The 144,179-nt window shown below is 42.6% G+C and overlaps 3 protein-coding genes and 1 long non-coding RNA gene across 7 annotated transcripts; 1 reads left to right on the top strand and 3 right to left on the bottom strand.

Annotated features, from left to right (window-relative positions):
* Positions 1–17,333: 17,333 nt before the first annotated feature.
* Positions 17,334–20,188, bottom strand: LOC100340957 (exocyst complex component 7). Its single transcript, XM_002720600.5, is given in 2 exon segments — positions 17,334–19,258; positions 19,260–20,188. Coding segments are annotated over 2 exon segments (2,112 nt in total). The 5' UTR covers positions 20,124–20,188; the 3' UTR covers positions 17,334–18,010.
* Positions 20,189–38,491: 18,303 nt separating this feature from the next.
* LOC138843823 (uncharacterized) lies at positions 38,492–45,286 on the bottom strand. The gene is made up of 2 exons (XR_011378838.1): positions 45,155–45,286; positions 38,492–39,133 (listed from the first exon to the last, which is right to left on the bottom strand). It is a non-coding gene; the product is annotated as an uncharacterized lncRNA (long non-coding RNA).
* A 329-nt stretch (positions 45,287–45,615) lies between these two features.
* Positions 45,616–50,506, top strand: RFXAP (regulatory factor X associated protein). Its single transcript, XM_017350175.3, has 3 exons — positions 45,616–46,098; positions 48,372–48,479; positions 50,396–50,506. Exons 1-3 carry the CDS (start codon positions 45,616–45,618, stop codon positions 50,504–50,506), a joined length of 702 nt encoding a protein of 233 aa, XP_017205664.3.
* Positions 50,507–68,256: 17,750 nt separating this feature from the next.
* SMAD9 (SMAD family member 9) lies at positions 68,257–142,325 on the bottom strand. 4 transcript variants are annotated; one of them, XM_051831791.2, is made up of 7 exons: positions 142,094–142,325; positions 108,062–108,984; positions 102,125–102,726; positions 95,930–96,187; positions 89,120–89,341; positions 75,860–76,116; positions 68,257–71,816 (listed from the first exon to the last, which is right to left on the bottom strand). In XM_051831791.2, the coding sequence occupies exons 3-7, from the start codon at positions 102,534–102,536 to the stop codon at positions 71,673–71,675; spliced, it is 1,293 nt and encodes a 430-aa protein (XP_051687751.1). In that variant the 5' UTR covers positions 102,537–102,726; positions 108,062–108,984; positions 142,094–142,325; the 3' UTR covers positions 68,257–71,672. The 4 variants fall into 4 exon arrangements, with proteins under 4 accessions (XP_051687751.1, XP_051687752.1, XP_017205661.2 ...); XM_051831792.2 differs by lacking the exon at positions 142,094–142,325 and adding an exon at positions 141,992–142,068; XM_017350172.3 differs by lacking the exon at positions 108,062–108,984.
* Positions 142,326–144,179: the final 1,854 nt, after the last annotated feature.

Below are 144,179 nucleotides of genomic sequence, written 5' to 3'. Positions count from 1 at the left end.
AAAGGAATGCTAACTCCAGTCCAGAAAGGCACTTTATCTGAATTCTTAGAGCATTCCTTAACCATACTTGTGAGTTGTGGGTGCGAAAACACATACATAAAATTGTCAGAAAATGCAAATGCCTTCAAAAACACCTTCTATGTGAGAAATCATTAACATAAAATTGTAGGCATGAAGTAAAAATGAGTTGCATAGATAACAGCATAAGCAGACATTCATCTCAAAGCAATTTACCTAGGATTTGCATTTATTTGAATGGAACAACTGCTAATTTTGCTGAATATTTGCTTTTGTAAGTATAGTTATAGGATTATGTTCTTACTTACGTATTTGATCCTCACAACAACCCTATGAATTAAGATGACCTCCATTCTACAAAGGCATGGAAGATTATCTTCCACCAAGATTCCCAATTGGAAACTGAAGTCAGTTTTTATAGCTGAGGGCTCTGGCTTCAGAAACCTTGTTCTCAGCCACAAACCATTCTATGTTGAGCCTCACCTATGGGAAGAGAAGAATTTATTGAAACTGTGGCATACAAGGAACTCCAAGAAAGGAGGTAGAGATCATTATTGAATGGAGACTCTTAAGAATGATGTCTCAGCCGGCGCAGTGGCTCAAATAGGCTAATCCTCCACCTTGCGGCGCCGGTACACCAGGTTCTAGTCCCGGTCGGGGCGGCGGATTCTGTCCCGGTTGCCCCTCTTCCAGGCCAGCTCTCTGCTGTGGCCAGAGAGTACAGTGGAGGATGGCCCAGGTCCTTGGGCCCTGCACCCCATGGGAGACCAGGAGAAGTACCTGGCTCCTGCCATCGGATCAGCGCGGTGCGCCAGCCGCAGGGCACTGGCCGTGGCAGCCATTGGAGGGTGAACCAATGGCAAGGGAAGACCTTTCTCTCTGTCTCTCTCTCTCACTGTCCACTCTGCCTGTCAAAAAAAAAAAAAAAATGATGTCTCAGGTTAAACCATTTTTAAATAACCCTTTCTCTGTTCCTCATAAACTTAAATAGGACCGAAAAGAATTTCTGTGATTAATTAAAATCTCTGAGAAAGAAGAGAAAGTGATATATAACTCATTCCACAAGCAGTGAATTCTAGAAAGAATTCAAACACAGATATCAAGACTTCTTATTGTATAAATGTCAAAGGGGATAGAGAGGAAAGACTACAATTGTTTTAATTTCTGCAAAATATGTAGATATACCACTAAATTACTAGAGAACACTGGGGAAACTCTGCATGACATTAGCATAGGCAAAGACTTCTTGGAAAAGAACCCAGAAGCACAGGCAAAGCCAAAATTCACAAATGAGATTATATCAAGATGAGAAGCTTCTGGACCACAAAAGAAACACTCAGCAAAGTAAAGAGGCAACCAATAGAATGGGAGAAAATTTTGCAAACTACACAACTGATAAAGGGTTAACATCCAGAATCTACAAAAAGCTCAATAAATTCAACATCAACAAAACAAACAACCCAGTTAAGAAATGGGCAAAGGATTTGAACAGGCATTTTCAAGAGAGGAAATTCAAATGCCCAACAAACATTTAAGAAAATGCCCAGGATCACTAGCCATCAGGGAAATGCAAATCAAAACCAAAAGGTTTCACCTCACTCCGGTTGGAATGGCTCGCATACAAAAATCAACAAACAACAAATGCTGGTGAGGATGTGGGGGAAAAGGTACCCTGGTCCACTGCTAGTGGGAATGTAAACTGGTGCAGCTACTGTGGAAGACAGCATGGAGATGCCTCAGAAATCTGATTATATACCTACCATATGATCCAGCCATCCCATTACTGAGAATTTACCCAAACCAAAAGAAATCAGCATATGAAAAAGTTGTCTGTACTCCCATGTTCACTGCACATAACTCACAATAGCTAAGATATGCAATCAACCCAGATGTCCATCACCTGTTGATTGAATAAAGAAATCATGGTATGTGAACACTATGGAATACTACCCAGCTGTTAAAAAAAAATGAAATCCTGTCTTTTGTAACAAGATGGACACAACTGGAAACCATTATACTTAGTGAAATAAAGCCAGTGCCAAAAAGACAGACATCATATGTTTTCCCTGATCTAACAAATAAAGTACCTGAAATGTAATGTATTGGAGTGAAATAGACATTTTGAGATTCCATGATTTTTTAACTTTTATTTAATAAATATAAATTTCCAAAGTACAGCTTATGGATTACAGTGCCTTCCCCCCACCATAACTTCCCTCCCACCCGCAACCCTCCCCTCTCCTGCTCTCTCTCCTTTTCCATTCACATCAAGATTCATTTTCAATTCTCTTTATATACAGAAGATCAATTTAGTATATATTAAGTAGCGATTCCCTGATTGTTTACAGCTCTTATCTCCTCCACAGAGGAACAGTAGGGTTTTTTGTTGTTGTTTGTTTTTCTTCTTCATACTATTTGTAGAACTCTTTAAGTTAGTATAAGGTTAACTATATGATCATTAAGTAAATTGAAAACAGATATTTATAAAAATTAAGAGTGGGAATGTGAAAGGGAGGAGGAGGAAAGGTTAGCGCATGGGTGGGAGGGAGAATGGGAGGGGAATGTCACTATGTTCCTAAATTTGTGTATATGAAATACATAAAACTTGTGTAACTTGAATAAAATTTTTAAAAAGATTTTATTAAAAAATATATATCTATATACATGATTTATAATAAGTAATTTGGTTATGGCTTCAACAACATAAAGTGGTGCAGAATCCTGTAGTCATATTGGTGTGGTTAAAATCAGTAAATGAATAATTAAATAAAGAGTACATTGTTAAAGTAAGGATAGGTATACTTTAAAGGAACAAACTGACAAAAAAAAAAGAAAACACAGAAAGAGAGAAGGAAGTCACAGAGTTAGTAGAGGAAGGAAAAAAAATCGACTGCTAAACTTATCCTCAAAGCCTTTGGTGCTTTCAATCTAGATCATGGTTTCTTTACAGCAGTAGTTCTCAAAGTAGAGTCCCTAGACCTAGGAACTTGTTATAAATGCAAATTCTCAGGTCATACACTACACCTCCTGAATTAGAAACTCAATGGATAGGGTCCAACAATCTTTGACAAACCCTCCAAGGGTTCTGGTACACCCAAAAGTGTGAGAACTTTAGCTTATAATTTCATTTGACACTAAAAGGCTCTACTGGATGGTGAGTTGGTACTTTAAAAAAAAAAAAAAAAAGAAAGGTTCCTTGTTGAATTAAACCCTCCTATGAGAACCATTTGAGTAATTTAGTGTCAAAAGAAAATCAGTAAACTTCTACTGTGTCCACGATGGAACAGCAGGGACTGGATTTACCTTTCCAATGGAAACAAACAAAAAACAGAATTTTTTTTTAGAACCTGGACCAGAAACGGCAGTGATTACAGAGAGACAGGAAATAAATAGAGTCCTCTGATTGCCTCAGCTCCCTTTTGGACAGAGTGTCTAGGCTATGGTGTAGGCAGATGGAACCAAAGTAGAGCCCAGGATATATACTCAGAATAGTTGAACTCACAAAATGTATACAAAGAAAAAAGATCAATTAAAAAATGGCATAAGTTTTATATAGACACTTCAACAAAAAATATACATAAGTAGTGAAAAAGTACATGAAATTTCTCAATATTCTCAATATCCTTACTCATTAAAATCACAATGAAATGTTGTGACACATTACTCGAATGGCTGAAATGGAAAAGATTGAGCATATCACATGTTTGCAAGGAACCGGAACTCTCACATACTGCTTGTAAATATACAAATAAAATGGTATTCTCACTTTAGAAAAATGTGGCAGTTTCTTACAAAGGTAAATATATACCTACCATGTGAGTCAGCCATTTGTTCCTAGCTATTTACCTAAGAGAAATGAAAGTATATGCCTATAAAAAGATTTCTGTGCAACTAACTATTCACACATAGCTTTAATTGTAATAGCAAAAAGACTTCATCAACTAAATGGATAGACAAATATACTTTATAAGGATGAACTACAGATACACTCAACAATATAGATGAACCTCAAATAAATTATGCTGAAAGTAAGAAGCCAGATAAAAGAGAGTATATATTATATAATCACACTGACATAGAATTCTAGAGAATGAAAACTAAAGTACAGTGACTCAGAGTAGACCAATGGTTGCACTGAGAGGAAGGAGAAGGCATGGGAATGGAAGCTGACAAAGGGGCATTAGGAATATTGTGGGGGTTCTGAGTATACTCATTATCTTAACTGTGGCAACAGTACCACAAATTTATATGTACTTCAAAAGTTATTCAGTTACACACAAATATATGAAGTTTGTTACATGTCACTTTACCTCAATAAAGCTGTTTTAAAAAAAATAAAGTGTGGGCATTTGTCATGGAAGTTAAAACATCACTTGGAAAACCCACATCCCATACTGGAGTATCTGGGTTCATGTCCCAGCTTTGCTTCTGATTCCAGCTAACTGCTATTTCAGATCCTGGGTAAAAGAAGGTGATAACTCAAATCCTTGCCACCCCTACAAGAGACCTAGATGAAGTTCTGGGCTCCTGGTTTCTCCTGACCCATCCCTAACTATGGCAGAAGTGAACCAATGGATCAATGGATGGAAAATCAATCTCTCTCTCTCTCTCTCTCTCTCTCTCTCTCTCTCTCTCTTTCTCTCTCCCTTCCAAACAAAATTGAATAAAAAATAAAATTGTTAAAAATAAAAAAATCCAGACATAGAAGGACAATGACAATCCAGACAAAAGAGGGTCACCTGAAAGGAGGAGAATCTCAGGCAGAGGGTCCCCGGGTGTGCTGCTTTCATGTGAGGCAGCATTCCTTCTTGTCCATGGTAGGAGCTCGCCCCACCTTCCCAGTACTGTGTCCTATTGACTACAGTGGCCCATGGCTCCCTCTAGGCACTCTTCATCTTCATCTCCATCACCTCTCTTTTCTCACTTTCCCATTCAATAATACAGCCTCTGGCCAGGCAGTGCCCCCACTTTCAGTCATCTATTTCCATGCCTTGTTCCTCCCAAGGCTTGGTGCTCTGTCACCAGAGTTGGAAAGTCAACTGAAACAAAAGTCACATCAGTCCTGCTTTCGCATACAAAGGCTTGAAGCATATTTTCATTTTCTTAGGAGACTCTTAAAATGTGAGAAAACCTTCAGAAAGATAGAACACTCTTAATGACAGACTTGTGACTTGGTCGGTAAAGACCCTTTTTCAGTGAAGGAAGAGTATAGCCCGCAGGTGCTACCCCAGTCTTGTCACTAACAGGGGACCTGACCTTGATCATGGGATATCCAAACCTGTGCAATCATTTCCATTTAACTGCATTTTACCCAAGATGTTATAACTCACTGTGCCTGTATCTTTACCCTGCTATAATTAGAAAGTAAGTTGAAGTGTGAAATATTGAGACTGTGAATACCCTATTTTCCAAATCTCCCAGTGATTTCAGAGCCAGTGATGATTCTAGCCTAAATCCATTATTCCAGTGGGGGATAGAACATGGTGATGCTATAATTCTATCATTTCTAATATGTTTCATTTTTTTGTATACAGCAAAATACCCAGCTTTGAAAAATAAAAACCTTATTATGATGTAACCACATTCTGTGGAGAAGACATCGTGTTGTGTTCTTTTTTTAATTTTATTTTTTATTTTTATTTTTTGACAGGCAGAGTGGACAGTGAGAGAGAGAGAGACAGAGAAGAAGGTCTTCCTTTTGCCGTTGGTTCACCACCCAATGGCCACCGCGGCCAGCACGCTGCGGCCGGCGTACCGCGCTGATCCGATGGCAGGAGCCAGGTACTTATCCTGGTCTCCCATGGGGTGCAGGGCCCAAGAACTTGGGCCATCATCCACTGCACTGCACTCCCGGGCTATAGCAGAAAGCTGGCCTGGAAGAGGGGCAACCGGGACAGAATCCGGCGCCCCGTCTGGGACTAGAAACCGGTGTGTCGGCGCCGCAAGGCAGAGTGTCGCTCCCCGTCTTCGTGGAGGAACGACACAGGACCCTGCGCTGTTCTTTTGTCTGCTCGGCCCTCCCCGGGTTTGCTGCTGGTTTTTCCCGGGTTGGCTACCGTCCCTTCCACCCCCGTGGAAGGGCGGTTCCCCCTGCCACATTCCCCACTTCCACGGGGGGAGCGGCACACCACCGGCCGGCTCTCTCGGGGGCTGCACAAGTGTTCCTTCAGATAGATGTTCCCCTTAGATGTTCCTGGTGCATGCCTTCTCTCTCCTCCTTTATAGTCCTCCTCCGCCAATCCTAACTCGGCTGCCCACACGCCGAGTACGCTGCTCTCCTCCAATCAGGAGCAGGTCCCACAGTTTATTGGTTGAACTGGAGGCAGCTGTGTAGAAGCTGTTTCCCTTCTCAGCGCCATATTGTGGGAAAGCAGATGCATAGAATAAGTCTTAATTCCAGTAACTTAGTCTAGTCCGAGTTGCTCCCAGTTGCTCCCCACACAGAGGATTAGCCTAGTGAGCCAAGGTGCTGGCCTCTTGTTGTGTTCTAGAATAAACACATATACCAAAAAACTCTGGGTCTTAACCTTTTGATGCACAAATATAAAACCTTTATTTCAAAGCTCTAATTGTTGAGAAGTTACATCCTTAAGTTACTGTTGGCTGGTGCCGCCCTAGCTCAATAGGCTAATCCTCTGCCTGCGGCGCCGGCACACCGGGTTCTAGTCCCGGTCGGGGCGTTGGATTCTGTCCCAGTTGCTCCTCTTCCAGGCCAGCTCTCTGCTATGGCCCGGGAGTGCAGTGAAGGATGGCCCAGGTCCTTGGGCCCTGCACCCGCATGAGAGACCAGGGAGAAGCACCTGGCTCCTGGCTTCGGATCAGCGCGGTGCACCGGCCGTAGCAGCCATTGGAGGGTGAACCAATGGAAAAAAGGAAGACCTTTCTCTCTTTCTCTATCTCTCACTGTCCACTCTGCCTGTCAAAAAAATAAAAAAAGAAGGTACTGTTAAACAATGCACAAGCCTGATGAACTGACCATTCAGATGATTGGTTCTGCCCCTGGAGAAGGCAACCAGAAAATATAATAAAAAGATGAGTATCCATGCCACCTCAGTTATAAATCATACATTTTCCATTGAGTAGTGTTTTTATAGATATGTTAATTTAGTCTACTCTTGTTTGCTTTGTGTTGCTCATGTTCCAAATGAATATAAACCTGCTGAAAATGAGGATACATAGCAAAAGCCCTCTGACCCCTAACGGGATGAACTTCTGACATGATGAGGGAGCACAGGTTCCTCCACTGGCACCATTATTTTATCAAATGTCCAGAGAAGGGGCTGGTGCTGTGGCATAACAGGTTAAGCTGCTTTCTGCAGTGCCCGCATACGATATGGGTGCAAGTTCGAGTCCTGGTTGCTCCATTTCCGATCCAGCTCCCTCCTAACGTGCCTGGGAAAGTAACAAAGGGTGGACCAAGTACTTCGGTCCCTGAACCCACATGGGAAATCTGGAGGCAGCTCCTGACTCCTGGCTTCGGCTTGGCCCAGCCCTCGTAATTGCAGCCATTTGCAGAGTGAACCAGAGGATGGAAGATCTCGCTCCTCTTTCTCATGTTTCTCCCTTTCTCTCTATAGCTCTAACTTCCAAATAAATAAATAAATAAATCTTGTTTAAAAATATTCAGTGGTGATCAGGATTTTTTGTGTTGTACTCCTTGGAAGAATTAATTGCATAAGTAATAGGATGAATTTTCAAGCATGTTGTCTCTTCCTTGTTAGCAGGTCACTGGGAGTTTCATCACAGGGGATTGGTAGGAGCCGTGTGTGTGAAATTTTTCAGGCACTCTCCTGGCACCTGAATTTGCCTGCTCACTCTGGAAATTCCACTCTGGAATTTCCTACAACAGGCTTGTATGTGACTCAAAACCCACCTGACTCAGGTCACAGTGAGGCTGTCAGAACCTTGACCACCTGGCACCAGCATCCTGTACGTAGCCAAAAGAGGGTGGGCACAATTTTGGACATACATAATAGCTGCACATACTCGCACGCCCAGCAACCAGCCAAGAGGAGACGCCTGAGTCTGGCTGGGAGAACTGACAGGGGGCTGGGTGCTCATGACTGTGGGAGCCCTGTGTGCTGGGACTGTGAAACACTGTATCTTCGTGGGAGGGAACAGGGTGTGGGGCAGTCACTTGGTAGCTCCACATACTAGTGGATCTCTGATTCCCTGGTGAGGGTCATTGCTGAGGGAATCATGCTCAAACTGAGGACTACATGGATCCTTTGTGTGGTTCTTGTGGCAGTGCGAATGAATATTATACCCACTGGGACTAGCGACCAGGCATTGGTCTCCTTGGAGAAGAGGAGGTGAATGTGAGACTATGCCAACAAAACAGATTAATCTTCCCCTCTGATTTAAAAAAAAAAAAAAAAAAAAAAAAAAAGATTTACCACCCTCAATTTGGGTGTCACCTTGGCCACTCCCCTCACTCTGGAGCAGTTGAACAGAGTCCCCTGGCCACACCCAGCACACGCCTCAGAGTATTCACTGGAAGAGCAGACATTCCACAGAGGAATAGTCCAAAGATAAAGCCATCACAGGGGGCTGGTGCTGTGACACAGCGGGTTAACCCCCTGGCCTGAAGAGCTGGTATCCCATATGGGCGCAGGTTTGAGACGCGGCTGCTCCACTTCCAATCCAGCTCTCTGCTATGGCCTGGGAAAGCAATGGAAGATGGCCCAAGTCCTTGGACTCCTGCACCCACATGGAGATCTTGAAGAAACTCCTGGCTCCTGGCTTCAGATCAGTGCAGCTTCGGCCATTGCAGCCAACTGGGGAGTGAACCAGTGGATGGAAGACCTCTCTCTCTCTCTCTCTCTCTGCCTCTCCTCTCCCTGTGTAACTCTGATTTTCATATAAATAAATAAATCTTTAAAAAAAAAAAAGCTATCACAGGAGAAAATAAGAAAAACAACAACAAAGTACAATATATTCATAAATGCCTAAAAATAAATGCAGCAATTCTAGAAACAAGAATAAAGAAGAAAACATTATGCCTCCAAAGGAACACTGCTGAAAGTGGGGTATTAAAGTACTATTGATTGTATGGGAGTGTATGTCTCCCTTTAGACCCATTAACATTTCTGGAAACAAGAGTTAATTGACACTATAGACCAAATGGACCTAACAGATATCTACAGAATTTTCATCCTACAGTTGGAGAATATACATTCATCTCACCAGTATGTGGAACTTTTTCTGGATAAAGACAGACCACAGAAACTTTTCTCTGGATATAGACCACAGATAAAGGTAACTTTTTCTGGGTAAAGGATATACCACAGGTTAGGCCATAAAACAAGTCTCAGCAAATTAAAAAAAAAAAAGTGAAATCATATTATGCATCTTCTCTGACCACAATGGAATGAATCTGGAAATCAACAACTCAAGAATCTGTAGAACATATGCAAATACATGGGAGACTGAACACATGCTCCTGAATGAACAGCGGGTCATAGAAGAAATCAAAAGAGAAGTTAAAAAACTGGTGAGGAACAGGTTTTTTTATACTATTTATTGAACTCTTTACTTAGTATAGAGTTAATCTTCTGTGTATAAAGTTAATTTAAAATAGATTTTGGTAAAAAATAAGAATAGGAATAAGAGAGGGAGGAGAAGGAAGGGTGGGAGAGTGGGTGGGAAGACTGGTATGACTGAAAGAATCACTATGTTCTTAAAGTTATATTTATGGAATGCATGAAATTTGTTTACCTTAAATAAAAGTTTTCTGGGGAAAAATAAAATAAAATGAGATTAAAAAAAGGAAAAAAGAAAAAATACTCAGAGTTCCATTGGATATAAGTGACAGAAACATAATTCAGTCTGGCTGGTAGGAAAAATGGACTTTATTGGCTCACAAAAATGAAAAATGGAGAGAAACATTTTGTAGACCAAATTCAGGGGCTTCAATGATGTCATCTGGGTTCTATGTCTGTCTCTCCATCTCCCTGTTCTCTGGAGTGGCTTCACTCTCAGACAGCTTTCTCCTGTGCCACGAACAAGAACCACATGCTCTTTGATTGTAGAATCATTATAGACAGAGATTTCAGAAAAAGAATACCACCTTCTCTTCTTGCATCACCTCCACATCATTAACCTCTCTCACTCCCAGTGAGAGAAATTCTATCTTTCTTAAATTTGAGATATTTGTTTCCTTCGCATTCTGCTGAATCTTTCCTCCCTTAATTTTCTTGTTACTGCCTCCAGCTTCAATATCCAGCCCCCAAAGCTTCTGCCTTTCTTCTTTTTCTATTTTTTAAAAATATTTTTTATCTATTTATTTAACAGGTAGAGTTACAGACAGTGAGAGGGAGAGACAGAGAGAAAGGTCTTCCGTGCATTGGTTCACCCCCTAAACGGCCGCCAGGGCCAGAGCTACGCTGATCCGAAGCCAGGAGCCAGGTGCTTCTCCTGGTTTCCCATGCAGGTACAGGGCCCAAGCACTTGGCCATCCTCCACTGCACTCCCAGGCCATGGCAGAGAGCTGGACTGGAAGAGGGGCAACTGGCGCCCATATGGGATGCCGGTGCCACAGGCGGAGGATTAGCCAAGTTAGCCACGGCACCGGCCCCAGCTTCTGCCTTTCTGCCTACTTTTGGCCCATGGAAGGCATAAGGGACTGACTAATTGGAGATTGCATCAGGGTGCCATGGTTTACTTGCCTCAAGAAACACACTTTGGTGGTTCTCACAGCAGTGGTTCTCAAACTCGAGCATACATAACACTTCCCTGGAAAGATTTCCAGGCCACACCTCCAGAGCCAATTCACTAATATTCACTAATTCTCCAGAAAATTCACAATTCTAACAAGTTCCTAAGTGACTTGGGTGCAGCCAGTCCAGGGATCACACTTTGGGAACCTTTGTGGTATGCAACTGTTTGTCAAATAAGACCTTTAGAATGTCCTACACTGGAAATTCTAGCATGACTGTGGTGTACAAGAGAAGATTCTCAGAAAAAGGATCAACTTAGGTAAATATACCTGGCAGAAACCAGGACTTGTGCACATTAACATGAACATCAGATTCTGATAGGAGAAAGGAACTCTGTCAATACCTAATGTGCACAAAAAGGAGCAGATGTTAGGCCCATATCCTACATTGAAGTGCCTGGTTACAATTCTGGCTCCTCGGCTTCCAATTCAACTTCCTGGTATTGTGCACATTGGATGGCAGCAGATGGAGACTTAAGTGCCTAGCACTTGGCCATCCATTCGGGAGACCTGGATGGAGTTCTGGGCTCCTGATTTCTGCCTTTACCAGCTCTGGCTGTTGTGGGCCATGATCTTGGATCGCATACCTAGGATTCTGCAGGATTTGGACTAAAAGTCTTAATACATAGCCTGGTAATATTAAAAACATTTCAATCTATCAACACATAATGCTCTCATGTGGTCAAGTCAGAGCCACTAAGCAAATGGATTCTGAAGCCCTTGGAGAACTTGTGGACTGAGTACACCTATTAGTAGCAATTTGTAATTGTACATGCAATGAGTGGAAGGCTGCATCACCTAATAATGATGTTAATTAAATAATAATACTTGGTCCTTTCAGGATAAAAAAAAAAGTCGAGTGAATACAATAGCTGGAACTATGATTTCTAGATCCCCTTTGCTGCCTAATTCCATGTTATCGTGGCAACAGGAGTCATTTTACTAGAGATTTCCAAGGCAGAAGTGAATTAGTAGCAATCTTCCATGTTCAAATGGGTAGGCATAAAATTCTGAAGCAGCCCAGAACATTGTATCGCCTGGTTGGTGGAGGCAGCAGCTGAGCACACAACTATCCAGTTCCTATCAGATCCTACTTGATCTTCTTCAACTTCTGAGGCAGGTGCATGCTTAGCTACCCAAGAAAAGGAACTGACACCTCCAACAGGACACACCACCCATTACCGATGTTGAAGGGTTGGAAGAAGTGAGAGACCAGTTTTTGAACCGGTCCTTCCTCTTGGGTTTCAGTTCAGCCTTTTGGGTTCCAACTCACACTAACACTGCCTTCTCAACTACCTGCCCCATGAATTCCAAGCTCCAGCACCAGATACAGAAACAACACAGACTGTCTAACCTGCTCCCCAGATTCTATTAGACCAATACATTCATTATCTGTTAGGTACAACAAGCTACTACAAAACAACATAAGCATTTATTGTTTCACAGTTTCTGTAGGTCAGAAATCTGCCAGTAGCTGGGCTGGATGGTTCTGGCTCAAGACCTTTCATGAGGTCTCAGATAAGATGATAGCAAAGGTCTACAGACTTTTCTGTAAAGGCCAGATAGCAAATATTTGAGAATGTGTCGAACACCATATATGCTCTGTTGAAATTACTCAAATCTACCATCATAGTGTGAAAGCAGTCACAGACAATATTTAAGAAGTGATTTTGCATGTGGTTCAATGAGCTTTTTTACAAACATAAACAGCGGGCCAGCTGGCCAGGAAAGATCATATCTTGCTGATCCTTGATCTAAAAATTGAGCTGTAGATGGAGTAACTGTTTCTAAAATGTGGTGCTGGCTCCTCGTAGGAGATTGCAGTCCCTAATCTCTTCTACTTGTGTGTCTCACAGAAGCGTGGTGGCTGGCTTTCCCTATAGTTAGCAGTCAAAGACAGCAAGACAGAGTGGCAATATCCTTTATCACCCAGCCCTAAAAGACATTCTTATTATCATTTCAACTATATTCTCTTGGTCAAGAGAATACATTGTGAGAAGAGTCTATATAAGGGCATAAATACCAGGAGGAAGGGATCACTGGCTATGGTATCTTGAAGGCTGACCACCATAGTCAATTCCTTAAAATAAATAATGTGCCCACTGGGTTTGCATCTCCAACATACTCTTACTGGTACAAAAAATATAATAGTATAAACTTTGATATGCTAAAATAAAAAGAAGCTGTTACCCTAGTCCATTTTATGTTGTTCTAACTAAATGCCACAGATGGGGTAACGTATAAAGAGTAAAGGTTTATTCAATTCGCAGTTCTGGAGGCTCTCGCTGCAATGTGAAGAGGAAATGGAAGGGGAACTAATGGGAGGTAACTGCTGTAACCCAGGTATAACACAATGTGACCCAAATCAAAGTCAGGTCAGCCCACTTTACCAGTGGGTGTCACATCCAGATTCAACAAAGTACAGATCAAATATATTCAAAATTACATCTGTTTTGAAAATGTACAGATGTTTTCCAATAAGTATAATGACTATTTTCATAGCAATTACATTACATTATGTGTTACAAGTCATCTGGAGGTGATCTAAAGTGTATGAAAGTTGTTGGGATACTAGTGATGTTTTGTTCTTAATTTGGGTGTTGGTTATAAGTGTGATCAGAGACCCAAAATTTCATTATCTGTTCTTATTTGCATTTTTGGTATGTATGCCATATTTCAAAGAGCTTTTTAAAAAGTATACAGAAGTATATGCATAGGTTGCATGTACATGTAACACTCTGTGACATTTTTAAAAATATTTATCTACTTATTTGAAAGGTAGAGTCACAGAAAGCTGGGTAGTAAAACACAGAGAAAGAGTGAGAGAGAGGAGAGAGAGAGAGAGAGAGAGAGAGAGATTGATTCTATCTGCTGATCTGCTGGTTCATTCCCCAAATGACCACAGTAGTCAAACAGTCAGGTCAGGTTAAGCTGAAACCAGGAGTCAAGGACTCCATCCAGGTCTCCTACAAGGGTAGCAGTGGCCCAAGTACTTCAGCCATCTTCTGCTCCCTTCCTAGCTCATCCCCAGGAGCTCATTGGGGAGCGGTGTTGCCAGTGACCGAACCCGCACTCTGATATGGGAAGGCAACATCTCAAGCAGTGGCCTAATCCACTGCATCACAAGGTGGACCCCCATGCTTTGCAGTTTTTATAAGAAACAAGCATTCTCAGATTTTGGTATCCAGAGGAGGTCCAGAAACCAATCCCCCAGGAAACCAAGGGACAAATGTAAAACTAATGGATTGTAGAGAAACATGTGAACTCTCCAGAAAGTAAAGCTATGTAGAACCAACAGATTTAGGGGAACTGACTTTGGGGAAAGGAGTTAGAGAGCAGAGTTATAACAATAAAAAAAAAATAAGTTGATGCTGAAAAAGCCTGTTCCCTACCCCTCCAAATAATTAGTATGCTATCTGTAATCCATTAATGCAGAGTACACAACTGATCATTTGGCTTAGAGCCAAATTTAAATCTCATTCACATCAACAATGGGGCCTCTCATAATCTGTGACTTTCTTTTCTTTGACTCTGACTTTGAAATGTATATCTGTTTCACTGTTATACTGTATATGTATTCTTTTTAGGCAAGGTGACATATACTGTACATGTATTCTTTTTAGGCAAGGTGACCCCGAGTATCTTAAAAGCACAAAATAACCAACTCATCATCTCCATTTCCTGAATCAAAACCATTTCCCCGGAGATGGGCACTTAGCACAGCAGCTTGGGACTCCCTAATTCCATATCCGAGTGCCTGAGTTTGAGTCCCTACTACCTGGTTTAGAATCCAGCTTCCTACTAAGATGCATTCTGGGAGGCCCAAGTACTTGGGCCTCTGACAGCCACAGGGGAGACCTGGTGGAGTTCTTGGCTCCTGGCTTTGCCCACTGATGTTGTGGTCATTTAGGGACTAAAGCAGCACTCTCTCTGTTTATCTCTCCTTTGTCTTTCAAATAAAATGAAAATTAAAAAATTCCTTTTTCCCAACTTACTAATAGTTCCATCATTTTCCCTTCAACCAGAGCTTTAAACCTCATCAATTAGCACTGCCTCTCCCTCTTGCCATTCCTTTTTTGGGCACATCCAGATCATCTGTATATGAAGACATTTTCAAATCACTGCCTTTTATTTTTAGTTGCTAATTTAAACTCCTCTTTTTTGGTTAAATATTCCCTGAACCCCCAACCAGTTTCTTCCCACATCTGACTATGTACTAGTGCCATATTAAATTCTAATTATTTTACTTTCCTGCTTTAAATAAAATTCAGATGATTCACCAGTGCTAACAAATCAGGAATGCCCCATTCCTGCACTAAACTTCCCTCTCAATGTAAAACGTAAACACTAGAACTTCAGAATGCCCTAAATTGAGAGTACACATTGGGACAGTGGATCTCCTACTTGTTTCCAGGTCCCAGAAACATCCCTGACCTCTGCTCATGAGAGTGAAATATGGTCTGACTCAATCAGCTGGGCCTCAAGAACCAAGAAAAGTTGCCTAGTATTTCAGTGACTTCCTCCTTAAAGAGCTCCATGGCACCCAAGACAGGCAGGAGACCAGTGTCAGATACTGCCCCAGTGAGAGACTGAGAATGGGGTGTTGATTTGAGTAAGTTGCCAGACATTCTGAAACACCCAGGAAAGGAGAAAGGGTTCTGAGCGATGAAAAGTAGGAGGCTTATTTGTCAAGCACAATCATAAACCACAACCCTGACACAAATGAATTATGCCTGCTGTGGTTCTATCCACTGCTACATAAAGTTTCTCACTTTGCATGTGAAATTAAGGGTGAACAATCTTTCTCACCTAACCTGCAGAAGGATGAGAAATGCTGCCTGAGGCTGCACAGCTGTAAGAAGGATTTGGAACTCCACAGGTTGACAGGAGGGTGTCAGTGTGGATGTCTGGGCCGTGGAAAAGGAGTGAACGATGCAAGTGGCAGTTTTGGGTGCTCTGGATCATCTTATTCCTTTCTCTTTATTTGCCAAAGTATGTGACTGTCCTCTTAGACCGTTATGTCGTGTCCTTCTCTGAGCCTTGGTCTAAGTTGAGAGCAGATACAGAAGCCCTGGAAGGGGACAAGGATGGGCAGTCTCAGATTATTCAGGATCAACAACCTTTGTGCTTCTGAGGTTCAGCAATAGGAATTCCATCGTTGCCACACACTTGAGTGAATTTGGAGACCCAAACTAGAACACAGGCTTCTGAAGGCTGGAGGAATAGATTGGAATAAATGAACCTTAGTGGGGCTAGACCAAGCCCAGGTCATGCAGGAACTTGAAACTTTGACAGTTTTCTGCAGCCACCGTTGCACCTTAGGACTGATTTTCATGAAGTTGACCTTTAGTTGTGTCAGCCTGGATGAGTTTCAGTTTCAGGTTGCCTGAAGATTTTGACCTGGTGACTTTATACACAGGCAAAGGGATCTTTCTGCATCACCAGGGCTGCAGGTACTGACCATTGCAGGTGATCTCAGTGGCCTTCACCAAACTTTAGCCACACAGACCTTATAAAGAAAACTTGGATTGAGACAGATAGAAAAATAACTTAAGTCTGTGGACAGAGTAAATGACTTCCCACGGTATATGCACAAATTGGTCTGTAATTGTGCATAGAGCTGACATAGGGAACAAATTATCCAAAGAGAGCCTTTAATCCCACAGCAGTCTCACCTTGGAAGAGGCCCAGTTTCAGCATATTGTTGTTTCTGCTGTGGTTTTCACCAAGGTCTGTACAAATGGTAATTTCCACATGGGTTACAGAGCAATAGCATGTGACATTCCAGCTAAAAATTATTATTATCAAGCTCAACTAAGTAGTCCCAAGGCCTTACTGACCCAAATTCTGTTCCACATTCAGAGCCACTGGGGAACTTTGGAGGAACCAATCTTAAATTCATGTGGCCAGTCAACAGTTTTCAATTATGCCCAATCATGCAATCTCAAATTGGCCCAGAATTCATTAATTCCTTGAGTTCAAACCAAGGCTTTGGGTTTCAGGCAAAACTTAAAGATTCACCATAAAAGAGTGGTAGATTTATTAATAGAACAATAATAAATGGATGCCCTTATTGAAAGATAAGTCATGCTCCTGAATTGCAGGAAATAACTAAAAGCAATTATTGCTATCCCAAAGGCAAATAAAATTGCTGGATCATTTTTACATATTGTCTCTAGTGAACATGATTACTCACAATATCACAGAATAACTGGAGTGATTTGAAAAATATGTCAGTCTTCATATCAGAATATAAGCAGAGGAAAAATTATAAGAAACAAAGAAACATATTAAGCCAGGGAAAGGAAATTTCCTTAGGACTGAGGTTGAAATCTTAGGGAATATATTTAAGACAAATTAAGAAAATGAAAACTCAAAGACACACACACACACATAAAAGAAAGGAAAGAAAATGTGCTAAAGTCTAGTTGGTATTAGGAAGGATATTGGATATATGGAAGTTGTTTAGTTATTATTATATCAGAAAGAGTGATTCAAACAATTCAACATTATAAAAAAAATCAAATACAGAAAAAAAGAACACACTGAAATGACATACCACAAAGGGTAAAGATGCGTGAAACTATTAAATGGTTGCTTTTTTTTTTTTTGTTCCACTCAGCAGTTTACTCCCAGCCCGAGCAGGCGGGGCCCTTGTGCCCTCGACCCCCCGTGACTGCTGAACTTCTCACCACTGCCCACCACTCAGCCCACACGCTGGGCCCTGGGCGGCAGCTCTGGATGCTTCCGGCAGTGCGCTGGCCCCGAGGGGAGGGACAGTGAGCAGCCCTGGGAGGCAGAACGTCTCCAGGCCTCAGGACGGGAGGCCTGCGCCAAATCCAAGACAGCTGGGCGGCCCGACTGCTCTCTCTCCAGGGTGCCCGGTCCTCTGAGCCCTGCCCCTACTTCTGGGCTGCAGGGGGAGTTTGTCACCAGCTCTGACCAGGCCAGGAGGGCTCTGAGCTCCTGCCCTGGGAACACACAGGCAGCTGGGGCCCCTCTTCTCGCCCCTTTCCTGTGTCAGAAGCCATCACGTGGTCCTTGCGCGCTCCGGTGGGGATCACAGAACTCGAGCGTGAAGGGACCCAGCGTTCTGGGCGAGGACTGGTTTGGGCCGCACAGAAGCGGAAATCAGGGCTTAGAGGGCGCAGCGACGAGCTCCCGCCTGGGGCAGGGAGGAAGGTGTCTGTCCCAAAGGACTTCAGACTCACCCTGCCCCGAGTCAAGTAAACACTGGTTTATCTGTCCAATGACACCAGGCAGGGCGTGGCAGGCTCAGGCGGAGGTGTCGAAGAGGCGATCCACCTGATCCACGCGGTACTTGATGTACTTCTCAATGTTCTTGGTGAAGGGCACGCTGCCATACCTGTGCAGAAAGACCCCATAGGTCTCCTTGACCATGTCTTTCTGCGCCTGGCAGATCTTGTCCCTCTGCTCTGTGTCTGGGGTAGCCCAGGCCTTCTGGATCTTGCACAGCTCTTCAAGGCCGTCGTTGAAGCCCTTAAAACGCTCCTTGATCATCTGCCGCTCCTTGTCGCGGAGCTTGATTGCTGGCTGGAGCACAGGTAGATTCTTGTCTGCGATGTAATCGATCACCTTTATCCAACTGCGCTGGTAGATCTGGATCTGCTGCTGGATGTGCTCGCGGTAGGAGCGCTCGGCGGTTTTCTGGGTCACGGCCACCAGCTGCATCAGCTCGGACTTCTCCAGGGACTTTAGGATGTAGTTGTAGTTGTTGTGCAGGAAGATGGCACTCAGAGCCGGGTCCTCGTGCACCTTGGACTTGCTCAGCAGGTTCAGCTGCAGGTTGCCCAGGACTTTACAGACGTAGGTGCTGAGCAGCCGCTTGCTGAACTCGGAGCTGTAGCTGGTGGCAGACGAGCTGGTCTCTTGGGAGGCCAGCATGGCGCCCGCCGTCTCCTGGAAGTCCAGCAGCTGCTGCAGGAAGAGGATGGCATTGCTCGTGAGCTCGTGCACAGTGCCGTCCTTGGGCATGTTGTACTCCTTGTCGGGGTCATTCTTGATGTTGTCCGCGAAGTCCTCCAGCGCTTTGGCTCCGACGGTCTCCATGGAGGTGATGAGGCCGGGCAGTTTGCTCTTGGTGCTGGCGGCCGTGCCCTGGAGCACCTCATCAAACTCGGGCTTGATCTGCTTTAGGTGCCGCAGGATGGGGAAGACGGTGAGCACCGTGGAGAAGTCGTGCCGGATGATGGCCTTGCGGGCGGCGGACACGATGTTCTCCCCCTCGAGCATCAGCCAGTCCAGGACGTCCTGTATCAGGGAGTCGAAGGTTTTCTTCTGGTGGTGCTCGGGGATGATGCCGGTCAGCAGCTGGTACTCGCTCTGGGCCAGCTTGACAAAGGCGCTGACACAGTGAATGTAGGCGTTGGTCTCCACATCCAGCGCGTCGTCTCTCCCGGCCAGCAGCCCGTGCTTGTCGTTCAGGGCCTCGGACAGGTGCTTAACTCGGAAATCATGCTCATGACCTTCCAGAGGAATGAGGTTAGAGCCCCCCTTTTTTCCCATCTAGACCATGCTGGGAATACTGTTTCAGAAGGTTCTGAGCCTTACGGATCGTCCCTGGCCGCTTGACCGGCTTCTTGGTGGGCGTGTCCTTCCTCTTGGTGGGGACCGCAGGGGAGTAGGGGACCCCGGAGGAGCAGCTGCTTTTCCGGAAGTGCTCCTTGAGGCCCTTGACGGAGTGGTCCAGCTGGCTGGAGCGGATCTGGTAGTAGACGTTCATGAAGTCTTGGTTGCGGCCGTACTCCGCCAGCCAGCGGGAGATGTGGGTCACGTCCTGCAGCGCGCTCTCCGGCAGGTGCTCCAGGCCCACATCCTCCTGCAGCTCCAGCTCGTCATCGCCCCCGATCAGGTCCAGGATGAGCACCGGGGACACGACCTTGCTGTGCCGGGTCATCAGGCTGCGGAACTCGGACTCCAGAGACTCCTTCCCCCGCTCAAAGAGCAGCTTCACTTTGTTGAGCTCCGGGCTGTCTGGGCTGTTGTCCTGGAAGTATTCCACAGCCTTCTGGATCTTGCCCATGCTCCCCAGGTACTCCTCCAGCCTCCCTGTGGGGCCCTCCCTGATGATCCTCTCGGTGTCGCTGGCCACGTGGTAGTAGCTGATGACGTGGTCCAGGCAGGACAGCGTCTTCTCCACGTTCTCCTGCAGCCGCTGCAGGTTCTCCGTCTGCTTGTGCACGGGGATGATGGAGTTCTCCAGCCTCATGAGACGGCTCTCGAAGGACGACAGGATGGACACCATGTTCTTGGTGAGCTGGTCGCTCTTCTCCAGGCTGTCTCGGATGAAAGACAGCGTCTCCTCCTCCTGCTTCAGCTTGTCTTCGATCTCCCGCCGCCGGGCGGACGCCTCTTGCGGGGGAATCATCGCTCCAAACCGTGCGGCCTCCACTCCCCAGCGTCTTCCCGCAACGGGCCTGCTCGGCTCCCGTCCCTGTCACACCCACTTCCCTAAATGGTAGCTTTTTAAAATTTTTGCCTATTTATTTATTTATTTGAAAGAGAGATAGAGAAAGGGAGAGAGATCTTCCATTTGCTAGTTCTTTCCCTGACATGCCTACAAAAACCAGATCTGCACCAAGCAAAAATCAGGAACTAGGAACTTAATCCAGGTCTTGAACATGAGTGGCAGGTGCCCAAGCACTTGAGCCACCACTTGTTGCTTCCCAGGGTATACATTTGCTGGAATTAGCAGTGGAACCAGGACTCAAACCTAGGCAAGCTGATATGAGATGTCAGAGTTCCACACGGTGTCCTCTTTTTATAATATCTTTAAATTAACCCAATGCTATGTTAAACACTGCATCAAAAACCTGCCCCAAATTCTTAACAATGCTATGAGGAAGTCTATGGTTAAAGCTACCGATTTCCTCACCTACCATCATGTACCCCTCTGACCCATTCATTTCTATGAAACAAACATAATCATCACAATCCTTTACTCAAAACTACACACATACAAACACACACACACACACACACACACACACACACATCCTTAGCATGGAAGAAAAAATTTTCTGAGACATTTCCTCCCTGAATTGTTTCTTGATGAACTTCATCCTTGCATCCTGTGTTCCAGTTCTATTAAACTATGCAGGCCTCAAGAATTATAAACTGTATCACATGTTCATTCTGCTTTACATGTCCTTTTATCCCGGCCCATGCAGACCAGCGTCTTCTATGAAGCCTTCCTATGCCATCCAGGTAGAATTACCATAACATTCATAGAACATGTAACATTTTATTTTTCTAATGTGTCTTGCCTGTAATAAAACTCTAATCCGGGGTTCTCAAAAAGAGGCAACAGAGTTCTCAAGAGGCATTTTGAAAAGGCAAGAGGCACTTAGTTGTCACAGATTTGGAGTTAGGGTAGCACAACAAATATTTGGAGGGCAGACTCAGGAATGCTAGATATTTTGCAATTTTCAGACAGTCCTGGCCAAAAAAAAAAAAAAAAAAAAAAAGCTGGTCATCATGTCCAATTTTGGAGTGTTCCACTGGATTTTTTAAATATTTATTTATTTATTGAAAGTCAGAGTTACACAAAGAAGGAGAGGCAGAGAGAGAGAGAGAGAGAGAGAGAGGTTTTCTATCAGTTGGTTCACTCCCCAATTGGCTGCAATGGCTGGAGCTGTGCCAATCTGAAGATGGGGCCAGGATCTTCTTCTGGGTCTTCCATGTGGGTGCAGGGGCTCAAGGACGTGGGCCATCTTCTATTGCTTTTCCAGGCCACAGCAGAGAATTGGATCGGAAGTGGAGCAGCCAGACTTGAATGGGTGTCCATGTGGAATGCTGGCACTGCAAGTGGGAGCTTTACCCACTACACCACAGTGCCAGACCCCACTGGATTTTCATGTAGGTGAAAAATGTGTTTATAATTATCTGAGTTAAGATTCAAACCTCGGGGACTAGTGCTGTGGCTTGTCTCTGGCACTCTCTCTCCCTCTACCTCTCTGTAACTCTGCCTTTCAAATAAGTAAATAAATATTTTTTTTAAAAAAGATTCAAACTTTTTTTAAAAGATTTTATTTATTTGAGAGGTAGAGTTACAGACAGTGAGAGGGAGAGACAGAGAGAAAGGGTCTTTGTTTTGTTGGTTCACTCCCCAAATGGCTGCAACGGCTGGAGCTGAGCTGATCTGAAGCCAGGAGCCAGGAGCTTCTTCCAGGTCTCTGAGGTGGGTGCGGGCTGCAGGAGGATTAACCTACTGTGCCACAGCACTGGCCCCAAATCTAGTTTTACACAAAATATAAAATCAAAAGTATTTTTGTACAATGTTAACAGATGACATATTTCAAAAAGCTCATGGAAATGAATTAAAGGTTTTTGTTGCCAAGACCTTTTGAAATTCATCTAGTTTTTTCCCGTAATATGCATTTCCATAAGTTTTTTGAATACTCCTGGTATGCATGGAATTAAAAATTTTTGCACCAAAAATAAGTTTAATTTTTAAATTCTATTTTCCATGAACTTTTTGAAGTTTCTTCATATACTGAATTTCACATATAAGTTGAAGAGAGAAGGTATTCGGTTTTTGTTCAGAACTTTTTTTTTTTTTTTTTTTTTTGACAGGCAGAGTGGACAGTGAGAGAGAGAGACAGAGAGAAAAGTCTTCCTTTTGCCATTGGTTCACCCTCCAATGGCCGGCGCACGGCACTGATCCGAAACCAGGAGCCAGGTGCTTCTCCTGGTCTCCCATGCGGTGCAGGGCCCAAGCACTTGGGCCATCCTCCACTGCACTCCCTGCCACAGCAGAGAGCTGGCCTGGAAGAGGCACAACCGGGACAGAATCTGGAGCCCCGACCGGGACTAGAACCTGGTGTGCCGGCGCTGCAAGGCGGAGGATTAGCCTATTGAGCCACAGCGCCGGCCTGTTCAGAACTTTGTAAGTGATGGTCCCCAAATTAAAAAATTACATCACCAAGGGCGGCCCTGTGAGTCACCAATACAACACACATGTATCAGTGTGCATTTCACATTGTAGCATTCATGGGGATTCTCAATTAATGTATGGATTTCCTCTTTTAGCTATTACTTCAAAACACCAAATATGAATTTTAAATTATTTTTGAAAATGCAGCTTTTGGCCGGCATCGCAGCTCAATAGGCTAATCCTCCGCCTTGCAGGCCGGCACACTCGGTTCTAGTCCCGGTCGGGGCGCTGGATTCTTTCCCGGTTGCCCCTCTTCCAGGCCAGCTCTCTGCTGTGGCCCGGGAGTGCAGTGGAGGATGGCCCAAGTGCTTGGGCCCTGCACCCCATGGGAGATCAGGAGAAGCACCTGGCTCCTGGCTTCGGATCAGTGCGGTGCGCCGGCCATTGGAGGGTGAACCAATGGCAAAAGGAAGACCTTTCTCTCTGTCTCTCTCTCTCACTGTACACTCTGCCTGTCAAAAAAAAAATACAGTTTTTATGCCACTTTGATGTGGGCTATGCAGTGAATTAGTGAGAGTCAAAGGAGCTGAGACGTTTCCAGCAAGAATTTCAAACAAGAATGTTTGAAAGAGTTCTCTGCAGACAGTGTCAGTTCTCATTGGTTCTTTTTAAAAAAAAAGATTTATTTATTTATTTGAAAGACAGAGTTACAGAGAGGCAGAGAGAGAGAGAGAGAGAAAGAGAGAGGTCTTCCATCTTCTGGTTCACTCCCCAGATGGCCTCAACAGCTGGAGCTGCGCCAATCTGAAGCCAGGAGCATCTTCCAGGTCTCCCACACAGGTGCAGGGGCCCAAGGACTTGGGCAATCTTCTACTAGCTTCCCAGGCTACAGCAGGGAGCTGGATCAGAAGTGTAGCAGCTGGGACTCAAACCAGCACCCATATGGGATGCTGGCACCACAGGTGGTGGCTTTACTGGCCCCTCTCATTGATTCTTAAAGAATAACAAACAATATGATAAACAGATCACACAATATGGCAAACCACACAATAACTAAAAAATGTCTTATCAGCTACATAAGAGATTACTACAAAGATGATGAAATGAAAACCAAATTATGTTTTCTACTGCATGGTGATACTGTTTTATGAAGATGGTGGAAGATTTTTTAAATCGATTGTATAATGTCAGTTCTCTTTATTAAAAGTGGATGAAAACCTCCATTATGATCATTTAGCTTTAAAGTTCACATATGTAAAATTTGCAAGGACAGAGAAATTGTACAGAAAATGTCATTTTCAAAATCAATGGTAATAAACACAGAATTGCCTATAGTTGAAACTCTTAAAATTAATTAGAGGGGAAAATGTCTTTTCTCATATCATTGCTTATTTAACAGATGGAGCATTAGTAATATCTGTCGAGAGCCAACTTTAAAAAGAGGTAGCAGGTGGTTTAAAAAGTATTTTATTATTCATCAGCAACTTAATTATCAAAAATCTTGGAAAGACAACCATCAATGAATGCTTAAAAGTAATTTCTTCAATGATGGATTACTCATAACTTTCAAATATCAATGAAGTATTTGAATGCTTGTCCAAATAAGATGGTTCACCAAAACCAAAAGAGCTTTTCAAAAAGACTGGTGGGCAGGGGTGGACACTGTGACACAATATATTAAGCCACCACTTGCGACTTAATTCCATATTAAAGTGCCTGCAGGTGAGCGCTGCCTCTCCTTCTTCTGATCCAGCTTCCAGCTAATGCACCTAGGAAGCAGTTGATGATGACCCAAGTACTTGAGTTTCTACCATCCATGTGGGAGACCCAGATGGAGCTTAGCCTGGCCCAGCTCTTACTGTTGTGGGCTTCTGGGGAATGAACCAGTGGGTGCAAGATTGAGATTCATTCTCATTCTCTCTCTCTCTCTTCCTCCCTCTCCCTCTCTCCCTCTCCCATCTCTCTCCCTTATCTCTCTCTGTCACTCTGCCTTTCATATAAACAAATAAATTATTTTAAAAAATGCAGCTTTTATGCCACTTTGATGTGGGCTATGCAGTGAATTAGTGAGAGTCAAAGGAGCTGAGAGGTTTCTAGCAGTCTTTGGGCCTTAGCCCTGCATTGTTAAATAAATAAATCTCATCCCCATACATGCCAGCTCAGCACCCTTACTTTCTCTTGATGCACCTAAGCCACCTCTACCATGAAGAATATGCCATGATGCACATGTGCATTATTAAATCCATGGAAACAACATATAGCTTTCCCATAGATCATCATGCACATTAACAACCACCCAAACTCCACCCCATTTGTATATTCAATTAGGGCACCACCCTGTGCCCAAAAAAGGGAGTAGCCAAACTGGGATAGGGGTTATTGTTCGCAAGGGGCTGCCTGCATTCACCTCTGAATGTCCCTTTTATCTCAAATAAATCCTGCTCCCATCCTTGCAATTTATCTATGCCTCTACTTTGAATTCTTCTCTCACACAGAGACAAGAATCTGGAATAGATACAGCTGGGGACCTTTCTCCACAATAACTAAGTTCCTAATCATGACATTCCTAAACAAAAGGACATTCTCTTATATAACCACAGTATCATTATCACTCTTTTAAAAATTCACAATAACTATTGAGTGCCTTCTAACAGTCTATTTTCAAATATCTCCAACTGTCCCATAATATCTGTTATAATTGTGATTTTTGTTATCACTGTAACAAGGATCTAATCAAGGTTCATCTATTGCCTCTTTTAACCTAAAAGATTTCTTGGCCTTATTTTATTTTTTTAAAGTTTTATAGCATTGACTGTTTTCTACTAGGACAGTTATCTCTTAGAATTTTCACATTATGGCATTTTCTGATTGCCTCCACATGATGCGATATAACTCATTGTTCTCTCTTTTCCCTATAAACAGGAAATTTATTCTACAGATTTAGATTCATGTTAAACTTTTTTGAAAAGAATAGGTCATATGTGATGCTCATGCTTTGTATTTCCTCACATCAGGAGATAGAAGCTGCTAGACCCTCCCCCCATTACCAGCACTATCTTGGGAATAATGTTGGGGCAGTCCTATCTCTCAGCTGTCAAGGCACATTTACAACATAAAGTGCAGTAAGAAGCCACCTAGGATACTGACATTGAGTCCCAGCTGTACTGTCTCCTATCCAGCTGCCTGCTAATGCATCCTGGGAAGCCAGTGAATAATGGCCCAAACATTTGGATTCCTGCCACCCACATGGGAGACCCAGATGGAGTTCCAGGATTCTGGTTTCAGGCTGACTCAGCCCTGGTTGTGGGCAACTGAGATGTGAGCCAGCAGATGGTGGGTCTCTCTCTCTGCCTCCACCATCTCCCTTTCAAATAGATGAAAAATAAATATATAAATAAACTTTTTTTTTTAAAAAAAAGGACTTCTTATATTTTAAGGAAAGGTGATTAATCTCATTTTTAAAAGGGAATTATGGCTTTAGCAAGAACCATAATATTTTTAAATGGCCTTGCTAGATTAGCCTGTTGAGGCTGCTGTAACAGAATGCCATATTCTGGGTGGTTTCTAAACAACAAATACTATTCTCAGAGTCCAGAGGCTTGGAAGTCCAAGATAAAAGTGCTGAAAGATTCCCTGTCTGGTGATGCAAGCAATTAGAAGGGTTTATACACAGTTAGGAAAGGCCTCTGTCGGCATAAGAAACCGGGTGCTTATATGAAACTTGACAACAGGGGATTAGACAAAAGACATTGTCCCAAGAAGATGAAAATTTAACCATATGAGAAACTAGGTTCTGGCATCATTGCAGAACACACTATAAAGCAGCATGTCTCAAGTGCTTAGCAACTGATCAGGTAGGTATAACCTACCTTAACTGGTAGGTCAACAATGTTTCCCAATTGTCACATCTCCCAAGTGACTGAAAGGGTAATGTGTATTAACTGGTCAGGAACAATGACTGCTACACAAGAGACACAGTAAAAACCAAAGCAGAGCCCTGACATATTGAAATTATGTGCAAGAATTGATCAATTGATATGTGCTTCCTATATAAGATCCCAATACCCAGACCTTGATGGATTCCTCCCTTGACCCCTCCTGGAAAGCAGGAGTCTCTGTTTCTCAATAAAATCTACTTTTACTTGCTTTGTTCACCACCACCCCCTTTACTGTCTACATCATAATTCTTCCTCATCATGAGACAAAGAACCAACTCAGAACCCCTGTAACAGTGACGGCAGGTTCTCTGGTTCATACATAGTGCCTTTTTGCTGAATCCTCACATGGCAGCAACACTAAAACTTTTCTCTGTAATATCTCCTTTTAAGGGCACTAATACCATCCATGAGGGCCTAGCTCTCATGACCTAATCAGCTTCCAAAGTCTCCAGCTCCTATTGAAAGTTAAGCTCCATTGAAAGTTAAGGTTTCAAAAATGTAAATTCTGGGACATATCAATTTTCCTTCCATCATGCTTGTTTCCTGGGAATTTTTCTGGTTTTCAGCTTTGCAGTATGATCTATGTAACATGAGGATAGATTAAAGGATACTGACTCAGAAACATAGTGCCCTAATTTGGTTGTGATAATGATTAGATTTAAAGATAAGTTAACATTTGACAACACCAGACTGAATGGTTTTAAACAGATGTGGAAAATGTTTGCCAGCATTTTCAAGAAAAGTTAATTGAGTTTTAAGAGGATTTTGAGGACAAAGCATGATTGAATCAGTCTAATTAAAAAGATTTGGGATGCAGTAAAGACTTATGAAAAACAAGTTATGTTTGGCAAATTACATTATGGTAGCATTTTCAATGACACATACAGTAGAGGATGAATTCAATGTACTTACTACAAAAGTCATGAAAACTAAAGGGAGACATATGACAAGGGATTTTAAAATATATTTAATAGATCTGGTACAAATAGAATACACATACAAAACATACATCCCACTGAACTTCAATGAAAGGTATAATTTTCAAATATTTCAAAATTTTAGCATATACCATCACGCATTGCTTGATGGGAGATCTATCTTCTGAGAAATGTTGTTGGGCAATTTTGATATTATATGAACACCCCTGAGTGTGTTGACACAAATTAAGATAGATATAACATCACCTGGTATTATCTTACAGGGACACCATCATATAGTGGTCCATTGTTGACAGAAATGTTATGCAGCACATGACCATATTTGTCTAAGTGTAAAATGGTAAGGAATATGTGTTATGAACTCTTTTTTAAAATTGTATTTATTTTGGTTGTTGTTGTTTTTGTTTTTTATGTTTAACTCTACAACCTAAATCCCCATTTCTTGTCTGTTTCTATTTCCAATCTATTCTTTATTCATTATCTTAGCAGAGAATGTGCTTTTCCATATGTTTAAGCTCTAGAGGTTGGATATATAACAATAAATTATAGGGTTTTAAGGTAGAAGAAGTGTTATTATCTAAGATACTCTTAACAGTAGACTTACCATAATAGAAAAATAATTTTATTCTTCATTTTAAAATAATGTTCAACTTGTTCTTGTTCAGCCCATAATTTGTCTTGGCATATTCTCTACTTCAATTAAAGGTTTCCCTGTTGTTCTCTTATTACAGTCTGGTTTGTTTGAGCATATCCTAAATTATTCCTCTTCTGGGGTCCACTTATGCCTTTGCTTTATCCTAGCCCAGTACTTTTTGGACAGAAAGACTTTTAACTTAATTTAATTATAATCAGGCTGTTGATTACATCATTATATTTTTTAGCCTGATTACTTCTGGATACTAACACATTGCCCACAACATTACTTCATTATAAATTTTCTTTTGTAAAAAAGTATTTATTTATTTATTTGAAAGGCAGAGTTAGAGAGGGAGACACACACACATACACACACAGACGCACACACACATACAGAGAGAGAGAAAGAGAGAGAGAGAGAGAACACTTCCACCTGCTGGTTTACTCCCCCAGATGGTTGTAATAGCCAGGGCTAGGCCAGACTGAAGCCAGGAGCCAGGAGCCAGGAGCTTCCTTCAGGTCTCCCATAATGGGTGGCAGGAGCACAAACACTTGTGTGCTGTCTTCTGCTGCTTTTCCCAGGGCATTAGCAGGGAGCTGAATTTGAAGTGGAGCAGCGGGACATGAACCAGTGCCCATGTGGGATGACGGTGTCACAGGAAATGGCTTTACCCACTACATCACAACACCAGCTGCTCATTACAAACTTTCTTTTTTTCATCTCTTTTATGTTACACTTATGATAGTATTGGTGTTTTTTAAATTGTGGTAAAATAAACATTAAAAAAATACATCATCAGTCATTTTTAAATATATAACTTAATAGTGTTATTATCCTCAATCATACATATTTCAAAACATCACCTAGTACCCCACAAATATGTACAAATTTATGTATTAATAAAAAATAAAATTATTTTTAAAAGGTATTATACACCTTTCATGCAACCAATGTCTAGAACTTTTTGTCTTGTTAAACTGAAACTCTCTACCCATTAAACAACTCTTCATATCCCCTTTCCCCCAGCCCCTGAGGCAAATACTGATTTTTAAATTGTATGTGTAAGTATACCATATTAAATGTGAATTTCAGGCCGGCACCGCGGCTCACTAGGCTAATCCTCCGCCTTGCGGTGCCAGCACACGGGGTTCTTGTCCCAGTCAGAGCGCCGGATTCTGTCCCGCTTGCCCCTCTTCCAGGCCAGCTCTCTGCTGTGGCCAAGGAGTGCAGTGGAGGATGGCCCAAGTACTTGGGCCTTGCACCCCATGGGAGACCAGTATAAGTACCTGGCTCCTGCCATCAGATCAGCGTGGTGCGCCGGCCGCGGTGGCCATTGGAGGGTGAACCAACGGCAAAAGGAAGACCTTTCTCTCTGTCTCTCTCTCTGTCCACTCTGCCTGTCAAAAAGAAAGAAAGAAAGAAAGAAAGAAAGAGAGAGAGAGAGAGAGAGGGAGGGAGGGAGGGAGGGAGGGAGGGAGGGAGGGAGGGAAGGAAGGAAGGAAGGAAGGAAGGAAGGAAGGAAGGAAGGAAAGAAAGAAAGAAAGAAAGAAAGAAAGAAAGAAAGAAAGAAAGAAAGAAAGAAAGAAAGAAAGAAAGAAAGAAAGAAAAAAATGCGAATTTCATTTTGGGAGAGTGAAAGGAATTTTTCAAAATATTCGTTTCAAAAACTGAGAGACCTTTGGGCCTACCAGGGTCAAGAACCACTCTTCTAAGCTCCCTGAGGAAGAGTGCTTTATCTATCTTGATATTTGCAGGGCCTGTTACTGCATAATGAAAATTCAATAAGTTATTGAAAGAATGAGCAATTAATATGTAAACCAAAAGAAATTAGTCACAAATGATTTACATGATACTACCTAATTAAATGTTCAAAAGAGGCAATCTATATAGACTGCCTCGGTTGCAGCCTTGAGTATGCTCAGGTTCAAAAGAGACTTGTTGCCTCCAATGTCCTCCACTGTGGTGAAAAGAAGGTCTGGTTGGCCCCCTATGAGACCAGTGAAATTACCAATATGAACATCTGTCAGCAGATTGAAAGCTGATCAAAATGGGCTGATTATTGACAAGCCTGTAACTGTTCATCCCTGGGCTTAATGACTGGAAAAACACCTTGGCATGCCACAAGGGTAGGCATATGGGCATAGGTAAGTGAAATGGTACAACCAATGATCCAATATCAGAACAGGTGGCCTGGATGAGTAGGATGCGGATTTTGTGGCAGCTGACCAGAAGATACCTTGAATTTAAGAAGATTGGCCACAATATATATCACAGCCCATGCCTGAAGGTGAAGAGAAATATGTTCAAAAACAAGCAGATTTCCATGTTACACATCAACAAGCTGAAGGCTAACAGACCCACAAGAAGCTCTTGGGTGATCAATGCTGAGGCCCAAAGGACCAAGGAAGCACGGCGAGCACCATGAAGAGTGCATCCCAGGAGGAAGAGGCAGAGAAGTAAAGCTCACCTTCTTTTGTCTGTACATAGTGGCCTCTGTGATTACAGTCGATGCCATCAAACTAAAACAAGTTTTTTTTAACTGACAAAAAATAAATTAGTGGTTGCTTTAGGGATAGGGAAACAGAAAGGAGAGAAGAAATGGGGAGTGACTACTGATGGGCAGACAGTTTGAGTTCATGAAAACTTCTAACATTGGATTAAGGTGATGGTTGCACATCTCTTTAAATAAACTAAAATACTGAGCTGTACACTAAAAATGAGTGGACTTTATAGTAGCTATGGCATATCTTGTTAATATATTTTTAAGTGATTGATGGATTGGATAAATCCTAAAAACTGTAGTCCCCATCCTTGACAACTCATCTAGGATTTTAAATTAACCTAATTATAATGTTAGGCTTTCATTGAAAATGTTAGGTAAAAAAAGTGAGGTATTCTTAGAATATAAGATATACAAGTACATTTTATATACAAAGTAAAACCAAAATCATTATTTTCTTTTATTTAAGCATTAAAAACAACTTTAAAACAACTACTTCCAAAGCATAAACTCAAGAGAAGAAGGATAGGGAAATATGGATTCACTTTCTCCTGTATCCATAAAATTACATTAAATTCTAATTAAATAGGCAAATGACACATAATCAATAAAGGATAATGTGTCCAAGCTAGATCCCTTATAGGCCAAGCTCCGTGTAAATCAGTCACAGTCAACTTCATGAAGAGTAAAGCCATGTTAATCAAAAAGACCAAATGTGGTTGGCACTGTGGCATAGTAGATTAAGCCTCTGCCCGTGGCACTAGCATGCCATATGGGCACTGGTTTATGTCCCGGCTGCTCCACTTCCAATACAGCTCTCTGTTAACGGCCTAAGAAAGCAGTAGAAGATGGTCCTGGTGCTTAAGCCCCTGCACCCATATACGAGACCCACAAGAGCTCCTGATTCCTGGCTTTGTATTGGCTCAGCTCCAGCTATTGCAGCCATTTAAGGAGTGACCCAGTAGATGAAAGATCTCTCTCTCTCTCTTTCTCCCTCTTCTCTCTCTCTGTGTCTCTTCCTCTATGATTCTCACATAAATAAGTAAATATTTTTTAAAAAAAGACTGAAACTTGATTATACCTAGGGAAGAACTGCTGCTTCCCCCAGTCACAGTGTTGATCTGGCAGAGTAGAACTGGATTCAAGATGTCGTTGAAGTACTCTACGTCTGGATCTTAGTTCCTTACAAAGCCAAGGGAGGGGTTAATGCTGTCTTGTGCTTACAGTTGCAAGCCCCTCTGGATGAAAATAAAAGGAAAAAACATAATTAAAAAGCAGCATTTAGGACATTCTTCAAAATGGACTTGCGAGGTAATTAGGAGAACAGGATTAATGCACATCTCCAGCAGTTACCTGGGAATGTACCTTTTGGTCACATTCACATTCTGTAATGATCAGATAATCACATTGTATCCAGAGACTCCAGATATATGTCAAGAGGTTATCAGACCCTTGGTTTATAGGCAATTTTATTACATATATGCATTCTTTTCATATTGTTAGTTGGTCACAGAGCCCCTGTTGAAACCAGGTCTCTATACACATCTTGAATGCAGGTGCTAGATAACACTAGCTGTCAGCCTGCTAGCCTCCTTATATTAGTTTAAGATGTCTGTGCCCTGTGTTTTTTATTATTATTTCAAATCAACATCTTGCTAAAATCAACTCATGGAATTAAGGAGTATATAGTATTACTGATTAATCAGATCATTTGTTTCTCCAGCAATTAACGTCTGATGGCTGGTATTGCCTCTTCTGTAAGAAGCAATAAAAATGACCAGCAATTCCTTGAAAACCCCACTCTTAAAAGGAGATGTGGGCTCTATTACATCCCTGTTCTCTCAAGACAGGAGATATAAGGAATAAACAGACAGGTGGATAAGCCACTATTGGGTGGTCCTTCACCACCCCAAGTTCAACATGTCCCAGCACTGGAACCATTCCCAGGGGTTCTAGGTCCTGCCCTATGCTTTATAACTTGATTTTCCTTCACATTCTATTAGCCCCAACTTCCACCCTTCAACCAATCCTGTCCCTGTCTACCAGAGGACAGCCCAACTATATTCACTGACCATGGCAACCCATTGACTGAATATAAGCAAGACCTGTCCTCTGAAATAGGTGACAAATGGAGATGCTGGGAAAATTACAGTACATGCCCCTTTCTCCATGACTCAGTTAAGTCACTGTAAGCAACAGCTAGGGAGGCTCTCAGAAGATCCTTCCAAATTCAATGAGGAGTTTCAGATTCTAGCTCTGGTCTTTGCCTTGACCTAGGCTGATCTACACATTGTCTTATTCACTTATTTCACCCTGGAAGATAATCAGCATATCTGGGTTGAAGCTCAAGCCCATGCTGATTCTCTGGCAGCTCATGGACTTTGTCAGTCCCAACAACAACATCTGATTGGAATTATTAATGACATCATTAAGATTTAGAGTACAAGACCTTATGATTACCTGTCTACTGGTGAGGATGGGGCTATGTATTGTGAAGCCTGTAAATTATGATAAAGTCAGGGAGATAACACAGTTAGGGAAGAAAATCAAGCCTTACTCTAGAGACAGCTTGTAGAAACCTTAAAGAAATATACTAACATAGATCCCAGCACTCCTGAAGGAAAAGTCCTACTTAGTAACCATTTCATCAGTCAGTCAGCACCAGGTATTCATAATAATTCCCAGAAACTGGTCATGGGGCTGCAGAACCAGAGGTTAGATACGGCATTCCAGATGTTTAATAATAGAGATAGGGCTGAAGAAGAGAAGGTACTCCAATGTAGGAAGTAGCCCAGACCTCAGGCTCATGAGATAGCAGCCACTATAACAAGAATCAGATGACTCAGGATCAATCCGGGTGGCACTCTGTTGTGGCTAAAAGGCCCACGGGAGAAAGTCTTAGGTGTGGGAAGCTGGTCACTGGTATAAGGAATGTTCCCACCTGAAATACAACTTGGCCCTTGCCTTCAATGTAAAAGGTCACTAGAAGTGGGATTGTCCTCAGCTCTGAAGGGAGGGGAGGACTCCTAATCCTCATGCCCTTTTATGAGGATTGGTGAGACCTTGAAACTTGGGCAACCCCCACAACACATATGAACATCTCATGCTTGAAATCCTGGCTGATTTTCAATATTGCAGGTAAAAGGATTGATTTTCTAATTGATGTAGGAGACACTTAGTCTATACTGAAATTCCACATGGGACCCCTATTCTCAAAGATATATGTCATCACAGTTGATAGTACACATCACTCTCAAAAATTTACTTTGCCTTCAGTTTGCCAGATACAGGATGTTCTTATTTCTCATCAGTTTTCAGTTTTTGGCAGTGCCATGAAGTCCAATTCTGCTACTGGCAGGGATTTGAAATCATCCCTGGAGACTTCTCTCAGGTTAATTTATCCTAAGTCTATGTCTTTTGACATAATGCTAACAATCACTGAGACAAGTTCCAGCATTAATGATTTTCCTGCTGAAATTAAAAATAGATTACGTCTTCAAGTCTGGCATCATGGCATAGCTGAATGGGCCACACATGTTATCTCCATCACAGTTCTTTTAAAGGTCATGACAATGTCCCCTCATCAACACCTGTACCCCTAAAAGCCAGAAGCTGAGTGAAGACCCAACCCTTGACTAATAAATTTCTCAATCATGGAGTCCTGGCTCCATGTCACTCTCATTGTAAAAACTCCCAGTTATACTCATTTTAAAGCCAAAATGGGATTACAGACTAGTTCAAGATCTCAGGCTATTAATGAGTCAGTTACTTTTCTTTACCTCTATTGTGCCAACTCTCTACGTTAAACTAACACAGATACTTGAAGGTATCTCATGGTTCACAGTCCTAGACCAAAGGATACCTTCTTCTACATATCATTAAACCCAGAATTTCAATATTTATTTGCCTTTGAATGATCTGATCCATTCTCAAATATATCTCAGCAGTATACTTGGACAGTCCTTCTTCAAGCCTTTAGGGGTAGCCATAATCTATTTGGGAATGTCCTCACAAAGAGACTCCAATTAAAGACTGGAGACATCTACAATATGTAGATGATATTTTCATTTGCAGTCCCTTAAGGAAGACTCAATGGAAATATAAATATCTTCCAGATCTTGAACTTTTTAGGGAAATGAGGATATAAAGTCTCCTCAATCAAAGTTCAGATTTCTAAACAGGAAGCAACCTACTTAATGATACATTCTGGCCCCAGGAAAATGTGCTCTTTCACTTAAGCTAAAGGAAGCTATATGACATGTAGAACCACCACAAAGAAACAGCTAAGGACATTCCCAGGAATGGTAGGTTTCTACAGGATTTCAATTTCAGGATTTGAGTTAATAACCAAACCCTTATATAAGGCCTTAAATGGTCCCAACACTCATCCACTTGAACGAACAGAAGAGAAATATGAGGCTTTTCAGAAGATTGTGGAAATAAAAATAAAGGCTCCTGTATCAGGAATGCCTAATCTAGACAAGTCTTTCACTCTGTTTGTAGCAGAGAAACAAGGAATAGCTGGTATTCTTTCAGAAAAGGATCCACTTTCACGACCAGTGGCCCACTGTTCTAAGCAATTGGATTCAGAAGCCACAGGATGGCCTGCATGCTTTGTAGCTAGAGTGCTTTTGTTGGAGGAAACCACCAAATCGACTTTAGGCCAGCCCCTGGGAGTTCAAATTCTGCACAAGGCACATGGAATTCTAGATATACAAAGTTCTTCATTTAGACTCACCTGACGTAATTCAAGTTATCTCAATGTTAAGTCCTCCATCCAGTTACTCTGTTGGTGTCTGGAGGTATGGAAAGGCTGGACCATTCATGTGTAGAGGCTATAGGGCAGGTCTATTCCAATGGGCCTGATTCACAAGATGAGCCTCTGGAAAATCCAGATGTGTGTTTGATCATGATGGCAGTAGTTTCATAAAGGAAGGAGTCAGGAAGGTAGGATATGCCATGGTGGATCATACTCAAGTGACAGAAACTCAGACATTATCACCTAACACTTCTGCCCAGAAGGCTGAACTTACTGCTTTGACTGAAGAATTATAATCTGGAATAGGCCAAAGAGCTAATATTTAGACAGTCTCCAAATACATTTTCCTTGTGCTGCATATTTAGAGCAGCAATTTGAAGACGAAATGTATAATAACTGAAAGAAAATCTCTCCCATTAAACATGGAAAAGAGATAGAAGAGATTTTAGTTCTCTTACAGGCAGTTTTGGAGCCTCTGAAAGTGGTGGTTTTGAAATGTAGAGTATACTAAAAGGGGAATAGCCACATCATCAAAGGAAATATACCAGCAAATTGGGCAGCAAAGAAAGCGGCTATTCAGGAAGTTTGGGAAATGGCCCTAATACCACAGAGGCGTGCTCTCTCCCCCCACCGTGTGTGTGTGTGTGTGTGTGTGTGTGTGTATGTGTGTGTGTGTTTGGTCCCCTCAAGGTGAGCATCTCTCCTTATTGGATTTGCCACACTCAAAAGTGAATGTGTAATCACTCTCTAAATAAATCTTGCTCTCATTTTTGTACTTCACTTATGTCGCTGCTGTGAATTCTTATTTCATGTAGGAGCAAGAGCCTTAAATAAAACAAGTCAGAAACATATTCCTACAATACTTTATAATAAATCATTAATGTTTGCCTGTACAAGCTCCCACTTTCCCTGTTTCCTTCAAAACACTTAATCAGAGCTATCTATATTTTTTCACTTTTATAATTTTTATCTTGACTCGATTGATAGCTACCTAAGGGCCCAGACTAGTCCCTCTCCCATGTATACTGTTAAACATCACCGTGAAGTTATTACCCAACTGGAAACTATTTGATGATTACTTTTCTTTTTCTTCTTTTAGGAAAAATCAGTACTTCTTTTATTGAAATGTGGTTAATAATCCTGACAATTTTTCTGCCAAATTTCATTAATGCCTGAAGTTCTAGCCTCAGCTCAAAGGCATTTTTGTTATTCTTGAAGAGGGCATAACCCTAAATTTAGCACATTCCCTTTTCTCTTGCCCAACAATAAAAAGCTGTGATGAGAAGATATGAATAATGTAGATGGTATGAAAATATTTCTTTATCTTGTTTGAAAACTACTTCAATTATGATTCTCATTTTTTAAAATTTTATTTTTATGCTTTATTTTTTTTTTTTTGACAGGCAGAGTGGACAGTGAGAGAGAGAGAGACAGAGAGAAAGGTCTTCCTTTTTCCGTTGGTTCACCCCCCAATGGCCACTGTGGCCGGTGCATTGCGCTGATCCAAAGCCAGGAGTCAGGTGCTTCTCCTGGTCTCCCATGTGGGTGCAGGGCCCAAGGACTTGGGCCATCCTCCACTGCCTTCCTGGGCCAGAGCAGAGAGCTGGACTGGAAGAGGGGCAAGCGGGACAGAATCCGGGGCCCCGGCTGGGACTAGAACCTGGCGTGCCGGCACCGCAGGCAGAGGATTAACCTATTGAGCTGCGGTGCCAGCCATGCTTTCTTGATTGATTAAGATTTTCAAGAAAATCCTGTTCCCTGGGATTGCTATACAATTGGTCTAGATAACTCAAATCTTTCATGAGACAAAAGTCAACCCCACAATTGCAGAAGGGTTAAGATAGGAAATAAAGCAAGTGGACTTTCACTGTTATCAAAATAAAACCTTTGTTAAAAGTCAACCAGGTACAGACTAGCAAACCCAAGATAACCTCATGTGAAAGCTGGTAGAAATCTTCCATGTTGAAGAAAAAAAACGAAGAAAAAGTTCTAAGTCCTAAATGTGAAGAAAGTGTACTGATATGTAAGGTGTCCATGAAGTTCTGGATAGTTTCGTTCCCGAAGAAATGGCCTACTCTCATCTGTTCATAGCATCCTGAGCACTTTAAAGGAGAAAGCAAACCAGGAAGATGGGCTGAAGCCCCATTAAAGTAGTCACTGGATTTCCAAGAACCTCTTGAGCTTATCAGGACTCTTGGCATGACCGAGAGTATGGCCACGTGATTGATCACATCGGAAGCATACAGAGACTTTCCCATACAAAATAAGTACCTCATTTTCTCACTGTACTTACCAAAGCAGTGAGGCACAGTAGCACAAAAACTCTATAATAGGACAAACACCAAAGCCATGGAGCTGGCCACCAAGCATCGATTTGGTCCATAAAGCACAGAACTACTAACTCAAAATAATTTTTACAAAGAGTAAGATAAAAGGAAGAAAATAATAATTGTCCAAAACAAGATCTCAGTTGAGCACAGAAATAGTGAATAATAATTAAATGTTGGGGCCAGCGCTGTGGCACAGCAGGTTAAAGCCACAGCCTGCAGTGCCAGCATTCCATATGGGCACTGGTTTGTGTCCTGGCTGCTCCACTTCCAATCCAGCTCTCTGCTATGGCCTGAGAAAGCAGTGGAAGATGGTCCAAGTCCTTGGGCCCCTGCACCCAAGTGGGAAACCCAGGAAAAGCTCCTGGCTCCTGGCATTGGATCAGCCCAGCTCTGGCCATTGCAGCCATTTAGGGAGTGAACCAGCAGATGGAAGACCTTTCTCTCTGGCTCTATCTCTCTCTGTAACTGTTTTCAAATAAATAAAAATAAATCTTTAAAAAATAATTAAGTGTAATTTTCTAAATTTTAGACAGTTACCAGCTCTCATCATCCAAAAACATACCAGCTCTAGTTAGCACTTTGTCTGTGTCATCTCTTTCTCAAAGGCAGTGAAAATTTCTTAGACTTGGGGCTAAGCCTACACAAATTCCTTAAAAGATGAAGTCTGGTTTCCAGTTCCCTACTTTTCACAAAAGTCTCCTGTAATTTTGAAATCAGACTATTTGGTCCATAGGATGAAGGGCTCCCCACAACTCACAGGAACATGTGAAACTGTATTTAGAACAGAACAGGGTCTGAGGATGGCTCAGAGTCATAGTCCATCCTCTTGGGTTGGATATTGCAGGATAAGTTCCTCTCATTTGGGGCAGGGAATCCAAGAGAATCCCATATTTTTAAAGGTGACTCTTCAGGAAGGCATTTCTTTCAATGGTTTGATTCAGTGCTGCTGTCCTCCAAAGTAGACATTTGTGCTCTTTTCAGGGCATAATTTGTTTGTTACCATTCTCTGACATATTTCACCACTGATGTTTAATCACCTTAGTCTATATAAGACCATCCTCTGATACTCAAGTGTTCTGGAGCCTTTAGTATATTGCATTCTAAACTTTTCCTTGGTCAAGTCTGCCACTTTATAGAGTCCAGTATTTTCAGTCAAGGAGTTCATTTTTCAATTTAATTTACTCTAGCTGTGTCTTCAAGCCAGCTTCTCTGCAGGAAACCTCATCTTCACCATCCTCTGTTTATATGTGACAACAGAGCTCTCTACGAGGCAGTATCTGCTTCCAAGATGCAGTTCCTGTTCTTAAAAGTCCTCCAATATGTAACCAGGAAGGAAATCAGTCTTCTTGTGGGACAGTTTCCAGGCTCAGCAAGTGAAAACTCTGATGGAAATGAAGAACCTAAAATATTTTTATTATATTATTATTACTTCAAAATTGAGTATTATAGCAACCTACTACTGCTCTCCTTTATTTTGTATCTTGAAGAGCTGACTGTACAGATACAATGACAATGGCGATAACACAGAATGAAGGGACTAAAAGTGTAGTGATAGTAAATGGTTCACAAACTGGACTGACAGCAATCAGAGTAACTTAGTATTTGTGCCCTCTAGCATGAAAAGGGACAAGCATAAATGAGAAATCAGCAATTGATTATGAAACAAATATATTGACCATCTGACTGGCACAAACCATGACTACTTAAATTACAGCAATAACTTGTCTTTCTGATGTCTCACTTTTCAGAAGGCCTCCCAAGTGTGAGAACAACAAATGTTCAGTGCCTACACTCAGGTGCCAGGTGCAAGGACATCAGTATGGTTTCAAACTGGTTATGCAACTGGAAACCCATTCCTTACCTTTAGCTCACACACCCATAAAAGAGAAGTTGAGCATGACAAAAAAGATAGGAGAGGATTTCTTCTAAGGGCTTTGGAGTTGAATTGTGTTTCCCTTGTTAATAAAACAAATTTTTAATCAATTGACTTTTATTAGTGACTCATGAGTTAGGCAGGATCTCATCTAAATATTTAGACATGTAATCCACTGGGCATGGCAGAAAAGTTGGCTTCTGTAAGGTAGCTTGAGCAGGAACAAAGAGCATAATACAAAAAAAAAAAAAAAAGCAGATAGTTTAGTGTCAAGTTACTTTCTTTTTAAAAAAGTAAATATTTTATTTATTTTAAAGGTAGAGTTAGAGAGAGAGAGAGAGAGCTCTTGCATATACTGGTTTACTCCCCCAAATGGCTGTAATGGCCAGGCCCAAGCCAGTATTCAGGAGCTTCTTCTAGGTCTCCCATATGAGTGGCAAGGGCCCAAGCAGTTGGGTCATCCTCTGCTGCTTCCTCAGGCATATTACCAGGGAGAGGGATTGAAAGTGGAGCAGACAGGACACAAACAAGGCCCATATAGGGCAGCTTAATTCATTATGCTATAATGCCAGCCCCTAGGTATTATAGGGGTTAAAGTGGAGGGGATTTCCTCACTATGCCCTCTAAAACTGGCCTGCCCAGGATGTGGCAGTTATTTCTCCCCTAATTTCCTGGAAAGTCAGATAAGTAACTTACTTTCAGTTCAGTGATCTGAAACTTTAACATGAGTGACTCTTGCAGCCCAGTGAAGGAGCTTCATTCAAATCAATGCCTTCTCATAAATTTGATTTAATAACATCCTTGATTCTTTCAAGATAAATTAATAGGGCTTAGAAATAACATTTCAGATAAATTGCATACATACACCCTAGAGCTTGGGGGATGACAAGCACTGTTGCCTGAATCTTCTTCAAATAATGTCTGAAAACAGAGTACTGGCTAAAGCTGTCTTGTTAGGTGCCAGCATTGTAGACCAGTAGGTTAAACTGCTGGCTGGGAAGACAGCATCCCATATATTAGCCAGGTCATATCCTGGCGGCCCCACTTCTAATCCAGCTCCCTACTAATACGTCATGGAAAGAAGCAGAAGATAGGCCAAGTCCTTAGGTTCACCTTAGGTTCACCCATGAGGGAGACCTGGATGGAGTTCCAGGCTCCTGGCTTCAGCCTGCCTCAGTCCTGGTCATTACAGCCTTTTGGGGAGTGAACCTGCAAATGGAAGATATATCTCTCTCTACATATATATATATACATAACTCTGCCTTTCAAGTAAATAAATATTAGTAAAAAAAAAAAAAAAAAGCTGTCTTGTTAGAGGTTTAAAATGGTGGGAAGAGCATGAGCAACAGAAGCCTACTACTCTTCCCATCCACGGTGGGGTAAGACAGCTGGGCTTGAGTTATTCTGAAAGGACTTTGTCCGAGAGGACCATATATATGAGGGCATTGTGACCCACCAGCAGAAACATGCTAAATAAAGGTTATCACTAAAATCAGGGGAACAGAACTCACAGAAGCACTCAGAAAGAAAACCAGAATCAGGGCAGCAACCACATCAAGGGCCCTAACTACAAACAACAATAGCATTCATCAGGCAAGGTTTTGCTTCTCAGCTTTAGCTCCTCCTATCCTTATGCCTTACTTGGAAGGGTTAATGAAATTGAAGCTGATCCCCAACTCCTAATGCCTTTGATGTAGACTTTATCAGGCCCAGTACATCTCCCTTAACTTGTATTTCCTCTTTCAAGAGAAGCTGACTAATTTAAAGGAGTGACACTTGGGTAAAACCAAAACCAAATCACAAACACTCAGATTGGCCCTGTAGCCTCTATTCTTTCCTTCCAAAAATATTTATTTATAGATTTTAAAGGCAGAGAGAGAGAGAAACAGAGAGCGATCTTCCAACCAATGCTTTACTCCCTAAAGGACCACAACAGGCAGGGCTGGGCCCAGCTGAAACTGTTCTCCCACATCAGTGGCAAGGCCCAAGCACTTGGGTCATCTTCCACCATCCTCCCAGGTACAGCAGCGGGAGACTAGACTGAAAGCAGAGCAGTCAGGGCTGGAACCAGCCCTCTGAAATGGGATGCCAGTTTCACCAGCTTGATCTACTGTTCCACGTCAGCCTGCTGGCCTCTATTCTGAGCAGTTTGGCCCAGATTTCCTCTCCACTCTCCGGTTCACCATGTGATTGCTCTTCCACACCTGCCTCACTATGTCCCTCCTTCACCAGAAGACCCTAAACTGTGAACTTCCAACTGTAAGCTGAAACAAACCTTTCCTTTCCAAGAAGCTCCTCTTGGGTATTTAAGTTAAAGCAGCAAAAAGCTGACTAATACAGTCTCTCTCCTGGGAATACAAAGAACATAAAAGAGGGAACTCCTGGCAGTCCTCATTTCTCAGAAATTTCTTCTTGTCGTCAGATAAGGGAAGCTCTGAAAAAGTTTCTTTATGTATGTCTCGAATCTCAAAAGTCTTCAGCTTAAAATCATCTTTATACCAACTTTGGTGTTCCATCTGGGTGCTTACATGACATAAAGAATGTTTAGTGCACAATTAACCAACAATGATAAAATATACAATTCTCTCTAAGTTCCATATACCATAATTCAATGTGGCTTGCTATTTATTGCAAGAGCCACTCTCAGATTTTATAATTTGTAGTTCTTCAAACTACAAATAAATGTTTGATTTCTATCCAGCTCAATAACAAGTCACCTACATCAACAACAAATGAGTGCATTTTTATGAGGGTATTTTTGACATGAATACTGATTGACATTTTTGTTTACATTGAGAAGAAAAAGAGAAGTGAAACAATGAAGATGTATTAAATCTTTAAGCAATTTCTTTGCTGAATCCAATGGTAGTCCTCAAATACTGAGAGAATATTTTCCCAATTTGGGGGCACTATTCACAATGTGACAGTCATGAACATGCACATTTTTAGGTTTACTATTCATTAACATGTTCAAGAGCACGTTATCCTATTTTTTCCTCATTACTATCACTTTCTTAAATCTAGACAGAGGGGTGGGCATTTGGTGTAGCAGTTAAGATTCCGCTTAGTACACTTGCATCCCATATCGGAGTGCCTGAGTTCAAGTCCCAGCTCCATTCTTGACCACAGCTTCCTGCTAACGTGCACACTGAGAGGCAGCAGGTAACAACTCAAGTAACTGGGCTTCTGCCACCCGTGTAAGAGACCCCAATTGAGTTCCTAGCTGCTGATGTTAGCCTGGCCCAGCCCTGAATGTTACAGGCATCTGCAGACTGAACCAGTGGATGAGAGTTCTGTCTGTCTGTTTCTCTGCCTTTCAAATAAAATAAATAAATAAAAATATCTAGAGACAAATAAACAATATGTCAAACTTTCCCTTGTAACACTTGGCAATTTCTATGATGTAAATATTCCCATCGTGGCTGATTTTAAGAGACCAACATGACATCACTAAAGCGAGTATGAAGAAGAGATGGATAGTGTAACAACATTATATGAATTTCCACATACTGATAGAACAGATATAACCTTAAGGGCACACATAATGGTAAAATGGAGTAAAATATTTAGAAAGTGGTAAATTTTGCATTTTTAATCCTTGTTTCTTACATAACTTAGTTGTAAGCTTATGTAACTTGATTCAACAAAGACAGTATTTATCATTCTGGCTCATAAAGTTCCGGGAATTTTAGTAATAGCTTTTTGTAATGGTTCTACACACCATACTATATTTTATCAATGAGGAAATTAAGCTAAAGAGGCTGTCACTAACATGTTACTAACATATTCTGGCCATACAGGGCAATGCCACCGCCTAGGTGTGTTGAATTCCAAATCTTCTCCCACTGTGCCTCTCCTCAAAACGCTTTTTTAAAAAATGTTTCACTTTATTTGAAAGGCAGAGTGATGGGGTGGGGTGGAGGGAGTGGCACATAGTGTAAAGGAGAGAGGGAAAGACAGTGAGGAAAAGAATTGTTCCATCTGCTGGTTTATACCCTAAATGGCCACAACAGCTGAGACTGGGCCAGCCCAAAGCCAGAAGCCTGGAAGTACATCCGGGTCTTCTTCACGGATGACAGGGGTCCATCACCCACTGCTTTCCCAAGCACATTATCAGAAAACTGAATTGGAAGCAGACCAGCTGGGACTTGAACTGGCACTCTATGGGATGCTGATGCCACATATGTCATCTTAACCCACTGCACCACAACACTAGCCCTCAAAATGTTAGTTGCAATTTACCCCCCTCATCAATCCCCAACTGTCTTTGTATAAATGGATTTATCACTTACTGAATAAATAGTCAATGCTTTCCTTTCATTTTGGTCAAATAGGAAACTTTAGCAGGTGATAGGAAGGAATAAATAAAAAGAGAATATCTACTACTTAGTTTTGTTTCAGATAAAGCAGGATCTGTTTCCTTCTGAGATTTGGCCAAGACAAGATTTCGTGACCAATCATTGCACAGTAACTGTTAGAAATTAGATTTTTTGGGGGGCAGCACTGTGGCGCAGCAGATTAAAGCCCTGGCCTGAAGTGCTGGCATCCCACATGGGCGCCAGTTCTAGTCCCAGCTGCTCCTCTTCCGATCCAGCTCTCTACTATGGCCTGGGAAAGCAGTGGAAGATGGTCCAAGTCCTTGGGCCCCTGCACCCACGTGGGAGACCCGGAGGAAACTCCTGGCTCCTGATCAGTGCAGCTCCGGCCGTTGTGGCCATCTGGGGAGTGAACCATCGGATGGAGGACCTCTCTCTCTCTCTGCCTCTCCTCTCTTTGTGTAACTCTGACTTTCAAATAAATCTTTAAAAAAATTAGTCATTCTATGTTTCTTCTCACACACCTTCATTGCATTTAATAAGAATGTTGTTTAAACTTACCTTCACAGCCATAGCAAAGAACAAGTAATATGGAGCAAGCACTGGCACTGGGTTAAGCGGCTGCTTGGGAGGCCACATCCCATACGGAATGCCTAGGATTAAGTCCCACCTTCCCTATCCATCCAGCTTCTGGCTAATGCAGCTGGAAGGCAACAGACGATGGCTCAAGTACCTGGGTTGAGGCTACTTGGCTTCAGCTTGGCCCAGCCCCACCGGTCGGCCACATTTAGGGGAGTGAACCAGCAGATGTTAAGATTGCCTCTCTCTGTCTCACTCGCTCTGTGTCATTCTGCCTCTCAAATAAATGAAGAACAAACTTTTAAAAAAATCAAATAAATACATTTCCAGGAAAGAAGAACAACTTTCAAGAGTAAAATCATTTAACTCTCAATCCATATACAGCTTGGTGGCAGGTTTGGCCCACTCCTTCTCCACTCGACTATTTTCAAATAAGCCACCTCTGCCCTTATGCACAGCAAACTCATGATACCAGGGATACCAAGTACCCATTTCAGGGGCAAAACATCGTCATGATTAGCATGCTAGCGCCACAAAGCACAATCTTAATTTACACAGCGGAATCCCAATAAGAAGGTGCTTTGAAACGTTTTAGACGTACGGCAGGTTCCGGTTAAAAAAACAACCACAAAACAATGTCTTGCCAAACTCACTTGCAGCAAAGCCACCTGGGTATTGGGGGCACCGGCCCAGCGCTGGCACCACCGGGTCAGGAGCCGCCCATGCGCAGTCGGTGCCGCCAGGTCACCGCTCAGCCCCGCCCTCTGAGAGTAGGGTTCCCTGAGGGCCCGCCGGCGTGGAGACGCTCCCGCGCGGGCCACGGCCGCGCAGGCGCACTCGGGGCGCCTGCGCCAAGCCGCGCCTTATTTTCTCGCGTGTCCGGAGTCCGCGGTTTGCGAAGTGCCGTTGGGCCTCTCAGGTGCTTAAAGTCTGGGGTCGCGGACCCCTACCAAGATTCAGCAGCACGGAGGTGCAGAGTATCGCGGAGGGGCCGGGGCCGGGGCCGGGCGCTGCTGGCGGCGTGCCCCGCCCCGGGGCTCCGGGCCCTGCCGCGGCGCGGGCCCGAACTCCAGCCACTGTCGGGGCCCCGGCCTCGCAGTTCACCCTGCTGGTGATGCACTCGTGTGGGGCGCAGGACGAGGCTGCAGCCGAGGGCGTCCTGAGGCCGGCCCAGGGCTCGGGGGGCTGCGTCGGATCGGGCAAGCCTGTTAGGTACCTGTGTGAAGTGGCAGGGGATGCGGACGAGGAGGCAGGGGAGGACGAGGCTGACTTGCTGGACACTTCGGACCCCCCCGGGGGTGGCGAGAGCACGGCTAGTTTGGAGGATCTGGAGGATGAGGAGACCCACTCAGGGGGCGAGGGCGGCGGCGGAGCAGCGCGGAGGCGAGGCAGCGGCGGGAGCGGCACGAGCAAGACTTGCACGTATGAGGGCTGCAGCGAGACCACGAGCCAGGTGGCCAAGCAGCGCAAGCCTTGGATGTGCAAGAAGCACCGCAACAAAATGTACAAGGACAAGTACAAAAAGAAGAAGAGCGACCAGGCCTTGAATTGCGGTGGGGCCGCCTCGGCCAGCAGCACCGGAAACGTTAAACTGGAGGTATCAGACCCTGTCGGGACCCCGGGGAGGAAGCAGTGGCAGAAGAAACCCTACTCTTGCCGCAAACGCCACCCCCAAGGCCTGCCACCTGCTCCCACAGGAGCCAGGTGGCTGGGGCTGGCCTAGTGGCCGAGAGGGAGTGCCTGCACTAGGGACATATGCAACATCTTAATTTGTTGCAGCCTTGTGATAAGCGAGTAAATTTTCAGCAGACCTGTCATAAGGATATGGATTGGGAAGAGATAGCAAATGATTTATCTGATTTATGGCTGTGGGAATAGGCAGAGAGGCTTAGGAATCTGGATGAAATTAGTGCTTTGGAGAAGGTACCTCTTTTGTTTTCAGCATCCTGTTCTCAGTGTCCTGTGCTTAGTACCCTTATTGCAGTACTCTTCTGCTTAGTACCCCGTTTGCAGGACTTCCCATGCTGCGTGTCCTGTGTCAGTACCCCTGTGCTGGATGCCTTGTTCTCACTGTCCCTTTTCTTCATACTCCTAGGGGAAAAGATTAAATGATAGATAATGGGCTGTAAACCTCAGAGGACTCAAGATGGTTTGATTAGCACTGTGTTTAAAATTAAAGCCAGTGCTCTGGAGTTGCACTTCTGACTGCAGATCATTCATTTGAATGGCCTTGAAGTAGTTATAAACTAAATTTCAGCTTATTCATTTGTAAAAACTGGCATAAAAATAGTACCGAGTTCATAGTGTTACTGGGACTATGTAAGAGATTCCACATAGGATTGTTCACACAGTGTCTAGCAGATAGTGAAAGTCAAAAAACCATAGCCATATTGTTGACATTATTAGCACTGTATTTTGATATTGTTAAAAATAAGCAGCTAGTTTATCCCGTATGTTTAATAAGACTTGTAAGTCCCCCGTGCATAAGATTGAATTTTGTTAAAAAGTGATCCAGAAACTAATAAAAACTTAAAAAGTTTTAAAGTGAAAGCTGCCCTATGATCTATTTCAAATATTTTTAAGTTTCTTAGTTTTAGGCTGAACTTGAACAACGGCACTTTGCTCAAATTTCACTCTTTGTAATTGTTTTCAAATGTCACAGGCACTTCGCCTAATTCACACTGGTTAGGGTACTGAATGCCCTTTCTTTCCCTTTTATCCTATTGAATTTTAATACTGGGATATAGGAATTCCTTTGAGAATTTGATGAAACCCAGTGAAGACTCCTCCTAGAGAAATGCACATGAGTAGATATTTAATTTTGCATACAAATTCATGGAGTTCTAGACCCTGTGGATTTGGGCTAAAAATATCCTTGAATGCATATTCTTATGAAATAATACATTTTACTAACTCTTGATTTACAAAGATTTAGAGACAATTCAGAGGCCAGTACAGAGAAGGCCAAGAGAGAAAGCAGCTTGAATAATAACAAATAAAAGGGAAAGATATTAAATTCATATATAGCATGGCTTAGTGGTAGAATTTTTTGTAGTTTTTTGTATTTGCTCAGTAAGGCTATTTGGCTGTGGTCACTGGTATGTCCTAGTTTAAGAGAGTCAGAATGTTTTAGTTAACTAGAACAGAATTTTGTTATAGCAGGAAAATTTTAAGTGTTTAAGATTCAGTCAAGTGACTAGGGGTACACATTTGGTAGCAAATGCATATTTGGTAGTAAATGGGTAATGGGGTCATTTTAGGACAATATTTTTTCAACATCAGTGGCAGGAGACTGCATCAGTGCATTCTAGCCTTTTCAAGCCAGTTTATAATTTTTCTCTGAATGACTTCCAAATTTTTAAAGCTTTTATCAATTGTGTCTTTCAGCAGTCTTTATTACCCTTTTCATCTTTTTCTTTAATTGGGCAAAGAACTATCTATTATAGAGTGTCTCATTTGCAATATGTAAATTGTGTTTGAGTTCATTTGTTCCAAATAAAGGCAGGCAAACTCTCAAGTTTTGGCCTGCATGCCTTTCATGAAGAGATTCCACTTGGCATTTTTGAAATATTGAAACAAGCTAATAAGAAACTCTTTGCCTTTCTCCTCCCCCCTCTACCCCCACTATTAATTTTGAGACCCTTCTGAAGAATCCAGATTGGAAATAGTGGTGGGAGAGATGAGAGATAAGGACTGTTAAATAAAAATCAACTGCCAACATCTTGCAGTGTTTTCCCAAAGTTTCACAGTGACTGGGCAAAAGGAAGAGAAGCAAGGATCTATTCATTACCTCATTGCAATGCCTATAATTGTGGACTATAATATTATGTTAACTGTTAATCTCATTTGCATTTTTGTCATTTATCCCAGGAAAGTGCAGATAACTTACTCTCCATTGTTAAACAAAGAACTGGATCTTTTGGGGATCGTCCTGCAAGACCTACTCTTTTAGAACAAGTGCTAAATCAGAAGAGACTGGTAAATATCTATGAAGTGGTTGCAGATCTACTGGGTGTAAATGTAACTGTTTAGATTTTTAAGGTTCTAAAACTTGCTAAACTGTTCAGCAGAATTGTGTACCTTTTTGCCACCAATGCACACTAGAGTCTGATGAATGCTCCCCAAAGACTAAAAGAGCAGAGACATTTTAAATTCTGCTTCTTCATTGACTAAACCTTGAATATCTGAGCAAGAGGTAATTTTAAAACACATTCTCCTTGTACTGACTTCTGAGGATTATGGAATAATGCTTTAATAGTGCTAAAGACCAGTATTTAATAAAGATCTGGATTATTAATTTGATGGAACACATCACACCTCAGTCAGGAAAGAAAAGATTTTGCAATAAATACTGGAATAATTGGATGATAATTTGAGGACAAAAATTTAATCACATCACATTGTTCATCAAAATTAATTTCTGATACAGTCTTAATATTTAAACAAAGTAGAATTGGGACTTTAATCTCAAAAATCTAGAATGAGATTTTTTTTAACTTAAATGGACAAAATTACAGAGAAAAAATTATAAATTTACTGCATAAAAACAAGTGCTATAATCAAAAATGGTGGCAAAAATAAAAAAGGTAAGATACAGGAAAAATATTCACAACAAATTTAAAGGATTATGATTACCAAAGCTTATATATTTATTATATAAAACATTCATAAAATTTGGTGAGGTAAAAACCTGGGCCATGATACATTGCACAAGATATAAACAGAAAAAAAGAAAACAAAATACTACCACTAACTCATATGGATAGATTAAATATCAGTAAACATGATACAACTAACAATAAGTGAAAATTATTTCAGTGATTTTGAGGACTGCTGCCAATGGCATTGTGTATTGGTACAGTACTTCTAGGGAGTAATTGGGCAGTATGTATCAAGTCTTTAAATGGTCATTCCTTGTGGCTCAGAAATCAACCCTAATGTGAAGACAGTCATAGAAAATGAATCCTAAATATGAATAAAGTCTTAACTGGCTAGGGTTATTGCCAAGAATGTAATTATCAGAAATGGTAAAATAGTAGTTGAGATAACTTAAATGTCCAACATTCTCATCATAGCTAAGTAGAGTTACTTATTGGGACATTATGTTGTCTTTATATGTAATTTTTTAACCAAACTAATAGTAATTGAATGTATATGAAATAATACATAATCCACAGTATTTGAAATTTTAAAATCAGTATTTATTGATAGTATTTCCACTTTGTTCCATTTATCTTTTTCAATTTATTGGGACCTTCTTTCTTTGTTAATTTGTATGAATATTTTGTTTAATAAAATCATATTAACTGTAATCTATTATATGATTACAGCTATGTTTAAAAATGGTAACTGCACAAAATGTATTTGTTGTTTGACAGTAGTTGTATTCTTTCTATTCTGAAATTTTCATAATATGCCAATATTACTTTTATTTATACATATACACAAACATACATGCATATACACAATTTTTGATTTCTTCATGAGACTTAGTGGGCTACTAGGAAAATCTTGAATTCTAGTACTGGCTTATGTGTGTGCAAACTGGCATTTAATTGTGATTTTCACGTGTGGCCCCTATTTGGCCTTACCGTTTGTTCCTATATCTTTCAAGATAATATTTTGCTGGCATATTAAAAAAGCATTTCCTTAGTATGCAAAATCTGGTAACCTCAGGCTTCACCCATTATTTTTAGGCTTTTGTGTTTTGATGTATGACATCAGCTTAATTATGGTGTATCAAATACAAACGTGAATTGGATTCAGGTACATTTTGTTTGGTAAGCATATTGTATTTTGTGTAATGATACATGAGAGTAATTCTGTAGCATTAATACAGTCTTAGCACATAAAAATCATGTTATTAATAATTTTTTTTCTTTTTTCTCTTTAAGTCATTACTGAGAAGTCCAGAAGTAGTGCAGTTTTTACAGAAACAGCAACAACTATTAAATCAGCAAGTTTTGGAGCAAAGACAGCAGCAGTTCCCAGGAGCACCAGTGTGAGGGAACTTATCAAGAATATCTACATGTTTTTTATCTTATTGTAATAGATGAACATATTTTTATACTAAAGATCAATGGTAAGATATGCCAGTAGAACATACACATTTCCTGTAAATGTATGTGAGCATTTGAGGATAAATAAGTATTGCACTTTGTGCATTTGATCCTTTCATATCATCATAAGTTTGAAGAAATTGGCTTATCTTTCCAAAGAAACATTTAATTACAGTGGTTTTTAAAATATGTTTCTCTTCAGTCATTGTTACTGAAGATAATGAAACAGTTACTTTCTGTGGAAGTCATGAAGTTAATATATAATAGTCTTGAATAATCTAAGTCAGTGGTTCTCATCAACTGGCATTTGGAAATGTTTGAGTATGGTTTTCAGTTGTCACAATGACTTTGAAGACTGTGGGATTTTAGTGTGTGGGCCAAGAAAGCTAGATGTTCTGCAGTTCCTTGCATAGTCCCACTTGACTAAGAATTATTTCACCCACAATGCCAATAATACTCCTCTTAAAACACTGATAGCTACTTGTGGTGCTAACATGTAGTTGGGGAACCTAGAATTGAGTTTTCATAATAACCTTTCTTTGCAGTTAATACTGGAGCTGTCAAAAGAGGTAAGCATGTTTTGTATCTCTAAGGAAAGTGGCCACTGTTTGCATGTTAAATCAAAGATGTGTTGGTAAAACCTAAAAGAGGGACTAAATATAGTGGAACAAATGCATCTCTAAAGTCAGCTTGTCAATTTCCTGTTACCTTTCAGTGTTGCTCTCTCTTAAAGCAGACACTCTTATATGTTGAATTGTAAACAGGATAGGTGGATCTCAGCCCACCAATGACAGGGCAAAATTATTTTTCTTATATTCATTTTTTATTAAAAAAATTAAAAGGAGGTCCTGCAACTAAGAATAACACTCCAGCATTTTGTCAGTGTTTTTCAAAATTGAGCTATTTTACAACCATGTTGTTCCTAAATACTGTTTAAAGAATGATAGCTTATCTGGATAGATACTTTTTTATTGTATTTTCTCCTAGGAAAACCCTAAAAAGGCAAACCTACTAATAAGAGTAACAAGTCAAATGTTAAAAGAGTATATTCAAGTATTAGGATAATAAATATATGTGTCTCAATATGAATTGTGCAGAAGTTGTGAATTTTGTGGATTTTAAGCTCTGAAATATGTATCATGTTAAAGTCAATCATGGCTGTTCTAAGAAGTACTTGTAGAGAGAATGTTAATTTTTTAATGTGTGTTTTATACTTATATATCTGTGCATAAACAGTGTTATCAAGATTATTCATTAAAGTCCAATTTTATTGACTTCTGAATTGTTTAGTTTACTTACTCAGTTTCTTTAATTGCTTCACACTTAGTTAAGAGGAATTCATTTACTTTTTATTTGTAACTTCTTGTTTTTTGTCATGCTTATGGTGTTGGAAGCTTTATTGAATCCCTAGAGCTTAAGGTACCTTTCATGGTGAAGAAAACTTAGCTTATTCCTCTTCAAATGGATTAAGAATAGGAAAGAAGAGAAAAAATAGGGTAATGAGAGCTGAGTAGAAAGAAAAATGACTGCATTTATATGTTTATAAGAACTTGTGAGGATTAATACAGGGATCTTTAAAAAGTTTATGGAAAATATTTTTTTAAGATTTTTTTTAATTTATTTATTTAAGAGGTAGAGTTACAGACAGAGAGAGAGATGGAAAGAAAGGTCTTCCACCCACTGGTTCACTCCCCGAATGGCCGCAATGGCTGGAGCTGGGCAAATCCAAAGCCAGGAACCAGGAGTATCTTCTGGGTGTCCCACGTGGGTACAGGGGCCCAAGCACTTGAGCCATCTTCTACTTTCAACTGTTATCCCAGGCCATAGCAGATAGCTTATCGGAAGAGGAGCAGCTGGGACACAAACTGGCGCCTGTATGGGATGCTGGTGCCTCAGTCAGAGGCTTGGCCTACTACACCAATGCTCTAGCTCTGGAAAATTTTATATTGTTAAAAACTATACATGGATTTCAAAAAATTTTGTTCTAAAATAAAGTTCCTTTATCTGTGAACTTTTGAAGTAGCCTTGCAGTTGTTAAACCTGAGGGTAAATAACTTAGAGGCTTAAAATCTTTTCTTCAAGGTATTTTCAAGAATATAGTTGCCCATCTGTGAATTTTGGTAGAAATAGGACAGCATTAAACACAATTTAGCTATTGTCTGCCACATTGGAAGTGTTTTACCCTTTATAACTATCAGTAAAGCAAAAAGATTTTTCCTTATTTAGGAAAGATTTATTGCAGTTTATCTCATTTCTCACCCTTAAGTTTTCTCACCACCTTTGCCGAGTGACTACAGTTCTGCCACAAAGAGATTATTGAGCTTATTTACCTGCCACTTAAATCTGGAAGACTGTCTTATGACTTGTTTTGACCCAAAAAAAAAAGAAAAGAAAAGAAAGAAAAGAAAGCAAGCAGAGAAAATAACAGAATGCAAACCTTTAGTTGATTTCTGAAGGTTTTATACATTTGCATTTTTTTTTTAAGAATTCCACTCAGCTACTATGGTAACCCAGCCTAGCCTACTGGGTCCTGAGAGACATGTGGTCCAGTCACCTCTGGTAGCCAACATGTGAGAGAGGCTATGCTAGACAAGCCGTTCCCTCCAACCCCACCCCCACCCCTGGCCCCCTGCCAGCTGACTGCACATACACCCGGTAGCAACCAAGATTAGCTAAGCCTGGCTTAGATTTGCAGAACACCCAGTTGATCTGTGGATTTATAAGCAATAATAAATCATTACAATTACAAGCCACAGTTTGGGGTTGGTTTGTTGTACAGCATTCTTGTCACAGTAGGTAACTGATACACACAGCTTTGCAGTGATTTATCACTGCATAACAAATCACCCCAAAATTTGATGGCTTAAAACAATGACTCATTTCTCACAGTTTTAAATATGGTTACTGTGGTTTTAAATAGCTGTTCAGATCCTGTGAAGCTAGGTGTGACACTTCTAAAGGTAGCTGCCCATATTTCCCACCCCACATAGTCTTAATGCCTAGTGGCCCATTAAGATCTGGGTCTTATTTTTATACCCCTTGAATTTGGGCTAACACCACTGTAACAGAAATATGGTAGAAGTGATGCTGTGCCAGTTCATTTAAGGCTAGAATGAAGGAAATATGTAGGTATAGATAAGGCATATTATAGCAAATTGGAAGAGAAAAATCATCGTACAGGGTAAAAGAAGTGGGAAGGGACTTTGGAAAAGAGAATTAGAAGGATACATTCAAGCCCGTGACACAGATTTGATAGCCTTTTTTCCTCTTTCATAGAATTTTGGGTTGAAAACAGCCATACAACAGTAGAACTAATTGTCACGTAATTCCATGCCAAGGAATCCAGATATAAATGATATGTGTGTAATTGTATTTATATGAAGAAGGAGAGCAGGTGAAACAATACTTTAAGAAAAGTAGCTGCCTCAGGCAAGAGGGCAGGGCCCAGAAATGGCACAAGGAGGGTTGTGGCATCCTGATAATTCTCTGTTATTGCACATGCTGGTTATGGATGCACATTCTGCTATTGAAAGTTCAACAAACTGTGCACTTATTTTTGTGTTTTCCAGTATATATTTTGTACTTGAATTTTTTAAATCATTGTTTTTTCAAAGGCTTTCTCAGCTGTCCTTGTAGCTGTTTGTGGCATAAGAATAAATTGTAGCTAATGGGATATAAGCATAAGTGATATGTACAACTTCCAGATAGTGCCATTAAGAAAAGAAGCAAGGAGTGGTGAAGATGCCACTTTGGATGCCACATCCCATATCAGAGTGCCCGGGTTTGAGTCCTGGTTCAACTTCTGACCCGAGCTTCCTGCTAATGTGTACCCCGAGAGGCAACAGGTGACGGTTGAAGTACTTGAGTCCCTGTCACCCGCATAGAAGACTCAGATCAAGTGCCTGGCTTCTTCCTAGTTTGAGTCTGCCACAGCCACAGCTATTGCACACATATGGAGAGTCAACCAGTGAATGGAAGATCTCTCTCTCTGTTTCTGCCTTTCAAGTAAAAATAAATTTTAAAACATTTTTTAAATGGAGCAAGGAACCCATTTGCTTCTTCCTCTATGCTGCTGCCTGGAATGTAGACAAAGAAGATCACTCCTGGGACAATGAGGGTCATTCACTGGGAAATGTGGGACAAGATGGAAAGAACCTGTCTCAGGCCATCAAGGAGAGAGGCGCCTTTCTCTGAAGGGAGGAAGGAACCTCCACTGTGATACGGCCTTGACTAAACAAGTTCAGAGTCGGTGAACTCAAGGGGCTTCCATAGCCTAGACAGCTCATAGCAAGAGTCTCGGGTGATTGCTGACGTCATAAATAAGAGTGCCAATTGTTTTTTTTTTTTTTTTTTTTTTTTTTTTTTTTTTTTTGACAGGCAGAGTGGACAGTGAGAGAGAGAGAGACAGAGAGAAAGGTCTTCCTTTGCCGTTGGTTCACCCTCCAATGGCCGCCGCTGCAGCCGGCGCACCGCGCTGATCCGATGGCAGGAGCCAGGATCCAGGTGCTTTTCCTGGTCTCCCATGGGGTGCAGGGCCCAAGCACCTGGGCCATCCTCCACTGCACTCCCTGGCCATAGCAGAGAGCTGGCCTGGAAGAGGGGCAACCGGGACAGAATCCGGCGCCCCGACCGGGACTAGAACCCGGTGTGCCGGCGCCGCAAGGTGGAGGATTAGCCTATTGAGCCACGGCGCCGGCTAAGAGTGCCAATTGTTAAATCAACAATGGGAGTCACTGGGTACATGCTCCCCACATAGGATCTCTATCCTTAATGTGTTTTACTATGAAACTTAAAAACAACACTACTAGTCGAACAATACCCTATACCTTGTGCAGTTGTGTGAGTGCAGCCTGTTGAAATCCTTGCTTAGTATATATTAAGTTGATCTTCAGTATATGAAGGTAATTGAAAATGAAACTCGATGAAGGGCGGGATGGGAGAGGGAGTGGGAGAGGGGAGGGCCACGGGAGGAAGGGAGGTTGTGGGGGGAGGAGCCACAACAATACAAAAAAGTTGCACTTTGTAAATTCACATTTATTAAATAAAAAAAAAACTATATAACAAAAAAAGAACTTAATACTTTACCCTTTTAGTATTTTTTATGTTCTACTTAAAACTATTGGTTGAACTCTGTAATAATACACAATTACTCTTAGGTGTTTAATTAATGCTATAGTACTCAAATAGTATTTTACACTTTGTGTTTCTGTGTGGGTGCAAACTGTTGAAATCTTAATATATGCTAAATTGATCTTCTGTATATAAAGGTAATTGAAAATTAATCTTGATGTGAATGGAAGGGGAGAGGGAGTGGGAGAGGGGAGTGTTGTGGGTGGGAGGGAAGTTATAGGGGGGGGGAAGCTATTGTAATCCATAAGCTGTACTTTGGAAATTTATGTTCATTAAATAAAATAAAATAAAATAAAAAGAAAGAACCTGTCTCCGTGGATGGCTTCAAAGATCACAGCTACCGCATATCCTAGCCTGGAATGCTCTATCTTTGGACTGTTAGGTGAAAGAGAAATGGAATATATTGTTTCTGCAATGGTCATGGTCCCTATTATGGTAATTAATATAACCAATGAATTCCAAATCCCAAATAACATTAAAGGTGAAAGTATTGACAAGGGGCCGGCCTTGGGGCCAGCACTATGGTGTAGTGGGTAAAGCCACTGCCTGCAATGCCAGCATCCCATTTGGGCACTGGTTCAAGTCCCAGCTGCTCCACTTCCAATCCAGTTCTCTGCTATGGCCTGGGAAAGCAGTGGAAGATGACCCAAGTCCTTGGGCCCCTCTACCCATGTGGGAGACCCTGAAGAAGCTCCTGGCTTCAGATTGGCACAGCTCCAGCCATTGCGACCAATTGGGGAGTAAACTAGCGGATGGAAGACCCCACCTTCTCTGCCTCTCTCTCTGTAAAACTCTGACTTTCAAATAAATCTTTAAAAAAAAAAAAAAAAAGACTTGGCCTACTGGGAACCAGGAATTTGTCATGGCAGTTATTTGACATCATTTCACTGGGCTCACTCAGCAATAGTAGTAGAAAAAGTAAATTGTAGACTTGAGCTAGTGTTCCTTTAGTGAAAGAAGTGCATGAAAAGATTAGATGATTTTGAAAAAGCACTTTCCATATTGGCAAATAGAGTTCAGGCTGACAAGGGAAGAAATGAGTCAAACAGAGACTAGAAGGGAGAGCAGAAAGCCACAAAAAGGGGCTCAAAAGGTAAACGGTACAATTCCTAACAATGAGTTAGTGACTACTCCAATTTTTACTGTATTTTATAACAATACACATCAAAAACTCAGTGAAGTTGGAACCACTTGAGCTCAGCTACTGGACCAACCCCGGCATTTTGTGTGAAGAGTTTGATTTGGAGCAATTGAAAGGCTCTGTAGGGTTTAAGGACAGGAAAGTCACACGGGGAGGGCTCACTTCAGAAGACCAAAGCAGTTTGCTTCTGTATTAAAATGAGCAGCTCTAGAGCATTGTAAAAACTTGATAAAAAGTAGCGAGAACAAAAGGTAAAATATAGAAAAATTGTTTTGCTTCAGGAATAATTGTTCCAAACTACCTTAGAGAAAAAGGAGACAGTCAACCATATGACCCTCAGAGAAAGGGCCCCTTAGATACTTTACCAAAGAGAAGTAGGCCATAGGTAAACAATCAAAGCAGACAAATGCAGGAGTTGGAACCAATGTAGTGGGACTAAAATTTGTATATAAAGATACAGTTATATAGAAAATTGAAAGTTGCTTCTATAAAGGAAAATTGGGGCACTGGGAGGGTGAAGTTGGAGGATGCAAGGGTCAAGAGACAATCTTCATACTGCTTAAATTTACCTCGTATGTATGACCTTTTCACAAATTTCTTTTTTTTAACCATGAACCACAAAATTCTTGCTGGAAATGGAAAAGAGTAGACAATCCAGAGACAACAATACAAAGTCATACCAATTTACTAGCACTTTATAGTTTTCCAAACAATTCTGTATACTTAACTTACTCTACAACAATGCCATAATTCATGCACAATAATGATTATGCTTTTAGAAGTTAGTTAAATTGCTTGCTCAAGCTGGCTTAGCTATTGGACTTAAATCGAGGCCCTCAGACTGTACACTGTTGCTAAGCTCTACTAACAATGAGACCAATGCAGTTTGAACATGCGCCTTGCATTCTGGCAGTGGATGCACAAATCTTTTGTACAACCCTTGAGTTTTGGAATGTGTTAAGAGAAAAATTTTACTTAATCCTAATTATATTACTTTGCAAAGTACTTTTGTAATGTGTGCTAATTTATCTGAAATACAACAGAGCAAATATTATAATGCCTGTTTGGGGATGAGGAAAGAAACCCAAAAATTCAAATACTTCGTGTTTGGGGATGAGGAAAGAAACGCAAAAATTCAAATACTTCAAGGCAGAGCCCAGACAAAAATCTAAATCTTTTGTCTCTAAAAACAATGTTCTTTCTATACCAGTATGGGACAGCTGAAGTCAGAGCTAATACTCTCAGGTGCCCAGTTTTTAACATAATAGACATTTCAGTAAATGCTGATGTGTTAGATTTCTTAAAAACGAAATTTTCTCTGTGCATACAGGTATGTGATCTTACATAATTATACCAATATAATCATATTGCATATACTGAGGTTTGAAGTTCAGGTTACCCCCTGCCTTTTGATGCTTTTCTTGACACCTTCATCATGTCCTCCATGCACTGCTCAGTTTCTTGATAACCTTTAACAAATTTACATTGCTTATTTTTCCATGCTCAAATAATTACATACAAACATTTAGAATATTCTTTGTTATGTAAAAACACAGGCATGTTTTCCTTTTCCATATGCACCAGTGCTGTATAGAAGTCCTTTGAGTGGTTCATAAAGATGGTGCTAAGCTGTTGCCTTTCTTTGCTGCAGAGTGTCTCACATGTACGTGCCTTCATTCATCGTGCTGTTCCATTGTTGGGCATTCACTTGGTGTCTGATTTCCTGCCACAAGGAACAGTGCTGCATCAAATGTCCCTGAACATGTCCTTATGCTCTGCTCTGTATTGGTGGTTTCGGGGTAGGTTACTTCCTTTGAATCAGTGTGTTTGTAGTCCTTTGTGTGTGTGTATGTGTGTGTGTGAGTGTATATATATAAAACACTTCACATCTTTACCAGCCATGAGGGAGAATTTGTTTTCCTTACATCTTTACCAGCAGGGGTTATTGGCCTCAACTCTTGCTTTTCTGATGAATATGTACTTCTGATTGTCAAACTTATTAGCATTTCCTGGAATGCTAGTAGATTAGAGCATTGTGTATGCTGATTGGTTGTTGAGATTTGCTCTTCTGTGAGTTTCCTTGTCATATCATTTGTCCATTTTTCCACTAGGCTCCCTTTTGTACCCAGTGTGCAAAACTCTGATTAATATTATGAAAATTAACCCTTTGTCATTTTAATCATTTTTCCTAAATATAGTATTTGTCTCTTTACTTTTTAGAATATTTATCTATTTATTTGAAAAGGAGAGTTACAGAGAGATCTTCCATCTGCTGGTTCACTCCCCAAATGGCCACAACAGCCAGAAATGGGCCAGGCTGAAGCCAGGAGCCAGAAGCTCCATCTAGGTCCCTCATGTGAGTGCAGGGGCCCTAGCAGGTGGGCCTTCTTCTGCTGGTCCCCCAGGCGCATTAGCAGGGAAGTGGGTCAGAACAGGAGTAGTGGGGACATGAACTGGTGCCGTATAGGATATAAGCGTCCCAGGTGGCAGCTTAACCTGATGCGCCAAAATGCTGGCTTCTATTTACTTCTTTTTTCATATAAACCTAGTTTTTGTATTTTTCAGTATTTCTGACATTTATTTTATAAGGGATTCTGAGTTTCCAGTCTTGGCTTGCAAAGTCTCAATTTGACATCTTTGAACTAACTGCTGACTTCTAATTTCCTGTGTCTTTTCCTGGAATGAGGAAATACAATGAATATGGATGTTGTCAGATAGTCCTAATTTCTTTTGTGTAACTAAGTCTTAGGGAAATTTTAGTATCTTTTAATCATTATTACTCTCGGCTTCTAACTTTCTCTGGCTAAGAAAATGAATAGGATTCCCATGTAAGAGATGCAGTTGACATATTAGGACCTGTGTTCAGACAGCAGTTTTTTGAAAATGGACTGAACTGTCATTTACCCAGCAGATTTGCCTCAATGTAATAAAATATTTTAAATACTGGTTTTCTTGAGTTTAACATTAGCAAATGTTTTTGAAACCTTTTAATGAAAATATTTGACACATGTTTAATAATTAGGTACATTGATATCAGTTTCCAGTCAAAAAAAAAGAAAAAGAAAAAGGGTATTCCCTCCCCCACAGTACCCTTTCTGGAGAGTACATTCCTCCAAGCAATCATTTGTATTTTTCTAGAAGATTGGAGATGAACTTTTTGTTATCATCTACCACAGCAAAATCAATGCTGCTTCTTCATAGCTTTACCCTGGTTACATAGAAAAATGTACAACCCTTCCTAAGATGAATTCAGTAAGCACAGATGCTGATTTTCACGAGCTGTTTGTAGCCCAGGCTTCAGAGGACTTAGGAGTATGTGCCACATGAAAACAGAGAAAGCTGAGGAAAATAAGCCAAAGATAAGTCCTCCTAACTGGTGGGAGCTTCTGCCTGTTCTCCTCCCATGCTTGTCCCTGGTATGAGTCACTGTTCTCAAATTGGAAGCAGCACTAATAAGGTTTTATACCAGTTGCCTTTGAAAATCTAATAAGAAGCAGGATATATTAATAGTAATGTATTAATTAATATTGAATATTTGCACAAAAATCTATTGTCATTTATTATGGTAATATAATTACAGCATGTTAAACTACACATGCATACTTGCACTTGACTGTCATGCTGATGAAAATCATCTCCGGAAGCCCACAGGGGCTGGTGAGGGGAGTTGTGACAGCATTTTATCCTATCAGAAAATGAGGGAACCTGATGAGTATTAGGTCAGTGTTTTTCTGAGATCATCCTGAATTGTCTGTTGGTATGGAAACTCAGGTTTGCTTTAAAAAGCAGGAGCGTACTGAGACTACTGTATCCCAACTCCTATTACACTTGCAAAGCTGGCCTTTCCTTCCTAAATACCCACCAGGTCATGTATGTCTTGCCTCTCTCGCGCGCTAATAAATGCACCCCTGAAACAATGGAAGTGCCAGTCTAAGAAAAGCCAAGTTTATCTCTCTGATTGCCTGAGTCCCCTTCTGTTTCTCTCCCTTACTCCCACACGATAGATTGATAGATTACCATGTTTCCTGTTTCTCTTTTTCACCTCTTTAGCGCCAGCAACAAGAATCAAGGTTGCCCTTTGTTCATGAGTTGCAGTCACTGGCTATCTTTAAATGGGGCATAAAGTCCATGCACTGTCTCACTTTCCTGGGTACTTCTTGCTTTGTTAGCAATTGCAAAGTAACTACCGTGTGTGCTCAGGCCAGTCATTATCTATTCTGAAGGGCAAGGAGAATTTAGAACTAAGACACACAGAGCAACTCCCAGGCTTCACTTTGGATAAGAAGGCTAGGCATTTTCTGACTGTCTCTGGCTGCATGCTGATGGTCAGATTCTGGGACACAGTGGTGACTGTGCCAAATGGAGCAGTGGCAGAACAGCCATGTCCTCAGAGACCAGTGCTACCTTATTGGCTATGCAGTGCCCTTGCTGGGGAGTGGAGTAGCTCACTCGGGCATTAATAACAGGGGGAGGGAACCAATGAGTTTATTCCTAGCAACCAAAATGACAAGCCTGCCCACGTGATCTGGGAGAGGGAAGTGAGGGTTTCAAACAGAGCTCTCTTAAACAGTTCATGTGTAGGCATATCAGATTGAGCCAAGATTCTGATCAGAACCAGAGTGGCAACCATATTATAAATTTCAGGTGCTTTCAAATATGCGTGCCTGTGTTTGTGATAAGCAGCTTTTCCCCGAGGACTTTTGCTAAGCAAAAAGTAAACTTTAAGCAGCATTCCAAACATCTGAATATGAGCCATGACTACTGTTTGAATTATATAACACATCACTCCAAAGCAAAGCGGCTTAAAACCCACAGATTCACACACACACACACACACGTACACACACAATGTTGTGGATTGGCTGAGCATAGCTGAGGTACTCTGGCAGTCATGCTTGTCTCATGAGGCTGTGTTCAGATGGGTCACAACTGTGACCAGAACCTTCCAGACAGCTTCCCGTAGTCCAGAGCAAGATGTGACAAACAAGGGTCCCTGGGCAAATCCAAGCCACAGTTGGTTTTTGTACTGCCATGAGGACTAGGTTTTACATGGTTAGTCATTGAAAAATGGTTCTTTTTCTATTTTTTTAAGTAGTTGAAAGTAGTTTCAAAGAAAAAATTTTTCTGACATGAAAATTATATGAAATTAAACTTTATTCTTCATCAAGTTTTATTGGAATGCAGCCACACTTATTTACTTACATATTATCTATGGCTGCTTTTGCACTACAGTGGCAGAGTTGAGTGGTCATGACAATCACAGAGAACACATGGCTCACAACACTGGAAACATTGGCTCTCCGGTCCATTATGGTGGTTGCTAGTCCCTGCCCCAGAACTTCTGTCTACAGACACCACTTTATGTAGCAGGTTAGTCCAAGCTCTCATACAAAGGCTTTCTCCCAGGAGTGATGCTCCAAGAAGACAAGCCCCATTGTCAAGTGCTGATCACATGTGGCGGCCAAGCCAGGTCACATGGTTAACCCAGAGTCACTGTGGGCAACCACAAATCCTGGGATGTGTCATTTAGTTGGAGGCCACTGAAGTGAAATCTACCAATCACTCTGTAAACAGGTCAGAAATCTGGGTTCATTGGACAGCTGACATCCTTGAGAAGTGCTGTAGGGTAAAGGAATTGGATACAATCTATTAATATTTTATGCTTAACTTCAATAGATTATGGCTGTTACCAGGGAGGAAGATAAACTAATAGAATCTTAGGGTAAATTAGATAATGATCCCCAAAGATATCCATGTACTAATTGCTCTAGTTTGTGGATATTACCTTATAGGGCAAAAGGGAATCTGCAAACATGATTAAATTAAGGGTCTGGGGATGGTGAGATTATCCTGAATTATCTCGATAATCACAATTACAAAGGAGGGAGGTAGAGGAAGACTTGACTAAAGAGTAGGAAGTAGATTTCATGACGGAAGTAAGAGGTTTGGAAGGGGTTCAAGAAGAGTCACTAGTCAGGAAAATACAAGCATCCTCCAAAATCCAGGTACTAAAAAAAGAGAGAGAGAGAGAGAGAGAGAGAGAGACTGATTTAAGACTTCTATGCTCCAGAACTCTAAAAGAAAAAAAAATGTCTTAAAGAACTAAATTTGTGGCGCCTTTTTACAGCAGTAGTGGGAAATTAATCCAGGTCTTAGGGGATGAGGGAGAGGGGTGGATCTCATCAGCTTCTAAGCAGGCAGGCAGTACTTAAAATCTCTTGCTTTTCTTATTTAAAAGAGAAGTTTAGCTAGGATAAACAAGTGACCAACTAGGTTGTAGGCTATCTTAACTGTAATTGGATGTAAGAGATAATTGCATACTCTTTCAATCAAGTATTCATTTTTCCCAACTTAGAACATGCAATGTTTATTGTAAATGATCTTCCTTTGCTCTTTATCCAAAGCTTTCCAAACTCTTAGCTATAAAGCTTTTAAGTAACAGGACAATTTGGAACCTTAAATTTCCAAATTCAGAGATGTTTTCCAATAAGATTTTCCAAAGCAATCTGTAGCATGCTGAGTACATGTTTTGGGGGTGGAGGTATACGCAGGAGGGGGGGTTCCAAGGGAATTCTATCAGTTGTTTACTATTTCTTTTTAACTACCAATTAGCAGCAGTGCTTGGATTTGTCACTGTAGATTTCAGAGCCTGTTATACAGATGTGTTACTTTGTTGTGCAGAATCTTTACCTTCAGGTCCCTGTGTCTTCCTTTCCCTGTACTTTAACCTGCCCATGAATTATTTACATGATGTAACACCAGTCCATCACTCTGTTTCACCAATGCTCTTTCCACTTCTAGTTCTCCCCCCCCCCAAGTTGAAGAAGCCTCTCTAATCCTTGAAACGAAGCTTCATATTTTCTTTTTTAGCCAGACCAGATGAAACAACTACCAGTTTAGCCAATTTTTGTTTGCACACTCCTTTCATAGTAATCTATCATTTCACAGACTCCCTTAGGAAAAAATGTAATCAATTTAACATGTTATGGTATATGGAAAATAAGTTATTTTAAGTGAAATACTTTGTACCCCAACAGGTTTGAATATTGTATTATAATAATTTTAATACACAGATGATCCTCAGCTTACCATGGGGTTATATCCCAATAAACCCACTGGAAGCGGAAAAGACCATAATCCCTAAACTACCAAACATCCCAGATTAGCAGCACAGCACACTGTAGAGCACTGATTGTGTCCCCTCAAGACCACGGAGTTGACTGAGACCCCTGCCCAGCATTCCAGAAAGGATCTGACTGCATGGCACTTTTGTGTTGTATGTCATTATCATTAGATCATATTAGAGGTACAGTTTCTATGGAATGTTATGGCTTTCACACCATTGCTATGTCATAAAATCTTAAGCCAAACCATGAGTCAGGGATCCTCTGCATCTTTAAATATGTGTATTGAGACAAATTTTCCTTTCCACATTCATACAGGGACATGCTATCTTTAACTTGCCTTAAAATAATTCTATCAGGGGCTGGCATTGTGGTGTAGTGGGTTAGGCTGCCTCCTGCAACGCCAGCATCCCATATGGACACTGGTTCAAGTCCTGGCTGCTCTACTCCAATCCATCTCTCTGTTAATGTGCCTGGGACAGCAGTGGACGATAGTCTGAGTCCTTTGGCCCCTGCATCCATGTGGGAGACCCAGATGAAGCTCCTGGCTCCTGGCTTCATCCTTGCCCAGCCCCTGCTATTGTGGTCATTTGGGTAGTGAACCAGTGGATGGAAGATCTGTCTCTAGTTCTCCCTCTGTAACTCTGTCTTTCAAATCAATAAAAATATCTTTTAAAAATTCTATCAAGAAAACCAATATGTTAACAAATGAATTATATGTTGGGGCTATTACATTTAGCTTGAGGACTAAATGTATAAGAAGCACAATAGATTAAACTGTATCCTGGCATAAAAATAGGCAAAAAAAAAAAAAAAACAACCTTTACATGTTTGCAATTCTTGAAATTGTGCTTAAACATCGGTGGGTTATTTTGATAGCTATTAGAGGTTTTTTTTTTCCCCCTTTCAAAAAAAAAAAAAGTGATTTGCAAGCATTATACACATTGCAGGTATGAATAGTTTTGGCAGAAAAGCCAACATGAATATAATTTTTGTTATAATTACTCCATCTAACTTCTTGTGAGGTCATACCTAACATTTTTATCAGATGCAGGCAAATTACAGAACGATCAGTGATCAGACAGAAATAAACTTTCAAAATTGGTGTCTTCTTGTTAACTTGGTGATACACCATCACAGTTCGTTATGCTTGTTATCTTTGCTGTTACTCAAATCTGAAAATAAATTCAGTACTTAGAATAAAACCAGTGCAGTTTAACGTCAAAGCTACCTTTCCCTGGTAGTGTTGTGCAGCTGAACGGCTGTTTCTAAACTGAATCATAAGCATGCTTCTCAGATGCCCACCAGCTGTCCATGGACACTTCACATGCAATTGGAGGCTCGCAGTTATTCTTACTGTGAAGGAGAGAAACTAAATATGGATTCTTTAAAACACACACACACACACACACACACACACACACACACACACTGGAAACAAAGTACCATTGCTGCTAATGTGACCCCCAAATGTCTTTCTAGACAAATGATAGGTAGAAAATGCTGGAATGAAGATACAATCCCAGCCCTTAAAGTCCTCCCTATCTGGTAGACAGATAGGCAAATAAATAGCACAAAGCAGGAACTGGTAACGGACCACTGATGGGTGCAGATTACTGAAGGAACATAGAGGTCAGACAGCTAACCAGCACCCTGTCACAGGTGATAGCACCCTGGATTTTATTGGCTTACTTGTTCGTCTTCCTCCAGAAATTGCTAAGCTCCTCAAAGGCAGAAATTTTTAACTGCGCCTTCAGTAAATGTTGATGCTTAAGAATCATGTAAAAAGTGAGCTTGTGAAGATTGTAGGATGATGAAAATATTCCTTCTCTGAGATGGACTAATGTTAAAGACAATATTTTATGTCTATACCATGATATATTTTAAAATGTGTACAAATTAGCTTTTGAAGTACCAGTACCAAATATTAGATGCCAAAACAGGGTCAAGAACCATGGGAGAGGCAAAGACAAACAGGATACTGTCACTACTCTCCAGAAACTTACAGTTTAACTGGAAGTTCCATGATCCCCTATTGTGACTGAACCAGAATAGCTTTTCCCCCATCAATTTATGTATTTTTCGTATTTTATTTTTAACTGACATATAGAAATTATACATACTTATAGGGTGCCACATGAGGCTTCTATACATGTGTATGCTACATAATGTCCAATCAGAGTAAACTTATCTATATCCTTAAACATGTAACATTTCTTTATATTGAAAACAATCAAAATCTTTTTTTCTCGTATTTTAAAAGATATGTAGCCTATAGTCACCCAACTGTGCAAGAAAGCACCAAAATTTCTTACTCCTATTCCTAGTACACATTTATTTCTTTCCCCATTCCTCCCTTTTCGCTTCTTTCCCCAGCCTCTGATAACACCATTATACTCTTAATTTCTGATATCAACTTTTTGTATTTCATATAAATGAAATTGTGTGAATTTGTTTTTTCTGTGCATGGTTTACTTCACTTAACATAATGACCTCCAGTTACATCGGTGTTGTAAATGACAAGATTTTATCCATTTTTATGGCTGAGTAGTCTTCCATTGTGTATATGCAACACATTGTCTTTATCCATTCATCAGTGGCTGGGCACTTAGCTTGTTTCCATTTCTTGGCTGTTGTGAACAGTGCTGCAATAAATGTGGAAATGCAGTGTCTCTTCAACAGACTGATTTCATTTTCCTCGAATATATTCCAAATTTAGCATTACTAGAGCACATGACAGTTCTATTTTTAGAGGATCTCTAAACCATTTTTCCATACTGACTGAACTAACATATTCCTACCAACAGTGTACAAGGGTTCACTTTTCTCCATATTCTTGTTACCTTTTGTCTTTTGGATAATAGTCAAACTAACTGGAGTGAGGTAATATTTCACTATAGTTTTTTATTTGCTTTTCCCCAGTGATTAGTGATGCTGAACATTTTTTCAAATGGCCATTGGCCACTTCTGCGTTATCCTTTGAGAAATGTCTGTTTAACCTAATGTCCACTTTAATTGAATTGTTTGTGGGATTTTTTTTTCTATTGCTTGCGTTTCTTATACTTTCTGGTTATTAGCCCTTTGTCAGATGTATAACTTGGAAATATTTTTTTTCTTTAGGTAGGTTGCCTTTTCTGTTGATTGCTGTGCAGAATCTCTTTAGTTTGATGAAATCTCATGAGTCTATTTTTGCTTTTGTTTCCTATGCTTTTGTGATCCTTGCCTGTTCCAATGTCCTGAGGCATCTTCCCATTTTCTGCTAGTAGTTTCCAAGTTTCCAGTCTTACATTCATGTCTTTAATTAATTTTGGGTTGATTTTTATACACATAAGGGGGTGTAGTTATGCTCTTGTACACATGGTTATTCAGTTTTCCTAGCACCATTTATTTAAGGCTGCTCTCCAGACACTTAACAGTTTAATTGGGGGTGTCATGGTCCTCGCCTGTACCTGAACAAGAATAGCCTGGAAACATACTTTTATACCTTGAGTTCCTCAGAATATCTCCTTCAGATAAAGAACTCCATTGCTTAAAAAAAATTTCAAAATCCTGATGAAGATTATGAGAAGGCTAAGTAACCTAGAAATATTTACAGATCTTTTCCTCTCCATTGTACTATTGTAGGTTGACTGTAGAAGGAAATTTAAATGGAGGGAATTGAGAATTTTACATTTTTAGTTGTGTTCCCATTTCTCCTGGATACCATCTTAGTATTTTCTTCAGTAGCCTTCTTTTAGCTCCTTTTTAATCTGCAATTTATTGCAATGTATAGAAACTTACAACAATGAAAGTGTTCATTCTTTCCTGAACATTAAAATACTATTTAATAATTTGATGCTATCCAGAAAAGCTATTCTATATAGAAGACCCCTGATTTACAGTGGTTCAACTTAGTTTTATGATGGTGAGAAAGCAGTATGCATTCAGTAGAAATTGTATTTTGTGATGTGATCTTCTCTTGGGCTAGTGGGCTCCATCATTAAGCCATAATCAGTATTGTTCAATGTATTAAATACATTTTCAACTTATGATGGGTTTATGGGAATGTAACTGTTTCATTAGCCAAAGGACATGTATTTCCTCTCTCTAAAGTTACTGAAAAATATTTCAGGATTCTATACTTAACGCTAGTTATTTCAAAATGTTTAGTTAAAAACCACTACCACATTTTTCTAAAGCACAGTGGATTTTAAAAACATCCCATTTTCAAAAACTAGATGGACTAGATTGTTTCAAGGAGCTGCAGACCCATATGCAGGGAATCCTTCTATGAAGCTTGTCAAAAAATGAGCTAAAAGACATACAGGTACAGTATTCTTTATTATAAATAATCAGATAACAGTGTAAGTGCATTTGAAAGATAACCAAAGCCACATACTAGAATCAAAAGCATTAGTTCACTCAAACAGAAATAGTTCCCTTTTTTGTTTGTTTGATATTAATTTGGACTAATTTAACATATGCTAGGATTACCTAGCTTGTCCTACAGTTCAGCTGTTAAATCTAACAGGAAAAGAAAAAATTGGGGATGCATGTTACATTTTGCTTTATTTCTTGAATATACATTCCAAACACATTCAACATTAAGAAGATTCTTAAGTCTAACAAATGATATTTATAAATGCTTTTGTTATTGTGGTGTTGTTGTGGGGTTATCTATATATTTCCATGAAGCTTGTCAGAAAAATGAGCTATAAGACACAGGTACAGTATTCATGATTATAAACAATCAGTAACAGTATAAGTGCATTAGAAGGATAATTGAAGCAGGTTATTATAATCAGAATTAGATACTTAAACAGAAATCATTCCCATCCTTAGAAGAGAATTAAAGGGGATTCTAAATGCTAAGTATTTGGCCAACTTTTCCTCATAATGAGTGTAAAAAAATAACAAAATATAAAGTATACATATTACAGAGTGACATCGTTATGGCTCCAGAGCATTGGCAGTTATTACTAGCACAAACAAGTTTTTCACATCTCATTTTCTTAACAGGAAGGAAAGAAAAAAAACTGACTTGAACAACACAATACATATCCTGGGTCTTGTGAGCAGGTCAAAATGTTGCTTTTCTCTAATTCATTATGACTGTCCGTGGCACCTTCAGACATGGTTTGCAGTGCTGATGAATGTAAAAGCTTACCATGTCAACCTTGCTAGTAATCCTGTAAAAGAATACTATTCAGTTCTTTTGGATTGTCTGCTTCAAGAAATGAGTGCTCAATGACCGCACTGAAAAGTCTAAAATCAAATATTCCATTGCAAAGTTTGAGAACTCTTAAGAGTAAAAACAAAAGGAAAGCTGATTTAAATGTAGCTGCTACAATGACCTAAGGGTTTATGCTTCATCGATTCTAAATTCCCTGAACTTCAGCATTATCCTAATAAAGGCTTTTGGTGAGGCATGATATGTGCCAATTTCACAATTTGTTTCTCACAGAAATAATTCAGGTACATTGGGATATTTTGCCCAGATTTCCTAAAGCTGCACAAAAATCCAAGGAGGTTACTTGTTTTGTTTTGTTGCTTAATGACATGTATAGGCCACTGGATCCAGTTAAGTCTGTCAAGGTAAAGGATGAGCAGTGGATGAGTCTGATTGCTTGTGGAAATATCAAGAAGCCACACTTAATCTCTGAAGCTGAAGCCATGTATGCTTGAAGCTGTCCTGTGGAATGGCATTGATTTGAGGTTCACCATATAATGATTTTTCAAAGAAAAGGGGAGATGGGGGATAACTGGTAAAAGAGGAAGCAAGAAGAAAATAAAACAACTTTGCGATGTGGAAGAAAAGTAGCCAAGGAACCCATTTCCTGATTGCTCAGAGGGGAAACAAAAATTTCAAAATAGAAATAATATTTAAGAAGTCAATTACGTTTTTTTCAAGCAAAGGAGAAACAACTTTTTTTTTTACAGTTCTCAAATACGAATATGTCTATACAGTTTTACTGTTAACTCTCAGCTCCATGAGGACTAGGCTATCTCTTGTGTACATTTGATTCCATGGAACCTAACATCATATCTACCACGAAGAAGTGCACAATATATAGTTGATGAATGGATAAGCTATGGGTATTTCTAAACTCTAAAAGGGCCACTTAGTTTTATGGTAAAAGATAATTATTTTCTACTGTATATACGAAAGCTTCTATTAGATAACACTAGTCATTATGAGGTGAGGAGTAGTAGCTCACTCATATTTCTTTTTCACATGATCAGTTCTACCTTGAATACAATTTAATGAGAAAAAGCTACCATGTGCACTAACACTACAAAGAGTTGAGACAGAATGTGTAAGTGAAGAAACCTTTGATTACTGAAGTATTTTGTGTTACAAGCACAGCTGCATGTTTCCAAGCAATGCAGTGGCTATTAGGTGGTAATTATATACATACAATATGAGAGTACCTAGAAATGTGGGGCATTTTCCTGTATCACCCAAATAATAACAGGCTTTTAATATTATGAATATTTTAAATATTTTAAACAGTCATTCAGTGCCACTGTTCCATCCACATTATAGGGGTTATGAAGTGATTATCATTTTCCTTGAGAAGTTATTTCCAAGTTGCAGACTTTTGCTTTAAAAGAGAAAATCTGATTTGGCCACATGATATTTTAATCAATAGAGACTCTAACTGGCTCATAAATTTGATCTAACAATGTAGGTTTTCTCAACAGCCTTACCATTCACCACACAGGCAAGAAAATGTGGCCAAAAGAGTGTTCTGACCTAGAGACACTGGCATGGGAATGTGAGAAGGTAGAAGTAAGTGCATGCTGCTTTGCCCAGCCCTTTTTGATTTGCTTCTCCTGTACACTGGACTTAAACACCCTGTGTTGTGGCACACTGTGCTGTCTCAGAGGTCTGCAGGAGTGTCTGACATGAATAACCAGGAAAACAGGAACCTGATTTCCTAGGTGGAAAGCAGCAGTCTCCCTGGGCAGTTCTGGGACTAGTCCTGGACTTAGCATGTTATCTGGGAACACGGCACATTGCATGGAACATGGCACATGTCATATTTATTGCCCTCATTAGACTCCTTTTTTATTACAGTGGTAGACTGAGGCAACATGACCCTCTGCGTTACAGTTTCTTTTCCAATCACATTTGAAACCCATTTAACATGTAACATGAACATCAGCACACTAGTCCAGCTACAGGTATTTCAGTTTCAACAATATGAAGTCTATGTGGCTTATCTCCCACAATTCATTATAGGAGTTTGATTTTTTAGTGCCAGCAGCACTAAACATGAGATCATTTAGACCATATGGGTTTGATGGCTTTGTTTTGTCTCCTAGTGTTATTTGCTCTAGTGCTGCTGGAACTTGATTTTTGCTCTACAAACATTTTTGATATCTCCACTAGGCCACACAGCACGCTTTATAATGACATATGGACTACTGCCCTTTATTCTGGCAGCACCCTTCAAATACTGTCGACACTGTTGCCTTTCATTTGTTTCCTCCTACAAAAGAAGATGCTGCTGCTTATAGCACAAGCATGAAAAATCTGGTTTGCTAATCACACTGTACCAGCACTGGGTTAATGAGAGCAAAAAAACAACTGGTGATAAAAAATACGAATAGTATACATTATACATATTTACACATGTATGTAGAAACTTCCATGAGTCGCACATTTGAAGCCTTATAAGCCACTGCCAGCAACAGCATCTATCCTAGAGAAACGGAGCTTAAGAAGCGACTGTTAAGACACTGAGGAAATGGGATTATGTGGAGAGCCCATCTGAGTCAGAACCTTGTCCAACCACTGCAGCGGTCCGTGAAGATGAATCTCAATCCAGCAGGGGGTGCTCGTGACATCCTGGCGATGATACTCAGCTCCCCAGCCCTGAAAAGCAAGGACAGAGCCAAGAGTGACTGCGCCAGACTCGATGGTCAGCCTGCAGAACCACCAGGCAGAAGAGGGTGGACATGGAGCCCATGCACGGAGCGGCTCCTGAGACCTGAGAGGAAGAGAACAGGGTTCTACCTCCCAGTGAGTACAGGACTTTGCACCCATTAGACATGCAGGATGCACCCAAACCAGCACATTGCTTCTGCGTCTACAGCTTAAATACCAGCCTAGAGATGGCCCAGGGAGGCACTAGTCTCATGGGAAACACTGGAAGTCATTTTCCCTCCCCAGGGGAAGAACTTGACCTTAGGCCCACTCTGTTCATGCTGAAGATGGTGTTTTGCACAAAACAGTTAATCACTTACAGACTAGTGATCAGACCTGAAAGAGGTAGAGACAACTAGAGGGCACTCTTAATTTGGGGGGTTGATTATCAAAGCTTGCTTCTCATCCCCATTCCACTCGGGCTCTCTTGGCGATTTCCCAGTTACCACCATTCACAGAAGAAACAGGAAAAAACTGCATATTTTTCTCTATACGTTATCCATCAACAACAAGTTACTTAAGAAATGAAGGCAGAGGGCAGGTGTTTGATGCAGTGGGTAAGACTGCATCCCATATCCGAGTGACTGGAGCCCTGGCTCTGCCCCAGATTCCAGCTTCCTGCTAACTGCACCCTGAGAAACAGCACTGATGGCTCAAGTACTTGGGTTCCTACCACCACTGTGGGATACCTGGATTGATTCCTGGCTTCAGCCCTATGCTGTGGTGGGCATTTCAGGGAGTGAACCAGCAGATGGGAGGTTTCTCTACTTCTCAAAAATAAAATTTAAAAAAAAGAGTTAAGCAAGTTAGTATTGTTATTAGGAATAGTGATTCTCTGTGTGGTTTTTTTAAAAATTGGATTTCAACACAACCAGGCTTCTGGCCACACTTTACACTCATGACCACAAACCTCAGGTGGGCTTTAGGCACCACCTGGCTGTTGATCCTTCACTCTCACTTCCCTTTCTCCTAGCTGCCTCACTCCAGCGTCTCTCTTCTAGAGACTCTAACACCTCCACCAACCCACACCTGCAACCGATGGTCTTATTTTAATGAGAAAAATGAAGCAATCAGAACTGAGAATGTCCACAGCACCTGCAATCACATTCTGAACCTTTCTGCCTCTACCATAGATTAATTATCTGTGTCTCCAAATAAGCTAGCCCATCCAGTTACGTACCAGACTCTCTCACCTTCCCAGGGACAGCATTCTAGCAAATCTGATTCTTTCCTGCAATCTTTTCCTTCTACTAGATCATTTCTGTTGCAAAGGAACTTACTCAACCATCTGCCATCTTCAAAACATTTCACTTGGCTCTACCAACTCCATCAGAACTGCCCTGTTTTTGTTTTTTTTTTTTTTTTAATATCCTTTCTAGCAAAAACCCTCAAGAGTTGTCCACAATGGCTGTTTCAATTCCTCTCCTTCCATGCTCTCTTAAACCAATTCTGATCAGCTTTTGACCCCCAAGACTTCAACAAAACTGTTCTTGTAAAGAACAAAACAGCCCTTTGTACTGCTGAAGTGAACGATCCACTCTCACCTCGGGTTGGGGGGCAGTACTTGACTGAGTTCATCACTCTCTCAGTCTCTGTCTTCTCTTGCCTTCCCAAACACCATGCCTTCCTGGTCCTACTGCTACTTCACTGGTTGTTCTTTGTCAGTTTTCCTTGCTCTCTTCCCCTCACTTTTTAATGTTGAAGAGTCCCGGAGTTCAGTCCCAGAACCCAGTCCCAGTCTAGATGAGCTAGATGAGGCTAGATGAGCTAGATGAGTCATCATCTAGACTTGGTGATCTCATCTGGACTCGTGGAATCAAATACAATCCACATGCAGACAACTCCCACATTCACATCTCCAGTCGTCTCTCCAAATCCAGACTCGGAGGTCTAACTGCCTGCCCAGCATCACCACTTGAATGCATGCAGACACCTCAAAGTTACTAGCACTAACACTGAACGCATCATCTAGCTCCAAGCCCACTCCACCTGCACCTCTTCCCTCTTGTTGGGGGTTACGTGACTCACTTCACCTTTCTAACTCCTCTCTTCTTCCTGCACCCTACCCCGAATCTGCCTTTGCAATTCAGACTCCTTCCACTTCTCATAACTTCTGGAACTCTCCTGGAAGGAGCAGCCATCATCTCTCACCCGAGTATTTCAACAGGCTCCTCACTGCTCTCCCTGCTTCTGACTCTGGCTGTGTAACATCTGTTTCTCCACACAGCAACAAAGGGATCTTTGAAAAACAAGTCAGGCCATGGAAATCCTCTGCTCGAGTCCCCGCAGGAGCTCACCCTCCCCTTTAGAGCGAAGCCAGGCTCCTTACAGGGGCTCCCAGTTCCCTGAGGCTGCTCTGATCTCCACTCACACGGGCCACGAGTGTGTTCCTCTAAAGTTCCAAGCTTCTGTGTTTGCTCTTCCCTCTGCCTCTACCTCCCTTTCCCCGGATATCACTCTGACCAAATCCATCTTCTCCTTCTCTGACTTGCAGCCTCCCCTGCCCTGGCCATCCAAACTCCCTCTCTACAGGTTCTCTTCCCATTCTCCTCCTTCCTGGAGGCTGTGGTTATTTCCTGTCTCTCCCTACCAGCATATCGGTTCCTTGAGGGCAGAGATCAGTGAGTAATCATTGACTTATCTCAGTGCCTAACAACAGCACCTGGGCTGCCACATAGCAGGTTCTCAATTAATGGTTGCTGACTGATAGAACAAACGAGTCTCAGCAGTGAAAATCAGAGCTAAAAGAGGCCTTAAAGATCTAATCTATTGCCCCACACTCAGTAGCAGCCGCCAGCGTTTAGTTACATACAATTCCTTTCTTTAAAATGATCATCTGTAGTTACATATGCAAAGGACTCATTTTTTAAAGTCCTTGCAATAGTAGTAAGTTTGTTTTCTGTGAATTGTGTAGCTTTATGTATTTAAATGTGGCATATCTGCAAAATGCTTCTCATGGACACTGGGAAAATAAGGTTTCTATGCAAGTTTTTCTAGTGATGCCATTACCTTTGAGATACCGGCATTTCATTCTAGTATTAAAAATGCAGATTTAGAAATAAATAACCGTAGGATTCAAGTGATATTCATTAATAGCAATTTAATGCCCTCTGCTGGCTGTAAGACAGCAGAACATTTGAAAAGATTTCCAGGTGTTTGTTAATTGCTTTACAATATAAAAAATGGTTTCAAAACACTGCATTTGAATAAAATTGCTTTGTCATCAAGAAAGAGAAATTGTTTCAAGAAGTCATTTTTTAAATTTGAAACTGTCTTCTTGATTCTTCCTTTTAAAATAATTACTAAAATTATAAGTAGAATACAAACATCACTTGAATATGGAAAAATATGAAAATTACTTATCATGGTAATTTTAAAAACTTAATGAAATTTAGGGGCTGGCACTGTGGTGCAGTAGGTTAAGCATCTGCCTGCGGTGCTGGCATCCCATATGGATACTGATTCGAGTCCCAGCTGCTCAGCTTCTGATCCAGCTCCTTGCTGATGGCCTGGGAAAGCAGAAGATGGATCAAGTGCTTGGGTCCCTGCACTCATGTGGGAGACCCAGAATAAGCTCCTGGCTCCTGGATTCGGATCAGCCCAATTCTGGCTCTTGCAGCCATTTGGGAAGTGAACCAGTGAATGGAAAACTGTGTCTCTTCCCCTCACTGTTTGTATCAATACCTGTCAAATAAATAAATAAAATCTTTTTTAAAAAATTGCTAATGTCTTTATCTTTTGCATTAGAAACAAATACCTTGACTTGTTTTTTTGTCCAAAAGTAATAGTTTGGAAAGTAAGAATTTTTATATAATTGGTGGGCAAGACAGTTCCTACTCACATAGGTGTTCTTCCTAAAAACCATTCATAGAATTCAAAAGAAGATTGTTCTCTAAGTGAATTAGCTGTAGAACTGCCACGTCACCCAAACGATGCTCTTCAGTTTGAGTTTTCACCTTCCATCTTATAACCCCAAAGCAAGCACTCCTTACCTTCACAAAACTCATCCGGATAGTGCACATCTTAGTGAGCTCATAAACGACCTCAAAGCCATGGTGAACCGACTGGGCGAGCAGCTGAGCAAAGAGCTGGTTGTTGAAGACCTTGAGGCTGCACCCACTGGGGATCTTGCAGACAGTCGCGGGGTGGAAGCCGTGCTGATAGTTGCAGTTCCGGCTCTGCACAAAGATGCTGCTGTCACTCACGCACTCTGCATACACCTCTCCCCCAACGTAGTATAAGTGCACACCTGCAGACGCAAAAACAGCCACCCTGCAGACACCGCTTCGCACCGCGCCCTGCTCTGCGACGTGTGGAGCACTGAGGAAAGGTTAGTTTTCACATCACCACTCACAGGTGAGTGAGATGTGTGACCCAGGAGTCCAGCTGATTATACGATGTTTTTTTCTGAGTCCATTTAAACGTGGATTCCAACCTATGTCAACAATCACTCCCAAGAACTAATTAGTAGGCTCTCATATACTATTCTTCACATCACTATCTCAATCTTGCACTTATCTATTCCAAAAATAAGGTTTCAGGGGCAGGCTTTTGGCACAGCAATTAAGTCACCACTTGGGACCCCTGCAATCCATATCATAATGCCTGGTTCATATCCTGGCTCCTCTAGCTTCCTGCTATTGTGAACCCTGGGAGGTAGTAAATGATGACTTAAATACTTGCTTGGGTCCCTGACATCCACAAGATACACCTGGAATGAGGTCTGGGATTCCTGTTTCATCCTGACCCAACCCTGGCTCTTGACGCCATTTGGGGGAGTGAACGAATGGATGGAAGTTCGCGCTTTCTCTCTCTCTCACTCTCTGCCTTTCAAATAAAAGGAAAATAAATTAATTTAAAAATGAAAAACAAGCAAACCCAAAAAAGAGGTCTCATAAATATATCATGCAAGAGAAATAAAATAATCTTTCATGTATATATACAAAAAAAATTAAAATCGGACATAGTAAAGATCATGAAAATTTTCACGTGCATCTGTTACACCCACTTCAGAGAAAACAATACATTAAATTTAAATGTTTTTACCAAAAGTTATAAATCCATTTCTCTTAATAAATATCTCAGAGACCTATTTCACTTAAAAGCTTATCACCAACTATTATAAATCATATAAATAATGTCTATTTTTTTACTTGTGAACAGTGACATTTCAACTACATTCTCAGATACATAATACAAAAACTTGCATATAAAATCTAGCTTACGTATCCTTTTATATCATTTATATCCTTGGAATTAAAGTTCAAAAGAGCATCCTGAGAGTGTTGTTCATGCTAATTTTTAATTCAAATGAAATTTCAGTTGATTCTTTCCCTTTAAATGTCTGGGTTTGAGATTCAACATAAATGTACAGCAAGCAACTAGAGTTAGATAAGATGAAGACGTTCTAGTTTAATGAATGTTAAGTACCAGAACAATTGTTCTTCAACTTTTAATGGGGAAAAAATTCTCCAGGATTTGATACATAATTATAATTATTTATAATAAAATAATTATAAGTACAATTATCATGCAGTTAAAGGAGTCCTTATAAATGATCCAGAATATACTTATATTTTGGATCTCTTCCAATGGAAATAACAAAACTTTTAAAGAATAGAACATACAGCCTCCCAGGGCTTCTCAGAGCCTGTTCTGGATAGCTTTGAATTGAGAAAACATTGATAAAGCTGCCCAGAATCTGTCATGTTCTAAGCAGCCTCTGAAGCAATTCTGCACTGTACATGACTTCCTCCCCCATATTTATTTGCCCTCCAGCCACAAGTCTCTTTTCTCTTAGTACACTGTTAGAACAGAATGATTTTGAGTATTACGTTTTCCAGTCACATCACCCTGAAGAAACTGACAGAGCCACAGGGAGAAATCACAGCTTACGTCCTCAGGGCAAGGCTCCCCTGCCACTGCCCACATCTGTTAGCTTCCCCTCCCCCTTCTCTCAGCGCTGCTCTCTCCTTTCCCTCCCGTCTGGCATCATCGCTTACTTTCCTGACTGCCCTGGGGCCTGACACCCAGTGGTGAGGGGTAAGCTGAAGAACAGTCCCACCTGCAAGCCCCCAGGTACCCCGGGGGAAGGCAAGGCTACCTCTGGGATGGTGCAGGGTTTCTAAAGGAGGGAAAGGAGGTGGTAAAATAAGAGTTCAGTAGGTAGAAGGGTACTTTTTTTTTTAAACATTTATTTGAAAGGCAGAATTTCAGAAAGAGAAGACGGACAAAGTTGGGGAGGAAAGGGGGGTGGACAGAGAGAGAGAGAGAAATATGAATGAATCTGTCTTCTGCTGCTTCAGTCCCCAGGTCCACAATAGGCGGAGCTATGCCAGGCCAAAGCCAGAAACCTGGAACTCCGTCTGAGTCACCTGGCTTTTTCTGTTGCTTTCCCAGGCACAATAGCAGGGACCTAGATCAGAAGTGGAGCAGCCTGGACTGGAACAGGCACTCATATGTGATGCCCATGTCACAGGTTCATTCACTGTACCACAACACCGGCCCCAGGAGGATACTTCTGATATGTTAGATAGGTAGCTAGTGAGCAGGAGGAGCTGAGAACTGCCAACATCCAAGCCATGTGAACCACCTAAATCCCATAACCTGTACCAATTCAACAAGGCAGAAGACTTGGCACACCCACTCCTCATCATACAGCTAAGCCTCACTTTCCATCATGCATCCTCCCGAGACCACCATGCGCACTGTAACTGCAATCCCTCCTCCTTTGAATCTCCAACCAATCCCTGCACCAAGCGGCACCCCTTATCCTGCAAAGGATGACCTCAGCCTGGGTGGGCACAGTTCTCCCTCATGAGGTTGCCAACACTCATGTCTGCTGAATAAATCCTGCTTTCCTGCTCCCGTCTATCTGTGTCTCCAGCTGGTATTCCTACACACAGGAAGACAAGAACCTGGACTAAGTCTAGCCAGGGTCTCTCAAAGCCTAGCTGGGGGTTCCTATCCCCACAACAGTTTGAAAAGTTTATGGAAAAATGGAATTACAAAGAACAACCTTATTTTGGTACAAAAATTCTTTTTTGGTGCAAAATAATATTTTCATAAAATGTGGAAAATGCATCTTATGGAAGAACTATGCAGGGTTGCAAAGAGTTTTACTACCAAGATAAACTGACACTTCTAATTCCCTTTTCCCACAAACTTTCTGAAGTATTCTCGTATTTGATGGGAATGACCTTCAATGTAGAATCCTCCCAGAATCGGTGACGTAGAGTAGGTAAGGCTTTTGCCATCTGACTCTGGTCTTTATTTAGGGGGTGATTTTCAATCCTATAAGGTCTTTTTTTTTTGTATTTTTTTTAACTTTTATTTAATGAATATAAATTTCCAAAGTACGATTTATGGATTACAATGGCTTCCCCCACATACCGTCCCTCCCACCCACTACCCTCCCCTTTCCCACTCCCTCTCCCCTTCCATCCACATCAAGATTCATTTTCGATTATCTTAATATACAGAAGATCAGCTTAGTATACATTAAGTAAGGATTTCAACAGTTTGCTCTCACACAGAAACATAAAGAGAGAAATAATAGATGATTTTTTTTTAAATGATGATGAAATCAGATCAGACCTATTGTCATGTTTAATCCCAGTGAGAGTCAAGTTGGGAGTTGATAATTTCTTTCTTTTTTTTTTTTTTTTTTTTACAGAGGATCAGTTTAGTATGCATTAAGTAAAGATTTCAACAGTTTGCACCCCCATAAAAACACAAAGTGAAATATATTGTTTGAGTACTCGTTATAGCATTAAATCTCAATACACAGCACATTAAGGACAGAGACCCTACATGAGGAGTAAGTGCACAGTGACTCCTGTTGTTGACTTTACAAATTGACACTCCTGTCTATGGCATCAGTAGTCTCCCTATGCTCCGGTCATGAGTTTCCAAGGCTATGGAAGCCCTCTGAGTTCTCCGATTCTTATCTTGTTTAGACAAGGTCATAGTCAAAGTGGAGGTTCTCTCCTCCCTTCAGAGAAAGGTACCTCCTTCTTTGAAGACCTGTTCTTTCCACTGGGATCTCACTCACAGAGATCTTTTGCCAGAGTGTCTTGGCTTTCCATGCCTGAAATACTCTCATGGGCTTTTCAGCCAGATCCGAATGCCTTTAGGGCTGATTCTGAGGCCAGAGTGCTATTTAGGACATCTGCCATTCTATGAGTCTGCTGAGTATCTCACTTCCCATGTTGGATCACTCTCCCCTTTATTTATTCCATCGGTTAGTGTTAGCAGGTACTAGACTTGTTTATGTGCTCCCTTTGACTCTTAGTCCTTTCATTATGATCAATTGTGAACTGAAATTGATCACTTGGAATAGTGAGATGGCATTGGTACATGCCACCTTGATGGGATTGGATTGGAATCCCCTGGTATGTTTTTAACTCTACCATTTGGGGCAAGTCATCTGCAACCACAGCACAAGCTGGCTGAGCTACAAGAGCAGAGCAGGTAGGTGGCACTTCAGCGTCCTGCAAGAGGAGGGAGCAGAGCTGACGGGATGAGCAGCAGAGGAGGGAACCCAGTCCCTGGAGAGAACGGCCCTAAACCAGGAGTCCAAGGGCGCAAATGGTTTAATTCGCAGCCAGCTGGGAGGCCAGAACTGTGACCTAAACTGCTCTTACCAGATAAATTGCTGTAGAGTAGAACAGAGGTTCTCAGATTTTACCTTGCACCAGAATCGGGGCTTATGAAAGCAGATCGCTCATTCCTAAGTCTCGGGTGAGGCCTGACAACTTGCACTTCTAACAAGTCCCTGGGGTGAGGCCAGTGCTTCCTGAGTTGGCCACATTGTGGGAACCCATGGCTTTAGAAACTCACATCAGTCCCTGGAATTGGACGGGCTGGATTTTTAACTAGTGAATATTAACAACTATTTTCAGATGAGTTTCACAGAATTCGATATCCCACTGCGTTCAGGAACACCAGCCGTCTCTGTGTTCTTATCTCCATTTCAGAACTTTGCATCCCTGTGAAACGCTTTTATCGGACACTACTTTAAAATGGTACAGGGAAAATCAACACGTGCAGATTATACTGCAGCTCACACAATGACAATTCTTTATGAAATGCTTAAAAGTGGCATCAGACCTACTGTAATAATATAGGACACAAAAGTACTAATGATGGTAATCGAGAAGCTTTAGATAAAGAAGTGGAAAACACAGCTACTGTTGGAATGCTACAGTCTCTCCTAACTGCTAGCAATATGGTTAAATGTCACACAAGAAAATACTTCCTTTGATGACACGGAGAGCCAGGCAGTGTGGTCCTCAGGCCAAGTCTGTCCACATTCTGAACTACATTTCCACTAGACTGCATCTCTCTGTATCTGAGCTTTCCACCTCTGTGTGACCACCACCCATTTTCTTAAAGACTTATTTATTTATTGAAAGGCAGAGTAACAGAGAGGGGGAGACAGGAAGATGTGGGAGAGAGATACAGAAGGAGAGAGACAGATCTTCCATCTACTGGTTCACTCCCCAACGGGCCACAATGACCAGGGCTGTGCCAGTCTGAAGCCAGGAGTCTGGAACTCCAGCTGGGACTCCCATGTGGGTGGAAGAGGCCCAAGTACTTGAGCCATCAGCACTTTCCCAGGCACATTAGCAGGGAGCAGGACAGGAAGCAGAGCAGCCAGGAGTCCAACTGGGACTCTGATATGAGACATCAGTGTCACCGGCCCTGGCTTTACCTGCTGAGCCCCTCGCCCCCACCCATTTGTTTATGGGGCTGGGAAGCCGGGGGTCAGAGGCACCTTGGGTGAAATTGGGTCTGCCAAGACCTCTTCTGTTGACAAGGCTGCTGAGAGCGCTCCCATGCTCTGGAATCTGATACTCAGGGTCAGCGGAGGAAGTGGGTGTCCCAAAGTGGAAGGAATGTGCATGGATCCTGGGAAATACTACCAGAAAACGCAGAGGTCACTATGTCACCGCCTGCTTAGAGAACTCTGCTGCCCCTCCACTCTCCTTAGAATAAAATCTCCTCCTTATTAGCACAAGTCCAGTACCTTCTCTCAGGGTTGTACTTGATCTTGCCTCTGTTGCCTTCTCTTTTGCTATTTTAAAATCGGACTAAAACATCTGGAGCTTTTAAGAAGTACATATTTGGGACAGGCAGTTGGCACAGTGATGCAGCTGCCATTTGGGCTACCACACCCCATACCAGGGTGCCCGGGTTCAAGTCATGACTCTGCTCCTGATTCCAGTGTCGTGCTGATGTGCATCCTGGAAGGTTGCAAGTGATTGCTCAAGTGACTGAGTACTTGCCACCTGCAAGGGGGGAGATTCTGATTGAGTTTCAGGCTCCTGGCTTTGGCCTGGCCTAGCCTCAGCTGTTGTGGCCATTTGGGGAATGAACCAGCAGATGGAAGATTGATATCTGCCCCGGTCCCGCCCCTCTGTCTGCCTTCAAAATAAAATGAAAATAAAATTAAAAAAAATAAGTTCATATTGCTGGGCATAATAATGATATTTAAAATATTCCTCATATAGTTAGATATACATTGGGGCAAACAGGAAAATCTGAGATTTGCTTCAAGATTTCTGGCAAACACATTGCTGATGGAGAGATGAAAAGGCACAACATATGGGCCCAGTGCTGTGGTGTAGAAGGTTAAGCCTCTGCCTGCAGCACCGGCATCCCATATGAGCACCAAGCCAAGTCCCAGCTGCTCCATTTCTGACCCAGCTCCCTGCTGTGGCCTGGGAAAGCAACTAGAAGATGGCTGAAGTGCTTAGGACCTTGCATCCACATGGGAGACCTGGAAGAAGCTCCCGGCTTCTGGCTTTGGCCTGGCCCAGCCCTAGCTGTCGTGGCCATTTGGGGATTGAACCAACAGATGAAAGCTCTCTCTCCCCGCCCCCAACTCTTCCCTTCAAATAAATAATATGAAAAGAAAAGAAAAGGAAAGGAAAGGAAAGGAAAGGAAAGGAAAGGAAAGGAAAGGCAAGGCAAGGCAAGGCAAGGCAAGGCAAGGCAAGGCAAGGCAAGGCAAGGCAAGGCAAGGCAAGGCACCACACAGAATGTAAATCATTCTTGAAGCTGAGATGCTGATATGCAGACTTGTTACATTACTTTTGAATGTATTTGGAATTTTCTACAAAATATACTTTAATATATGGCCAATGAATAACAGTATTTAAGTGCCTACTTCCAGATCCACACCAGGGCCTGGGTCAGAAGACAGATGCAAGTCCTCCACAGGACTGTGCCTACAGTTGCACACTGCACAAGTCCCGGGTTTGCCTCACTATCGTCCAGGCTCTCTATGATTATTACAACACTTTCCAGCAGATGGCGATAATTTCACTCGTGGAATGGGCACCTGTTCCTAATTCACACAAAGTTACCTCTGGGCAGCCAGGAGGGCTGGCCCCCTAAATCTGTACTTGAAGGCTAATAAGTCTCTCTGCACAATATGTTGAACAAGTAGGTTTGGGCCCAAATGTACCCCATGAAACGTCCCATCACTGCCAGGCCCACACACGGCCCTTCTGCCTGGGTCATAGTGTGGTGCTTCTTTGTCACCAGCGTTTCCCTAAACACAGGTATCAGCAAAAAATCCTCAAGCTAACGAACGTCACTGCTGGAATACAGCAGTGAGTTACGACTGCTGACATGCTTTCCTTTTCCCACGTGATTTCTTAACCTGAACACAGCCCGTCCTCTGATTTTCCCAGCCTTAATCCAGATTTTTTACTAAGATGTCCCTGAATCCACAGAGCCAGTCCTTCACGGCCTTGTGTGTTAGGAATATGAGCTCCCATCTATAGTCTGACACAGCTGTAGAGGCAGTGACAGTGTCCCAAACTATCCTCACATAGACAAGAATGTCCACCCTAGGACACTGAGAAACATACATAGAGTACAAACCACAAACCCACAGCCCAGAGATAATCAAAACCAGCGTGTTACATATCTTGCAGTCTTCTGTGTATATTTCTACAAAATTTTACAGGATATTTTAAGCTTTTTTAAATTTATTTAGCAAGACATTGTGAGCATTTTCTCAGAACACTAAGTATTCTGAAAGATCAAGTTTAATGCCTGACATAGGAGACAGCCTATGTTATGTTTTCTAGGGTTTGCTTTTTTAAAGATGAGAAGCCTTATGCATGTTCAAAGGCAGAATGGAAGGGGTATTGTGAGGGAGGGACACAAAATCGCTTGGGAAAGGAAGCACTACAAAGAGCAGCTGCAAGTGTAGACCCTTCTTCCAGGGGACTGACAAGTCAAACCCTCACATCACAGCAACTCTTTCCATAAGGCAGCAAAAAGCACTAGAGGTCCACAGAATGTGAGACATACCAAAAAAAAAAAAAAATGAAGATTCATAAAAAGGTGAAAAAGTAATTGTAAAATAATTCAAGGACTTGGAATATAAGATCATTATGTCTAGGGCAATCTTGGTTTGCCTCTGTAAGTTCAATATTTGGGGTTCATGCCTCAGGAATTATAATTATCTGCCTCTTCTCCCACGAAGGGAAGAATAACTATCAGGCAGGACAGATGCAACCTGTCTACATCTGCAAAGAGAAATTAGCCTGTTTTGCTTAAAGTGTCATTTCCTACTCAACTCCCAGGACAGGCCCATTGTGAGGGTTCACAAACATGAACTAAATTACACAAGAAATCATAGGTGCTCAGAAAATGCTGTACTATTGCCTGTGATTATATTAAGCCACAAATTTCCAGGAAATGCAATCCAACCTCAAGACCTATGCTCCGGCAGTCAAATCAAAGCTGTGGTTTGTCTAATTATTTGGAAATCGAGGCCTTCTTAAAAGCCAGTCTGAAAAAGCAGGCAAGTATTATCCTCCAATTTTCTAGGCTAGGATATCACTCACTCCCCAGTCATCACAGAAGCAGCCCTCTGCTGTGTTTTGTGCACTCGCACATCAGTATTACATGTCAGTAGTTCTTCGTCTTTTTTCTGTAAAGACCCTCAGAAGCCTCCCCTGGAGGTACTCAGGGCTCTGTAATTCTCATGATGGTACTCCCCTGCCAGCACAACACTTTTATAAGGGAAACATAAAATCCTCTCTGCTTGACTCATAGAATGGCGGATGTCCTAAATAGCACTCTGGCCTCAGAATCAGCCCTAAAGGCACTCGGATCTGGCTGAAAAGCCCATGAGAGTATTTCAGGCATGGAAAGCCAAGACACTCTGGCAAAAAGATCTCTGTGAGTGAGATCCCAGTGGAAAGAACAGGTCTTCAAAGAGGGAGGTGCCTTTCTCTGAAGGGAGGAGAGAACCTCCACTTTGACTATGACCTTGTCTAAACAAGATAAGAGTCGGAGAACTCAAGGGGCTTCCAAAGCCTTGGAAACTCATGACTGGTGCATAGGGAGATTATTGATGCCATAAACAGGAGTGTCAATTTGTAAAGTCAACAACAGGAGTCACTGTGCACTTACTCCTCATGTAGGATCTCTGTCCTTAATGTGCTGTACACTGAGGCTTAATGCTATAACGAGTACTCAAACAGTATATTTCACTTTGTGTTTCTATGGGGGTGCAAACGATTGAAATCTTTACTTAACGTACACTAAACTGATCTTCTGTAAAAAAAAAAAAAAAAAAAGAAATTATCAATTCCCAACTTGACTCTCACTGGGATTAAACATGACAATAGGTCTGATCTGATTTCATCATGATTTAAAAAAAAATCATCTATTATTTTTCACTTTATGTTTCTGTGTGGGAACAAACTGTTGAAATCCTTACTTAAGGTATACTAAGCTGATCTTCTGTATATTAAGATAATCGAAAATGAATCTTGATGTGAATGGAAGGGGAGAGGGAGTGGGAAAGGGGAGGGTTGTGGGTGGGAGGGACGGTAGGGGGGGGAAAGCCATTGTAACCCATGAGTCGTACTTTGGAAATTTATATTCATTAAATAAAAGATTAAAAAAAAAAATCCTCTCTGCTTTACATCTTTAAAGTAAATCAGTGTCAAAATCACTGTATGTATTTGCCGTGCCTTCTTTCAACCCTTTCATCATTGCTGATGGTGCAGGATGTGTATTTTCATCCCATATTGGGAGCTGCGGCTCTGCGAACAATGCACCATGAAGAATGCCAAGGAAAAACAGGCAGGAGGTTCTGTCTCCTCCAGCAGAGAGGGGTGACTGGGCAGGACATGGAGCCACGGCTGTGAATCCCTGGCGTCACCTGGGTGACCACATGTAAGCTACTGAACTGTCTCAGCTTCAGTTGTCTCATCTGCAAAATGGGGTTAATAAAAGGGTTACTAAAAGGATTAGGAAACATACGCTCAGGTGCATGCCAGGGTGCCTTCCACATATTTGGGAATTAGTGGGGCTACCTACCATCATCATCAGCAGCAGCAGCAGCAGCATCTTTGCTGTTACTGGAAAGAGTCCTAGGGGCTTGCCCAGTTTTAAAGGAAGAATATGAGCAGATCCTACGTTAGAACTCAGTGTTCTAGATTCTTTGAGTTAAGTAGTACCCTTTGGTATTCTAGTGCTATTTAAGGCTACTAAGGCTGTTTAAGGCACCAAGTAACAGGTCCAATTCCCTTCGCATCAGTTAACTGTTGCGTGGCTAAACAAAGGCTTCATCTCAGCCCCCATCACCTCACGGTGTGTCCCAGTAGAGGGAAGCCAGGGTGAATCTGTATAAACCACCACCCCACCACCAGAGAAAACACAACTCCAAGTGCACATATCGACTCTCTTCAGGAGGACCACCCAATGTATCTAACTGTGAGTAACAAGGAACCTCCAAGACCTCTCATAGCCAACTAACAACTACCAAGGTGGGAAATGGCTCTTCACTAACTGTAATAAAAAAGAATTACTTGTTGCTGTTGACATCTTCCACCCTTGCCTGCTACAGTTTAATCTCAATATAAAAGACAACAGATCCTTGTAAAAAAGTGTAAACTCAGATCACATGACGGTACCTCAAAAAGTTCACGGAAAATGTATATTATGAAAAAACTAGAGCATGGATGTCAAAATTTTTTGCATGGAAATAAACATCTTTTAAATCCATTTTTTGCCACTACCGTGGCTCACTAGGCTAATCCTCCGCCTGCGGCGCCGGCACACAGGGTTCTAGTCCCGGTCGGGGCGCTGGTCCTGTCCTGGTTGCTCCTCTTCCAGCCCAGCTCTCTGCTGTGGCCCAGGTCCCTGGGCCCTGCGCCTGCATGGGAGACCAGGAGAAAGTACCTGGCTCCTGGCTTCGGATCAACGCCGTGCACCGGCCGTAACGCGCCGGCCGCAGCAGCCATTGGGAGGTAAACCAACAGAAAAGGAAGACCTTCTCTCTGTCTCTCTCTCTCTCACTGTCTACTCTGCCTGTCAAAAAAAAAAAAAAAAATCCATTTTTCCATAAATGCTTGAAGTGCCTTCATACAAACTCCTCAGTGTACACCTCTCTTCCCATTTCACACAGAGTCAAGGCCAAAAGGACCTTACAGTGGTCCCAAGGCTCCCGAGACCTGGTCCTGTCCCCTCACTCTGCTCCGTGCAGTTTTCTTGCTATTACAACATGCCAGGCAGGCTCAGAGCTCTTGCACTTGCTGCTCCCTTTGCTTGGAAAGCTTTTCTCCCAAATGCCCACGTTGCCAGTCCCTTCTCTCGTTCTCTGCTCAAACGTTACCTTCTAAGGAAAGCCTTCCTGCTTACACTGGTTAGGCTCCCTCCCCAGTCTCTTCCCCTACTTTGTTTTTCTCTATTTTCCATACTATGTATATTATTTCTTGTCTGTCATTCCCCAGTAGGATGTGATCCAACAAGGTGGGGAGGTTTTGTGCTTTTTTTCCACTGTTATATCCCTAGAGTCCAGTCTGGCCAACAAGAGGTGCCAAGTAATTGTGAGATGGGTGCATGGCACGAAAGTCTAAGGGTTTCTATTAATTAAACTCCACAGAGCAAGTTACCTTATTTGCTAAACCTGGAGTGCATTCTGCTGCAGAGTTATTCAAGCTGGTGCCACAGAAGCTGTGTTGCTCAGAATCAGGTCATCTAGGGCAGGACCTCGGAGCCATTCCTGCAAGCTTACAGGAGACTGGTGCCCCTTGCTCTCAAATGTCCTATGCCAATATTTCTTTTCTGCCATACTTTATGGCATATTTTAGAGCTCCTCTTAAAAATAAAAAAACTGGGGCCAGCACTGTGGCATAGCGGGTAAAGCCGCCACTTGCAGTGCCAGAATTCCATATGGGTGCCGGTTCAAGTCCCGGCTGCTCCATTTCCAATCCAGCTCTCAGCTATGGCCTGGGAAAGCAGTAGAAGATGGCTCAAGTGTTTGGGTCCCTGCACCTACATGGGAGACTCAGAAGAAACTCCAGCCTCCTGGCTTCAGATCGGCCCAGCTCCAGCTGCTGTGGCCATCTGGGGAGTGAACCAGCAAATAGAAGACCTATCTCTCTCTCTCTTTCTCTCTGCCTCTGCCTCTCTGTAACTCTGCCTTTCAAATAAACAAAGAGATCTTTAGAACGCATCACCAACTGAAATAATGAATGTCTTGGATATTTGAAAAAAAAGACTCAAGCTATCTTCCTAGGGAGGTTTAAGTCCGGGGAGAGAAGAGATCAAATGACAGTGAAGGTTCTTAACGCCTGTTTGACTCCAATGTAGCTTCACTCAGAGATGTCAATGATTCAAATGGGAAAGAAATTAATTTAAAGATCAACCAGGCCTCACACCCAGCTGGGAGTTGCTGCCATTGCTCACCTCCCGGAGATGGGCTGTAAAACAACCACAGTCACAGACTGTGAGACTGGGCCCAGTCAGCCGTCCTGACAGTCGCCTGGACAGCCCAAGTCCCTACCCAAGGCTTCCACTCATAAATCACTGCTCCTAGTGACCTAACTTCTGTGTCTCCCAAGGTAACTTTACCTGAAATAAATACAAGTAGCCAAGTGGGCAGAATTCCTCTTCTTCAGAAGCCATCCTACTTAGCCCCTTGAAGCAATTCAAAAATAACACACAATCTTTCTTTCAATAACGTCATCCTGCATTCATATTTATCACCTAGCTTTTCACAACAGCCCCCATGCCACTCTCCCGGCGATGATGCGCGAACTTCAGAAGCACACAGGTCAGGACCTGGAGAGCCTGTGTGCTCCCCAGGGGAAATGCCAAATCTGTCCTGCAGCTCGTCTGCCTGGGGGGTTTTTCCCCTGGGAGGCAAGATGGGTAAGGGGCTGGTTTCTCAGAGGACTATACAAAGGAATGCCCCACCCACCGGCTCTTACCCTTTCCTATGTGTCTCCTGGTGTTTTCTATCGTTGAGTTTCTGTTTACATTAGAAAGAAGTCCAAGACAGAATCGGTTCCTGTTATTGGAGGGGTCTGTGAAGCCGTCGATGAGCACACTGCGGGAGGAGGCCTGGAAGGTCTCCCCGACTCGGTTGTTCAGTTCGTAGTAGGCCACTGAGCACCAGTGCTGGGGCTCCTCGTAGCAGACGGGCCGGAAGTCTGAAAGAAAGGGGAACAGAGTGCCACAACACAGGAAGCTGGTATCCAGCGAGGTGGCTGCACAGCCAGGCCTGCTGCTCTGATGGACTAGCGACACCTGTGAGCACACCTGTGCCGAGGCAGCTGTGGCTCTTGTTAGTGCTCTGTGGTCTAGCATCTGCACACACGTTTATCAGTAGTGGGAGAGGCAGGGAAAACACAACATGAAGACGTCAATGGAAATCATCACCCCTAAAGCAAAGGCCGTTAACAGGAAGCTGGCAGGTCACCTCACCTTTACACATGAAAGATAGCATATCACTGTTACACAGCCACACTGAATCCCCACAGGCAAAAGGATCGCTTTCCTTTTTTTTTTTTTTTTTAAGATTTATTTATTTCTTTGAAAGTCAGAGTTACACAGAGACAGGAGAGGCAGAGAGAGAGAGAGAGAGAGAGAGAGAGAGAGAGAGGTCTTCCATCTGATGGTTCACTCCCCAATTGGCTGCAATGGCTGGAGCTGTGCCGATCTGAAGCCAGGAGCCAGGAGCTTCTTCCAGGTCTCCCACGTAGGTGCAGGGGCCCAAGGACTTGGATCATCTTCTACTGCTTTCCCAGGCCACAGCAGAGAGCTGGACTGAAAGAGGAGCAGCTGGGTCTCAAACCCGCGCCTATATGGGATGCTGGCGTGTCAGGCCAGGGCATTAACCCGCTGCGCCACAGCGCTGGCCCCCAAAAAGGATCAATTTCTAATAAGTCAAAATTTAAAAATAATAATCTGCTACTGATGTGGGAGACCCAGAGGAAGCTCTTGGCTCCTGGCTTCAGCTGAGGCTTGCCCCAAAGGCTTTTCTCTCTGCCACATGAACAGGGGTGGTGAATGTCCAACCCTGTGGGCCTTATAAGGCTCGAGTCATTCGGTCTGACCTCACAAGGCAATTACAGGTAGTACTCAAAATTCAATAAATCTATAGCAGGCTATTTTAAAAATATTATTTATTTTTTTATTTGAAAGAGTTATGTAGAGGCAGAGAGAGAGAGAGAGAGAGAGAGAGGTTTTCCACCCACTGGTTCACTCCTGAGATGGCTGCAATGGCAGGAGCTGCGCCGATCCAAAACCAGAAGCCAGGAGCCTCTTCCGGGTCTCCCATGTGGGTGCAGGGGCTCAAATACTTGGGCCATCTTTCACTGCTTTCCCAGGCCATAGCAGAGAGCTGGATCAGAAGTGGAGTAGCCGGGACTTGAACCAGAGCCCATATGGGATGCCAGCACTGCAGGCGGCGGCTTTATCCACTACGCCATAGCACTGGCCCCATAGCAGGCTAATTTTTGAGTTGATACTTTTATATGGCCTTTGAATGATATGATAAATATCCAAATCACCTTTGACAGAAAAAAAGGGTCCCCTCCCCTGCTCTGTTGTATTATGAATTACTTCCAAAGAAGGTAGTATTTGCTGAGTGTGTGTGGTCGGCCTAACCATGACCACTGTCCAGTCATAGGACTGATACTTGCAGAGAAGCACCGTTTTCAGTGCGCCTTGGGTACAAAGTTATAATCAGGTTTCAGCTGTTCTCTTTTGGTGGTGGTTTTTGAAGTATCTTATGAACAGAGCATCCCTGTGGCCACTGTACAATCCCACGGCAACATACGAGCTGGAAACTCAGCTCACATCAAAGAAGGATTAGCTTTCTCGGTGTTTTACAAGCCAGATTACAGACTTCTGCTGCTGAGAAAAGCTGGGAGGCCGGGGCTAGCACCGCAGCATAGCATGTAAAGCTACCGTGTGCACTACTGACATCCCATCTGGTTGCCAGTTTGAGTCCCAGCTGTTCCACTTCCCATCCAGCTCCCTGCTAATGGCCTGGGAAAAGCAGCAGAAGATGGCCCAAGTATTTGAGCCCCTGACACCTATGTGGGAGACCTGCATGAAACTCCTAGCTCCTGGTTTTAACCTGACCCAGCCCAGGCCATTGTGGCCATTTGGGGAGTGAACTAGCAGATGGAAGATCTGTCTCTCCCTCTCTCTCTAACTCTGATTTTTGAACGAAATAAACTCTTTTTTTCCCCCTAAAGAAAGCTAGGATCTTGACTCCTAGATTTAAAAATCATATCATGAAGTCATTTGAACTTAACGATAACGCTTAGGGGCAGAGAAAACTAACTGACCCTTTTAGTGAGGTGCTCAGAACAAGCTATGTCTTCAGTAGGACACACCTAATGTCACTTCAGTGGAGTTTTGTCACATTAAAAAAGTCTTTTATACCAGCAACACTTGTCCTCCAAGCCCAGGAGTTTAAGGGCAGATCCAACTGTCTACAGTAACTATTTTCCAAGAGTATTTCCCATTACTCTAGAGTAAAACAAGACAAAAAGCAAAACAGACATGTGCTGGTCTGTTATTTTGCTTGCGTTTTAAGAAGCACTTTAGGAAGTGTCATCACTCAGGACCACAGACTGGGTGTTTTGTTTATCATCTTCATTTCTAGAATAAGTTGTGTTTTTTGTTTGTTTGTTTTCTTTTTTTTTTAACCTAGCAGGGAAAAAGTTGTAGTTTCTGATGTTTAGTATGGTATTAGGAATTTAAGAAGTTAAGGGAATATGTTCCATTTGTGCTTTTTACTATAGGTTTAAAGTGACATTGTTCATTTGGTTAGAGGGGTGCTTTTTGTGTGAATATATATATATATATATATAAGTATGTATGTATATACATACATATGAGATTTTTGGGGAAACCTCAGAAAAACTATTTCTTCAGTACACATTCCTAATGTTAGTTCAGAAGGTCTTGCTACTTTAATGGTGGAATTAAATAGCATAAACGGTGAGATCAATTTGCACTTACTTTTTAAAAAGACTTCTCAAGATTTTTATTTACTCTTATTCTTTTTATTTGAAAGGCAAAGAGACACTGAGAGACAGACAAGCAAATGGAGAGAGAGAGTCCATCCTTTGGTTTACTCCTCAAATGGCTGCAACAGCCAGGGCTGGGCCAGGTTGCAGCCAGGAGCATAGAAACTCACTCTACATGGGTGGCAGGAACCCCAGTACTTGGGCCATCACCTGCTGACTCACAGGGTGCCTCAGCAGAAAGTTGGATCAGAAGCAGAGTAGCTACGACCCAGGCACTGGAGACCCAGGCACTCCAAGCACTGACTTACCCACTGCACTAAAGCCCACCCGACCTGCCTTTGAATTGAATTGAGTTGAACTGTCCACACAAGCAGTTGTCTCACTTAAGTGTACACCAAACTCGCAGTGGAGCTTACTCATGGTGCTGATTCCTAGCCCCACTTCCAGAAATTCTGCTTTGGTTTATGTAACCAAGTACATTTCAACAGGCCCTGAAGGCAATTCTAATGCACGGATTCCCAGACTACACTAGGAAATCATAGATAGGTATTTCCTTGTGAGAAATGGACTGTGACCCTGTGAAAAAGTTGAAAAGCAAGAAGCCCCTTTGCAGATCCTGGGTGTATCTAGAAAATTATCGGGCTGAACCTAGAGTTACCATGGGACATAGCAATTCTGCTCTTACATACATGTCCAGGGGAATGGAAAGCAAGGCTTCAAACACATGCTTCCACACCAACTGCATGGTAGCACTATTCACAAAAATTGAAAGGTAGACAAAGCTCAAATAGCCAATGGAGGAAGGGAATTTTAAAAATGTGGTATACCCATGCAATTAAATATTGTTCACAAAAATTAAGTCTAGATGCATAAACTGAAAATATTTCGCTAAACAAAATAAATATTGTATGAATCCATGAGGTACCTAGAATAGGCAAAACCACGGAGACAGAAATTAGGGGCCAGCGCTGTGGCACAGCAGATCAGTTTCCGGCTAGTGCACCTGGGAAGTCAGCATAAGATGGCCAAAGTACTTGGGCCCCTGCCACTTCTGTGTGAGACCCAGATGGAGTTCCATGCTCCTGGATTAGGCCTGGACCAGCCCCAGCTGTTGTGGCCATTTGTGGAGAGAGTGGGTGGATAGAAGATCTCTTTTCTTCTATTTCTTTCTGTCACTCTACCTTTAGAATAAATAAAATAAATATGAAAAGAAAAGAAGGTAGATAAGAGGTTACCAGGGGCTGGTAAAGGGAGGAGTGGGGGAGTTTGCTTGATGAGCACAGAGTTTCTATTAGGGGAGATGAGAAAAATTTTCAAATAAGGATAGTGGTGACAGTCTCACAGCACTGTAACTGTGTTTAACGCCACTGGATTGTACTCCTAAAAATGGTTAAAATGGCAAACTTTATATTTTATCACAACTTAAAAAAAATAATGTAACATACCAAAAAGATGATTGAACCGTATACTTGAAACAGGTGAATTTTATGATTTGAGGGTACTTCAAAAAATTGGTGAAAAATGGAATTATAAGTATATTTTAGTGTAAAAAACTTTTGCAAAAAATTTTATCCATAATATGTGGAAAATGTGTGTTATGAAAAAACTATGCATGGATTTCAATTTTTTGCAATAAAATAAACTCATAGTTTCACCCCATTTTTCCAAAAATTTTTGAAAGACTCCCTCATGTATGAATTACAGCTCAATAAAGCTGTTAAAAATTAGAGGCTACGCCTGTTCACCTCAACAGTTCCTTTTCTCCTATTTATCTGTGATTCTGTTTCTTCAAGTTGGCATTTTGCTATTTATTATTCAGGAAAGAATTATATTGTTTGAAATGAAAAGGGCTCTGCCTTCCATGAGAAACTACCCAGCTTCTGCATCCTTTTACCTGTCCTTCATGGGTAGGCGACAGGGGGAAGAGACGAACAAGAACGTCAACCTGTGAATGTAACCAGGACAATAAAACAAAGGCAGTACGGGAAATTTTTATGGCATAGATGTGTGCTATGTAAACACGAACTTTACAACATAATTATCCTCCTGCCCTGTCACTGTGGCTCTGTCCTTGAACGACTTCTTTCTCTGCCCCATTCACTCCTTCTCCATGAACTCAGCCACTTGTAAGACTCATCCACCTGCTTGCACTCTGTGTGTGGGTTCCCAAGCTTCCGGCCAGCATCCCAGCCCTCACCAATCAATTCCCATTGATTCTACCTCCTTCAATTCACTCCTTTGCAGCCCCACATCCTCCCTATCATTTACCTGGATTCCTACAGCCTCCCTCACCCTTGGTTACATATTCATGCTATTGTTCTCAGCAGTTGCTGCTTCTTGGAGGTCAGAACCCATTATCTTCATCATCACTGTACCTCGAACGCTGGCATGGTGTCGGGCACTCAGTCATTTCTTACTAAGTCAGTAAAATCCATTATCTACAGCCCTAAGTTGCAGTCCCATGTCCCAACTGCCTATGTGGTAATTTATATACTTAATAAGCAACTAGTGGGCAACTACTACACTTCAGGCTCTGTGCTGGACATGAAAAAGACTGTTTAATGACCGAAACAGACACACAAGAGGTATGTGTGTGTGTATGTTAATTCTCTGCCTGCGGCGCCGGCATCCCATAAGGGCGCCGGATTCTGTCCTGGTTGCTCCTCTTCCAGTCCAGCTCTCTGCTGTGGCCCGGGAAGGCAGTGGAGGATGGCCCAAGTGCTTGGGCCCTGCACCCGCATGGGAGACCAGGAGGAAGCACCTGGCTCCTGGCTTTGGATCGGCACAGCACCAGCTGTCTCTCTCTCTCTCACTGTCTAACTCTATCTGTCAAATAAATTTAAAAAAAAAGGGGGGGGGGAGGGGGAGACAACATTCGCTTCATCTTCCCACACTGCATAAGTTTTTTGAGAATAGGGACCTCTTACTTCTGCTTTCAGCAACAAATAGTAACAGTCTAAATATATGTTTAATAAATGAATATGTGAAAGTAACACGTGGCACCAAATTCATCTGTGCATGGTGCCAGGACCTGTTAGCCCAAGATAGTGCTTATCTCACACTCACAGGCTGCATAGGACTTCTTTTTCCTTATCTCAACTTAGACCCACCTTGCAGGCATGGCAGCACTACAATGACAACACTACCCTAGCTTGTTCCTTTCCTTTCCATCTGCTTTTTAAATTCAGCAGCTACTGAAGAGTTCTATATTCAGGCTGCTGTCCTGGCTTCACAGGACAAAAAAGGCTAATGCACTGGTGAGTGCTGAGGCCTCTCTCCCTGCCCCATGAAGCTGCAGGTATGTCTTGTACAGGCAGGGCTTCCCTTTGCTGCAATAGCCAACCCAAGATAAGGCCTAACCCTGCTCCTCCATGGTGGCTGTCCTCAGGCCAAGCCTTCCTGCTGGGGTTAGAGATGTATTTTCATCTTATTTCTACTGCCTTAAAAAAAAATCCTTGGAAATTCTCGGGGATGCTGCTCAAATCCATTTAGTGTTTCAGAGCATCCAGATGATTAGAACCAGAGCCCAGTACAAAACCATGTTGTAGCCCCACAGATCTGCTCCAAAATGCATATGGTCCTGAGCACTTTAGAGGGTGGGCGGGCTCCAACAGGAGGCCCATAGTACATTGCCTTGTAAACTGCAAAGCACGAAATGAATGTCAGTTGTGATGATTCTATATGATTTACCATAGTCCACTATAAATAATAGTGTTGTGTCCTATTTTCCCACTGACTGTAGCTCCTACTGACCTGAGTGCTGATATGGGCTGTCAGGCTCCGAAGGACTTCCTGGGGAGTGGGGGTAGCTGGCGGTGCATGGGGACTGCAGGAACACATGGCTGGGCGAGGGAGGGGGCGCAGAGCACGGAGGCTGCTGGAAGGAGTCAGGGTAGGTGGCGTTGTGTGGCATGAGCGGCTCGCTGTGCAGGGAGGCGCTGCGGAACTTGGCCAGCAGGCTGAGCTGGGGGTTATATTCACTGTGCCGTGGCACCAGCACCGGAGGCAGCACTAGGAGCAGAAGGAACAAGCGAGTGAGATGCAACGCGGCTCATCGGCACAGAACAGAGGGCACAGTCTGTTTTCATCTGTTCACTTCCTGACGACCAACCTTTCTTTCCTCTGGGAACTATCCCTCCACAGTTCTTTGTGAAACTGTCCAGGAAGGTCCCATCTCTATATCAAAAGCAAGAGTATTGACTTGAGCTCAACCAACAGGCCCTCTCCTGGCCACGTGTTTCTACAGCAGAATGCCACAATTCCTGAAGAAGTTCGAAAAGGCTCCTTGCAACTCTCCAAGACTGCCCATCCATTCCCACCTTGCAAATGACCAGGCTGTCCTAAGCATGGCCTTCTGAAAACCTGATTGCTTTCATCTTCCTTTAATTCTGCCAATAGCCTTTTTTTTTTAATGTAAAATTGGTTTATGCTGCTCGCAATGAAACCGTAAGTGATGCCCAGAATGTCTTCCCTTCAGAGGCCATGCTGAATTATTTAGATGGGTAGCCTCAATTTCAGGCTCAGCAGTGCTGCTGGAATAAAAACAGTCTGTTGGTTCTTATCGGAAATATTTAAAGGTGAGTCATAAAAAGTTATTAAGTAAAATACAAATGGTGAATAATAATAAAATGAGCAAGTCAAAGATAAGCAGTGATAAGAACAGCTGTAAATTAAGCTTGTTCCTTTTACTAAGTTCTTCCTGTCTCCCATTCTTTGAGAACAACGTATCTCTGATCTTGACCTTATGTAAAATGTAGGAATGAATTCATATTCTTAAAGCAAGCTTCGTCTGAGCATTCTCAGTGCCCAGTGACTTCTGAAGTGTGCAATGCCCAGCCTGCAGGGCGTACCCCACAGGGGTTGCTGAAGTGCCTGCTGTGACCAACATAACTCCAGACAGAGAAGCTGAGAAAACAGAGCAGGGAACTTCAGCAAAGAAATATCAGAAGAAACTCCTAGAGCTAAAAAAAGGATCTAGGTTTTCAGATGGAAAAGAACCACAGAGCACAGAGGTCAATGAATGAAAACAGATCCAGACCTCTTCCTGCCATCTCGCAATTCCAACTGTGAAGGATAAATGGAAGATCTGAGAAGTTCCCAGAGGAGCATTTCAAAGTCACCTACCAAGAACTGAGGACCAACTTCCCACCCCAGCCTGGCCGCTAGAAGGCAGCTGACCAATGCTCTTCTGAGGATAAACCAACTCTTACCCCCACATTTCACAACAGAAACCAGCCATGTAGCCAAGAACTAATGTAAACTGTCAACTAAATATAAATATCAAGGATCGAGGTGAGGAAGGAGGAGGATGGTGATAAAAATAGTTAAGGCTTCATTTTTATGTGAGAGTCAATGAAATTATCCAAAGGTGACCAGTTTGGAAATGTATGTATAAGCATACTCTCTAGGGTCACCTCCAGAATTTTTAGCGATCATGGATGGAAACAGCCTAAGAACTAAGCAAGAAATAGTTCAAAAAAAGTTGTTTCTAGGAATGAACCGGGGGGTTCTAGCTTCTGATGATACTACTGATTCATTCCTGCGTGCAACTATTGATAAACACTCACAAAATTTGTTCTAAAGCGTCTCTTAAAAAATTAAAATCTGAGTCAGTGTTGTGGTGCAGTGGGTAAAGCTGCCACCTGTGACACTAACATCCTGTATCAGAGCACTGGTTACAGTCACAGCTGCTCTGCTTCCAATCAAGCTCCCTGCTAATGCACCTACGAAAGCAGCAGAAGATGGCCCAAGTACTTGGGCCCCTGTCACCCACATAGGAGACCTGGATGAAATTCCTGGCTCCTGGCTTCAACCTGGTCCATGCCTGGCAGATGGTGGCATTTGGGGGTGAACCAGTGGATGAAGCATGTGTCCTCTTTCTCTCTCTTTCATCCCTTCTCCTTCTCTCTCATTCTGCCTTTAAGTAAGGTGAAAACAAATTCCGAAAGGTTTACAGAATAAAAACATTAACCACAGAGTCTACAATTTGCCTTTTAACATAACACATTCATCTTTTTTTTAACAAGCAATGATTTTCAGTGCTAAGGGCAAGAAATAAATTCAAATGGATAAATAAAGGTTTTAAACTAAAACCTTGGGGCCGTAGCTTTGGCGTAGTAGGTAAAGCTGTTGTCAGCAGTGCCGGCATCCCATATGGGCACTGATTCAAATCCTGGCTGCACTACTTCTGGTCCAGCTTTCTGCGATGGCCTGGGAATGTAGCAGAAGATGGCCCAAGTGTTTGGGTCCCTGAACCTGCATGGGAGACCCAGAAGAAGCTCCTGGCTTCTAGCTCCTGGCTTCGAATTGGCCCAGCTCTGGCCATTGCAGCCATTTGTGAAGTGAACCAGTGGATGGAAGATATCTTTCTCTTCTCTCTCTGCCCCTGCCTCTCTGTAACTCTGCCTTTCAAATAAATAAATAAATATTAAAAAACAACAACAACAAAAACCTTAAACCCCTACAGATTATGGTGGCAGAGAAAACAATTATTTCTTTGCCTTCACAAGCTAGTATTTATATACAGTATCTCCTGACATCCAAAGCGACATGGTGACATGCCATCCCATTGCCTTTAAGGTACTGCATAACTGTGAAGGAATAAAAACACGACTTTGGTTGTGCCTAGTCTGAAGTGAGAGTCTGCCATCATGAGAGACATACGCTGCCTTTCTCAACGACACTTGCTCATCACAATGCCAGCGATATTCAAACACACACTGTTTTGTGGTGAAGGATTGGAATAACCTCTCTGGCTTATACATCTACAGTGTATTCCTAACCTGGCCCATCCCTGGCATAATGCCACACTGCCTCCTGCATACAGAGACCTCTATTTCTTCATGGCCTGCAGATCTGAAGCACCAAGAGGAAAGAAAGGATACATTGTTCTCTATCATGAAAAATATCTTAAGACTATATTTTTTACCATTTGAGTAAACCAAAGACAGTGAATGAAAGAAAACTGATGGTATCACTCTGGTCCTTGTTCTACCTCACTGTCACAGACGCCTTAGATTTGCTTGGATCGTATTTTTAAATACTTTCCTTTGAAACTCAGCTAACCCTGGTGACTAAATTTTGTTTCCACATCTCGACTGCAGCTTTTAAATATAATTTAAAATTGTGACCGCCACCTTTTAAATATAATTGTGCCTTAGAACCAGGAGATATGGTCCTTCCTCTGATATCAAAATCTATGGATGCTGAAGTTCCTTCTATAAAATGGCATAGCATTTGCATATAACCTGTGCATATCCTCTGTACACTTTAAACCATCTCTAGATTACTCATAATGCCTAACAGTATGAACCATGAATACTATGAACATAGCTGTTACACTGCATTCTTAAGGGAAAAGATAAGAACATTCTGTTCATTTTCAGTATAGATGCAATTAAAAAATATTTTCAATATGCAGCTGATTCAGTCTGCAGATGAGGAACCTATGGCCATTGGCAGCTGACTGCAGCCTGCTATCTTTACATCTCAGTGCTACACAGCGGGAAACAACGGGAGTTACAGGGGCATATGGGGATGCAGAGCCAAACTGAACAACACTTCCGCCCTTTTTTCAAAAGTCGTGGTTTGGATGTACACACTCAGGGTCCCTTATCTGAAATGCTTTGGATCAGAAGTGTTTCAGACTTTGAAGTTTTTCAAATTTGGGAATATCTGCATAGATTTTACCAGTTAAGCATCCCTAATTCGAAAATGTAAAATCAAAAATGCTCCAATATCCAAAACTTTGTGAGCACTTGCTCAGGTCTCAGAGCATTTCAGATTCAGAACTTTGAACTAGGAACGCTTGATCTTTAGTGTGCATATTTTATGCACAAAGGAATTGGCACACCTGGAAGAACCTCCAGCTTCACAGAGAAAACCATCCTGGAACACATTTTTCCCAGCTTCTACTAGAGCTGTGCCAGGACAGGTGTGGTCTGAGAACTGTAGACACCTGACCAATGGCTGGGGCCCAGTCTGTGAAGAGATTCGTACTGAAACAGCAACTGTTCACAAAATTTTACAACAGTTTAACAGGGTAATTTTATATATGTTTAAATAAGTAATTTCAAAACTTGTATTTTTTGTGTTTTTAGTATTTTGTTTATTAATTTATTTATCTGAATTGTAAAGTTATTCATTTGAAGGACTGGAAATTTAAGAAATAAAATCTAGCTTGACAGTTGCATAAGCACTGAAATAGGCTAGGTAAGTGGATGTGTAAATGAACAAATCAGAACGCAGCATTCAGTGTACTTAAACTAAAAGGTCAAAAAATGAGAGCTTTCACAGGCAAAACTTGGTTACAGTTCACGATTTCATTGTTCTAAAAATATTTACTTTGAGCATGACTAGCTAAATAGATATAAAATATATTTCTTCTACAAAAATTGTGGTTAGGATTTTTAAAATCTGTGTTGTTTAAATATTACCTTAAATTAATGTAATCTTTATCCATCTTTCATTCTATAAATTCAAACCAAAAACATGACAACAGGAAATCTATCTGTCATACATAAAGCAGTAAGACCAAAATGTCCTAAAAGGATATTGCATAATTTAAAAAACCAAAATATCAAACAGTTCTTTAAAATTTAGTTTTTGAGTGTTCAAAAGGAAAACCAGATATATTTTATAAGACACTTGTTACAATTTGTTACATCTTACAAGTACAATATTCAGGAAGGGAGAAATGATTTCTTAATGAACATCTTTCCATTTGGGTGTGTTTTGGAAGCTTAATATAACTCAATTCTTTGAGACAGAAAAGGGAATCAAACCGTTTTTGTCCTAACTCATACTTCAAGTATGCAGAGTCCAAAGCGAATCAGGAAGGGAAAAATGCAAAGATCTTCACAATTTAGGAAAAATGCATCAGATCTGCCCAGAAGGTGGGGCCTCCTAATCATTCCCACACAGGGCCTCAGCCTCTGGATGGAGGGGTTATGAGACGCACCCCCACACAAGCATCTGTTCTGACAGCAAGCTTTGCAGGTCTGACAAGTCACCTGGCCAAGGCTGACACGGGCTGGGTGTGAATCACTCATTACACTGCTCTAAAGGAAACTGAACCCTTGAACCATTACCTGGAGAACACCAGGGTACTTAGTCGGACACGGGCAATTTCTCTGAGCTAATGTGTCGGATGTGTCAGCCCTCTGGTTTCCTGGAATGGGGCAAATGGCCAACCAAAAAGAGAAGGTACCAATAAAATCTGTATTCCTGCCTGAAATGCAACAGAAACACTGAATCTAAAGAGAATTGCAGTAAAACTATGGAGCCAGTGTGAGGGAATGAAGATAAACACCAATCTTTACAAGGGAGATGGGGTGGAATATGTGTGTGTGTGAAGGGTTTTAGATGGTACTTCCCCATATATAAAACCATTTAAGAACAGCTGTCAATCTTGCCCCAAACCCTGTTGCTTTCAGTCCTGGAATGACGCACAGCAAATCTTTAATTGGCTGTTATAAGCCCCAGAAGAGAGATTTCCCATTTACCTGAACTTGGGGAAAGTGACAGCCAAAAATCCTTCTTTAGTTTAGTTCAAGACAGTTCAGTTCAGTTCAGTTGTGTGGGGGTGAGGGGGGGTGGGGAGGATATGTTTATTTTTTTCTTTTTTTTAACAGCTAATCATTATTAAGGCTATTTTAAGACTATTTCAAGGCTCCAAGAACAAGGAAAATATATAATGACTCATCCCATTAAAATAAACCTTCATCTTTCAAGATCTCACAAAGCTTACATGTATATTGAAATGAAAATATCTTCCTTCTATATTTTTCTGACTACAATATTTTGGATTACTTCCTCAAAGCTGAATCTCTGAATCAATCAATCTCTCTCTCTTTCTCTCTCTCTCTCTCTCTCTCTCGGGGCCCCAGCACTCTCCCCATCTATGTGGAGATCTTCACCTTGAACACAAACCTGAACAAGACGACGTACCTGGCGTCTCTACCCGGCGATAGTGGTAAGGGTTGATGCACACCTCCTTCTGCTTGGAGCCAAATGGGAACTCACAGCACTCCAGCGGCTTCAACTCATGGTGGGACTGGAGATCCGGCCAGCGCCACACTCGGCAATAAATGACGTGGGGCAGACCCTTGCGGTGGGACACCTGCAGCCGCCCGTCCAGAGACCGGGGGATGGTGACGCACTTGCTGGGCTGCCCGGGACAGCTGAGCGCCCTCTCCAGCTCGTCCATGGCGCCTTTCTTCTTCTTTAATTTCTTCACTAGAGAGTCTACTGCCTTCTCCGCCCACTTCTCCTCTTCATCTCCCTGCTTCCAGCCGAGCAGTCTCTTCACTGCGGGGCTGGTGAAGGAGAAGAGGGAGCTGATGGGGGTGCTGGAGTGCATAAGAGGGGTCCTCGGGGTGCAGCACACACAGAAACCAGACCCGGCCCTTTACAGCCTGCAAGGCCAGGGGGCAGTCGGCGGCAGGTGACTCTCCCGAGGTGTCATGCCTCGCCTGCTGGGAGCAGTTGTGGCCGATTCCAGGTGGGAAGTGTGCTGACTGCCCCCTGAACCGCTGATCGGGCTGCCAACCCTGAAAGACAAGACAAGACATCAGGGCCACTTCCAACAAAGGTTACCAACAGATGGAAGGAAGAAAACACTCTTCAAACGTTTTAACTTGCAAACCCTCGGTCACCTTTGACTCTGCCCTCTCCTTTATTTCCTATACCCGGGCCTCCGTCATTCTGACTTACAACGTCTTGACACATCTGTCCCTGTCTCTCCATTTCCAGGGACATCGCAGGCCGTGCGCACTTCCCCCCTCACCTGGTAACTGCGACCCCTCTGTTGTAGCTTCTCACCTTCTCCTCTCTGGCAGTTTGAACCCATCTTCTGCCAGAAACGCCTCTTACGACATCATCTTCCTTTTGAAAAAATGGCACATGCACAGCAGTGGGGTGACCACAGCTCACAATAACGAATGTCCTGCCGCATGAAGAACTGGAGAGAGGAGCTGGCAGGCTCCACACACAAAGAAAGACAAGGAGATGGAATGGCTGCTTGCCTGATCTGATCCATTTATGCTCTGTGCAGGTACTGAAATATTGCACTGGATCCCAAAGGTACAAGTGTTAATCAAACATTTTTACAAAGTAAAAAGGAATTGTGTGGCTTCTTGGTTTTTCAAGGGTAAACTCCTCTGCCTGGGTTTCTAGGGCCCACGTAACCTTCCCTTGACAAACTCAGTCCTCTTTATCACTTTCAGGGTAATGCATTTCCACTGTGGAAGATACACACATGCCAGCGAAAAGCAGGAACATTAGGAATGCTAATAATCTCACCACTCAGGGACAGCCCTCTTAACAAATATTCATAGGACGGTGGTTCTCAAAGGGTGCCCCAAGGATCCCTGGGAGTCCCTGAGACACTCCCTGGGCAGGGGGCAGGGGTGGAGCTCTAGGGTCCTTTCTTGAATTACACAGCTGTGTGGGCTAAATCTTCTTCATGTACTTCAGCCATAACAACAGATTGTATGCTGCAGTGGAGATGAGAAGCCAAATGCCATCTATTAAACCAGGTACTGAAGAGATTTGCAAAAATATGAAAAAACGACAGTCTAGTCTAAAAGTCTTTTTTTAAAAAAAATAGGGCTTTTAAATAAAAATATGCTTATGTTAATTTGTAAAGGGTGTATTATTTTTAATGAATCCATAAATTTTAATCTCTCAGTTTTAATTCCAAAAATGATCCAAATTGATAGGTAAAGCCTCCATACACACAGGTTCTTTGCAGTTCTCAAGACTTTTATTTTTTTAATTTTAAAAACTTATTTATTTTAAAGGCAGAGTCAGGGACAGAGAAAGACAGACAAATATCATCCACCTACTGATTCACTTCCCAAATGAATACAAGATCCAGGGCTGGTTGAGGCTGAAGCCAGCTGCCAAGTAGTTGAACCATCACCTGCTGTCTCCCACTGTGCACATTAGCAGGAAGCTGAAGTTGAGAGCTGAGCCAGTTCACAAACCCAGGCACTCTGGTACGGGATGTGGGCATTGGAAGTGATGTCCTAACTGCTGCCCCAAACATCTGTCCCCTCCATGATTTTTAAAATTGGAAGGGGTCCCAAGACCAAAAACTTTGAGAACTACTTTTCTAGAAGTCATACACAGTCAAATATACAAGTGTGTACACCAGAAAGGTACTCTTGTCCATTTGCTATTTTGCATTTCAGGGCAAATTTGTTATTTGCCTTCGTTTTTCAGAGACATTCTTTCCCAGTTATTCAATGGTCCTATTTAAATGTCCTGAGGCAGAAAAGCGTTTCCCTGTCTATGTAACAGCTGGCTTAAACAAAACCTTCTCCTTCCAGATTTGAGAAACCATCTACCTCATTAATGTTTCAAGTGGCTGTTGGTAACATTCTGGAGCAAGCTGACTCATTTTAGTATCTTGGAATCAATCTAGTTCATAATCTCCAACAATTGCTTGTTTAATACGCATTAAGTATATTTTTCTCCTTGGCTTCACCAAAGAGGGAAAGCTTTACTTTTTTGAATGCAATTATGTAAACTTCTTTTGAACAAAGGTGCTATATAAACCCTTGCTATGGTGACTATCAGGCACCTCATCTGAGAGGGTGGCAGGCTGGTTACACAAGAACTGATGACATTTAGTGAGCATAAAGCCACCCATCAGTTTCTTCCCCGTATGGATTTTATTTAGGCTTGTGCAGAGGTAAACTGTGATGAAAAGGAGAGTTGAGGGCTCAGCGCTGTTCTTTGTCACTTGGCAGTTTGACTTACACTCGGTTTTGTTTGGAAAGGTTGGTTTTGTGGCTTAACAATCGCAAATTTATAAAGTATAGTTAAGTCACTGTTTCAAGATCTGTTTACGCAATCCAGACAGGCTGCCTGAAAGCAACGGTGGAAAGAGGTCAGGAGGTCTGGGGAGGAGAAGTAGCAAAATGCAGAGGAACTGGGACCCCAAAAGAACTGTGGATTCTGCTTAGTTTTACACGGGATTTGTTGTTAGTAAATTGTGTCATAAATCTTTAAGCTGAAGTCAGTGGTAGAGAAAAGACTTTTTATAAAAATGTTCAGCAGAGTTAAACTAAATATATTTTTAAAAGATTTTTTGCTCCATGAAACAGCTAACAGTTTCCTAAATTATGTTTGATTTGAATCTGTGGGTTCCTCTCTACAAATGGCATGCAAAATCAATTTATTGGAATGGAATACAAAGCAAAATCCTAGACAGACTATATGGCAGGGCACCTAAAAAGGAAACAGTACAGTAGTATGTAAAATAAGTTCATTAAAACTTTTCATTCACAGCCAAGACACTCTGGGGGGAAAAAAAACCTAAATGAAAGATCTCCACGAGTGAGATCCCAGTGGAAAGAATAGGTCATCAAAGAAGGAGGTACCTTTCTCTGAAGGGAGGAGAGAACTTCCACTTTGACCATGGCCTTGTCTAAAAATGATCAGAGTCAGTGAACCCAGGGGGCTTCCATAGCCTTGGCAGCTCATGACAAGAGCCTAGGGTGATTACTGAGGCCATAAACAAGAGTGTCAATTTGTTAAGTCAACAACAGGAGTCACTGTGCACTTACTCCTCATGTAGGATCTCTGTCCTTAGTGTGCTGTACATTGAGATTTAATGCTATAACTAGTACTCAAACAGTATTTTTCACTTTATGTTTCTGTGTGGGAGCAAACTGTTGAAATCTTGACTTAATCTATGCTAAACTGATCTTCTGTATATAAAGAGAATCGAAAATGAATCTTGACATGAATGGAAGGGGAGAGGGAGTGGATAAGGGGAGGGTTGCGGGTTGGAGGGACGTTATGGGGGGGAAGTCATTGTAATCAATATTCTGTACTTTGCAAATTTATATTCATTAAATTTTAGTTAAAAAAAAAACTTTTCATTCACAGGTAGGAATTCTGTGTGTGTGTGTGTGTGTGTGTGTGTGTATGTGCTCGTGCATGGTCACTTGAGCTGTGTCTACGGTTACAATGCAAAATACAGTTGTTATTATGGTGTACAATCATCCAAGTTTGGGGGTGGGCATTTAGCCTGCTAGTGGAGATGCCCATATCTCACTTCAGAGTATCTGGGTTCAATACCCGGCTCTGGTTCCCGAGTCCAGCCTCCTGCTAATGCAGACTCTGGGAGGCAGCAGTTATGACTCAAGTGATTTAGTTCCTGTCTCCTACATGGGAGACCCAGAATGAGGTCCCAGCTCCCAGCTTCAGCCCCAGCCCAGACCTAACCATTGCTGGCATTCGGGGAGTGCATCAGGGGATAGGAGGACCCTCTCTCTTTCTCTGCCTCTCAAATGAATAAAATTTTCCTAAACGTTTGAAAAGCACTACTCCTACTCCATACCGCTCAACTTTCAGGGCATCCGCCTTCTTTGTCCCTTGGGGAGACTCCAACTAGTCTAGATCTAGAGTCTGAAAAGCCTGGCTCTCTGAGATCTGATCTCACTGCCGCACTGCGGTCATTGCAGGAGCCTCACAGTGGCTCCAAAACCATGACTTTATTGCTGCAAGACCTGCTCCCGTCCCAGTAAACAGAGGCCTCTGCACTGAGGGAGACCCTGGAGAGCCACATTTAGAATCTCAGATGATAAACACCAAATTCATCACAGTGGACTCCGGGTAGGGAAGGAAGAGAATAGAAAATATCAGAAACTAAAACGTAACGGGCGAGCATGTGGGTGTTCATGATATAATGTCCTATATTTGTGTGCATGTTTGATGTGTTTTAATAGAGAATTAAGTGTCAAAAATTAATTAAACCTGGAATCTCACTAACACACAAGTTCTTGTCTAAGCCAGTGGTTTGTATTCCTCTAGGCAGCGCAGTTTAGGGCGCATAAAAGCTTTTCCATCTTCATTCCTATCATGTCTTGGCTATCAGAGGAACAAAGCTCCTTTCCCAGGTTCTCTCCAGGGGCCAGGGGCATCCACAGTGCAGGTGCTCCTCTGCCTATGGGTGTTCCAACGTGTCAGCCTGGCTCAGAAATTCTTCCCACCATCAGAAAATGTAAATGCAAATTGACTCTAGGAGCTCTCCTACCATGATTAAAATACAGCACTCTCAGAGGGGCATCATTAAAAAAAACAGGTCAGGGGGCAATTCTTATAGCCTATAGAGTTACTTCATTCATATAAAGTAGAAAAAAACAAAATAAGCAATAAATGAAGCACCATGGAAAGATGCATGGAGTGGGGCATTTATAAACAGACATGTAACTAGGTAATGGTAATTCTTACAAAATAGAACAAGACCTGAGGCAGAGGGACACAAGGGGTGGCCTGTGAACAAGAGGTCTTAGCTCAACCCGGGGGGTTCTAGAAAGATTCCTGAGAAGAGAACTCAGATGCACTTAGAAGGATTTAAATCACAGTTCAAAAAGCAATTGACTTGGGTTGGATAATTTCCTAAGGTTTTTTTTTTTTTTTTTTGCATATCTCTGTCCTTACTTTTGCAAGAGAATTGTAACCCTCAGTCACAGATCAACTGTATGCTCTTAGGCAAGTTTTGTGGTCTCTCTGGACCCCAGGATTTCTCCATTTGCCAATCAAGGTGGGACTCAGCGTTCTAGGGAGGGTCTGGGTGATGGTTCTATGATTCTGTGGTTGCTGGCTGGATGTTTCACAAGAGACCACAGGACTCCACGCTGGTGATGCTACACTGCCTGCTCCAGGGTAGACTGAGACGGAGACCTTCACTCCTCACCCTTACCGCCCATTGCATAGGGCAGGACAAAAGCAAACCTTAATTTCCACAGCCACCACTGATACATACAAATGTCACCAATACAAAACAGTTCCCACTTTGCTCTCCAGATGTCCCTCTCTTTTCAGTATTATCTTTACTACCACAAAGGAGTAAGAGTGAAAGGTACACACGGTGTTCCTGTGTTGGAGATGACTTGTCGGTGCTTCACCCAGCGTCCGGAACCCCCGGAAGTCTGCAAACGCCTTCTGGTGACCATCAGAGGCCCCTTCTTGTGGCATGGAGAACGCACGCAGTGCAGGCTCACTCACGGCCAGCTTCGCACACTTGCAGCTCGAAAACAGCACCACAAAGGCTCACAATAAACTCCAACTGGATGAGCAAAACAACTTCTCAGCTTCGAGTTTTTTAAAATAAACAAGGCCACTTAAAAGAGGAGCTGTGCCGACCACATGCACACGCCATGCTTTCAGTGTGCCTAATTCCACACTAAAATGCAGTTACCCAGCTGAGCGAGATATGAGCTTTTTTATTTTTAAGTTGTCCATTTAAATCCAACTCCTGTTATCAGTTACTGAAGATGATTTCCACTCCCTTGGTCTCTTTGGAAGATTCAACTGGTGATTTTTTTTAATCCTGAAGAAAATAAAACTTAAAAAAAATACTGTTGAAGATAGATGTCAGTAAGTGCCCTGGAGTGTGCGTAAGCACAGCGCACACAGAGCCTGTGGGCAGTCCTTCCCAGGCACTGCTTGTCGTCCATGTAGCCAGGAGGCCTCCATCACGCTGCAGGCTGCACACTGCCAGGGGCTCATGCAGCCCTTTTCTGTTAGGCAAGAGCCCAACCGAAAAACAGTCACCACCATGGAACATCATTGTGTCATTCTGTGCTGTTTGCTTTCAATTTTTCATACTCGCTGACTTTGACCCGGTGATTCATGGCCATCATTAAGTACAAGGATCCTTCCAAAAGTTTGTGGGGAGGCAGGCATTTAGCTTACCAGCAAGATGTCAATTAAGATGCCCATGTCCCATACTGGAGTGGTTGGGTTCAATTCTTGGCTCGTTTGTTATTCCAGCTTTCTGCTGAGGCAGACTTTGGGAAGCAACAGAGAGGGATCAAGTAATTCGGTTCCTGCCACTCACCCAGGAAAACTGGATTGATTCCTGGCTCCTGATTCCAGCCTGGCCCAGTCCCACCCAGTGCAGGCACTCAGGGAGTGAATCAGCAGATTGAGAGCTCCCTCGCTCGCTCTCTCTCTGGCTCTCTCTCTCGTTTATATGTATCTGCCTCAAATAAATAGATTTTTTAAAAGTTTCATGGAAAATGGAATTAGAAGGTAAGCGTTTTTTGATGCAAAAATGTTTGAAATTCTTGCATATGAAGGGTCTTCAAAAAGTTGATGAAAAATTCATAATGTAAAAAAACTATGCATGGATTTAAAAAATTTTGCACCAAAATAAACTTTTTTTTAATTCCATTTTTTCAGATTTTTAAACACTCTTCCAAACCTCAGTATTCTCTCTATAAAATGGTTTACTAACCAAATTTAGGATTTGAATACATTTACCGAAGGAACATGTTACCTCCCCTCAAGGATTGTTGTTTTCTTAACTATTTTTACATCACTTTTTGTGAACCAGTAATTGATATAGCAGGAACAGGTGTTTTCAAAGTACAAAAAACAGATTTGAAAGAACATCTAGAAATGGTGGTTATCACCACTGACACACATATATAGCTTGTCTCATTACTGTATACACTTTAAAAGAAGCTGAATTTTACACATGCACACACACAATTTGATGAGTTTAAATTTGTCTCCACTTCAACCTCCTTGTCATTCTCACCCGTTTCCAGTAAGTGCTGTAATGTGTCACTGGTTACCTCATGCATGTACCAGGGTAGTGTCATGCCGCTGCACAACACAGAAAGGACTTTGTGATTTCTCATTCTAGGAGGTGGCTTTTCCAGCTGCCTGTATGCAGAGGTCCCTGACATCTGTGAAAGGACAGTCCCAGTACTCTGGGGGCCTACACAGCATCTGACTGCAGGCTGGAGCACAGCCCACAGCACCAAAGAAATCGACAGAGGGCTGGCAGTTCAGAGTGCAGGCTCCATTCCAGGAGCCATGGAAGGATCCGGGGCATCAGCAGATCTCTGAGTTGTCTGCTCATTTTGGGTAACTGTGCAAATATATTTTCTCACAGGCAGACAGCCCAAAGGCACTTTGTTTTCAAATTCTCCAAAGATCCTATGTTCCCTAAGACTGAACAACAACAACAACAAAAAACTACTGAATGAGAAGACAGTCAAAGAAGAGAAAGTTAGAGAGGGAAGTGGAGGAAGCTGAAAGAACAGCTGGCTGCTGTGACGAACAGGTGCTGGGGATGACTGTTTAAAGAAGGCTGAGGTCAGTGGAGATAACACCGGAGAGGGGAGAAAGGCTCAGGCTGTTCTCATGATGTGCACACTTTCAATCACAGCCACAGCTTGATAGGGTTAAAAGTCCATTTCATGGACCAGCGCTGTGGCATAGTGGGCTAAGCTTCCACCTGTGGCTCCGGAATCTTATATGGGCTCTGGTTCGAGTCCTGGCTACTCCACTTCCAATCTAGCTCTCTGCTATGGCCTCGGAAAGCAATGGAAGATGGCCCAAGTCCTTGGGCTCCTGCATGCACGTGGGAGACCCGGAAGAAGCTCCTGGCTCCTGGCTTTGGATTGGCACAGCTCCAGCTGTTGCAGTCATCTGGGGAGTGAACCAGCAGATGAAAGACCTCTCTCTCTGTTTCTCCCTCTCTCTGTCTATAACTCTTCCTCTTAAATTAATAAATACAAATATTTTTTTAAAAATTCCATTTCAGGGGCCGGTGCTGTGGCGCAGCAGGTTAACGCCCTGGCCTGAAGTGTTGGCATCCCATATGGGTGGACCTGGCTGCTCCACTTCCTGTCCAGCTCTCTACTATGGCCTGGGAAAGCAGTAGAAGATGGCCCAAGTCCTTGGGCCCTTGCACCCATTTGGGAGACCTGGAAGAAGCTCCTGGCTCCTGGCTTCAAATCGGCTCAGCTCCAGCCGTTGCAGCCATCTGGGGAGTAAACCATCGGATGGAAGACTTCTCTCTCTCTCTCTCTCTCTCTCTATCTGCCTCTCCTCTCTCTGTGTAACTCTGACTTTCAAATAAATAAATAAATCTTTAAAAAAAAATTCCATTTCACAAGTATGAGGAAACCGAGGCACACAGAGATGAAGGAGCTTGCCCAGGGTCACACAACTACCAAGCGAAGATTCAGGCCCCGGCAGTCTGGCTGCAGGTCCTCACTCTTGGCCACTGCACCATAATCCCACTCCCAAAGGAGATGGGAGGAGGGTACACTGGGCTTCTCCCCAGACAGGCTTACATGGATTGCCAAGGGCCCACTGCACCCAAGGCCGAGTCTGAGCTGAACTGAAACAGAACGTGATGGAGAAGTGAGCGAGGAAGCACAAAGGTAACGCAGAAGCATCCAACGGCGTCTCAATCTCAAAATGCTGAGATCCTAAACAAACCTGTGGTACCACGGGACTGGCTCTGTACCCTAAAGGAAAGGAACAGCCCTGGGCCAGAGATGAGACGCATTTGTCGACCACACATTTTCAACAAATGCACCCACAGGTGCCCATTGTCAGCTACTGCTCAGTAGGGAGCAAAGCAGACATGGCCCTCACCCTTCCAGAGCTCAGAAACATGACTGGGGGCAGGTGCCATGGTCCAGTGGGTGAAGCTCGCACTCGGGACAACCCCTATCAGAGATCCTGGTTGGAGTCCCAGCTTCTCTGCCTCTGATCCACCTATCGGCTAATGTGCCTGGGAGACAGCTGATGATGGCTCAAGTGCTTAGGTCCCTGCCACCCACGTGTGAGAATGGGATGAAGTTCAGGGCTCCTGGCTTCAGCCTGGCCCACCCCTGGCTATTGCAGGCATTTGGGGAGTGAACTGAGAGAGAAAAAGCCTGCAGCCAAGGACAAGTGCGCCAGAGTGACAGACAGGAGATGTGGGTTGGAGGCAGCCCATGCTGGAACTTGAAGGCAACATATAGGAAAAGGGTTTTAAGTGAAAAGGACAGCCTTTGAATGAGTCTAAAAACCCATTCAGATGACTGCATCTGCCATCAGAGAGCCTAGGTTTGATCCCCAGGTCCGGCTCCTGACTGCAGCTTCCGCCTCATGCAGACCCTGGAGAGCAGCGATGATGAATCAAGTGGTCGGGCTCCTGATATCCATGCGTGAGACCTGGATTGAGTTCCCTGCTTGTATTCCCACCCCGGCTTGATTTCTCTCCCTCTCTCTCTCTCTCTGCCTCTGAAATAAAAATTTAAAAATAAATTTAAAAGCAAAAAAGTGGAATGATCTGACTTATCTTTTTGAATGGTCATACTGGCAGTTCACAGGGGGAATGAATGAAATGGGGGAGAAGGGGGCTGGTATTGTGGCCTAGAGTTAAGACACTGCCTGTGGCTGGCGCCGAGGCTCACTAGGCTAATCCTCTGCCTTGCGGCGCCGGCACACCGGGTTCTAGTCCCGGTCGGGGCGCCGGATTCTGTCCTGGTTGCGCCTCTTCCAGGCCAGCTCTCTGCTGTGGCCCAGGAGTGCAGTGGAGGATGGCCCAAGTGCTTGGGCCCTGCACCCCATGGGAGACCAGGAGGAGCACCAGCGTGGTGCGCTGGCCGCAGAGCGCTGGCCGCGGCAGCCAGTGGAAGGTGAACCAAGGGCAAAGGAAGACCTTTCTCTCTGTCTCTCTCTCTCACTGTCCACTCTGCCTGTCAAAAAAAAAAAAAAAAAAAAAAAAAAAAAAAAAAAAGACTGTGATATAAGCATCCCATATGGGTGCCGGTGTGTGGGTTCACGTCCTGGCTGCTCTACTTCTGATCCAGTTCTCTGCTGTGGCCTGGGAAAGCAGTAGAAGATGGCCCAAGTGCTTGACCCCCTGCACCCACGTGGGAGACTTGGAAGAAGCTCCTGACTCCTGGCTTCAGTCTGGCTCAGCTGCCGCCATTGTGGCCCTCTTGGGAGTGAACCAACAGATGGACAATCTCTCTGTCTCTCCTTCTCTGTAACTCTTTCAAAATAAATAATCTTTAAAAAATGGGGGAGGAAGCAGAGCTGACAAACAGAAGACATGACAGAGGAACATGGGTGCGGTGGGGGTGGTGGGCAGCTCACCCTGCAGGGGCAGAGGCAGTAGTAGGGAGGTAGGATTAGCACAGTGTATTCTGTCTTCCTTTTAAAGACAGGTATTCTAGAGGGCATCTCCCAGATGAAGAGAAATTAGTGAAAAGGAGAATTCACATGGGGGAGGGGCAACAGAAAGGAATGTGGAGAGTGCAGCAGGTGGACACAGGCCCCTTTGCCCACCAGGAAGGTGAGACCAAGAGGTGAGTTAGTGAGATTAGGAGCAGGTGGGGCGAGAGACATGATGCATAAGGAGAAGATGGGAAGCAGAGTCAGAGTGGGAAAGAAAGCAAAAGGCAAGCTCCTACATGGCCTGGGAGACCATCACAGCCATCGCCAGCCAGGGTCCCAATCCCCCCAGGGGCCTCAGGAAACAGCTCTAGTCCTGAAAAACCAGCACTGCTTATTTTTAGGTTGCTCAGTCTCAATTCAGGGTTCTCTTCCCCGTTCTATGACACAAGGGACAGACCAGAGCTGAAGAAAGAAGCAGTCAACCCGGGCACAGAAATATCACTACAGTCAAGTCTCAATGTCTCGAAACACAAATGGGCCACATTTCTAGTAAAGTAGGCAGTGCCCTCAAGCAGGAAAAAAATGAACACTCCTAAACACTCCTTGTGATGATGAGTACATCACTCAGTCACCTGGAAGTGAGGAAGCCAGAAGAAATTTGAACTGGTAAGAAATTTGACAGGTGATAGGTTCATGGTCCTTTGAATCCTTTATATATAATAGCTCAGGGGAAGGGACTGGAGATCATTACTTTCACAGCCCTGAAAGGATGCACAAAAAAACCGAGCATGGCACAGCAGGTTAAGCAGCTGCCTGCAGTGCTGGCATCTCCTATCAGGGTACCAGTTCAAGCCCCAGCTCCACTTCTGATTCCAGCTCCCTGTTAATGCACCTGGGAAAGCAGTAGATCACGGTCCAAGTACCTGGGCCCCTGCCACCCATGTGGAAGATCTGGAGGGAGTTCCAGGCTCCTGGCTTTGGCCTGGCCCAAACCTAGATGTTGTGGCTATTTGGGGAGTAAACCAGCAGATAGAAGATAGAAGATCTCTCTCTCTCTCTCTCTCTCTCTCTCTCTCTCTCTAACTCTGTCTTTCAAATAAATCTTTAAAAAGAAGAAAACAGACCACACTTGTTGCCTTCGGACAGGAAACGGTAACTGGAGGAGAAAAGGGTGGAAGATACTTCACTTTGTAGTTTGTACCAACTGGAAAACGCTCCCAAGTCAGCAAAATCATACAGAAAACTGAGAAGAGGGCTGCAGAAGGGGTTATGTTTCACTCGTTGTTCTTGTAAGCATTGTTTCTGATTCAGAAGAAAATGCGTAAGTGAATCTCTTCCTAAGTAAACTCTTTATTAATGGAGATGGAACTTCACCCACCCTTCCTCAACATGTGTGAAGCAGTACATACATTCCTTGGTCCATCTCTCACTGAGAATAAAGGAAGATGAGTTTTGATATCCATTTAGGAAGTAGTGCACTACTAACTCTATTAAGTGTGCCTCCGTGTTTCTTTCACTCCCAAAATAAGTCCCATACTTCCATGGACAACCCATTCATCAGGAGGTGTGACTTACCTTAAAAGTTAATTCAACACCTAGAACTCAGCAGCAAAACCAAGTGACAGAACCAAAATGGGCCTTTAACTCACAGTAGAACCCAAAAAGGGCTGCATGAAACATAGTATCCTCTTATTCAGAGTTCATTCTTAATATAGACTGCATTCTCAAAATGCTTGCTCATTTGTATTAATGTGCCTTGAAATTTCATGTATACAGATATTTATATCATTGTGTTTCTGGTAATGCAATTCTTTGTTTCTTCCTTTGTATATTTGTAACTCTTAATGTGTTTATAAAACATCCCACATTCTTAAGAATCAAGGCCAAGGATTTCAGCATGAATGATTTATCAATTACAAATTGTAGACCCTAGAAATCTATCTTTACTGAATTGTTTATAAACTGGTGGATAACTATTGCCCTTTAACAAAATCACCAAACTTTCTTTACCTTAGCAACCTCAAAAAGAATAAACCAAATCTTAGAAAACACAAGGTGTCCTTGCTGCAAGCAAGTCTGATCCATAAAAATCTGGGTTTGCCACAAATATAAACTTGGGAAAGATTATTTATCTTACAAAATGAGTCATACACCATGTACAACTATGATTCAATGTACAACAATCTGATTCACATACATCTTTTTCAGGAATAAATAGCTTTTCACTCAATAAGCATTTACCAGGCTCTTTTTCCACTGCAGTCCTTGGCGTCAACTACTAAGCTTTACAAATTTTCCTGCTAGAGACATATCTAATTCTGTGGTCAGAAACAATCTAGACCCTTCAGTAGAATTAAAAGCTCTCACTTTACATTTCTACTTCAAAATATAATTTTAACTTTAAAAATGTACTGTGCCATCTTACTGTCTAAATGTTTTTGTTGGGTACTAAAGAACACCACTGTTCCCAAATGCAAAACAAATCAAATTAGTTTGGGGGACACTTTATCTTATAAACTTTTTGCCCATCAAAACACCAAACATACTTAAAACTTTAAGATTTTTACCGCCATTCCAGCTTTTTTGAAAACAACACAGTATTATTTTACTGCCGAATTCAATGAACCATTTTTCAAAATGTTACCAGTATGTTCTTCACAAAACAGATAAGCTGTAGAGTTCCAAATATCAGATGATATCCACATAGAATAGCTGGGCTCAAATCCGCAAAAGGGATATTCTCTCTCTCTCTTTTTTTTAAGTGAGTGTTTAAAATTTGTTTTGTCAGTAACTAGGCACATTCGAACTTCTCAGTGTTGTAAAGTCACCTCAGGACAGCGCGGATGCCATTTTATTTAACCCAGAGAGTGTTCAGGAACAAGAGAAATGAGTTCTCCTCCAACACACATGCAAGTCCTTGTTCCCTCTCCCTTCTCTCAAAACTAAACACATCACAGCCCAAGTAGGAAGATGTCAGCGGGTGGCATGGCAACAGCACTGCATCCTGACCACACGATACACAGAGGGTACAGCAGGTTTTGCAAAATGTTGTGGTTTTCACTCGGAACCTCTCATATGACAGCGCACAAGCCATGCATGTGGGACTCATTCAAAAACATGTTAACTCCCTGGGGTAGTGTTTGGCCTTGGGCATCCCACATTGGTGTATCTGGGTTCAATGATCCTGCCCTGTTCCTGACTCCAGCTTCCTGCTAAACCAGACCCTATGTGGCAGTAGGTGAAGGCTCAAGTAGTCAGTTCCCTGCCAACCACATGGGACAACTGGATTAAGTTCCAGGTTCCCCAGCTGGGGGTTGTTGTGGGTACTGAGGGAATGCTTCAGCAGAGGGAAGCTTTGTATCTGTGATTTCTCCATCTCTTTGCAAAAGAAGGAAAGAGAAGGAAGGAAGGAAGGAAGGAAGGAAGGAAGGAAGGAAGGAAGGAAGGAAGGAAGGAAGGAAGGAAGGAGGGAAGGAGGGAAGGAGGAAAGGAAGGAAGGAAGGAAGGAAGGAAGGAAGGAAGGAAGGGAGGGATGATAGATTTTTACAAGTAAATATTTGGTGCAAAAAACACACTGCTTGCAACACCTGCATCCCATATCAAAGTTGGAGTCCTGGCTCTGCTATTAATCCAGTGTCCTGCTAATGCATACTCTGGGAGGCAGCAAATAAAGCTCCTGCACTTGGGTCCCTACCACTCACATGGGAGACCCAGATTGAGTTCCAGGGTTCTGGTTTTAGCCTGGCTCAGCCCCGGCTGAACAGGGGATGGAAGATTTCCAATGGTCTCTGACCCTATCTCTCATAAATTAAAAAAAAAATTAGAAAATAAACAAAATGAAAAGCAATTCCTATGTTAAAATTTAAATTTTTTTAATTCCCTTAATTCCACCCTGTAGTTCACAATGATAATACAACCCTTGATCTTTCTTTCTTTCTTTTTTTTTTTTTTTTTTTTTTTGACAGGCAGAGTTAGACAGTGAGAGAGAGAGACATAGAGAAAGGTGTTCCTTCCGTTGGTTCACCCCCCAAATGGCCACCACAGGTGGCATGCTGCACCAATCCGAAGCCAGGAGCCAGGTGCTTCCTCCTGGTCTCCCATGCAGGCGCAGGGCCCAAGCACTTGGGCCATCCTCCACTGCACTCCCGGGCCACAGCAGAGAGCTGGACTGGAAGAGAAGCAACCGGGACAGAATCCATTGGCCCGACCGGGACTAGAACCCTGGGTTGCCAGCACTGCAGGCAGAGGATTAGCCAGGAAGCAGTGGCGCCGGCCAACCCTTGATATTCCACTTGTCCTTTTTCACATTTTGGTTGTCCAAGAAACACAATTTTTTTAATTAATTAATTAATTAATTTGAAAATTAGAGCAGCAGGCAGAGAGGGAGAGATGGAGACAAAGAATCTTCTATCTACTGGTTCACTTCTCCAATGGCCACAACAGCCAAGGCTTGGGCCACATAAAAGCCAGGAGCCAGGCTCTCCATCCTGGTCTCCCTCCCTTGGCAAGAGGCCAAGTACTTAGGCTATCATCTACTGCCTTCCCAGGTGCATTAGAAGGAATCTGGATTGGAAACAAAGCAGCTGGCGTTCAAACCCACACTCTGATATGAAACGCTGGTGTTATAAGCACCAGCTTAACCTACTGTACCAAAAGGCTGGACCAGAAATAAAAATCTTGAGAAGAATGAATGGAACGTTTTGTGACCAAAAACACTTTACCATCTTTCCTTGCGGTTAGTAATAGATATTCTTTCATAAAAGACCTTACAAAAATATCCTCTGGGAAATGCCCAGGGGGCAGAGTGGGGGATGGGAAAGAGAGCACAAAAAAAGAAATCCCTCCAGAAAGCCTGCCTGAAGTACTTCTCAGATTGTTCATTCGTTCTTAGATTTAGTCTCTGAGTACTTATGGAGTCTCTCCCTGGTGTTAGGTGCTGTTCCACGTGCCAACCCTGTACAATAGTTCCCCGGACTCAAAATCTTCACTACCTGAGGGAAAAGAACTCTTTAAGGCAGGACTCAATGCCATTAACCCACTTCAAACATTCAGTCCTAAAAACATTATAAAATACATGTTGGTGTTGGGGGGTACTAATTCTGGTCTAACTAAATTCTTTACTGAGGGAAAGGGTGAACCTGTTGCTTTATTTTGTTTGTATTGTAAACACAAGTGGCAACAGAGTGATTTCATTGCAGTGAGTCTAGAAGTGCTGGCCTACACACAAGCAAAGGCTTCTTCCTCATTGCACTGGGCCTGGCACCCACAGGACAGCTTCCCCAGTGCCCTAGACCGGGGCTGAAAGGACTGCATGGCATGAGCTTGGGCTGCTTCACCTTCTGCATTTTCCCCAAGTGGGACCCTCTGAAAAGGCAGCTACAGTGCAACTGAGGACACGGCATCCATTGGAGTCCTAGTATTTCTGCCCTGCAAATGCATCCACTTCTTCAACTCCATTGAACTGCGTGCTGCCTTCCCTACCCCAGCACAAGAAAGGGCTTCTTCAGTTCTCACTGTTGGGGAAGAATTCCAGAAATTAAAAACAAGACAAAAAATTCAATCTGTACTGGAATAAGTGAGCTCATCTATTGTAATGAGCTCTGTACCTTCTCAAGCCAGAAAAGCACACAGAAGATGACAGGGTGCAAGCCCATGTCGGAAATATTTTTGTCAACAAGGAGGAGAGTGTTGTTGAAATATACAAAAAAATGGCCTTATTGGATGACTGGGTTTGCCTGTGCCACTGAGTTGAAAGGTTGAACTGGAGAGGGGTTAGCGCCTGCTGCAGCCATGCAAGTCAGACAGGGTCAGGGCCGATCACCACGACCAGGAGGAGACCCACGAACACCGAAGCTGACCACCCGCAGAACAAACACTGTTCCTGTGTAGAGTCAGCCACTGAATCCAGAGGAGCCAGTCCACTTTCACGTAAGGAGTCATGAAACACAGCAGAAGTCCAGAGGGGTCACTCCAGCATATAGAGGCAAGAGTAAAGAGAGTCCCAGCAAAGACATTCTTACACAGGAGGGCAAGGCCCACACACTAACCACACCTACTTCTCACCATGAAGCCTTGTTAGAAGGGGTCAAATTTTTACAAAATCAACCTAAACTTTTCAGCAAACAGCCTAACAGTTTAACCAAATATTTGAGCTTGGAAATGCTCATCACTGGGGCTGGCACTGTGGCATAGTGGTAAAGCTTCCACCTCTGACGCCAGCATCCTATATGGGTGCCAGTTCATGCCCCGGTTGCTCCAGTTCTGATCCAGCTCTCTGCTAATGGCCTGGGGAAAGCAGCGGAAAATGGCCCGAGTGCTTGGGTCTCTGCCACCTACATGAGAGTCTAGGACGAATCTCCTGACTCCTGGCTTTGGCCTGGCCCAGCACTGGCCATTGTGGCCATCTGGGGAGTGAACCAGCTGGAAAATCTCTTTCTCTCTCTGTAACCTACCTTTCAAATAAAGAAAAAAATTTTTTGACAGGCAAAGTTAGACAGTGAGAGAGAGAGACAGAAAGAAAGGTCTTCCTTCCATTGGTTCACCCCCAAAATGGCCACTACGGCCGGCGCACCACGCTGATCCGAAGCCAGGAGATAGGTGCTTCCTTCTGGTCTCCCATGCGGGTGCAGGGCCCAAGGACTTGGGCCATCCTCCACTGCACTCCTGGGCCACAGCAGAGAGCTGGACTGGAAGAGGGGCAACCAGGACAGAATCCATTGGCCCAACCGGGGCTAGAACCCGGTGTGCCAGCGCTGCAAGGCGGAGGGTTAGCCTAGTGAGCCATGGCGCCGGCCTAAAGAAATCTTAAAATTGACATCACCAATTGTCTATGAGAGATCTGTCTTCTTACAATGAAATGTCATGTCCTACAGCAGGAACAACACAGCTATTTTCTCAGTAGGTTTAAGTTTTACTTAGTAGATAATTAGTTTTACTTAGTAGGTAATTTCTCAGTGCTGACTCACTTAAAAGTAACCAAGCTAGAAGCCACAACTGAGATGGATCAATAGCTGCAAGCTTGAGCAGCAAAGCAAAGAGAATAATAAGCAAGATGTAGTTTAAGCAAAGAAAATGTAAAGAAATTCCTATATGCAATCACAAACAGAATACAGGGTAACTCAGAGTTCCTGTCTTCTAGGATGCTGGCAGCTTGCTGGAGTAGAAATACTTAGTTATAAAATCAGAACATAAGTAAAAGTCAGTAATATGTCCTCACATAAATCAATAGACTTCTTGTGGAAAACCTAATTTTGTCTGAACTGTCAAATGTTTCTAACAGTTTGACTCCCAGGAATTGGGAGGAATAGCCAGATCAAGCATCTTGGAAATGAAATGTCATTGCCTTGTAAAGTTGCAATTTGCACACCGTAAGACCTAGTCATCCCACAACCTGGTGTATAACCTACACTAGTCTTTAGGCCTCAGGTAGAAATGATTAATGAAATCAATTTATGGTATCTTTAGAAACAGACTGTATTTTTATAAACAAACTGGATTTTATCATAGTTATTATTCATAGCAAGGGGAAGGTATTATTCTTGAAATTTTTGAAGGGAGAGACAGCGATAAAAAGAGAGGGTAAGAGATGGAGCATATGATCTGTATATGAAGTCTGGTGGGTTATAGCTCTCCAAAAAGTGACAGACACTTCTCTAAAGAAATGAACCCATATGGTACAATATTCAAAGCACTATTATTCAAATAAACAAAAATCCAGAAATAACTCAAGCATCATCAACTGGAGGATGAATAAATGATGGAATAATCTCACAATGGGATATTATAAGTAACAAACTATACACACAAACTTGGATTAATCTTAGGAGCATACATTAAATGAACAGAAACAGAGACTAGGAGACCACAGAGACCGTGAACCCATTTTTATAAAGGTTAAAACATAAAAACAAAATATCATGGAGATACACACATATATCCCACAATAAAAACATAAAATTCACGACATTAATACTTGTAGGCAGGCCGGCGCCAAGACTCACTAGGCTAATCCTCCACCTGCAGCGCCAGCACCCCAGGTTCTAGTCCCGGATGGGGCACCGGTTTTAGTCCCGGTTGCTCCTCTTCCAGTCCAGCTCTCTGCTGTGGCCCAGGAAGGCAGCGGAGGATGGCCCAAGTGCTTGGGCCCTGCACCCGCATGGGAGACCAGGAGGAAGCACCTGGCTCCTGGCTTTGGATCGGCACAGACGCCGCCGTAGCAGCCATTTGGGGGGTGAACCAACAGAAGGAAGACCTTTCTCTCTGTCTGTCTGTCTCTCTCTCACTAACTCTGCCTGTCAAAAACAAAAATACTTGTAGGCAGGAAGTAGAGAAGTGGCACAAAGAAGACATGGGATCAGTAACATTATGTATCTCGTTATTACACCTTGTTGTCAGATTATATATGTTTTATTATGTTCCAGCACAATATTTTTAAAGATTTTTTTTTATATTTGAAATGCAGAGTTACAGAGAGACAGAGACAGAGACAGAAAGAGAGAGGGAGATCTTCAATCACTGGCTCACCCTCCAAATGTCTCCAAATGGCCACAAGAGTTGGGGGTCAGACAGGCCAAAGGCAGGAGCTTCATCCAGGTCTCCCACCTGGGTGCAGGGACCCAAGCACTTGGGCCATCTTCTGATGCTTTCCCAGGTACATTAGCAGGCAGTTGGATCATAAGTGGAGCAGCCAGGCCTGGAACCAGTGCCATTTGGGATGCTGATGGTGCGGGTGGCAGCTTAACCTGCTGCACCACAACGCCAGCTCCTCTGTCATTACATATAAATTCTCCATATATTCTTTTGAACACACCAAATATTACACAATAAATCAGTTAATTAAAATAAAAAGGAAACTTAGAGGACATGTAAACTATGGTTCTTATTGTTAAATTAACAATATTTCTTAGTAGACAGAAGCACAATAAAATCTTAACCTGCACTTAGAATAGCTTTAGAACAGCTACCAATGTTCCCTTAGTGGCTGAGTAGCAAGAGGTTCCAACCTACCCACCTCCCCTCAAGACCCTCATCTTGCAGTCAGTTCCAACAGCACCTTTTAGTCTTAAGTCAGATTAACCAGTGAGATTCCTCTACTGTTCCATCAATCCTAAATCCTCAAATCTACGCTTTCTCCAGTGTTCCCAAGTCACCCCATTTCTGGTGAGTCCCAATGCTTGGTACTGAAATATGCCAATTATCTTCTTACCGCAAGCAACACGTGATCTGGATATATATCCCATATTAAAACACAAGCTCCCGTGCGTGTCAGTACCCATCACAGGGTCTAATGCAGGAGTCTCCATCTCGGAGCTATTGACATTTGGGGCCCAATACTTGTGTTGGGGGGCGCAAGGACTGTGCATGTTAGGATGTTCAGCAGCGTCACTAGATGCCACCAGCACTCACTCCATCACCCTATGACAACCAAAAATGTCCCCAGATTATCAAATATTCCTGTAACCCTCTGTTAAGAGAACCAAGTGGCTGAGTCTCTTAAATCGTGATTCTGCTCAGTGATCACAGGTCTTTTCAACTTGGATCATGTTTAAATAAAAAGGAAATGGAATTCCAGAGATACACCTGTTGAATGTGGATTTAAATATTCACTGAGAACTTGTTCTGCTTATTCTACTAATAGCTACACATAGATTAAATTTTGAATTCTAAGCATAGAAAACTTAGTGCTTTTTGTTTCTTAAATTAGCCTATGGAATGTTACCCAGTGCAGTTGTTTAGGCTGAACACAGCAGGATTTACATCACGGCTTCCATATTTAGATATTAATTCACCTTAAAGAAACAGCACTTTACTGGCCAGCTTGAAGCTTTGTAATTTAGGGTTATTTCAACCCACTTTAGCAAAAAGCAAACAGGTTCAGACATAAGTGCTTATACAGAAAGAGAATTGCTGTTTCTTATTAATTTTATGTTGACCAAAACAAAAAGTAATTCATAGTTACAAAACAGAGTTGAAATGATGATGGTTACAAAACAGAGATGAAATGATTTTACACTGACAACCATGAAAAGGAGGAAATTAAAAATTAACTTCTCCCTCATTTTCTCACTGTACTCCAACCCACCTAGAGCCCAACCTGTTGAATTTCACTTTCTAAATATCTTTCAAAAAATCTCTTCCCTTTCCATTCCCTTGACCTCTCTCAGCCTTTCCAACTCTCTTCTACAAATGACCAGATGTCTCAAATATATATCAGATCCCACTGATAGGGACTCCAGGGGATGAGGAGAGGAGAGGGGAGGGGAGGGGAGGGGAGAGGAGAGGAGAAAGGAGGGGAGGGGAGAGGAAGGAAGGGGAGGGGAGGAGAGGAGAGGAGAAAGGAGGGGAGGGGAGAGGGGGGGAGGGGAGGGGAGGAGAGGAGAGGAGAAAGGAGGGGAGGGGAGGGGGAAGAGGGGAGGGGAGGAGAGGGGAAGAGGGGAGGGGGAAGAGGGGAGGGGAGGGGGAGGAGGGGAGGGGGAGGAGGGAGAAGAGAAGAGGGAAGGGGTGGGGAGGGGAGAGGAGAGGAGAGCAGAGGAGAGGAGAGCAGAGGGGAGGAGAGAGGAGTGGAGGGGAGGGAGAAGAGAAGAGAAAAGGGGAGGGGAGGGGAGAGGTAGAAAAAATATAAATGCTATAGCTCTCCAGGAGCCCTGAGGGAGGGGGAGAAAGGAGAAACATATACAAATTAATCTTCAGATATTGTTACATCTGCAGAACCACCTGGACCTGAGAACTTTCCTAACTTCCCCATGTAAAATGAGCTATACGTTAGGATGCTGTGATTGGCTGAACCACTCATATTCAGGCTCTGCTGACTCCCTGATTGGTTCCTGTGGCATACTTTATTAGCATACACCAATCAGGCGACCTTCTTCTCTAGTGAGGGCATAAAAACCTTAGCCAGGCAGTCTTGAGCAGCAGCTCAGGGCAGCCCTCCAGGGCAGATAGCCTTCTTGGAAGGTGGGCAGCCCCTTCTAGCTGCTGGAGAGCTTTCTCTGCTGCTTTCAAGCTGTAGCCATTTTTAGACACAGATCTTAGCGACTGAGACCACAGACTGCTCTTGCCACTATTCCTGCAACACAGGTACCAGCACTCCTGCAATACCACCATTCTCATTTAAAAATGTATTGGAACCCCTGTGGCATATTTGCAAATGCTAGGAGGTTTCCTCCCCTCCCCTCCCTTCTCTTCCTTGTAATTCATGCTCATTCAAGGAAAAAAAAATCTTTAAAATTATTAGAAAGTTCTAAAAGGAAGGCACAAATAATCACTATTCATCCATCCAAAGAGTCACTCTTAACATTTGTGTGTATTTTTTTACAAATAAATATATATTTTAAAACAGGAATTTTTTATAGATATGTATCATATTCTGCCTATTTCAATGAATGACATACTGTAAGCATTCTTGTGTTATTTTATAGTTTTAAAGTTTTGTGGTTGTCAGTAATATCCAAAGTATAATTTTAATTCTAAGTTGTATTGTAACTTCACTTGCAGTGCTTTCTTGTGCTATAATTCAAATAAAGCAGATTTTAGAGCATTCCATGTACAGATTTTAAAGTTGGTTTTTAAGTTTCAGAGTAATTACTCAAAAATCAACCTAGCCCCGCCCCCCCCCCCCCCCACAAAGTCCCCTAGAGGCATTTCCCTCTAGCCATAAATAAATCCTGAGGTCCTTTACCGGTCTCATTACACAGGCTCTACTGTAAGCTCTGTAAGCTATCATTCTCAGAAAAATTAAACCAGGATGGGCACTGTGGCTCAGCTAGTTAAGCTGCTGCTTGGGGCACCTGCACTGCACCTCAACTACACTGCAGTTCCAATCCAGCTTCCCGCTAACGTGGCCTGGGACAGCAGAGGACGCCCCAAGTACTTGCATTCCTCACACTATGTGGATGGGGTCCCTGGCTCCTGGCTTCAGATAACCAAGGCTGTTGTGCGAATTTGAGGAGTGAACCACAAGATGAAAGCTACCACTTTGTCTTTCCCTCTCTCTGTCACTCTGTCTTTCAAATAAATCTTTAAAAAAGTTAAAACTTTACAATTAAGGTACAATTAAGGTTAAATCTCATCTGACCATCAGCCAAAATTCCCAAATTACACACATATACAAACAGTATTAGTTTGAATGTTAAAAAAAACTCAATTCTGCAACTTGCTTGAGGGTATTTGCTGATAGTATCACATAAACCTGCTTCACTGTTTCACAGTATTCTATAGTATGACAAAACCCTTGCAGCTTACACCTAGTCTACTATGCAAAAGCATGTGCCACACAGCAACATCATTTGGGATGCCCATATGCCAGATCGGAGCACCAAGGTTCAAGACCCAGCTCCACTCCCAATTCTAGCTTCTTGTTAATGTGCACCCTGGGTGGCAGCAGCCGGTAGTTCAAATCGTCGGGTTCTCTTCATCCACAAAGGAGTTCCAGATTGAGTTCCTATCTGTCTCTTTTTCTGTTTCTCTCTCTTCTCTCTGCTTCATTTAGAATAATAATGAGTCTCCACAGTGTAAAAAATCTAAACTATATTCATGTATATCTGTTTGAAAACTGGCATCAATTGAAGGAATGTGGAATATCTGGACAGAAAATTCTAAAGTAAACGTTTTCCTAAATAATAAAAAAGAATAACGAAGAATATGACAGATAGATAGACCTGGAGCTCAGAGGCTGGGTCAGATTTGAAGGGAGGGAGTCCTAAGTTTATCAGCATGTAAGGGGAAAAGGAAACTATAATTTGAATGGGACTGCATAGAATTCAAAAACCAGAAGTAAAACAGAAATTTATTAAAATATTAAAACAGCCTTCAAAAGGACCCGTCACTTTACCCTTGCCCTTCTTGCCTATCTTAAACACAACAGATATGTTGGGCCTATTAAAACTTTCGTCAGGTCATGATTCTTCTTTTCTCAAAACCCTCCAATGATTTCCTTCACTCTAGGTAAAAGCCAGAGTCCTTTCAATGGCCTGTAAGGCCCTACACAACTTCTTCTCAACCCTGGTGGCACAGCAGAATGCCCCTACTTGCGTAGGCACCCTCGTGACATCCCTGATGTCTCTTCCTTCTACTCTCTCCTTGCTCTCCTGCTCCTGTCACAAATGCCTCCTCATTTTCCTTTGAACACACCAGGCATGCAACCACCTCAGGGCATTGACTGTTTCTCAATGCTCTTCCTGTTGATTTACATGTAACTATCACCCTCACTTCCTTCAGAATTTTACTCAAAATTCAAATATAAAAATTTGTATTTATTTAAAAGGCAGAGAAACAGAGATGGACATAGATAAACAGAGATTTTCCATTCGTTGGTTCATTCCTTAAATGTCTGCAACAGCCAGTGCTGGGTCCTGACATCCTCTGTCAAAAGTCAACTGGCTAGGGGCTGCCATTGTCGCATAGCAGGTGCTGGCATCCCATATGGGTGCCGGTTCAAGTTCCAGCTGCTCCACTTCTGATCTAGCTCCCTGCTAATGTGCCTGTGAACGCAGTGGAAGCTGACCCATGTCCTTGGGACCCTGCACTCACATCAGAGACCCAGAAGAAGCTCCTGACTCCTGGCTTTGGATCAGCTAAGCTCTGGACATTGCAGCCATTTAGGGAATAAACCAGTGGATGGAAGACCTCTCCCTCTGTGTGTCTCTCCCTCTCTCTGTAATTCTGCCTTTTAAATAAATCAATGTCTTTTTTTAAAAAAATGCCAACTGGCCATAAATGTCTGATTTATTTCTATCTAGACTTTCAATTCCATTCCACTGATCTCCGTACCTATCCTTATGTAACACTACATCATTTTGTTTACTACAGATTTGTAAGTTTTGAAATTGGGAAATAGGAGTCTTCCAACTTCGCTCTGCTCTTTCAAGATTATGTTGTATTTTACTTTCTTTTATTGCTTATTGTCCATCTTTCCCTACTACAATGCAGGCTTAATTTGGATGTGAACTATTTTATTCACTGCTGCAGTCCAGCACCTAGAATATGGCCTGGCAAATGTAGTATTTGTTGCATGATTGAATGGGCTCCTGAGAAGGTAAACTGAGGAAAGGTGAGGGTAGGAGGATAGAGGGTGGGGGAGAGAACACCTGGTTTGAGCAACTCCTTTTGGAGATGAGATCGACAGGCCTTGGGCTCTAGCAACAGGTGATCCTTTCAGAATTGAATTTGCAGTGTGAGCAAACAGCTGCAGTTATTCTTATGTGCAAGTCAGTCTGGAGTAATTAAAATGTCCTAAAACCAAAAATCAGTAACTGTCACATCAAACACTTTATTTTTTTGCAAAAACAAAACATCAGATAAGGTAAAATAAAATAACAAACAATTGCCCTCTCTGAATTGAGAGAGCATACAGCTTTTGCATCTTCTCTCAAGTCTTGGTAGCTTTTACAGTATATAAATAATTCTTCTTGATAAGTTAATATAATTTTACAATCACATCAGAAACCATACTCTACAATGCAAAAGCACTATACTGACCTTTTAAAAAATTCTGAACACAATCCTAAATAAACACATTTATCACTTTCAGTCAAATTAAATAACTGGGCAGTGACATCAGCAAGTCTGAACACTATTATTGTTAGTGGGACAGAAGCCAGTGAAGAAAAAGCAGAGCTACAGGATCCATGTGATGTGGCTTAAGAAATCCATCAGCAATTATCTTTGCTTCCTATTACTTTCTTGTTCAATGTAAAATATTTAAACTGTACATAATGATGGAAGTATAAAGAGTACTAACACTGTTAATACTATATATTATGTAAACTGTCACTAAATAATTATATATTTATCTTAGATAACAGCAAATACTGCTGCCATGAGACTAAGCAATATATTGTCACTCCATAAATTAAGCCACAATGTCCCATCTGTTCCTAGGTTCCACTACAGCACACTTCTTGTTGGTTAATAAAGAAACTGTTGGGGCCGGTGCTGTGGCTGCAGTACCGGCATCCCATCTGGGCACCAGTTCGAGTCCTGGCTGCACCACTTCCAATTCAGCTCTCTGCTATTACCTGGGAAAGCAGTGGAGGATGGCTCAAGTCCTTGGGCCCCTGCACCCGTGTGGGAGACCCAGAGGAAGCCCTTGGCTCCTGGCTTCAGATCGGCTCAGCTCCGGCCGTTGCGGCCACCTAGGGAGTGACCAGCACAGGAAGACCTCTCTCTCTCTCTCTCTCTGTAACTCTGACTTTCAAATAAATAAGTAAATCTTAAAAAAAAAAAAAAAAAGGAAACTGTTAATCAGACAATACAAATATACCTCTTAACTTTTTCAAAATCAACAGTGTGTTATCAGCATACATTGACAGGGAATCTGACTTAGGGCGGGAGTTTCCTTTGCACCTCCTGTTCCTCCTGCCCTGATGATGATTTTAAAAAATATGTGAAGTATATAAATTGCCAGATGCCAATTGCTGTGCTCAAGCCTCAGGGAAAAATGTATAATTGTTCTATGCAACCATCCCACTTTAATTATGGTCCCAGACTCTTTATTCCCTGGACAGAGGTAGCATCTTGGAGACAGCTTTGCCTGGAGCGTGGTCTTCAATTGACTATTGGAAATTCATCACCTCATCTGCAAAACTCACTCCAAAAAAACAACACTACTCTTCATCCATCAAACTTTGATCAGATATAAAAAAAATCTTTGTGATTTCCCCAAATGGACCTGGGTTCTGAGTCAGAACCTTGTACATATTTCTAGTTTTATTTTGGACTATAATTTATCTGTGCATATTGGTACTATAATACATTGTAAAGACAGTTTCTGCCTTATTCATCTCTGCAGCTTCAATCCTTTGCATAAAATAGGCATTCAGCAAATATGTATTATTACTTATGTTCAGGACTATGGTTCCCAGAGCTGGATAAAGAAGATGCTTAATAAATATTAATAATAATAAATAGAATTCAAAAGGAGAGAATGTTTCAACATAGGAAGCAGTCCACACAGCAGACTCATAGAATGACAATCTCTTTAAGGAACAGTCTGACCTCAGAATCAGCCCTTAAGGCTTCCTGGTCTGGCTGAAAAGCCCAGGAGAACACTTCAGTCAGGGAAGGCCAAAACACTGTGGCAAAAAATCTTCTACATGAAGGAAAGAAGTGGCCATCAAAGAAGGATGTACTTTTCTCTGAAGGGAGGATGTACTTTTCTCTGAGGACTTCCACTTTGCTTAGGCCTTGTCTAAATACTGATGGATTTTGTGGACTCAAAAGGCTTCCATAGCCTAGGCAGCTCATGTCAAGAGCCTTGGGTGGTCACTGACTTCATACATAAGAGTGTCAATTTGTTAAGTCAACAACAGAAGTCACTGTGCACTTACTTGCCATGCAGGACCTCTGTCCTTAATGAGTCATACTATGAGAATTAACTGTAAAACTTGTTCTCAATTTTTTATATTTTGTGTGTGTGTGCATGCAAATTGTTGAAACCTATATTTAGTATAGAGTTGGTCTTCTGTGTATAAAGTTAATTGAAAAGGAATCTAAATGGAGGATTGGACTGGCAAGGGGAGAGGGAGGAGGAGGAGGGGTAGGAGTATGGGGGGGAGGACGGGTATGGTGAGAATAACAACTATATTCCTAAAGTTGTACTTAGGAAATTTGCATTCCTTAAAAAATAAATTTGAAAAATAGAAATAAATAAATAAATATTACTTACTGGCTTTTGCCTTCATTTCCTTTACTCAGGATAATGTTTTCATCCTTTTATCATCATTTTGTTGTTAGAACTCAGCTCAGCCACTTATTGCACTTGACTGTGGTTCCCAGGGAGGTGGAGGGGGTGACTTTGCCTACTGAGGGACATTTGACAATGTCTGGACATGTTTTTGATTGTTGTGTTTAGGGAGGGAGATGCCACTGGAATCTCAGGTCGAGGCCAAGGATTCTGTTAAACATTCATCAACAGAGAGGACAGAGAATTATCTGGCTCCAAGTAGCTACAGAGCTGAGTTAGGGAAATCTGCTTCTAGACTTTCCTTCCTTGAAATCCACTCCTGGTTGTTCTACTTTATGCCTATTCTTTTCATGTTCTGATCAGTCTTCCTAAAAGTCTTCACATTCTTACACTGTCCAGAAATCTTACACTTCTTTTGAATAGCTCCATTTTTTTAGTTAGAAGTACTGTCCTTAGGGTGGGTATTTGGCACAGGACTCAAGAAACCACTTGAGACGCCAGCATACCCTATCAGAGAACCTGAATTCAGGTCCCTGCTCTGCTCCCTGTTTCAGCTTCTTGGTAATGCACATCTAGCTAGCAGCAGATGGTAGCAGCACAGGGTAGCTCAAGTCCCTGCCACCTGCACGGGAGACCTGGATTTGAGCGCCCAGCTTCTAGCTCCTTGCTTCTGCCTGGCCCAGCCTGGACAGTATCCGGCATTTGGAGAGTGAAGCAGAAGATGACATATCTCTTCCTGTTTCTCAGTCTTTCTCTGCCTTCCAAATAATAAACAAATAAACATTTAAGAAAGAATTACTGTTAGATTTTCCAAAGCACCAATCATTATATCAATATGTCAAAATCAGAACTTGGATCAGGTTTTAAGAGTCCCTACTTCTAATATGCCTGTTTTAAAGTTCTGTTAACACAAATGAAACCAAAGAGAAAACTCTTTTTTTTTTTTTTTTTTTTTTTTTTGACAGGCAGAATGGATAGTGAGAGAGAGACAGAGAGAAAGGTCTTCCTTTTGCCGTTGGTTCACCCTTCAACGGCCACCACAGCTGGCGCGCTGATCCGAAACCAGGAGCCAGGTGCTTCTCCTGGTCTCCCATGGGGTGCAGGGCCCAAGCACTTGGGCCATCCTTCACTGCACTCCCGGGTCACAGCAGAGAGCTGGCCTGGAAGAGGGGCAACCGGGAAAGAATCCAGAGCCCCGACCAGGACTAGAACCCGGTGTGCCGGTGCCGCTAGGTGGAGGATTAGCCTATTGAGCCGTGGTGCCAGCCAAAACAACTGTTTTAACTCAAATGAAACCAAGGAGTAAAAAAGCAGACTCTGGAGGATGTTAGCTAATGTTTGTTCAAATGTTTGTTTGATACAAATCTCACAAAGGACACAGACGTTCTAATGTGATTTGAAGAATAAATGCTGTGTCACTGAATGAGACATCACATACTCAACTCCCTCTGCCAAAATTAGAGATGGAATAAGTCTAAATGGGCATCCAATGAATGGGTGAACAAACTGTGGTATAGACATACAATGGAATATTATTCAGTCATAAAAAGGAAAGAAAATTTACACATATCACAACATGGATAAACCTTGAACACATTATGCTCAGGGAAATTAGCCAGGCACAAAAGGCCCAATAATGTACGATTCCATGGATATGATATTTCTAGAAGAGGGAAATTCGAACATACAAGAAGAGGAATGGTGGTTACCAGAGGCTGGGGAAGGGGAAAGCGGGGGAGAGGGGACTGGCAGAGTCTCATTATGGGAAGACAAAGAAGCTCTGGATAGTGGTAGTGGCTGTACAACATGAACATGATTGATGCCACTGAATGGACTCTCAAAAGTTGCACATTTTATGTATACTTCTAGCACAATAAAGATTCCATTCCAAATGTAGTAAATTGCTTTAGCACCACTTGCGGTCTTTCCCTCTGTAAAATGAAAATAGTAACTTCTACCTTTGGAACAGACGTTCTGAGAGGATATGTGTGAATACGGTATGAAAATTGCAAACTAATATGATGATATTTTTCATTGTGAATGAGTGGCTTTATACTTGTTTTTCCTTCTACATCCTTCATTTCTGGGAGTAGAAAACTACCAAAACAGTGATCACCTCAAAAACAGACTAGGAACAAAGAAGCAAATAAAAAGATAAAACTTTCCTATTCAGAAAACAGTATGTCAATCATCTCAACATCTTGGCATCACATAATTAAAATTATATCATTTTCTTTCTAGTCAGCATTAACTGCTATTACTCTTTCAGAGTTATAGATAGAAATGTCTAAGCCCATAATATACAATTCCAGGATCGGGAGGGAGGGAGAAGGCGAAAAGATAAATGGATCCGGACGCTTAGGAGTAATTTTGATTATCCAGCAACTTCACCTGCATAAAACATAATCGAGAAGAAGCACCAAGCAAAAATGAGTTCTCCCTGTCAAGACAGATGTTAGCAAGCTTGAATGAAAAGATCACGCAGCACCAATTGTAATTATTTTGGACTCAATTTAAACAAGCGCATTCATATGATTTTCAAGCTTACTGCAAATCAGAGCAGCAAGCTTCAAGAGAAAAGAAGAGTTGCTATTAGCAGGTGCAATGACAGCAAAGTGAACGTAAAGCGGGGGCTTGGCCACTCCAGAAACCCTGGAGCCACCCTTGGCTCAGAACCATCTCAAGGAAGTGTCAAACTTTCTTTTTCCTCAAGCCTTCATTCCCAAATGCTGCTGATGTACCCCGGCTCATGTTTCTTAGACATGTGCCATCCCAGACATCCTCCAAAGAGACTGTCAGGCCTCATGCCACTGTCTCCTACTGTGCCTCCCCTCTCCAGCCTGTCCCCCAGAAACATCCTCCCATCCGAGCCTTCATCACTCCACACTCCTCCTGCGTGATGTCTTGCTGAGACACTGCAACCAAATGGGAGATGCCTTCTTTCTGTGAGTTGGGATAAAAATTTTTCACTATGAGGATGTATTTATAAACTTTACATGTTGAAACGCACGGTAAATATGATGGGGGTGGGGAGAGTGCGCGAGTATCAACTTTAACAACCTGGTCTCCCCAGACTACATTTTCAGCCTCATGCCTTGTAGCTCCCTTCGTCCTTAACTCTCTGGTCCTCTGCCCAGCAGGCCCCTGGGCAGCCAGGTCCTTCTCCTCCTTTGGGACTGAGCTGTCCCAGGCAGCCTTGGTGATCCACTCTCCTGTGCCCCTGTGGGCTTCCACAGCACCTCGCGTACACCTTCACAACACCACTTCTCACCTCGGACTCCTCACACTTGTTTTTTCCCGAGATGCTGAGCTTCTTCCAGAGTCCAGAGTCCATGCCACATTACGGTCTGTACCACCCAGCATCAGTCTGGCATGCAGGAAGCCATCAATAAATGTTGAGCAAATGAAGGTAAAATTCAGCTTTGTGAATAACATAAACTATTGTATGAGCAGGCATCAAAAAGTTTGTAAAAAATGCTCATTATCTTTTATTTTATTTTTTCCCATAAACTTGTTTAAGCCCTCTCACATTATTAAGCCCTATGTAATTACTCAAACTTCTGGCCCAAAGCCCACTGCTTTGCTAATGTAATACAATAAATTCCTTTTAAAGGCAGAATTATATAATGCATTCTCTACTTCCTGAGCATTTAATAATCTATCTATTTAAAAGGGACATTATATAGAACACCAACCTGTATGTGAATACCTGCAGAGTTTTAAATGGCTATAAATAACATTTTTAATGGTTTTTAAAATGTTGTATGGGCAATTTTGAAAGTTTTATAGATGTGTGTGTGGAGGGAGGTGGAGTTTCCTGGCCAAAGGCTGTCTGAGGGTGATGTTTACAAACTGAAGGAGAAGGATTACTAATCAGCTCAGTTATGGATTGTGGTTTGGGGAGGCTCAGGTTTTTAATTGCCAAAGACATGAGGAAGTGGACATGGTGTGGCAACTGCTATCTCACCTGCTCTGCCACGGGTGACTACGGCCATGCAGAAGCACACATACCTCACTTTAGTGTGTCCCCATTCTCCTCCAAATACCCTTTGATTACAAGCTCTGTTCAAAGCATTACAAAGTTATCTTTTGATCATAGGTTAAAACTGACTAGCTCTTCTTTGCTTCCAGATTAAAATAATAATTTCGTATCCCTCCTTCACCTTTTCCTGCAAAACCCTAACCTATTTAGGGAAGAGAAAGGGGGATGGTTGAAGGAAGAAATGAAATTTCTTGAGTGTTAATAGACCAGACACTATGCTGGGGGCTGAGTGATTCAGGATGGCCCCTTCCCTCTGCAACATTACAGTCTAGGGGATGGGACAGAGATCTAAAGATAGTATTGCCGGATAGGTGGCAGGTGTACTATTACCACTGTCATTAGCAGGGCTCTCCCAAGTGGTATGGGAGCACCTCCGGGCAGTGAGAAGGGCAGGGGGAGCCTACTGTAGGAGGGGCCATGAAAACCTACTGTTGTACTAGTTGCAGGCTACAGGGAAAAACAGAGAAGACTTGTTTGAAGGCCCAGTTAGCAGCTGAAATCCTGCCACCCAGGGATGTCTGCAGCATGCTTAAGCTCTTACCAGTACTCTCTGCAATAAATCTCTGTACCTGCATGCCCTCTATTTTACCTCTATTCCTATCTCCAAACCTCAATGGGCTCATCCTCATCATTATGCTTGTCAACTGTGCTTCAAAATTCATACACAGTGAAAACAGCATTTTAACTAGCAAAAACACAGAGAAATAAATCCAAGTAGCTTACTGTGGGGGAAGATCTTAATATTGAGACAACATTTCCATATTTAATAGCTACTCTCTTACTAAGCTATGAAATCCCAAAGCTCGGTATTTTATTATTGCTTTGTTAGTTTATCTTCTGTGTTGTCCCCACGGCATGTTTTGAGGCCTTTGAAGCAGTATAGATACAGCTGGCATAAAGAAAATAACAGTTGAGTGAACAACCTATGGAAGTACCATAAATGTACAAGTCCCACATTCTAGAGCAATTGCTACATCCACAACATCCTAACAGTATAAAACCCTGTAATATAATCAACACACTGCTTTTAAAAGACAACAAAAGTGTATTTAAATATTTCACAGTAAATTTAGATAAGACAACAACAAAAAGCAAAGAGGGTGTCATTCCTTTGAAACAACACCTAGCCACTGATTTGCCATGGTCTGCAAACACAACCAGCATCTAATGACTGCTTTGTGTAAATGCATCCTTAGTCAACAAGCTCCAAGGGAAGCATTTATTTCACTAAGGTTTGCATTTGACAGGCATCTGATCTAACTTTGTTACTAAATATGAAATTCTACGATCACTAGGAAGTAAAGAAAGAATGATATAAATCCTTAACAAGAGAAAGAAACCCAAAAGGAAGGGGAGGGGAGAGAAAAAGTAGGAAGGGGAGGGAAAAAGAATATCTTCCAGCAGCTAGTTCACTCCCTAAGTGCCTGCAAGAGACAGGGCTTGGCCAGGCTGAAGTCAGGAGCTGGGAACTCAGTCCTGATCCCCCACTTAGTGGCAGAGGCTCAATTATCTGAACCATCATCTGCTGCCTCCCAGGGCATGCGTTGGTAGGAAGCTGGAAGCAGAGGAGCTAGGACTAAAACCCGGCACTGTGATAAGGGATGCGGGCATCCCACGTGGGATCTAATCACTTCGCCAAACACCTGCCCCAGCTTTCACACATATATTGTCCTCCACGATCATTTCCACCATTGTGGCTTCTAATAATAATAATAATAATCATGCATATCACTAATCATTGGTGGCCCCAATTTATGAACCACCATGCTCAATATTATATGGCCATTTGGAAACTGGAATTCATTTTCCTGTAGAAATACCATGAGTGCTGATGCACCTTCCTGGTAGGCCTTCTAGGACTTGCTTAACTCCCAAGGCAATGGCCTTTAATACTGCTACTCTAAGCCAAATACATGACAACTACATCTGCCAACTTGCTTTCTGCAACACCTTCCTCCCTACACTTGAACATCCACAAGTGCAATCAGACTCAAGTTATAGAATTCCCTACTCCCCTTTTCCTCCTCCCAAACTCCAATTCTCTCCTATGTGACTGTCAGAGAAAAAAAATAAAAAAAGAAAAGGAATTTGTGGATTTATAACATAGTATGAGTGACAAGAGAAAATATTCTACCACAAGGTGGAAGACAAATGAAACCTCTGATTTATCATTATTTTCTGAAATGTGGTACTGCCCAACCAGTTAAATTTAGATATAAGAATTCAGAAGTGATGTCTGGCACTTGAATTGAACACTACCATCCATCAAACTCTCTGTAAACCTGCTCTACGTCTCCCATAGCCCATGAGGATTTAAGACAAAATCCTTCAAGAGCTATGTTAACCATTTCATAATTACAACATTTTGTAAAAACAAAACAAACCTACCCACCCACATCCACACTCAACTACTCAAAAACTAATCTGTATTTGACAAGCTTCCAAGCAATTTAACAGATTTAAGATGAAAAATATTAGGTTGTATGGAAGAAGATATTCGGGGTTTGAAGGCAAGAGGCCCAATCTATCCAGGGATGCACTTCTGGAATCAGAAAGGGTGCCACTACTGCCTAGGCCTCTCTAGGCTGTCAATCAATCTTAGAATCCCCAATGGCAGCAGCACATCTGGGTGGCCCCAAGAGCACATGTGCACCTTCCAGGCTCTTTTGTCCAATGGGAGAAGACTGGGAACTGGAGATCTGCAGTGAATGGTCAACCAGGGTAATCCCAGCGTTTACAACCCAAAGACTGATTTTCAAATCCACAGCAGAAAGCAAATTTCATGATGCAGGAATATTACATTTCAAAAAAGAAGAAAAGGAAATAATGACACAGTTAATATTAAATTTCCCAAAGAGGAGATCCATATAAAAGTAATCCCTACCAAGGATATCAGCTGAATATCCAGAGAGGGAAGGGGAATAATGTTTTGGTATTTAGTATTTTAAAAAATGAAAAGAAAATAGACATTGTCATTACAGGAAAAGTCAGAACTATGTAGGTTTCATTTACACTTACTTTGTGGGTTAATTTTTTTTCTTTGAATTAAATATGGACTGGAGAATGAGAGGAGTGAACCATAAACTTCAGTGTTTATGACTTCTAAAGTACTACAGCCCTGTGCAAACAAATTTACAATCTAATTCTTAATATTTATGTATGAGGGTACTTCAAAAAAGTTCATGGAAACTGAGAGATGTTTTGGTGCAAAAATCTAAAATCCATGCAGAGTTTTTCATAATATGAATCTTCCATAAACTTTGGAAGAGCCCTCATATGCATGGATTTCAACATTTTTTGCACCAAAATAAACTTAGTCTTTAATTCCATTTTCTATAGCTTTTTGAAGTACCTCATATTTTCATATTATTTTTAAAATACTATTATTTTTTAATTTATTTGAAAGGCAGAGCGACTGACAGTAAATACAGAGAGAGAGAATGGAGAGAAAGATCTTCCCTCCGCAGGTTCACTCTCCAAATGCCCACAACAGCCAGAGCTGGACCAGGAGGAAGCCAGAAGTCCAGAACTCAATCCAGTCTCCCATGTGGGTGGCAGGGATACAGTATTTGAGGCATCACCTGCTGCCTTCTAGAGTATGCACTCACAGGAAGCTGGATAAGAAGCTGAGTGGGGACTCGAACCAGGCACTCATACGGGATGCAGATGTCCCAAGCACATTAACTGCTGCTGCATCACAATGCCTGCCCCTAGTACTTCATTCTAATTTCTGAATATAAATGGGATTCTTGAAAAATTGGTTTTGTGTTGACTAGAGCTTCCCAAAAAAAACTGTACAAGTGAATGTATTACACAGTTACGATATTTACACAAACTCTATTTTGTGCATTCCTGTGTTAACTCTATTAACACTGAATCATTAAACAGGATGTCTTTTTTGGATGGGATTTAGTATTGTTTGGTAATGTAACAAGCCAGGCGCGGAAGGGAGACTCAGCTCTCTGACAAGGCTGCTACCAGGGCCCTATTATATCCAACCTGAACAAAGCAGAAGCTCATCGCAGGAGCCGTCTGCTTGTCCATTTATGAGCAGACTTTGAAACTAATACACCAAAACACCAGCGATTTTTATGCGGCTACTGGTGGGAGGGGGGAGCGAGCATATCGTGTTAGCAATTTTCTGTAGAATCACATTAGAGTTTCATTGTGGTAGCCATATCACATTAAAATCTGTTTCGTTGCTAAATGGCTTCCATTGTGTATTTAGTGAATCTGATATGGAAAATTGCTAATGCAATAAGAGTATCACGAAGCTCTCTAACTGTAATGCTCAGCCACAATATCCAGGAGAAGGCTCAACTAGGAGGGAGGTGACTTCAGGGCTCCCTCTCACGGCCTCTTAACAAGTCCTCAGCCCAAGTTCAACAGCAGCTGCTTTAAAAATGTACCTTGAAGACTTGTTCTATGGGTGAAATGCTTTTATAGATTTTACTGCAGATGAGACGAGGGGTTCAGTGAAAACATGTGCCTCTTAATTAGTATTTATTGACTGAGTACTTTGATGGGCACTGTGATCAGCACTATGGGAATGAAAAAGGTAGATGAAACATGGCCCTGCCTGCACAGACCTTGTAAGCATCCTCTTCAGGAAAGAAATACATGAGTATCTGAGTAACTTAATGCAAGATAAGGCATGACACGAGTAGAAACGCAGAGCCCCAGGAGCTCCAAGGAGGGCCAGGACTGCGACCAGGGTCATCACAGCCAAGTCCATGAGGGCAGCACCTGAACACGACACACAAAAGGAGGAAGTGCCTGATGGGGCTTAGGGATCTGGTGGGGAGTGAGGATTCAGGGGAAGGCATTCTAGGCAGGTGTGAGCACAGATGTACAAGGGAGGAAAGCCTGTGCAAGCAGGGAAATTGTAATTCACTCTTCTGAGTGCTGCATACCCTAGGGAAGGGCAGGGAGCATGAGCCTGGAAGGGTCAAACTGAGGCAGACACTCGAGGAGAAAGTGAGGCAGACACTCGAGGAGAAAGTGAGGTAGTATTCATGGGATGCAGCACGGTTCCCGGATGGGAAGTGTCAGGATGCAGACTACCCAGCAAGATGAATGGCTTTCTTGGGGATGATGACTTCTAATGCTAACAAAGGTCTTGGAATCTTAATAACTTTAGTTGACACATTTTTCTTAAGAGACATCGTGTACAAGAATATTTACTTTAAAAGGTTAGTTTACTGAGTTCAGTGATGCCGGCATCCTCTGTGGTTTCCAGTTCAGGTCCCAACTGCTCCACTTCCAGTCCAGCTCTCTGCTAATGTACTGGGGGAAGCAGCAGGAGATGGTCCAAATACACAGGCCCCTCCACCCATGTGGGAGACCTGGAGGAAGCCAGGCTTCCACTCGGCTTAGCCCTAGCCATTGTGGCCATCTGGGGAGTAAACCAGTGGATGGAAGATCTCTCTTTTTCTCTAACTCTGCCTTTCAAATAAATTAATCTCTTTTTTTAAAAAAAGTGTATTGCCAGTGGATATTTGTTTACTTTTTGTTCCGCCATACTCAAACATGGATATTCACTAGGATAACACAAAACATCACTAAAGCACTCATATTATTATAAGAATAAGTACTTATGACTTTACTGTTTGCATTTTTTCGCCATAGAGTAGGTTTTCAACTGAGCAGCAACAGTAACCAAGGAAATATAAGCTCAACAGCCTAGAATTGCAACTATTTGAGAAGAGTCATACTTTGAATGTACTGCTATATTTACTGTTTTATTCTGGACACTGTCCTGTTTCTGAATTCCTCTCTAATGTTCAAAACAATAAACAGAAAGTCTGCCCGAAGGAAGCTTCACTGAGAATTTAATGCAATGTTTTGCAAATGCAAAAAGGCCCACTTATTTGTCATAACCTTTACCTTCTGTTAAATCAAAGCACAGCCAGTAGAAAAGTGTTATTTCCAACATGTTAAAGCAGACTCTGATGAAACTGCTGCTTTGTTTATTATAGAGGGAATGTCAGATATAAACTAGTTTGCTACATTAATGTTTTGGTGACCACTTACAAAACACTATCTCTTCATTTTGGCAAAGCTTATTGCACTCTGGTGAGTCACAATTAAATTATTTGCAAAACTGAAATTGGATATTTTCATCTTTGTGAAATAGTTTCCTGGCTAATTATTTCCCTTCCAACTGGCCACAAGATTAAAAAAGATAAACAAATTTACTATTTATTACTTACAGATATCTTTACTAACATTTCATAAAAAATTTTGTCATCTCAAGACTTGGACAATCACAGATGCAGGTATGGGTGATATCTATGAATATTTTCTGATTATTCATTAACAGTGGATGTTTAAGAAGAAGGTTTTAACAACAAAAAAGTCGAACAGCTCATGGTGACTTTAAAAGGCAGATGACAAAGACGTGACAACTGTAAAGTACTTAGGGTCTTAATCTTCTGTTGTTTATGCTTTGATTTTTAGTAAACACAGGATTTGCTCTGTTCAAGAATATGCTGGCATTCTCTTAAGCATAGCTTGAAACCACAGAGCTCAAGCATAAAACAACTCTGCAAAGACAGCCAGTGAAGCATAAAAATGGGAGTTGGTTGTGTCAGAATAGATTATGGGGCTGAAAGCTGTCGGCTTAAAGATGGTTGTATTTCCACCAGCGAAGGTGATTATTACCATTAAAAGATATTTTTCTGATATTTTATTTGAAACTTGTCATCCTATTGTACTTAAAAATGCTCCTTATTTACATAAACGATCACATCATTTTCTTATCTGCAGTGTCCTTGGATAACCACAAACTTGAAATGGGTCCAAAGTTACGTTCATGGTTTCCAACCAGCATAGGGAAACTCATTTACTGAATCCTTGTCTATTTGGAGTTGAGAATGTGCTTGGGTTTTAAATATAGTCCACTATTTTTAAAATGCAAACATCTAGCGGCATTCCCTCATTCAGGATAGGAATCCTAAGGCAGGAGATACGCCTGCACTATTCACACTTCACTCCTGCAGATGGATGTACAAATGCCCCACGGAGTCACTGCCTAGGAGGCAGCGTTCGCTATTAAATGCCTTATGACTTTACAGTTATCCTAAAGATCACCCAGAAAGCCTCTGCGATGGTACTTGTTACAACTACGGCCACGAAAAGGAGTCCACGGGATCTCGTGGACTACCGGCTGCAGAACTGGCGGTTTTATTCCAAAACTAGAGCTACAGTATTCGGGAGTACCAATCCCAGCCCAGAAATAAGTCAATGGAGTATTTCCAAACTATCATTTCACATTTCCACGGTCAGGGGTGGGAGGAGGAAGGGCTCGTAACGGGAAGACTTGTCGGCGATCAGCCATCCATAAAAATGTTCTTCCCATCACAAAGCTGGCGTCAGCTCGTCTCCTGCATCTGTTCCCCACCTCGCCCCCTCCCCTCCGCGCGGAGCTGGCACCGAACGGCAGGCTCAGGCGAAGGCAAACATCCCGGCTCTGAGCGCAAACCCAGCGCTACCCAGGGCGGCTCCAACAGCACCCCTAACTTGGGTTTGCCCTTTCGCGTGCCCCAAAGGTGAGCAGAATCCAAAGCCTGAGAAAGTAAGGCCACCGGGGCCAGCTGGGCCCTGGCGATTGTTCGAGCGGTCCCCAAGAGTCACAGTTCCAACCCCATCACCGCCCTAGGCTAATCTGCTGTCCCCGCTCTCCAGCCCCAGCAAACGGGCACTCGGCTCCGAGTCTGGGGCTCCGCGGCGCGGCTCCTCCACACTCAGCCCCCAGCGCGGTGCACACGCCGGGCGCGGACGGCGAGCGCGCATCCCCATCGGCGCCTTGGGGCCACGGCCTCTTCCCCGTCCCGGTCCCCAGCCCAGCAGCCGCCCCAGCCGCGGAACAAGCATCGCCCGACAGGTCCCAGGTTCCCGCGGTTAGGGTAGCAGCAGCGCGACTCGGGCGATCGGCACGGCCACATGCTCCGGGAGGTACTCTCCGGCCCTCGCCCACCCCACGCCACCCCAACTCAATGACTCCCCCGAGAAATGCAGGCAGGAAGGAGACTAAGAGCCAAGCCACACGCCAGGGGACCTCAAGGACTTCCCTTACGCAAGAAAAACTTAGCCCTCCTCGCGCGCACACATCCCGCTCGCATACACCCAGCGCGCGGCTGGGGAGGGCATCTCTTACCTGTGCCCGCGGTGCCACGCATCCCTCCCCCCGCCCCGGGTCTGGCTGTCCCCCGCCCCCGCCGGGGTCCCCCGGCCGCCCGTCCGAGCGCCGCGCACTCACTGGCTGGCTGCGCGCGCCCGGTGGCTGCAGGGCCCGGCGGCGGCGGGGACCGAGACAGCGGCTGCGGCGGCGGCGGCGGCGGCGGCGGCGGCCCCAGCCGGCGTCAGTCAGACTGGAGCCGCGAAGCCTCATCGCCCGTATTAGTGCGCCGACCTGGAAAGCTGCCAGCCAGCCCTGCTCGCCGCCCGCCCCCGCCCGCCGCCGCGCGCGCCGGCGGCTCCGGGAGCAGGCGAGGAGGGGGCGGCGTGGCCCGCGGAGCGGGGCGGGAGCGCAGCGGGCCCCACGGCCACGTGCACGGAAGCCGGCGGCGGCGGGGGTGGGAAGTGTCTCGCAGCCTCCCGGAGCGCCGTGACCCCCGGCCCCAGGCTGGCCTTTGGGTCTTCCTCTGCAACCCGCCCCTCCACCCCGAGTTCGCCTCCCGCCCCGATGGAGGGAAGCGAGGAGCGCAGTGGGGGCGCTCCGCTGCTCGGGTCACCCCTGCAGACCAAAGACTTCGCGCCTCCGTTTGAGTGGAGGTGAAATGAGCATTGCTCCCAGAACCGGAGCGTTGGTACCAGAAAACCAACAAATCAGTCTGAAGCCCCTCTTCCCCGCCGCGAGGCCTGGGCCCTGCTGGTTCCTGGGACTTGGCATTTGTTCCTTATTTGCTTTTCGGAGTAAAAAGGGACGCTTGACACCCTTTGCTAGTGCCAGAGCAGCTAGCGCAGGCAGAAGAAAATCCAGTCACTCTGAGTGGTGAGTAGTGGTTAGAACTAGTCATATAATTATGTGGATTGTAATTTCCTTAGCCCTATTTATTGGCCTAACAACTTGGCATATAATGCATCATATTATCTAATCTAATAAAGATACAACCTTATGGGCACACAGTGATGTTAATGTACAACTTTCTTGGCTCAACCTGGCTGCCCCCCTAGGTAGGTAATCTAACCTTGACGTCACTGAGGACTCCGAGAACCCACTCAGTAATGCCAGTTAGAAAATGCCACCGGTGTACGACTGGTGACCTTTGGTTCCCCAGCAAGCCTTCGCTTTTCCTAGAAAAGGTGTTTGCTGCAGGGGTGAGGGTTGAATAAAAGCAGACAGCAGCGCTGGACTTGCTCCTGTGTGTAGAGAAATCAGTCCTCCAGAAGGCCCTGGTACCTCTGAAATAGCAATGAATGCCCCAAACTCAGCTGCCTCTTCTCATTCTCAAAGCACTGGGCTTACCTTCCCTAGTAGGAGCTATTTTCACATGATAGTACTGCTGTAGTTGAACAATGACTTTGTTCAAAACAGCATTTGTAGTAGAATCTTCAGTACTAAAACTGTAACCTAAAATTTAAATCGTCTTTCTACACCTGGCTCATATATTGCTGCTCCAGGCCAGGTGTTAGGTTTGAGATTGCTCTGGGTGAGAGGCACCAGGAAATGCTGGGACTGCTAAAAGCTGCAGATTGTATCATAGGGGTTATGCCTGATGTGCCCTTTATTGAGAGTAAACTAATTAAGTTCTCAGAACTGATGCCTTGTGACTCAGGTTTAATAAATAACTGCATTAAGCAATGGCCCAGTAACAGTCCCAGCATCCTTATATCAAAAACAATGCAGAGGACACAATGCAGAGAAAGAAGCGATAACCTCCGCAGTGCTGGCTCATGCTCCTGGCGGGGTCTTTAAGTTCACAGAATTCTCTTGGCTCTTGGTTCGACTTTGATTTTGCAGGCTCTGAGAGTGTGTGTAGTCTGCTTTTTTCTGTATATTTTCATTTACATACCAGGACATTTTTGCACTATGATGACTTTTCCTGCCTAAACACTAGCCTGTCACTGATACAGTTCCTGGCATGAATTCCTCAAAATGTACATAGTTAATCCATTATATCTGAGAACTGCAAGATCTGGTGGATTCTGGGGAGAAAATGCCTGCCCAGGAAAGAAGCCTCCGTGTTGACTGTTTTTCAAAGTCCTGGTAATAGGCACTCTAGACCCTCCTTGGCTTTCGTTACAATTTCTCGATGGCTGTAGTTTCATTGTTTAATAGAACCTTCATGAAGACATTATATTATGGGAATCATACAAGAGATGAGATTCCAGAGGTTGTGACA

This window comes from Oryctolagus cuniculus, chromosome 9 (assembly GCF_964237555.1).
Source record: "Oryctolagus cuniculus chromosome 9, mOryCun1.1, whole genome shotgun sequence".
NCBI lineage: Eukaryota > Metazoa > Chordata > Mammalia > Lagomorpha > Leporidae > Oryctolagus > Oryctolagus cuniculus.
Note: the sequence above shows the minus strand (reverse complement) of the source record. Positions and strands in the feature narration are given on the sequence as shown.

Excerpts from the sequence above, each read along its gene's own strand:
- SMAD9 (XM_051831791.2), bottom strand. The coding sequence starts at position 102,536 with ATGCACTCCAGCACCCCCATCAGCTCCCTCTTCTCCTTCACCAGCCCC. Across the intron at positions 96,188-102,124 it reads TCGCCGGGTAGAGACGCCAG|TGCTGCCTCCGGTGCTGGTG; the intron begins GTACGTCGTCTT and ends TTCTGCTCCTAG. Across the intron at positions 71,817-75,859 it reads TCCGGATGAGTTTTGTGAAG|GGCTGGGGAGCTGAGTATCA; the intron begins GTAAGGAGTGCT and ends CTTGCTTTTCAG.
- RFXAP (XM_017350175.3), top strand. The coding sequence starts at position 45,616 with ATGCACTCGTGTGGGGCGCAGGACGAGGCTGCAGCCGAGGGCGTCCTG. Across the intron at positions 46,099-48,371 it reads CCGGAAACGTTAAACTGGAG|GAAAGTGCAGATAACTTACT; the intron begins GTATCAGACCCT and ends CATTTATCCCAG. Across the intron at positions 48,480-50,395 it reads TGCTAAATCAGAAGAGACTG|TCATTACTGAGAAGTCCAGA; the intron begins GTAAATATCTAT and ends TTTCTCTTTAAG.